Raw genomic sequence first — 144179 nt, forward strand, 5'->3', positions numbered from 1 at the left:
TGCAAGCCTGTTGGGGATTTCTGTGAACAGAAAAGTGCTTTAAGATGGCCGCCCTATATGTGGACCATCTTGAATGATTTTGGTCCTCCATCCCTGCAAAGAAACTGGAGTATTCTGGGGAGAATGACCATTTTACGAACTGAATGCAGCTACTGCTGTCTTCCAAATGGAAAGTCTCCATCATTTGCTCAAAGAGCTCTAAGTGTTCCCACACAGAATACTTGGCGTTCGTGTGATAAGGTGTGATGACACTCCTTATTGCCTTAATCTGTTTTAAGGGGGTCCTTAAGCAAGGCCCTTTTTGCCTTATTGGCCTTCTTGGTTCGGGTAACCCTGGTCCATTCATCCTCTGACTCAGAGGCACTGCTACCAGAGGTGCCCATCTGATCTTCTAGGTTCTCCCGGATTCTGCGAGCCTGGGAATGGCTGGCAGAATGTGGGGACCTAGTCTCCTGTTTCCTGGGATGCTCAGAGGAGTCTTCAGATTCCTCCTTGCTCCCGGGTTTTGATGGGACCCCCCCACTGTCCTAACTGGGCAGAGGTTTTCAGGATGCCCTTAGTGGGCCTACTCTCCTGGAGTTCCCCACTAAATTGCACTGTACTTGGGTACCCATACCCAGATGCCCGCCCATCCATTCCTGGGAGGTACTTTTCTATGAGCCCCATACTTCTGACTGGATAGTAATCTGCCATCCCCGTGGCCCTGGGCTCATGTGCGCCAGGGGACATGGGTGTGGCAGAGTCCAGGGACTGGGAGAGATGGAGGCCTCTGGTACTAGGGCTCCTGAGGTTATGCTCAGGTGTTTCCCTTTCCCAGCGAACCTCATCTTTATCAGTCCCTGCTCCCTGTTGCCATGCAAGAGCCTGAGTTTTCTGTTCCTCAATCAAGGCCTTACTAGACTCTATCAGTCTCTCTTGCATGGCTACCTGTCGCTGGAGCCTATCATTGTGCTGACAGAGAGCCTCATTTTCTCTCTGTGCCTCCTGGTTTGTCTTGGAGTACTGGGCCAGTCTTTGCTAAAGGAGGGTTACCTCCTGAGCCCCGTCCCTACTGGCCTGCTCCTTCCTTGCCAGAGCATCTTCCACCCTCCTGGTGTGCTCTAACAAGGTTTGATGCTCTCTTTGGAGGTCACCCAGTCCCTGGAGGGCCAGGTGATTTTCTTCCAGCTTCCCTTTTAAGTGACAGACTTCCTGGCCTAATTTATCCCTTTCCTGTGCAAGAGCCTGCCTCTGCGCTGCCAGGTCGTCCCTCTGTCTTTGAAGAGCACCAGCTTTCTGGCGCTCTTCCTCAAATTCTGCCTGGGTGTCCAGGTCTTTCAGAAATAATGTATTGCTCTCTGCCTTTTCTCTATCTAGGTGGCTTTGCAGGGTGACTACCTGCTCTCCGCATATCCTGTTGATGTCCAGTTGTTGCTCCAGCTTTTTCTGGCTCTGCAGTAGGGAGTCCAAACCTTCTTGGTACTCCTTCTGCAACGCCAGAATTCTGGTATCCTGGTCTGCCCTTTCCTGTTGCAGGATACCCATATCCTCTTTGATTTTAATTAGATACTGCCTACTTTCATTTTCTGACTCCTGGCTCCTCTGCAGCCTCTGCTCAGAAGCGCCCAGATCAGATTGGGCCTTCTCTAATGCCATCAGTTGCCTACTTGCCAGATCTTGGCCTTCAGCACATTTGTCCTGTATGGCTCCCATAGATAAATATAAATATGGCACTATCTTGGCAATCTTATTGTGCTGATCCTTGGCCTTAGGGGCCATATATAGTTCATTCAGGGCCACACGTAAGGGACACTGATCTCTCCAGATATCTAACCCAGTTGCAGTGATCTCTTGTGTGCTTGATTGCAACCACACATTCTGGTCCTGCTCAGTCCACTCACCTCTCACAAACAACCTATGTAAAAGGTGCTCTTTAGCTATCTTGATGTCTACCAATGTTGCCATTCTGGAAATTGATTTCCTTCCTGACTTACAGAAGTTTTTTATTTTATTTTGCAAAACAGACCGTTTCCTTAGAGCGTTACTTTTTGAGGGGTGCTTTTACAGCGTAAAACAGTGTGATGGCCCAAAAGGATTTATGTATCTTATTAGTAGCACACTGTATTAAGCTGCACAAGTGGTAGATCTAATCCAGAAATCCCGGACGAGCCCCCAGTGACTTCAATCCAGCAACTAAATCAATGCCTAGTATGGGATGCCCAATGGAAGCCCTTATTTATTTATTTTTATGTCAAAAGTTCTTTAAATCTGGAAGATGAACCCTTATATAACGCCCCTCTCTTTGAATCTCCCCAACCTCACTGAGCCAGTAGGTTTGTTTTGCAAATTAAAAGGTTTATTTTAAGAATTGAACAATATATATATCACACTTTTATGAATAGAAGAATATCTGAATAGCACACTTATGAATATGAACGCTGATCAGCAATAGGTAATATTACAATATCAACAATCTCTTTAATCAGTTAGGAGTAGGAATAGGAGACTAATGTAGCAGATAATACTTTGTATGAGTTCAAGGAAATGCAATAATAGGAAAGAATGCAGTACAGAAACAAAACTTGATATGATTTCCACAAAAGACAATATGATCACGCTTTCCCCTGTGACTACTCACTCCCCTCACTATGCAATATGAAGAGATGGAAATGTGGGTACACAGGTTTCAGGAATACAATCAATAATGCAGTTCAATCCCAGTTCCCCCCAGCAAGCTAAGAGGGAACAGGTATGATTTTAAAACAGGTCAATATACATATGAATGTGATTGCAATGAATGTGAAAAATGCTAAAATGACTGTAATTCACTAAATGGGATTCAGCACTAGTTTGAGTTACTTTGGATTGGTTCAGGTCAACACTAGCAATGATTTATGAATGATCATCAGATTGAAAACAAATCTCAGCAGTTTAAAACAATAAACAGCTATTTTGGCATGTGGTGACATGGAGCTAAATTGCAATTCGTGGCAATTTTCCTGCGTGATGGAAATACGATTGCGGAAAAACTATAAGGAATTGGAATGTCATTTTAGTTCATTGGAAAGCTTAGGATCTTAGCTTCAAAATGACAGTTAAATTTCAGTTCAAAAGTTACAGAGGTTTTTGTGAAGGTAGGTTTTTCAGAAACAGAATCAAGATTTCAAAATGACAGATTGCGCTTTAAAGATTCAGAATCAATATGGACTTATGCTAAGAGGCTATGAAGAAGCAAGACACTCAATAGGCAGCCACCAGAACGGCGGCGCCTCCGCTCTGACTTCTGTCCGTCAAAACACTTGTCCCTCTCCAGAAAAATATCAGCGCATATATGATTGATGCTACAATTATCAAGGATTATGTGGAGGAGAGAAGAACTTAGGATAGACAAAAGAGATTCAATAATGCAGCAGTTATGGATAGGTTAGAGTGGTTAGATTAGGTTACTTTAAATTAAGAGATGACTATGGATAGTTCTAGACTAGATACTCACTCCTTTGGCTTTGGAATGGAGTGGGCCCCGTCAAAGATCTGCTCAAGGGTTTAGCTGGGATTCTCTCGCCAACGGACAGGTCTCAGCACTGGGTTCTGCTCTCAGCAAGCCACTGCTGTCTGCGCGGCCTCTTGGACTGGATCTGACGGGTTCTGGATACAGCTCTGCTCTCTGGGTCTGAGTCTGGATTTGGGTTCTAGCACAGGGTTCTTAGCTAGATCAGCACAGCAGCTCAGCCAGGCTGTTGGATTTGGAGATGCCCCTTGGAGGTTTAGGGGTTAGAATCAGGTTGCAAAAGATTCTGAAGGCCTCTGAAAAAGGTTCAGCTTGTGGGTTAGGCATCTCTGCTTCAAGGTTTTAGAGTTTGGTTCTAGAGTTGGTTCTGTAGTCTGGTTTCTGGATCTATGTCTGGATCTTCCTGCAGGGTGCTTTGCCAAGAAATCTGTTGAGAAGTGGATAGTGTGTGTGTTGTCTGTCCTCAGCAGTCCCTATTTATGTATTTACAAAGTGGGTGGGGAGGCGGATTCTCTATGCCCAACCCTCTAAAGATCTGATAGGTCATAGGATTCCCTGTTCCCTGATTGGAGAAAGGAGCAGCGTGTCATCCTGTGTCATGTTTATGGCTTAGGGGAAAACCCCTCCCCTTTGCCTCTGTACAGCATATCTTATTTTTCATAAAACACATTTTTACAATATACACAACTTGTTAATACTACATAAATTACATGACAGATTGCCTAAGGTACATTTCTGTTCAACTCTCATCTTCCTAAGAGCTTTGGTTCAGAAATGACAACTTTTTCATACTTTTGGTGGGTTTCTTAATATTAGTTCTGCACCAATTTTTATATATGCATTTTTCATGTTCCTAGCATAAACACAGTAGCTACGATATGAATACATTCTGGGTTTAGTCTCAGAACATCGCACGGATTCCAGCTTAGTCTTAAACTGTGAGTGAATTTTTCATTTTAACAATCTCAAAGATTCAATGTTTGTCAGTTCAGTGTAATTTGTTATAAGCATTTTTCTAAAACATATATTTACTCCAATGTTAAATCCTTCTTCCTGGCAGAGCAGTTTGTTGTCAGTCACACCCGAATTAGCATTTCTATTCATCTCAAGGGCTACATTATTTTCACTCAGAGCAACAGGCCAGGGTGCCACTCCCAGTTCCTTTTGACAACAACCTGTCAATCTCTTAGCCAATGGCAGGGGGAAGTTTCCTTTGTTCAGGGAGAGATGTGGAATTTTTTTTGAAGCACACTGTGGGAAACTTTTAACTCTGAAACCCAATCTTATAATATAACTCACATTTTTCACAAATACATCAAACCATTTCTTGCTTCAAGCCTTGCTTCAAGCTTCAAGCCTTTTCAGAATATAGTTTTGAATTCTATCCACCTCTTAGGCTTCTGATAGCAAGTCTTTCTTTGGCATAGTTTGAGTTCAATGTACAACTTTACACAAAATGGTTTTAAATCGCCGGCTTCTGATAGAGGTGAGTTACGGTATTACACCCATTTTGACAGCTTTCTTCCAGCAAGCAATCCTCAAAAGTGGACTTTGTTCAGATAACACATACTTCGGTGGACCTTATATTAATGTAGATTCTTGAAGTGGAATGATGTTCACCACCCAACAAGAAGTTGGATCTTTTTGGGTCGTTTTTGAGCCATGGTTTTTGCAAATTTGACACCAAATAAAAAACATTTTTCAAACAGCCTGTTTCTTTTGCAATAATTCTGCTCTGTGGTCAGCCAACTGATGGGTTTTGGCAGTGGTCTCCTGTGTTACCACTGACATAGGCAAAAGTAGATGGTGGCCTATTTTTCAGATTTTCACTGCGCACTTTCTAGCGTGCAGCATGCTTTCCAGCGGCCATTTCTGAGATTTCTGCTGCCAACAATGCACAGTGATGTTGCAGGGCTTGGACCAGTGGGTTAAGACATCCCACAGTGGTCTGAACAGAAATGAAGCTGTGTAGCAACATATTGCATGGAGGTAGACAGCATCATCTAAACGAATGGTAGCAGAGAAGACTAGTGCAATGACCTAGAATAAGCTAAAGTGGTGTGCATTTCAGGTGTGTGTTTACGTTTAGGATGAGGATGTCCGTGACTATGTGAACAACTTAATTGAATTAATCATGGTACTCAGCAATATTCAATGGGGCATGGCACTATCTGAAAAGGGAGCTAATACCTATTACTAGATGCATCCCAAGGCAACTGTCTAGCGTTGTCGACCTTCGTATTTATTATGGAGAGGTGATGTTGTATTTCTAATGACTGCCATTTTTACAGCCCCTCAATGCATCTATTATTGGATTCATTTTAAATTGGCCTTGCATGTTATGTGTGTTTTCATTACGATTTATTGTAGCTTTTAATATATTGTTGCCACATCTGATACATCACTCATTCATTCTGCCGGACACAACAGAATTCGGCTAGTCCTCTTTTTGTTTTTTCGAGTGGGCGTTCTCCACCTCACTCGCAGTTGGGTACAAAATCATATGTGCAGGTTCATTCGCCCGCGCGGATAGGAGAGGCGAGGTTTTCCTTCTAAGGACTGCCATTTTAAAGCCCCTCGACATGCCTATTATAGGATTCATTTAACATTTGCCTTGCATTTTATGTGTGTTTTATTATGATTTATTGCAGCTTTTAATATATTGCTGCTGCATCTGATACTTCACTTATTCATTCTGCAGGACACCGCAGCTATTCCTCTTTCTGTTTCTTCAAGTGGGCATTCTCCGTCTCACTCGCAGTTGGGTATGGGATCATATGTGCAGGTTCATTCGCCTGCACAGCAGATGGGGGCAGCGGACGGGCGCAATGGACGGGTGCAGCGGGCGCACTGTCAGCACACTGAAGATGCGCTTAAGGCAAGCCCGTCTGTGCCTGTCCCTGCGACGGAGGTGCAGGGTGGGATCATAATATACCCTAGAAGAGCACTTTTGTCCCTGGCACCATCTAACACTGCGTTTACTTGTGGTTGGAAGGATGACTCCAAGACTGGTATGCCACTCAGCTCACAGCAGCTGGATCAACGCGCTCAGAGCCCTATTGATTTATCACTGATGCTGCTTAATTCCCGATAATTGGCTGCACACATGGCTGACGTTCACAATCTCATGTCAGATCGTCGCCCTGCTTTGCTCTGTCTCAATGAGAAATGGCTTCAGGAGGGTTCGACCCCAGCTTTGGTGCAGGCTATTCCAGATGACTACAGAATTATTAATCTTGACCGGCCCTCACCCCAAGTGGGAGGTGGGGTGGCAGTGATTTTTAAATCTAACTTTATAGTTGCTCAGCTCCGCTGTCCTCACTCTCTGGCTATGGAAGCCTTATTGTTGAGATGTGTTATCTCCCCTCCCCTAACCTGTCATTTTTTGATTATCTACCGTCCCTCAGGATCTCATGTTAGCTTTCTTGAACCCCTCGTAGATCTGGTGGCTGACCTTCATTTGAAATATACTCACCTTGTTGTGCTGGGTGACCTTAATTTGAAATTCAATTGCCCTAGGGCTCCTGCCCTCGACTTATATTTTGCTAGTCGGACAGATCTTGACCTTCAACAAAAAGTTCGGGGATCCAAGCATAGGCTGGATAACAAATTTGACCTGGTAGTGGCTAATGAGTCCCTGCTAGCCTTCCAGTCTGTTGAGCTAGTATTCTGGTTGGATCACTATTTGGTGACATGCATGCTTAAAGTAAGTCGGATACAGTCTAAGACCCCGCTGCCTAGAGTGTGGCAGCGCTGCATGCGCTCCACCGACTTGCAGGGTTTTGTCTCATTAGTTAATGCAATGTGTCTGGTGGCCCCTGCCGATTCTCTTTCTGTGCTCTCTCATTCTGTGCAAGAAGCAGCAGACAAAATGGCCCCTTTGCGGCTTATTCAACCACATAGGCTCCCGTTGGAACCTTCGTTTTGCCAACAGTGAAAAATGGCTTGCCTTAAACTTACACAGACAGAGCGGAAGTGGCGAACTGCCTAGGATCCCGATCTGAGAGCCCAGAACAAAGCATGTCCAGCAGCCTATTTTTCGGCTATTACAGCGGCTAAGAAATCCTACCTAGCCCAGAAAATATAGCCTTCACTGTGTCATCCTAAAGCTCTTTTCGCGATTGAATTGAATTGAATTGATTTTTTATTTATATTGTGCTCGTACACAGGTGTTTCAGAGCACAAAGTGGCAAAGGAGGGGATCAAGGGAGAACAAAAACAACAATCTTACTAGACCCAGTGACATTGAGAACGTGTAGGTGAATGGGAGAGGGAAAAAGGGAGAAGTGCAAGGAACAGGGGGAGCAGTGGAATATGCAGAGCAAAGGAACAACAGATAAATAATAAATAATAAACAGATACAATAGATAAAATAAATAATAGTCAATAAACAGTGGAAGTGCAGCCAACAGGTGGCAAGTGCTGGTTTAAGGCAACAGACAGGATGAGTCTGGTAACTGCTGCGAGAAAAAGGGGGGTGAACCTTATGGTCACAAATACAGGCCCCAGTGCAAGGGATTGCCAGGAGGCAGTGTGGGTGGGTGGCATGGTTGATCAGGTACAGAAGGTGGGCCAGGTGCACTGTGCCAAGAGAGCAGATCAACAGGGGAGAGAAGGTAGAAGCAAAGAGGAAGGTCTCAAGGTGCTTCCGGAACCGGAGATGATTTTCCTCAAGCTTCAGAGTGGCAGGGAGTCTGTTCCAGAGGGAGGCCCCAGCCAAAGACAAGGATCTACACCCAGCTTGTTTCTTTGAAAAACGACTGACTCTGAGGGAGTTAGAGGTAGAGGAGCGAAAAGCTTGAGAGGGTAGGAATTTTTGAAGGGACAGCTGAAGGTATATTGGACCCAGGCCAAAGAAAGCCTGTGGACAATGCAAAGGATTTTGAAATTAATCCTTGCAGCCACTGGGAGCCAGTGGAGAGAATTCAGGGCTGGAGTAATATGATCCCAGGGCTTGAGGCCAAGGAAAATTCTCGCAGTCCTGTTCTGGATAAGTTGCAAAGGGTGGAGAGTAGAAGCAGGTAGATTTAGAAAGAGGCTGCTACAGTAGTCCAACCTTGAGAGAACCAGGGATCGATAGACAGTGAACTTCTGGGGGAAAGAGAGGAAAGGCAGAATACCCCCAAGGAGGTGCATTAAGAAGTTTGACTTTTTAGAGACATCAGAGATGTGGGCAGAGAAGGAAAGCGTGGAGTCAAAGATGACCCCAAGGTTCTTCGCCTCACAGGTAGGGGTAGGAGGAGGGTCACGGGAGGCCATCCAGAGATTGATTAGAAAGGAGGGTGTAGGTGTGCCGATGAAGAGGATCTCAGTCTTACTGGCATTCAGGCAGAGATCGATGGCAGCACACCAATCCTGAATGGCTGATAGGCAATCAGAGATGAGAGAAGGAGGGGAGGTGGCAGAGGGAAGCCTGAAAATGAGTTGCGTGTCATCAGCATAGCATTGGAAATGGGAGCAGAAAATGGCGATGCGATGAGCGAGAGTTGTTATTGGTTGAAAAGCCAGGGTAAGAGGTTAGACCCCTGGGGAACGCCAAAGGTAGAGAAGGAGGTGGATGAAAGGAAGGACCCAATTTGGACCTGGGAGGGTCGATCAGAGGGGAAAGAGGTAAGCCAGGCCAGAGCCTGATCAGTGATACCAAGGTTGTCACAGAGACGATTGAGCAGGATGGTATGGTTGACCGTGTCGAAGGCAGAGGAGAGATCAAGTAGGATGAGGACAGAGGGGATGTTAGAGTCAAGGTTGGAGAGCAGATCTTCAAGGATGTTCATGAGAGCAGTTTCCATGCTTCTGGCAGCCCTAAAGCCAGATTGATAGTCTTGGAGAAAACCAACAGAATCAGAGTGAAGGTTAAGTTGCGAGATGGCAAGCTTTTCAAGGAGTTTGCCCAGAAAGGGTGTGATGGAGATTGGGAGATAGTTAGCCGGGCAAGAAGGGTCAGCTGTTGGTTTTTTGAGAAGAAGGTGCACAAGAGAGTGCTTCAGTGGGAAGGGAAGACTCCTGAGCCAAAGGAGAGGTTGCAGAAATCAGCCAGGGCAGGAGCAAGATTGTCAATATGGTCCTTGATGGTTTTTGAAGAGCATGGAAAAACCTGTTTTGATGATGCTTTCATAGATCGGACTTGTATAGAGATCTTGTCAAGGGAAAAAAAGAGGAAAAGAGGAGAAGGTAGGAGGGGGGTGGCAGTAGGGGCACCAGAGTTCACAGAAGGAGGGGGGGAGTGGAGGAGGGGAGAGGGTGGATAGGATATTGAGGGTTTTAGAGATGAAGTGAGAGGCAAGGGCTGTGCAAAGGGCCTGGGAAGCTACCAGAGAGGTAGAGACTACAGTAGGGTTGGCCAGCTACTTGCAGATTTTAAAGAGTTCAGCCGAGTTGTTAGAGGCCACAGAGACACGGGCTTGCATGTGGGCTCTCTTCTTAGTGTGGACAGAGAGTCGGTATTGCCTTTGGAGCAGGCGACAGGCCTCTTGTCAGAGGAAGAACAAGAGGCCCTCCATTTCCTCTCAGCCCCCCTTCACTTATTTTTAAGTGTAGCTAGGTCGGAGTCATACCAGGAATTGCATTTGGCTTTGGGCTTCAAGCGGATCCTTGTGACAGGGGCAAGAACATCAAGAGAATCAGTGATAGAGGAGTAGAGCATAGACAGGGCTGTGTCAGGATGTGAGTCAGCCAGAGGTGGGGGGGTAGCGGCAAAAGCTTCAACTGACACCCGCTTCATGGGACGGATGTCCGAGAAGGTAGGTGGCAGTGTTGGGGTAGGCTTGGCCTCAGGGGAGTGGAGAGATGAGAGGAGAGGAGGGAGTGATCGTCCAGTTGAGGGGAGTGGTCAGAGGGATGGAGAGGGGGAGGTCAGAAGAGCTCAAGACATCAAGTGTGTGCACTGCAGAATGAGTTGGGCCAGAGTGGAGGTTAGAAAGGGAGCGGGAATCATAGAGGTTTCAGAAGAGCACAGATGAGGAACAGGGAGAATCAAGATGGATATTGAGGTCACCAAGGAGGAGGAGTTCAGTGGTTGTGGCCAGGAGGGAGGAAGAGAGGTCAGCCCACTCAGAGAGAAAAGAGGTGATCTGCCCAGGGGGGCGGTAGAGAATAGCAACAGTAAGAGAGTGGCTAGGAGAGAGAGAGAGCCTTCAAAAAAGGCATTCGAAAGAGGAATAGGTCTGCGTGGGAATAATAGAGACAGGAACCCACTCAGGAAAGATCAGGGCTACACCCACTCCGGGCCGTGTGGACCTGGGTGCGGAGAGGATCTTGTAGCCACCTGGGAGGAGAGTGTCAAAGCTTGTGACAGAGCTATCAGAGTGATGTTTACATCACTGTCTTCCTCTGCTAAATATATTTATACTGTTAGTACTTCTCAGGAACGTTGTGACTCGCTGTCTCAGTTTTTCATTTTGAAAATTGAGACCATCCGAACCACCATCTTAGCATCTGTAACGGTACCTATCCCTGAGAGTGAACTATCAGGTCCAAGTGGCTTGACTGTGTTGAAAGGATGGGCATCCTTTCCTCTCTTTACTGAGACAATGGTATCCACTGCCATTCAACAAATCAAGTCAGGTGCTCCTTCAGACGTGGTTCCATTGGCAGTCATGAAAGATATCTCCCCAGAGTTACTCATGGAGATTACGATGGCTATAAATTCCTCCTGCCACTCAGGGGTATCCTGTTGGAACTCATGGTCATTATGGGGAATTCCCCTTTTGAAAAACCATTCGCTGGACCCATCACGTCCTTCCAATTTCTGACCTATTTCTGTTCAGCCTTTTCTTATGAAGCTTCTGGAGTCTCTGGTTTCACCCCTTCTATCTTCATTTTTGGAGTCTTCTGAATTTTTAGACCCTGCCCAATCAGGCTTTAGGCCTGGCCAGGTCACAGAAAGTGTCTTGGTATTGGTCCAGGATGATATGGCTAGGCTGGTGGATGCAGGTCCGCCTGGTTCTCTGATTCTATTAGACCTGTAAGCAGCTTTGGACACTGTGGACTACCTCACTTTGCTGACCCGCCTGACCCAGATTGGTATCTCCGGTTAGGTGCTGGCCTGGTTCTCTTCATTCCTGGCCAATCGCACTCAGATTCTTTCTCTTCCTCCTTTCTTCTTTGTCGTCTGCTACCTTGGTTGTTGGGTGCCGCAGAGCTCTGCCTTGTCTCCTATTCTCTTTAACATCAACATTTTGCCTTTAGAGTGTCTCATCCGCTCCCTCGGCATCAGGTGCTATTCTTATGCCAGCGACACTCAGATCCTGATCATTTTAGATCTTGATCAGGCTGAGATGTTGTTGTGCCTGAATCAGTGCCTGACGGCCTTGAGTGAGTGGATGAACCATAATTGGCTGAAGCTGAATGGAGACAAGACAGAGGTGTTGGTGGTAAGTTCTCCACCTGAGCCTTCACTTTGGGTGTCCTCCTTCTGACCTTTCTCTCTCGGACCCCTGCCCATTCCGGTGATTATGGTGAAGAATTTAGGAGTGATTTTTTTGGCCTCCCTCTCTATGAATGATCAAATATCTTCAGTCTGCCAAGTTGGCCATTTCCATCTTAAAATATTAATAAAGGTGCTTCCCATGTTACCTGCCACCCTGCATCCGCCGGTGGTTGAGGCCATGGTGCTGAGCTAATTGGACTATTGTAACGCTATACTTGGCTCAGCCCAAAAGTATAGTACAACTGCTCCAGCGCCTGGAAAATCTTGCTGCCTGGGTGGCAACAGGGTCACCTTATGGGCCTCACATTTCACCCATTCTACGATCCCTGCACTGACTTCTGGTGGCCCTGTGTATAGAGTTTAAGGGACTTTGTATTGTTCATTGGCACTTCATGGACAGGGAGCAGAACACCTCCGGACCAAATTCAACTGGTATCTTCCAAAGCACTCTTTACAATCTGCTTCGGCAGGCTTGTTATATGTGCCTCCCTTCCACTGTTCTTGAATTGGTGGTCGGGCCTTTTCAGTGGCCGCTGCTCAACTCTGGAATGACCTTCCATTGGCAGTAAAAATACTGCCAAATCACTTTGCTTTTAGAAAGGCTTTTAAAACATTTTTGTTTTAGGCGATAGCTGTTGTTGGACTGTTGGTTCTCTTCCTCCCTCTCTGGCACCATGATCCCTCCGGGTGACTGCGCGCTGTATACATTTCAATAACATAACAGAACATAACATATAGGTTTAAAATCATGCACAGTGAAGGGATATGTAATTGCATGCAAGTTAACCTTTTCATTATTTATGCAACCATTGTCAAGTAACTGAAGCATACAATAAAGCTTTTATCAATTGTCCAGTAATAATTATGGGATTCTTTAGCTATAAGGTAATAGTGCCAAGAGTGCTTGCTAGTCCGGACCCTGTATGGAATCAGACTACAGATCACGAGGTGCCACTCCCGAGGAGAGGAGGGTCGATCCGCATGGACTTTCCCAATCCCAGGGCATCAGTTGATGACCTTTTCTAAGGGATTGCATCTGAGTCTAAGGTATGAACTCATATGCAGGTCAGGGCAAATGTCACAATCTGACTGCATAAATGGAGCAACACATTGTTCACTTCAACATCCCTATCAAGCCCCCCTGCACCAGTGGCTGCTTAGGTCTTCATAGCACTAACTTCGTTTGATGAATCTCATCGATCTCGATGAAACACACAACCAATATGTGTTAGCTACTGCCCGCCAAGATTCACAAGGAAACTCAGAACTTGGACAACTCCAGCTTTCACTCATGCACACAATTAAATGTTATTCTATTTTCTGCAAATGTTACTACCGCTCATGTGCGCAGTGACCTAAAGACAGAAAGCAAAGGACATAGTGCACAGCTATGCACACATACTTCCAAACACTTGGGCACATTGAGAGGGAGATTTTGCATAGATTTTGCATAGCCAAGCGGACTATGAATGGGTTGGCCAAATAACAGTGCATCATTGCTCCACCACAGAGCTTCCTCAGCATGGTTTGTTACTCGATTTATGTCTTACATCCTGTGAATTCAGGACAGCAAAGAATGTATCTGTGGTCAAGTCTTTGTTCATCCTCCTGTAAAAGTGAGTACAATATCTCACAAAGTTGTCTTCAAGTACAGTAAATAAAGAAGACGGTGAATGTTAATATTCAGAACTATGGAAGACAATTGATTCCTCAAATACACTAGAGTACAGGCTCCCAAACTCTTATAATATCTTGCAGCACATACTCATCATGATGTTTCATTATCATGCTCTGTGGGCGTTTTTCATCCGGGTATGGACATAAATAGAAGACAGCATGAGGGAAATTCTGAGTGTTAAGAGCCACTGCTTGATTTGTATAAAGCTCTACCAAGCAGCAACATGATTGGTCGGCTTGGTATTCATCTCTGATCCAATTGGTTCAGCGATTGTAGAGTACCAATAACAATGAAGCAAACAGCAAGTTTAAGTAGCTCACAAATTGCAATGCAAAAAGAAGGAAAGTGGACATCAAAAAGTTCAATGTAGGTTCTGGTGAGATGTCAAAATGGTAGAAGACACTCTAAAGTCTGGAGTTCAATTGTTTAATGTATGAAACGTTTGAAGACAGCAATCAGTACTTAGTGCATCCCTGAAATGCCTTCTACATTTGCAATAAAATGCACGAATTCAATAGGAAATGGAGCACCAGTGGAGATGTTCCAAAGCAGGTTGCAGAGCTGATTCATTATTCTCATGTCTGGGAGCAATCTTTGGATCATATTCATGGACTGCACTGCAAGACAACATTGCAGGTAAAGCAACATGCTTGGTATGGTTAACATGTGCACATAAGCACTTCCATTCAGATAAATTCCCCCATTTTGGCCATGGAAACCCATCAGACCCGAGACTCTCTCCCCCCTGCATCCCCAAGCTCCATTTCCTTCTTCCCTCCCTCCTCCAGCCTCCTGACGGCCCCCGACCCTGTGATTGGTTCAGGGCTGAAACAGTGGCTGGTGTAACCAGTGGCACCTCCCTGCATGCTCTTTCAACATCGTGAGCAGAGGCAGGTGAGTGCACAGGGCTAGCGACCCTCCTGGGCCTAGCTTTACCCCATTTTGGCCATGGAAACCCAGCAGTGCCAAGGCCCGCTCCCCCCTGCAGCCCCAAGCTCCATTTTCTTCTTCCCTCCCTCCTCCCAACCGGCCCCCGACCCTGTGATTGGTTCAGGGCTGAAACTGTGGCTGGTGTAACCAGCGGTGGCTCCCTGCATGCCCTTTCAACATTGTGAGAAGAGGCAGGTGAGTGCACAGGGCTAGCGACCCTCCTGGGCCTAGCTTTCCCCCATTTTGGCCATGGAAACCCAGCAGAGCCGAGGCCCGCTCTCCCCTGCAGCCCCAAGCTCCATTTCCTTCTTCCCTCCCTCCTCCCATCTCCCGACCGGCCCCGACCCTGTGATTGTTTCAGGGCTGAAACTGTGGCTGGTGTAACCAGCGGCGCCTCCCTGCATGCTCTTTTAACATTGTGAGCAGAGGCAGGTGAGTGCACAGGGTTAGTAACCCTCCTGGGCCTAGCTTTCCCCCATTTAGGCTAAGGAAACCCTGCAGAGCCGTGGCCCGCTCCCCCCTGTAGCCCCAAGCTCCATTTCCTTCTTCCCTCTCTCCTCACAACTCCCGACCGGCCCCCGACCCTGTGATTGGTTCAGGGCTGAAACTGTGGCTGGTGTAACCAGCGACGCCTCCCTGCATGCTCTTTCAACATTGTGAGCAGAGGCAGGTGAGTGCACAGGGCTAGCGACCCTCCTGGGCCTAGCTTTCCCCCATATTGGCCATGGAAACCCAGCAGAGCCGAGGCCCGCTCCCCCCTGCAGCCCCAAGCTCCAGTTCCTTCTTCCGTCCCTCCTCCCCCCTCCCGACTGGCCCCTGACCCTGTGATTGGTTCAGGGCTGAAACGGTGGCTGGTGTAACCAGCGGCGACTGCCTGCATGCTCTTTTAACATTGTGAGCAGAGGCAGGTGAGTGCACAGGGTTAGCAACCCTCCTGGGCCTAGCTTTCCCCCATTTAGACCATGGAAACCCTGCAGAGCCGAGGCCCGCTCCCCCCTGTAGCCCCAAGCTCCATTTCCTTCTTCCCTCTCTCCTCACAACTCCCGACCGGCCCCTGACCCTGTGATTGGTTCAGGGCTGAAACTGTGGCTGGTGTAACCAGCGGCGCCTCCCTGCATGCTCTTTCAACATTGTGAGCAGAGGCAGGTGAGTGCACAGGGCTAGCGACCCTCCTGGGCCTAGCTTTCCCCCCATATTGGCCATGGAAACCCAGCAGAGCCGAGGCCCGCTCCCCCCTGCAGCCCCAAGCTCCAGTTCCTTCTTCCCTCCCTCCTCCCCCCTCCCGACAGGCCCCTGACCCTGTGATTGATTCAGGGCTGAAACGGTGGCTGGTGTAACCAGCGTCGCCTCCCTGCATGCTCTTTCAGCATCATGAGAAGAGGCAGGTGAGTGCACAGGGCTAGCAACCCTCCTGGGCCTAGCTTTCCCCCATTTTGGCCATGGAAACCCAGCAGAGCCGAGGTCCGCTCCCCCCTGCAGCCCCAAGCTCCATTTCCTTCTTCCCTCCCTCCTCCCGCCTCCTGACCGGCCCGACCCTGTGATCGGTTCAGGGATGAAACTGTGGCTGGTGTAATCAGCGGCACCTCCCTGCATGCTCTTTCAACATCATGAGCAGAGGCAGGTGAGTGCACAGGGCTAGCGACTCTCCTGGGCCTAGCTTTCCCCCATTTTGGCCATGGAAACCCAGCAGAGCCAAGGCCCGTTCCCCCCTGCAGCCCCAAGCTCCATTTCCTTCTTCCCTCCCTCCTCCCATCTCCCGACCGGCCCCAGACCCTGTGATTGGTTCAGGGCTGAAACTGTGGCCAGTGTAACCAGCGGCGCCTCCCTGCATGCTCTTTGAACATCGTGAGCAGAGGCAGGTGAGTGCACAGGGCTAGCGACCCTCCTGGGCCTAGCTTTCCCCCATTTTGGCCATGGAAACCCAGCAGAGCCAAGGCCCGTTCCCCCCTGCAGCCCCAAGCTCCATTTCCTTCTTCCCTCCCTCCTCCAGCCTCCCGACCGGCCCCCGACCCTGTGATTGGTTCAGGGCTGAAACGGTGGCTGGTGTAACCAGCGGCACCTCCCTGCATGCTCTTTCAACATCGTGAGCAGAGGCAGGTGAGTACACAGGGCTAGCGACCCTCCTGGGCCTAGCTTTACCCCATTTTGGCCATGGAAACCCAGCAGTGCCAAGGCCCGCTCCCCCCTGCAGCCCCAAGCTCCATTTCCTTCTTCCCTCCCTCCTCCCAACCGGCCCCCGACCCTGTGATTGGTTTAGGGCTGAAACTGTGGCTGGTGTAACCAGCAGCGCCTCCCTGCATGCTCTTTCAACATCATGAGCAGAGGCAGGTGAGTGCACAGAGCTAGCGACCCTCCTCGGCCTAGCTTTCCCCCATTTTGGCCATGGAAACCCAGCAGAGCCAAGGCCCGTTCCCCCCTGAATCCCCAAGCTCCGTTTCCTTCTTCCCTCCCTCCTCCCATCTCCCGACCGGCCCCGACCCTGTGATTGTTTCAGGGCTGAAACTGTGGCTGGTGTAACCAGCGGCGCCTCCCTGCATGCTCTTTTAACATTGTGAGCAGAGGCAGGTCAGTGCACAGGGTTAGCAACCCTCCTGGGCCTAGCTTTCCCCCATTTTGGCCATGGAAACCCTGCAGAGCCGAGGCCCGCTCCCCCCTGCAGCCCCAAGCTCCATTTCCTTCTTCCCTCCCTCCTCCCCCCTCCCGACTGGCCCCTGACCCTGTGATTGGTTCAGGGCTGAAACGGTGGCTGGTGTAACCAGCGGCGACTGCCTGCATGCTCTTTTAACATTGTGAGCAGAGGCAGGTGAGTGCACAAGGTTAGCAACCCTCCTGGGCCTAGCTTTCCCCCATTTAGACCATGGAAACCCTGCAGAGCCGAGGCCTGCTCCCCCCTGTAGCCCCAAGCTCCATTTCCTTCTTCCCTCTCTCCTCACAACTCCCGACCAGCCCCTGACCCTGTGATTGGTTCAGGGCTGAAACTGTGGCTGGTGTAACCAGCGGCGCCTCCCTGCATGCTCTTTCAACATTGTGAGCAGAGGCAGGTGAGTGCACAGGGCTAGCGACCCTCCTGGGCCTAGCTTTCCCCCCATATTGGCCATGGAAACCCAGCAGAGCCGAGGCCCGCTCCCCCCTGCAGCCCCAAGCTCCAGTTCCTTCTTCCCTCCCTCCTCCCCCCTCCCGACTGGCCCCTGACCCTGTGATTGATTCAGGGCTGAAACGGTGGCTGGTGTAACCAGCGTCGCCTCCCTGCATGCTCTTTCAACATCATGAGCAGAGGCAGGTGAGTGCACAGGGCTAGCAACCCTCCTGGGCCTAGCTTTCCCCCATTTTGGCCATGGAAACCCAGCAGAGCCGAGGTCCGCTCCCCCCTGCAGCCCCAAGCTCCATTTCCTTCTTCCCTCCCTCCTCCCGCCTCCTGACCGGCCCGACCCTGTGATTGGTTCAGGGATGAAACTGTGGCTGGTGTAACCAGCGGCACCTCCCTGCATGCTCTTTCAACATCATGAGCAGAGGCAGATGAGTGCACAGGGCTAGCGACTCTCCTGGGCCTAGCTTTCCCCCATTTTGGCCATGGAAACCCAGCAGAGCCAAGGCCCGTTCCCCCCTGCAGCCCCAAGCTCTATTTCCTTCTTCCCTCCCTCCTCCCATCTCCCGACCGGCCCCAGACCCTGTGATTGGTTCAGGGCTGAAACTGTGGCCAGTGTAACCAGCGGCGCCTCCCTGCATGCTCTTTGAACATCGTGAGCAGAGGCAGGTGAGTGCAAAGGGCTAGCGACCCTCCTGGGCCTAGCTTTCCCCCATTTTGGCCATGGAAACCCAGCAGAGCCAAGGCCCGTTCCCCCCTGCAGCCCCAAGCTCCATTTCCTTCTTCCCTCCCTCCTCCAGCCTCCCGACCGGCCCCCGACCCTGTGATTGGTTCAGGGCTGAAACGGTGGCTGGTGTAACCAGCGGCACCTCCCTGCATGCTCTTTCAACATCGTGAGCAGAGGCAGGTGAGTACACAGTGCTAGTGACCCTCCTGGGCCTAGCTTTACCCCATTTTGGCCAGGGAAACCAGCAGTGCCAAGGCCCGCTCCCCCCTGCACCCCCAAGCTCCATTTCCTTCTTCCCTCCCTCCTCCCAACCGGCCCCCGACCCTGTGATTGGTTTAGGGCTGAAACTGTGGCTGGTGTAACCAGCAGCGCCTCCCTGCATGCTCTTTCAACATCATGAGCAGAGGCAGGTGAGTGCACAGGGCTAGCGACCCTCCTCGGCCTAGCTTTCCCCCATTTTGGCCATGGAAACCCAGCAGAGCCAAGGCCCGTTCCCCCCTGAATCCCCAAGCTCCATTTCCTTCTTCCCTCCCTCCTCCCATCTCCCGACCGGCCCCGACCCTGTGATTGTTTCAGGGCTGAAACTGTGACTGGTGTAACCAGCGGCGCCTCCCTGCATGCTCTTTTAACATTGTGAGCAGAGGCAGGTCAGTGCACAGGGTTAGCAACCCTCCTGGGCCTAGCTTTCCCCCATTTTGGCCATGGAAACCCTGCAGAGCCGAGGCCCGCTCCCCCCTGCAGCCCCAAGCTCCATTTCCTTCTTCCCTCCCTCCACCCGCCTCCCAACCGGCCCCTGACCCTGTGATTGGCCACCCGATTAAACCCTCCTCCCCAAATCTTGAAACCTCCCAGGGCAGCCCCCTGCCAGGCAGCCCCTGCGGTGAAGGGCCCCAAGGCCAAGGGCGGCTCCGACATTGACGGCTCCAAGATGTGTCTGCAGGTGTCAGCAGGGGAAGCCAAGGAAGCCAACAGACACCAACAAAACTGTGTGTGTGGCATGGGTGGGGTGTAGAGCAATTACTCTACTCCAGAAAGCCCCTGTCACTCTACCTTACCTTCCATAGCGTAGACTGCCATAGACTTAAACAAAACACACTTAGGAAGACCTGTGACCACTGTAAATGGAATGTAAATGTTGCCTTGTGATGCATATTAACTTACTTGCCAATTTTAGCTAGTGCCACACATGTAGGGAACTGAACTTTAGCCTGCGTCGCATCTAGATAGAAATGTGATTGTTAGCATGTGCCACACTTAGAATTCTTAACTTTAGCTTGCGCCGCATCTAGATAGAAATGTGATTGTCAACACACACCACACTTAGAATTCTGAACTCTAGCATGTGTCGCATCTAGATAGAAATGTGATTGTCAACACACACCACACTTAGAATTCTGAACTCTAGCTTGCATCGCATCTGGATAGAAATGTGATTCTTAATAGGCACCACACTTAGAATTCTGAACTCTAGCTTGCGTCGCATCTAGATAGAAATGTGATTGTTAGCATGTGCCACACTCGTATGGAATTCTTAACTCTAGCTTGCGCCGCATCTAGATAGAAATGTGGTTCTTAATATGCACCACACTTAGAATTCTGAACTCTAGCTTGCATCACATCTAGATAGAAATATGATTCTTAATATGCACCACACTTAGAATTCTGAACTCTAGCCTGCGTCACATCTAGATAGAAATGTGATTGTTTGCATGTGCCACGCTCGTATGGAATTCTTAACTTCAGCTTGCGCCGCATCTAGATAGAGCTGTGATTGTTAGCATGTGCCACACCCAGGATTCTCGAACTTTAGCTTGCATCGCATCGAGATAGAAATGTGATTGTTAACACACACCAAACTTAGAATTCTGAACTTTAGCTTGCGTCGCATCTAGATACAGGTGTGATTGTTGACACACACCAAACTTAGAATTCTGAACTTTAGCATGCGCCGCATCTAGATACAAATATGATGGTTAGCATGTGCCACACTCGTACGGAATTCTGAACTTTAGCTTGCATCGCATCTAGATGGAAATATGAGGGTCAGCATGTACCGCACCAGATGGAATCCCATAATTTCAAGGACAGCAATGCCAATTTACCAACCAACAATTTCATCCCTCTACATACACCTCTCATAACCAAACACAACCACAAGCCTAAAATGCAGCAATCCGCACAAACTTCACAACAATGCAACAACAAAACAAAACACACATAGACTTACACAACAGCACACAATGACTACCGACCGTAAAAGACCCCAAGCCCAGCCAACGGACCCACCGGGCTGAGGCTGCCAACAGCACATCACTGCTCTCTTGCACTTTTCCAGCATATTCCCACTAACCCACCCCTCTCCTCCCCTTTTTCAGAGCCGCCAGAGCCCCAGGGGACCACTTTGGTGGTGATACTGCGGGGTACAAATGTCCTTTAACATTAACATTAACATAGTTACACTGGAGTGGCACAATAACTTACCTTTAGGCATATCGATTATGAGGAGACAATAAATACATGTGTCAAAGGTGGCTCTCTGAGATGCAGGATCTGGGTGTGTTTCAGGGAGCGTGGGTAATTGAGGTATTTGTCTAGAAGAAGTAAGGAGTAGAGAGCAAGGACAGGGAGCAGGAACAGTATTAGTTGAGTATGTGGATTACAGTTCCCATTGTAGTGAATATGTAGACACTTTTTTCTGAATATTGAAAAGGTTAATATGAGCAGCAAATGTGGTTGTAGTGATCAATTGTTGTAGTAGTAGGTTGCTTCAAAAAGAACCTCAAGTTTGGGAGCATTGGGCAAGGGGGCCAGAAACTCAGGTGAAGAGAAGATTGAAGGTGGGAGAAAGATCTCTTAGGTTTCTGAAGCATTCGGCATGAAACAGCTAAGAAACCGTGATAGGTTTCAGTGAGATAGTTTGTCGTCTGTTTAGAGATGGCTAGAGTGAATGAGTTAAAGGAGAAACAATTTGAGCATAAACAGCAGAAATGCGATTTTGAAAGTGAAAGGATGTGATAAGTCGACCTATGGCAGACATGTAGAGACATAGAGAGTGAAGATCCGGGAAAGTTGGTGAGATGCAAAAGTGAAGTCTCAGTGGAGCATTTGCTGCAGAAGCCATATTGCAGTAGATCCCAAAACCATTATCCTCAAGTACAATGATTTGGTTGAAGACCACTCACTCAAGTTCCTTTGAAAAATGGGGTAGGAGGAAAACCAGCCAATAGTTGGTTGGAATCAGCAGACATTTTCATTGAAAGTGGTAGGACAGCTTCAGATTGACATTAGGTAGGTTTTTGGGACCCAGTGTTAGGCAATGTGGGGAGCAACATAGTCAATAGGAGCACAATATTGGTTGACTCTGCGAAGGATGGGTGCTACTTCATTAGGACAGGGTAGGGTAAAAGAGGTTGAGAGTAGAAGGGGAAGAACGGAGATATGAAAGGCAGAATGAAGTAGGAGAGAGAGAGAGACAATGACAATGCAATTGTACCAACATTTGAACATTTTAGAAGAAATGTTGGGAGAAAAGTCCTACGCAAAGAGGGAGAAGCAATTGATATTGATTTGGATGTGAGCAAAGTTTGGAGGTTACATGGAATATTTTATTAGGTGAGTATGAATGGAATAGAATAGCCTTGTCAAGTAGAAGTATTTAGCCAAGTCCAGTGCAGAGGAGAGAGCAGCAAGGGAAACTTTGTTGTGTAGAAGTGGGGATACATGATTTGCACCAGCATTGAAGGTCACCTAACATGTTTGTTTTGAGGGCCTGGATCTCAGAGGTGATCCAGGGCTGAGGAGGGGCAGGGACATGTGAATATGCATGTAAGAACAACAGTCATAATTTCATGGTGAAAGACAGAATAAGCATGGTCAATAGATGCACAAATAGGTAGGAGAGATCAGAGAGATTGTCACATCAACAAGATGATGCTTACGGGAGCCCTGCTTCAATGTCCTCATGGATAGTAAACAGGGGAGAAGATGAGTAGAGTGTGGCAAGGCTGAGACCATATAGCACATAATCAAGTGATCAGAAGAAGAGATGTCAAAGGAGATGTCAGAGGAGGAAAGTGATGTAGAGAGAAGATAAGGTCAAGAGAGTTTCCACCAGAGGGGGTAGGCTGGTCTAGAATAGAAGAAGTGGTATGTTAGGAGGGAGTTAATTTCGGGATAAGTGGCTTTGCATGGCTTGTGATGACACAACTACCCCAGTTTAACAATGCAGGTGTTGGTATGAAGTGACTCAATAAGAACACACAGGTCAGAGAAGAAGGAGAGAAAAGGTCCAGGGGTTTGATACAGTGCCAGAACAGTGAAAAGAGGACGAGTTAGAAGTTGATTGGTGCCATATTCAAATGAGGAGGAGGTGGACATCTGAAGAGTCGTCATAATGTGCAGTGGTGAGGGCCTTATTGTTAAGGAACCATACCCCACAGCCCTTCCCAACTGGTTAGGTAAGGTGGGATACAGTAGTATTGTTGTTAGGGAAAGCCTTAAATATAATTGAGTCATGATGGGAGATCTCATGTTCTGGGATAGCCAGCATTGAAAGTTGTGTATTAACATAGTTAAAGTGGTAATGATGTAGAAAGACTTGTTGTAGAAGGATTGTGAATTCCAGAGGCCAAGTTAAAGATTAAAAGGAGGAAGAGGAGCAGGTGTTGTGTGGTTGGCATGGGGCATAGTTGAGGTTGGAGGGCTGAGGATAATGGAAGCACCCAATGTTAGGGTGCAGTGCAGGCAGAGCGTATCGAGATAGGGAGGTGAAGAGGTGAATGGTAAAACAACTGTAAAGTAACTGCATATGATGAGTTACTGTCAGACAAAGGCAGAAAAACAATTGAAACCAGGTGGGACAATCACTGTGAGATTCAAAAATAAAAAAAATAATAAAAAAGGCACATTACAACAAAAACAATGTATATACAGTAAAATCTACGTTATGCATTTACAGCACACTGTTGAACAATCACCATAACAGAATGAGAGATACTGGTTTGCAACAGGATACCCCAATTTTCAAAATCAATGGTTAAACACTGACAACATATCCACTACTCTTTGATATGTGTGATAGAGGTGTGATAGTTTGCATTTAAACATACTGGGGCTCATGGCAAGTTTGCTAGTCTGGAAATAAGGGTACCGGTAAACTCACCCGCACCCTTCTTTCCGGTGCAGTAAACTACGGGTTTGCCTGCCGGAGCCACTGTACCCGATAGGTCTGACCCTGCCAGGCACAGCGGTCATGGTAAGCAAAACCATCACAGAAGCACAGGCACCTTTTGTACTCTATGGGAATGGGGATTAACGAAATTACTGGTGCCTGACATCCTGGCTGCTGGACTTGTAATAGCCCGGTGGCACCGGGAAGTCGGCGCCGGTCATTTTTTATGGGTCCAGTGGCAACGCATGTTAGCACCCGCAGGGTTGCCGCCGGACTCGTAATGAGGCCCAATGCTTGGGTTGTAAAAACAGGAAAATGTGGTTGATAATGTATGGGAAATCAAACTAGGGACCATATTAGTTCATATGTATATATTATGGCTTTCTATGTGATTATATTTTGAAATGTTTAATTGTACATGTTTCAATTGATTTGTGTTCTATACCAAACCTCTTGTTATGTCACATTTAATCACTGAACAAAATAATGACTTCTCAGGGAAACGTAAAGGAGAGCATTGGTGGTAGGGGCAAACGTAGTACTTTTGGTTGATGGCTTTGCTAGACGAGTTTTAAAATGTCTGCACCATCAATGATTCGTTTATGACTTTAGCGTACCGGCTTCTGTTCTTGCATATATTTTGTTGGCATGTTGTGTGAACAAGGAATAATTGAAAAAGCACAACATCCCTGCATTATTCAAACTCGGTGCTCTTATCACAGTGCTCACAGCAATGGTTTTACTTGGTGGTGATTATGAGATTTATTCCTGCACGAGTTGGGAGAAATATGCATTGGCTTGCCACACTTTAGAACCTTCAAAAGCAGCCAAAAGGTGGTTTGTAGTTCGACCTAGAACTTGTAATCTAGAGTAGGATGAAGTGTTTCAGTGCGACCCAATGGTATATCAATAGCATATGAAGGAAATGGTAGTGCACACAATTTACATCGTCTTAGTTTATGTTAATAAATTTCATTTTCAGTTAACGGTTTAATTCCACACATGTAAGTATATTGTTCATTATGATGCTTATGGGATACTTTCTTTAGGAACCTTTGGGACATGTGATCCTCTGGCACACAAAAAAGAATGCCTTACCCGTATCAGGTATTATTCCATAATAAGGAGCTCATATTCTGTATATAAAGACACCATGTTATAAAATCCAACATGAAACTCAGTTCCTCTGCTTTTGTTTTGCATAATAACTACTTCTGACCCATTGATGTTCATCAGTAGCTATTATCTGGCCATTATACATTTCCTTTCATGGCGAGTGCACAAGAAAACGTATTGTGTCACTATAATGCAATTACTATTTTAGTCTTTCTTCTGTGTTTATAAGCAAGGATGTTTATGTGTAGTTTCTGAGTTAGCCCAATTCTTTGTGTTTTATCAGTTAAGGAGATTTGATCCAAGTTTCTGTGTTACTACTGTACTGTGTGTAATGATGTAATTGTGGGTCGATTGAGCCTCCTAACATCTTATTTGTACGTCTATCTTTCATGTCTTAAATCCTTTCTAGTCTAGTTGACGGTTTTCAGTTTTGAACATAATTCAAGAAAGGGTCTTTTCAAAGCCTTCTTGTAATTCAGTTTAATTGACAACTGAAGAGTTCTGGAGCAATTACAAGACCCAATGATAGCACAATTCAAATTGTTGGAAAGGAACATTTTGCAAGGTAAATATCAACATCAGACATTTTCTTTAGCACTTAAGTGAAAATTAGCATGCACGGTCTTTGGCTACAACAAAATGCTCCATGAGTCTTTAGGGTGTCTTTAGCCTGTCCAAAGAAAATCAACTTCCTATATGATTTGAAGTATGGATTGTGATGTCAAACTGGTCATCGCTGCTGGCATTTGTGGACATTGTGTTGGGGCAGTGTACTTTCATGCTGTTGATACATTGTATGTATGGTAAATATTGCTAAAATAATTTACTCAATAGTGGTGTGGAATCTGGAATCTTAAGAATACTTGTCTGTACAAGGATATTCGACGCAGACATTTTAGAACTTTCCGATCATCCAACCTGCCTCCTTGTCCAGTGGGAAAAAGCATAGGGAAACAACAAGCTTACAAGTTTTTTTTTTTTTTTTCACAAACACTGATTGGTGCAACTTTTATTGGTTTAATTTCAGGCACTACCATGTCATTCAATAAACTTCTAGGAGGAATGCATTTTCTTTGATAAAACCCAATGCAGTGTTCACAAAGCTATAGTGCCTCGCATGTGTCAAATTGCAGTTCTATAAAGAAACATCTTCTATACATGCTCATTAGTTGTACTTGTGGTTTATGGAAAGTACATAGACAGGGCACACAAACAATTTCAGGGCTCTCACTGGATGACAACTCAAATATTGCAAATCCTTTTTAGTCTGTTCAACAATGTGATCCTTTGAAAGCATAGGATCATCATTTCACTTCCTACAAGTATTTCATATACGTATACATAATCTTCTAAATGGGTAATTTTCACCATCTGAAGTGTAGAAAGTAAACGTTCAACCATTCTTGTAGTCAGTGTTTTATTTAACAGTGCAAGTGATAGACATGCAGGCCGATTCATGGAATAAATGTGCGCCGAAAATACCGGCGCTGCGCCGAAAAATAGCGAAAAGCGCAGGGAAACCAGCGCACGTCGATTCATGGAAGTCCGTGCGTAAGAAAAGCATAGGACGTGCGCTGAAAAAGTGCGCGGCGCACGCCGGCGCACAGGTCAACCAACGGCGTGCACCACGGCCACTGCGCTATCACTCCGAGCGCAGCGCACAGCTCTAAAGTAGGCGGAACACAGGGCGGGACACTCGGAATGGGGAATAAAATGGGGCACAACACTCGGAATGGGGAAGAATGTGGGCGGCACGGGGAAGTACAGGAGGCAAGTGCGCGGAACGCCCACACGCTCTCCGGCAACACGTATTCATGGATTCGAACAGGGCAAAACAGCGCTCGATCAAACCAGCGCACAGGCCCAAAAACGTATGCCACAAGTAAGCAGGCGGTAGCGTCCCGACGCACTCAACGAAAGTGCGCCAAAACCTGCGCCAACAAATACCACCCACATACAGCAATGGGCCATACCGTGACCCCAAAGGACTAATGATGTGCAAAGGTGTACGCCATTTACACGGACACCCACTGTTCAAAAATTCGCGCGTGTGTGTACAACGGGTTGCGCGAGAAGTCACTCGCGCGATTGCCCTGGGTACGTGTATCCCGGGGTGCGGGGAAGTCCCACACGCGATTGCCCTGGCCACGTCGATACCAGGGGTGCGTGTGAAGTTCCACACGCGAAAAGCCAGGGTACGTCATTTACAGGGGTGCGCGGGAAGTTTCACACGCGAAAAGCTAGGCTACGGGAATTCCAGGGGTGCGCGTGAAATCCTACACGCGAAAAACTAGGGTACGTCATTTACAGGGGTGCGCGGGAAGTTTCACACGCGAAAAGCTAGGCTACGGGAATTCCAGGGGTGCGCGTGAAATCCTACACGCGAAAAACTAGGGTACGTCATTTACAGGGGTGCGCGGGAAGTCCCACACGCGATTACAGCAGGGTACGTGTATTTCAGGGGTGCGCGGGAAGTTCCACACGCGACTAGCCTGGCCGCATGTATTACAGGGGTGCGCGGGAAGTCCCACACGCGATTACAGCAGGGTACGTGTATTTCAGGGGTGCGCGGGAATTTCCACACGCGAATAGCCTGGGCGCGTGTATTTCAGGGGTGCGCGGGAAGTTCCACACGCGAATAGCCTGGGCGCGTGTATTTCAGGGGTGCGCGGGAAGTTCCACACGCGAATAGCCTGGGCGCGTGTATTTCAGGGGTGCGCGGGAAGTCCCACACGCGATTACAGCAGGGTACGTGTATTTCAGGGGTGCGCGGGAAGTTCCACACGCGAATAGCCTGGCCGCGTGTATTTCAGGGGTGCGCGGGAAGTTCCACACGCGAATAGCCTGGGCGCGTGTATTTCAGGGGTGCGCGGGAAGTTCCACACGCGAATAGCCTGGGCGCGTGTATTTCAGGGGTGCGCGGGAAGTTCCACATGCGAATAGCCTGGGCGCGTGTATTTCAGGGGTGCGCAGGAATTTCCACACGCGAATAGGCTGGGCGCGTGTATTTCAGGGGTGCGCGGGAATTATCACACGCGATTTGGCTTGGTACGTGTATTACAGGGGTGCGTGCGAAGTTACACACACGATTAGGCTGGGTGGGTCCTGTCACCCTCGACGGCCCCTGCAGGCAGCCCACAAAACAGGGGACTACCCTGCACACCTGCTCATGTCTCCCACCACCCCACCCCCCAAGTCACCAGGGGTACCCTCCACCAGGCGCCCACTCATGTCTCCCACCACCCCCACCCCCCTAGTCACCAGGGGCACCCTCCACCAGGCCCCCAACCATGTCTCCCACCACCCCCACCCCCCCAGTCACAAGGGGCACCCTCCACCAGGCCCCTAACCATGTCTCCCACCACCCCCACCCCCCACCATCCAGGGGCACCCTCCACCAGGCCCCCACTCATGTCTCCCACCACCCCCACCCCCCACCATCCAGGGGCACCCTCCACCAGGCCCCCACTCATGTCACCCACGACCCCCACCCCCCAGTCACCAGGGGCACCCTCCACCAGGCCCCCACTCATGTCACCCACCACCCCCACCCCCCCAGTCACCAGGGGCACCCTCCACCAGGCCCCCACTCATGTCTCCCACCACCCCACCCCCCAGCAGTGCAGGGGCAGCCTCCACCAGGCCCACACTCATGTCTCCCACCACCCCCACCCCCCCAGTCACCAGGGGCACCCTCCACCAGGCCCCCACTCATGTCACCCACCACCCCCACCCCCCCAGTCACCAGGGGCACCCTCCACCAGGCCCCCACTCATGTCACCCACCACCCCCACCCCCCCAGTCACCAGGGGCACCCTCCACCAGGCCCCCACTCATGTCTCCCACCACCCCCACCCCCCAGCAGTGCAGGGGCAGCCTCCACCAGGCCCCCACTCATGTCTCCCACCACCCCCACTCCCCCAGTCACCAGGGGCACCCTCCACCAGGCCTCCAACCATGTCTCCCACCACCCCCACCCCCCACCATCCAGGGGCACCCTCCACCAGGCCCCCACTCATGTCACCCACCACCCCCACCCCCCCAGTCACCAGGGGCACCCTCCACCAGGCCCCAAACCATGTCTCCCACCACCCCCACCCCCCACCATCCAGGGGCACCCTCCACCAGGCCCCCACTCATGTCTCCCACCACCCCCACCCCCCCAGTCACCAGGGGCACCCTCCACCAGGCCCCCAACCATGTCTCCCACCACCCCCACCCCCCACCATCCAGGGGCACCCTCCACCAGGCCCCCACTCATGTCTCCCACCACCCCCACCCCCCAGCAGTGCAGGGGCAGGCTCCACCAGGCCCCCACCCATGCCTCCCACCACCCCCACCCCCCCGCCACCAGGGGCACCCTCCACCAGGCCCCCACTCATGTCTCCCACCACCCCCACCCCCCACCATCCAGGGGCACCCTCCACCAGGCCCCACTCATGTCACCCACCACCCCCACCCCCCAGCAGTGCAGGGGCAGCCTCCACCAGGCCCACACTCATGTCTCCCACCACCCCCACCCCCCAGCAGTGCAGGGGCAGCCTCCACCAGGCCCACACTCATGTCTCCCACCACCCCCACCCCCCCAGTCACCAGGGGCACCCTCCACCAGGCCCCCACTCATGTCTCCCACCACCCCCAGCCCCCACCATCCAGGGGCACCCTCCACCAGGCCCCCACTCATGTCACCCACCACCCCCACCCCACCAGTCACCAGGGGCACCCTCCACCAGGCCCCCACTCATGTCACCCACCACCCCCACCCCCCCAGTCACCAGGGGCACCCTCCACCAGGCCCCCACTCATGTCTCCCACCACCCCCACCCCCCACCATCCAGGGGCACCCTCCACCAGGCCCCCACTCATGTCACCCACCACCCCCACCCCCCCAGTCACCAGGGGCACCCTCCACCAGGCCCCCACTCATGTCACCCACCACCCCCACCCCCCCAGTCACCAGGGGCACCCTCCACCAGGCCCCCACCCATGCCTCCCACCACCCCCACCCCCCCGCCACCAGGGGCACCCTCCACCAGGCCCCCAACCATGTCTCCCACCACCCCCACCCCCCACCATCCAGGGGCACCCTCCACCAGGCCCCCACTCATGTCTCCCACCACCCCCACCCCCCAGCACTGTGGGGAACCTGCCAGCAGGCCCCCACACATGTCCCCCTGGCCCCAGGTCCTGACGATACACAATCATGGCAGTAATGGCCAGCATACCCAGCACAAACACCCAGGCAAGGATTGCATCCACCCACATAGTGAATGCAATCACATGACACAACCCCAATGCCAAGTATGCAAAAGAACACATGTCCGTCACACACACATACACAATGGGTGCAAGTGAATGTCAAAACCCATATCATGACATGTAACAAACCAATGAGAAAATAACACAAGTGTAAGAAAATATAAAAAATGTATTAAATACCAAAAATAAGTGAAATTTACAAACATACAACGATGTGGCTAAGTAAATAAATGGTCCATGTCCGAGAACAAAAGTGATAAACAAAAAAACAAAGGAAAAAAAATTAAAATGAATTTGTCCAAAGCAATATCATGTAATAGGAAATTAATGAAAAACCATTACGTCATGGTGAAAACAATAAGAAATTAAAAAAATGTATCTCCCAAAAAAACAAACTATATACAGGAATGTTCCAGGGTCCATGAGCCCAACACCAAAAATGAAACCTACCACTAACTAATGAAAAATATATGTACAAAAAAGTGGCCATTGTCCGAGCGGTCCAAAATAATAAAAATAAATAAAGGAAACCTAGCACTAACTAACTAAATAACTATATACAAAGGCAGCGGGCAAGTCCTGCGGCTCACTTGGTGATGTTGCTGGCCAGGGCATCATCGAACTCCATGTCGATGTCCTGGAGGCGGGACTCTGTCCTGGCCCCGAGGTCTCGCAGGGACAACCCCATGTCCACCTCAAACTCCCTGCGAGCTTCCTCGAGGCACTCAGCCCGCCTCAATGCCCGACGCATGGAGAACTCCGCCCTGACCATGGCGAGCCGCTCCTCTTCCGCCCGCTGCCGCTCCGCACCTATCCGCTGGCCAAACTCCTCCCACACGGAACACACCACCATCCCAGGGTTGCCCTGCCCTCCGGCCGATGCCTGCCCCTCGGATCTTGATGGCCCCGAGCCATGATGCCTCCCACGTCGAGCCCGCTGCTGCCTCCGACGCCACTGCCTCTGCCAGCACGACGGCATCCAGGCTGATGGAAACCACCGACGCCGTCGTGCACGTGCCCTGCCCGATGATGCCGTCACATCTACCATCTGCTGGGGTCCACTTGCTGTGTTGTCCACCCCTGCTGGACCTCCGACTCCCAACTGTGGCAGGGATGGGATCCCCACCGAGCTGGCTGCATTGGTCGGGGCAGGTCCACAGGGGGCCCTGGTGGCATCTGGGCCGGAAGACGGCAAGGAGAACGACCGGTGGATAGCCTGCACAGAGGAGGAGAGGGCCGTCAGATTGGCCAACACATGCAGGAAACCCCCGAACATGGCCGATCCCAATTGGGCCACGTCGGCACGGTGCACTTCGTGATGACGTGCGTGCTCCTCCCGGGAAGCACGCACGTCATCACGAATCACAGCCGTGCGCATCGCGACCCCAATCAGGACCTTCTCCACGCGGCCAGGGGTTACCACGTCCGCAGGTGGAGGGGAGTCAGGTGACATGGACATCCCCTCTACCTGCGGACGGGCCTGGGACGGGGCATCCCTGCTGGTGCATGGTGGTGCACTCACAGGGTCAGGGACAGTGACATGCACAGGCCCCTCCATGGTGACCTGTGCTGCCTCCTGCCCCTGGCCCTGGACTGCACCACTTGCACCAGCAGGGATGCTCCCACCAGGCCCCATGTGTGCACCAGTGTCGGCCTCCTCCTCCTCTGTGCAAACCACCAACCTGGATGGCTCCTCACCGTCTCCCGCCGTAGCAGGCCCCTGTGGGGGCTCACCCACCCCTTCCGCTGCAGCCGTGGGGGCATCCCCGCCGCCTTGCTCCACAGCGCCGTCTCCGCCCTCTTCTTCATTAGCCGCTGCGTAGAGGGAGACAAAGGACACAAGCATCAGGCTACTGTACAATGGTCCCCTAGACAGGAAGCAATAGCAGATGAGCACCACTGTCAAAGTACACTTCCATCATGTCCCTCCACAACACATGGGTCAGTCCAGGCAAAACACACACAGTAACAGGCATGGTGCATGCCATGGACATTTCCATGCATGTCCAATGGACTCTAGAAACATTCAATGATATGTAACTCACATGCATCATGGCTCATGCATATCACATGCACACACTTCACCTCAGTCACATCCATCTGGCCCCAAACACACCGAACACAGGCGAAACAAGGGTAAGTTGGGTGCGTCACTGAATCTGTGCATTGTCACACACATGTGTCATGCATCCATGGCATGCACAAGTCACAGACACGCAGGTCAGGCACACAGACATGGCTACCATATATGTACCTGGCATCAGCACCCATCCTTCACCCCATCCATGTCCAGGTACAGAGACTGGCATGCTCTCATGTCCAAAATCTGCATAGGGCTCCCCATGCCGCATTTCAACACATGCAACAACCATGTGGGTCACACATCACTGGTCGCACATGCATTACCATGATGTCCCTGCACACATACATGCATACATGGCCCATGGCACACATACAGGCAAGTATCATAGAACCAGCACACCGCAACATGCCCTGTCTCACACAGTAATGCTTGGACACATACCGCTCAACTCCAGACGGGCCTCCCTCTCAAGGACCTGGGCGTGGAGCGCTGGGCGTACGCGTTCCAGGACCCTCTTCTGGATGGAACTCATGCGGCCCCGGCCCCCCTCCACGAGGCGCCGGGCCTTCACAAGGGTCCTGGACCTCAAGTCCTCCCAGCGCTTCTTGATCTTCTGGACGTTGCGGGTTGCCACCCCCTCCGCGTTGATGGCAACCACACAGTCAGCCCAGATCCTCTCCCGTCCTTCCTTGCTGGCGCGGGACGATCCAAAGAGGGCATCATACTGCCCCAGGACATGCTCCACCAGGACACCAACTTCGGTGGCAGTGAAGCTGGTGCCCCTCTGCCCCTCTGGCCTGGGGTTGCCACTGGTGCCAGATGTGGAAGTGCCCGACATGGCAACCCCAGAGGCAGGTGTGGGTGGGCAACTGGGTCCTGGGGCTGGGCTGTGGAGCGATGTAATCCCAGTTGGGAGTCTTCAGTTCCAGCAGGGGTGGACACAGCAACTGGACCCCTGCAGATGGCTGATGTGCAGGCACCAAATGGCAGGGCACGGTGGCAGCAGGCAGGCAGGCAGCAGCAGATAGCACGTGGGAGGCTGCTCGGGGCACTGGGGGGCAGTAACTCGGCCTTCTGGGCAGGAGCGTGGTGTTCCGTGTGTTTTCGGGTGGCCAGCTTGATACGGAGTGATTTGGCACGTGAAAATCCTGCACGTCAGCGTGAAATCCGAGGAAAGGCCCTTAGCGCGTAAGCGCGTCAGCACGCATACGCGATTCTATTGGACCAGAGTCCCTCAGCGCGTAAGCGCGTCTGACGTGACCCGCGCGGGCGTTCCCCACTCAGCACGTGATGACGGAACACACGTGGAAATACTGCACGTCAGAGTGTCATCGCGTGATTGGCCTATGTACGTGTATTTCATTGCGTGTAATTGGACAAAAGTGCGCGTACACGCGATTGGCCTATGTACGTGTATTTAATGGGTGCGCGGCCACTTACACACGCAAGTACGTCAGCGAACCTGTATCCCGTGGTGCGTGTGAATTTCCACACGCTATTGGACTGGGAACTGGATTCCAGGGGTGCGCGGGTCACACGCTCGCCTAGAACACGCGCAAAGCATAAAATTGCGGACTTTAACAATAACAAGCTCAGACGCCAGGATGAACATACCGTTCCTAGCAGCAGTGGCAGTGGGCTACCAAAGGAGGAGGAGGAGGATAGTCAGGGCCAGAATATTCACACCCAGAACCAGCCTTTTCGGGATGCCTGATGACCAGGTGTATGGGAGGTACAGGTTTCCACCACACATCATACTGGAGCTGGTGACTGAGTGGGAGGATGACCTCACATCACCCACCCTGTGCTCCCAAGCACTCAGCCCCCTGGAGAAGGTCCTCAATGTACTGCACTTCTTAGCCACTGGATCATTTCAGCGGACAAGTGCCATAGTGGGTGGGGTGTCACAGGCCACCCAGTCACGCTGCCTACACCAGGTCTTGAACATCATGACTGCACGCCCATCAGTCCGCAGGCACATATACCTGCCCAGAACACCTGCAGAAAGGCATGCTGCCGCCCTGGATTTTTACGGAGTGGCACGATTCCCCAAAGTGCTAGGTGCCATCGACTGCACCCATGTGGCTCTACGTCCCCCCAGGGCATCAGAGCACATCTATAGGAACCGCAAGCACTGGCATTCCATCAACGTGCAGGTAATATGTAATGCCAAGGGAATCATCACCTCAGTATATGCCAACTATCCCGGGTCCACCCACGACAGCTTCATTTACCGAATGTCCACCCTATGCCGGGACATAGATGCTGGGCGGCATGGCGATACATGGCTGCTTGGTGAGTATGTATGCCACTGCACATGCATGCATGTTGGATACTGAGCAAGGTCACAACCCCACCAATGATACCAATCACCACCTCCACAGGGGACAGTGCCTACCCTCTCAGCCCCCACATGATGACGCCAATTCGGAACCCCACCACGCCACCCCAGGTAAGACATAACACAGCCCACATTACAACCAGGGGCATAGTGGAGCGCACATTCGGAGTGCTAAAGTCACGCTTTCGCTCCCTTGACCGTTCTGGCGGGCAGCTGTTATACGCTCCCCCAGTAGTGTGCAGGATCATAGTGGCAGCATGTGTCCTGCACAACGTTGCAACACGCCGGGGCCTGCCCGTGGACATGGTGGTGCCCCCACATCCACAACCACATGCACGGCCGCTGCGCATGGGAGGGGAAAGGGCACGGGGGGAGGCAGCCCGTACGCAACTGGTGGCCAACTTCTTCACCTAGGAATCACAGTGCTGGCTAGTGCACACTGCTCTGGCACATACCATCTGACGATCAATGATGACACTACCTGACAATGTCACAATATTTCTTGGCAATAAACTGTCAGAAACACATCAGCCTGAGATTGTTAACATGGAAGTGTCACTATGTGTGCACCCCTACCTACACATACACCAGCAATGCATAACTATGAAAAGACACAACTCCATTCATCAAAAATGCATTGGCACAGGCGAATTGCTACATTACAACATTGCCATGTCACCCAATCCCTTCACAGTCCCGCCACAGAGGACACCATGTCATGGTATGTGAGAGCAAACAAACTGACCCTCACAACATGACACCGGTGTCACAAATTGCAGTGCCCCAAATGGAACATAGCCGCACTTGAACAGCTAACCGTGATGGAGGCACTACTACACACCTGTGTAAGAGTCATTTCAATCAAATTACACACCAACCCACCCTGAAGCCCACCAAAACAAGACACAATGCATGTAATCAATGCTAGTCTCAATACCTGATTGTGCTGGTATGTCCTCACCGTCCAGATGTACAGTGATGGCGCCACGCAAAAGTGTCACTGCACATCTACCGACATGTAGTCTGACTCCAGAGAGTATGCCCGTGTGAAGAACTGTGTGAAATACCTGCAAAACATGAGTAACATATGTAAGTTGAGGCACATATCAAACCATCATGCATAGTTAGGTGCAACAACAATGTACACCATGAATGTCTACACAGTATTGACTATGGACTGCCCAACAGCTCATGGAAGTCCAATGTCACCGTGTAATTTGCTGTCACTTGGGCACACCCTTTGCAAGCCCATGGAAACGGAAGCAGGAGGGGTGTGGATGCCAGATACCCAAGCATCGAAACCAAACTCAGGACAAGCCTGCATGTGCCCAGCCACAATACAGTGTATGCCCAGGTACCCACACAAGGCAACACACTTGAAAAACAAAAATATGATAAGAAAAAATGGCCATGAAAGGGCCGGCGGGGAGGGGGGGGCCACCTATGAGGTCCGAGGACAGGATGCACGCCACAATCCACCTGTGTGGATCATGGGAAGTAAAAACACCCCATAGGCTCGTGGCCCACACGGCTACTCTGTTGTGGGAGATGAGTCGCTATCGCTCTGGCCAGACCCTGCAGCTGACTCAGGAGGTGGGGGAGCTGCCTCAGAAGATGGTGTGACAATGGGAGGCAGCCCACGCAAAGCCCGAGTTTGCTCCTCCATGGCTGCAAGCAGGCGGGTCTGGAAGGTCTGGTTCTGGATTATGATCATGCGGAGGTCCCCATGCAGTAACTTCCGGGATGACCTGACCTCCGCACGAGTTGCCTGCATCTCGGCCGAGAGCGTCCGTGTCAGACGCTCCAGCTGCTCCTCTGTCCTTCTATGGGATGAAGCCTCAAGCTCTGACAGGGTCGACCTGAGGTGATGGAATTCTTCCCTCAGGCCTTCCCTGTGGCGCTGGGACTCCATGGAAAGTGATTCCCGCAGAGTCGCCAGTCCTGCCCGCCTGTCCATGTTGGACGCCAACATGTCCTCCCTGTGTGCCTGGCAGATGGACTCTGTAGCCTGCTCCAGTCGCTCCATCAGCCTTTCTGGGGGGACAATGGAAGTGGCCACCCTATCCATGGCCTGTGCAATCATCTCGGATGATGCTGCCTGTTGGGTGGCCATACCGTAGATGGATTGCTCCCAAGCGGTATTGCCAGGTGGCATACGGCCACCACGTTGGCGGGCACCACACCTGCCTGGGGCAAGGCGGACTGCGCCTTGCTGTGCCGGCAAAGCCTCAGGCTGCAGGACTGCATTCCCTCTCTGATCTGCAGCCCCAGGAACAGGATCAGAGATTGTGTGGTGTGGCCCTGCATCCGTAACCACCGGAGGCTGAGCTGCCGACACTGACATCCCCATTGAGGGCAATAACCCGGCTGCAGGTGGGTCGGACAGAGGAGATTCTCTCCCAAGAACACTCACCTGCGACTGCACATAGGTGTCATCCTCCGAGTCTACACCTGAATACTGCTCGGGGGAGGAACCCCCAGAGACACCCCTCGACAGCACGACCTGCAGCACTTGTGGGTTTTCACCCACAAACACACCACGTCCCTCACTTGTGGAAGGTTGGCCCGGGTTGCCCTCCTGGGACGGCTCCACCACCACATCCCCAGCATCAACAAGTGCGTCGTCCCCTGCAAAGACATGAAAGAGAGAAATGGAAACAGGCATTAGCACCATGGCATACAACAAGGGCTGATGAACAACAGAGCCAGTAGTTCAATGACACATGTCCCACATGACTGGGAAACCTCCTATGCATTCACCATCACTGGGTCTGGAGGGGAGGCTCAGGGCACACAATGATGACACAGAGAATGGAGAGCAACGCCTGCTCCCCATGCTGCCTAGCACTGGCATCACACATTGGCCGGTGATTGCCATGTCAAATGCACATGCCATCACACACATGGCATGTGACATAGCCACCAAGTGAAGAGGGAGAGGAGGGCAACTATTTTGGATTTTGGCCACTCTGGTCCTGACATTGCTTCATCACATCAAGAAGTTAACATGTTGGACATGGATCTGCTAGTCCCAATTGGCCACGATGCACAGTGCCTTGTCAACATTAACAAAATGCAGTAGACAATGAGATTCCACCTCCCCATCACCTGTAATGGATTCATATAGCATTCGTGAAGCACCTGTACAGAAATGTATGAAGGAACAGCGGAGCACTGAGGGGTGGTGGGGCAGAAGGGGATGCCATTCAACAATCCTACTGGTGCTGGTGTCATTCATGTAACGCAAGTGCAGAGGTGGGTGGCACAATGAAGTGCAAGGGGAAGTTGCGGCTGGTAGTGCTGTACAAGGTAAGTAGGACTTAACGTCGAGGGCAGATGGTGGTAGGCGCAGACAAGTGCTGGGGGGGTGGCCTATAGGGGTACAGAGACAGTCATGCAGTGCTGTGGGCTCGGAGGGGACAGGGGAGGTACACACTGCATCTGGCTTGGCAAGGTCCTTGCAGATTTCAATGTGTCCTGCAGAGTTGTCAGATGCCGCAGATATGTGCCCTTGGATTGGGGCTCTCATCTTGGTGAGAAGGGTGAGACGCTATTGCCTTTGGAGCAGGCGGCAGGCCAGTTTGCCAGAGGATGAGCATGATGCAGGCCATTTCCTCTCTGCCACCCGGCACCTGTGTTTTGGGTTCACAAGATGCGAGTCATGCCAGGAGTCAGCATTGGCATGGGGCTTCAGGCGGATTGTCATGACCGTGGCAAAGACATCCAGTGTACCTGACATAGAGTGGAGCATGGAGTGGGCCCTGTCAGGATGGGAGTGAGCCTAAGGGGGAGCTGGATGGGGGGGAGATTTTGGCAGCATAAGCCTCGACTGACACACACTTCATGGGTTGGAATACCAAGAAGGTGTGTGACAGTGGTGAGGGTGGCTTTGCCTGTGGGGTGGTGAGGGTGAGGTGGGAGGAGAGGAGAAAGTGATCACTCCAGGAGAGAGGAGTGCAGAGAGGGATGGAGAGGGGAAGGTCAGATGAGATCAGAGCATCAAGAGTGTGCCCTGCAGAATGAGTAGGGACAGACGGGAGATTAGAGGCTGATAGGGAGTTGCTGAGGTCACGGAAAAGTCACGTGGGGGGGACAACAAGCATGCAGGTGGATGCGTACATCACCAAGGAAGAGGATTTCAGTGTCTGGGGACATGAGTGAGGAGGAGAGGTGAGGCCACTCAGAAAGGAAGTAGTACATTTGACCATTTTTCCGATACACAGTACGCACAGTTTGTGAATGTCGAGGTGAGATGGAGAGAGACGTCACACAAGCCATTCCAGAGGGGAGTAGGTCTACGTAGGAGTGACAGTGGCAGGAATACCCTCAGGGAAGGCAAGGGCACCCCCCCCCCTGCACAGTAGTGCCGGGCCAAGGAGAGGATCTCCTGAACGTCAGGTAGGAGTGTGTCAAAGATGCAGACAGAGCTGGCCGTCAGACATGTTTCCATGAGACCAAGGATGTCAAGGTGCATTACCTCATGTAAGTGACATATATTGGAGGAATGCCTGATGCAGCGGCAGAGTAAGGAGTGTAAATGTGGAGGAGGTTGACAGCCTTGTAGGACTTACGGGGAGTGCTACAGATCAGAGGTGCAGCTTGTGTAGGAGTTGGAGTGGGAGGCGGAGAAGGATCATGGGAGGGTGCAGGGAGGCAGTGCAGGATAGATGAGGAGAGAGGAGGGGGGACAGCAGGAGAGGAAAGGAAGTTGATGAGATGTGGGTAGCATTTGTCAAGGAGAATAAGGTTGGCCTGAGGTCCTTGGACTGAGATGCTCCCATTACCATACTCATCAATTGTGGCCTCTGAGGATTGGAAGGAGGCCAAGAGTACACCCCAACGGGTCACACCATTGATGGTGGAAGAGGAGCAAGGAGAGAGGACTGGGACCATGTGAAGGGTCCATGGGACAGGCAAAGGCATGTATGAGCAGAAGTCAGTGAGAGTTAACCTCTAGTAGGCTCAGATGTACTTGTCAGCAATAGGGTGGGTCGCATTGGAGGGCAGGGTGCCCTCATTTGACTGTTTGCAAGCAGGTGTCTTGAGTAGGGCACGATGGTCTGAACAGTAGAAGTCAGGGAAGATAGACCATGAAGAGCAGCATGGAGTGTGAGGGAATGGGGCTTGAAACCAGACGGAACAAGAGCACACAGGTAGGAGGTGGGTGTCAAGGCAAAATCCAGAGTATGACAGCATGTTGAGTGCCATGTATATACAGAGGACGCATTAGCATGTGGTATCATTGCATGTCAGGCATGTGACGATGGAACTTGAATGGCTGGCGGAAAGTGTAGGAATGGTATGTAAGACATAAGATGAATAGACAGGGGAGAATGAGCAACAATGTCGTAACAAAATGACAATTCAAGGGGAACTTCCATGGTGTAGGGCCATATGTGCACTGTTGGCAGTAGGGATAGTGGTGTGGGCACATGGTGTTGCACTGAACATACTGGATGAGGCACATGGGTGACACTATCAACTCTGCCACACACCCCCTTGACAGGCACCCAACATGAAGGCTTCGCACACACACCATGCACATTGATATAACACACATGCATGTGCACTCACCGGATGATGCCTCGTAATCAGGGAGATCTCCCACACGTTGGAGTTGTCCCTCAGTGACGTAGGATCCAGCTATGGACTCGTGTGGTGTGAGTTCTATTTCCTGTGCTGGGGACCCACCTCCAGTCACCAAGGTTGCGGCATGACTTGAGGCCAGCTTATCCTTTGCCCTGCGCTTAAGGTCATTCCAGCGCTTCTGGCAATCACTAGCTGTGCGCCTCACTACTCCAAGGGCACTTATTTTGTCAGCAATGGTCTGCCAGTGTGCCTGGCGTCTGGCATGTGTGGTCTTGGACCCTGCAACGATGACCATTTCCCTATCATGGTCTGACACATACTGAACAAGTGCATTCAGTTCGGCGTCTGTGAAGCTGGGCTTCCTTGATGGGCCGGACTGTGCAGCCGTGCCTGGGGCATCAGCCTGTGCCGGACGTGCACTCTTCCTCTTCCGCTTGGAAGGGGGTGGGGATCCAGAGTGTCCTACGCCGCTGTGGACACTAGGGGCAGGAGCCGTGGTGGACTCAGTACTGGGTGTGTGGGATTGCACACTCAGCATGGGAGTAGGTGCAGGCATTGGGGGTAGAGGGATAGGGTCAGGCCTGATCTGAGGTGCATGAACTAGGACCGACACAGTCTTGGCAGGGTGTATGAGAGGTGGGGTGGATGGAGCCACACCCTGGCCACGGGGGGCAGCAGATGACCTATCTGGCATAGATGCGCGTGTCCTGATGACACCGATGTGCACCGGTGCACGTGCAGTGGACCTGCTGACCTGGATGTCAGCGATGGAGTCACCCTCGGACAGGTCTGGTGCCACAATGGGCTGGTCCAACAAGGGCTGATCAGGGTTGGTATCAGCCACATGACCCTCAACCTGGGGGGGGGGAGGGGGGGGCATGGGTGTCCCTGACTGGTCCTCCAGACTGGGGGGGACAGGGGCACCCTGCAAGTCACAACCACGTCCCCTAGTGGCTCCTCCACGGCCACCACGTGTGGCTCGGCCACCTTTGCCACCCTTACGGCTTGCACGCCTCCCAACCATGGCACTGATGTTATTGTGCGTATGGGAGTGGGTGTGCACAATTGTCCTGGGCAATTGGGTGTCAAAGGGGTTGGGTACCAGATGGTATTCGTACCCTAGTGCAGTGGCAAGGCTATATGACACCCCTGGGGAAAGATGACGGGTCACGCAACGCACAGGCACCCCAAAAAAGTTAAGGAACGTGCACGATACCCCTCCTAGACCACGTGTGCGTATGAAAAACCCTGCACTACGCTGTGGCATCCAGTAACACAGTAATGAACGTATGCGTGTCACACGCAGCCTAGATTGACCTCTGAAGAGGTACATGACACACGGGGCAAGCACAGATGATAGATGCGTGCGCAACTCACCGTCTGCCAGGGAGAAATGCGTCAAAAAGACGCGCGTGTGCGCGTTGGCAACACCCCCGCCAAAAGAAGAATGGGACGCTGTCTGAGGAGACAGGACAACAGTAGAAGGGAACGCTGTGTGAGGAAACAGGCCCAGGAAAAAGAGCAAAAGAGAAAAAGCTGTCAGAGGTAACAGGGAGTACGACCTTTGAACGCCGTGAAGTAAATTGCGTGTCAACTGACAAGAAGTACAGAATACACCAACTCGCTCTCCACGAAAAGCACGTACAAGGAAATGGCGTTCTACATGTACCTTTTATGCAGGCCCACAGGTCCTGCGTCACTTCCGCGTGTAGGCGCTGAAGGGCCAGCCTCCAATCACACGCATTGACACTGGCTTGTGTTTCTTTCACGCGTGTTGGGAAACGGCCGTGCGTTATAGACGCGCTTACGGGCCTGGCCCTTTGGACCAATCACGCGTGTTGGGAAACACCCGTGCGTCATAGGCGCGCTTACGCGCCTGGCCCTTTGGACCAATGAAATCGGGTACGCGTGCTGACGCGCTCGCGCGGCACGTGTTTATTTTTCACGCGGGTTGGGAAACACCCGTGCGTCATAGGCGCGCTTACGCGCCTGGCCCTTTGGACCAATGAAATCTCGTACGCGTGCTGACGTGCTTACGCGCTGAGGGCCTTTCCTCGGATTCCACGCAGACGTGCATGATTTTCACGTGCCAATTCACTCCGTATCAAGCTGGCCACGCGTTCACACACGGAAGACCACGCTCCTGCCCAGAAGGCCGAGTTACTGCCCCCCAGTGCCCCGAGCAGCCTCCCACGTGCCATCTGCTGCTGCCTGCCTGCCTGCCTGCCTGCCTGCTGCCACCGTGCCCTGCCATTTGGTGCCTGCACATCAGCCATCTGCAGGCGTACAGTTGCTGTGTCCACCCCTGCTGGAACTGAAGACTCCCGACTGGAAGAACACCACTCCACAGCCCAGCCCCAGGACCAAGTTGCCCACCCACTCCTGCCTCTGGGGTTGCCATGTCGGGCACTGAAACATCTGGCACCACTGGCAACCCCCAGCCAGAGAGGCAGAGGGGCCCCAGCTTCAGTGTCACCGAGGTTGGGGTCCTGGTGGAGCGAGTCCTGGGGCAGTATGATGCCCTCTTCGGAAGTAGCCGCGCCAACTATGAAGGACGGACTCGGATCTGGGACGACATCGTGACTGCCATCAACGCGGAGGGGGTGGCAGTCCGCGACAACCCACATGTCAGGAAGCGTTGGGAGGACTGCAGGTCCAGGACCCTCTCAAAGGCCCGGCGCCTCGTGGAGGGGGGCCGGGGCCACATGAGTTTGATCCAAATGAGGGTCCTGGCACGCATACACCCAGCGCTCCACTCCCAGGTCCTTGAGAGGGAGACCCGTCTGGAGTTGAGCGGTAAGTGTGCAGGCATTGCTGTGTGAGACAGTGCATGTTGCAGTGTGCTGGTTGTGTGATGCTGTATGTGTGGAATGGGCCTTGTGGGCATGTATGTGTGCAGTGTTGTCATGGCGATGCATGTGCGACCAGTAATTTGTGGATCACATGGTTGTTGTATGTGTTGCTATGCAACCTGAGGAGGCCTATGCAGATTGGACACATGTGAGCATGCAAGTGTATGTTCGTGGACATGGGTGTGGGTGAGGGATGGATGCTGATGCCAGGTACATGTATGGTGTCGAGGTCGGTGTGCTTGACCTGCATGTCTGTGACTTTTGAATGGCATGGATGCATGACACATGTCTGTGACACTGTACAGATTCACTGATGCTGCCTAATCATCCTTGTATCCACTGTGTTTGTGATGTACGAGGCCACATGGATGTGACAGAGGTGAAGTGTGTGCGTGTGATTTGCATGACCAATGATGCATGTGTGTTCCATGACATCGTACTTTAGAAGAGTGCAGTGGACATGTATGTTGATGTGCATGCCATGGACCATGGGTGTTGCGTGTGTGTATTGCCTGACCCATGTGTTGTGGAGGGACATGATAGGAGTGTACTTTACCATTGCCAGTCATCTGATATTGCTTCCTGTGTAGGGGACCATTGTACAGTGCCCTGATGCTTGTGTTCTATGTCTCCCTCTATGCAGCGGCTAGTGATGGAGAGGGCGGAGACGGCGCTGTGGAGGTAGACGGCGGGGATGCCCCCACGGCTGCGGCGGAAGGGGTGGGTGAGCCCCCACAGGCGCCAGCTACAGCGGAAGAGGGCAAGGAGCCATCCAGGTTGGTGGTTTCTACAGAGGAGGAGGCGGCCGAGACTGAGGCACACCTGAGGCCTGGTGGGGGCATCCCTGCTGGTGCAAGTGGTGCAGTCCAGGGCCAGGGGCAGGAGGCAGCACAGGTCGCCGTGGAGGTGCCTGTGCATGTCGCTGTCCCTGACCCTGTGAGTGCACCACCATGCACCAGCATGGATGCCCCGTCCCAGGCCCGTCCGCAGGTGGAGGGGGTGTCTATGTCATCTGACTCCCCTCCACCTGCGGACGAGGGGACCCGTGGGCGCATGGAAAAGGTCCTGATTGGGGTCGCGTTGCGCACGGGGGTCATTCGTGATGATGTGCGTGCTTCCCGGGAGGAGCACGCACATCATCACGAAGAGCACCGTGCCGACGTGGCCCAGTTGGGATCTGCCATTGGCGCGGGTTTTCTGCAGGTGATGGCCAATGTGTCGGGCATCTCCTCCTCTGTGGAAAGTATGCGCCGGTCGTTCTCCTTGCCGTCTTCCGGCCCAGTTGACACCAGGGCCCCCTGTGGACCTGCCCCGACCAATGCAGCCGGCTCAGTGGGGATCCCATCCCTGCCACAGTCGGGAGTCGGTGGTCCAGCTGGTGTGGACACCATGGCAACTGGACCCCTGCAGGTGGAGGATGTGCCGGCATCATCAGGCAGGGCACGTGCACGACGGCGTCGGTGGATACCATCAGCCTGGATGCCGTCGTGCTGGCAGAGGCAGTGGCTGCAGAGGCAGCGGCAGCGACGTGGGAGGCGTCATGGCTCGGGGCCATCAACATCGGAGGGGCAGCCATCGGCTGGAGGGCAGGAGGACCCTGGACAGAATGTGTCTTCCGTGTGGCAGCGGTTAGGCCACGCAATAGATGCGGAGAGGCGGCGGGCAGAAGAGGGGCGGCTCGCTACGGTCAGGGCAGTGGACTCCATGCAGAGGGCCCTGAGGCGTGCCGAGTGCCTCGAGGAGATCCGCAGGGGCTTGGAGGTGGACACTGCGTCAGCCCTGCGGGCCCTCGGGGCCATTGAGGAGGAACACCTCGGGGAGATAGAAAGGGAGTTCGATGATGCCCTGGCCCATAACATCTCTCAGTGAGCCGCAGGACTGGCCCGCCGCCTTTGTATATAGTTATGTAGATAGTAGGTTTCCTTTATTTTAATTTATTATTTGGGTTGATTGGACAATGGCCCACGTTTTTTGTATATAGTTCGCATTAGTTAGGTTTTGGGTAGGTTTCATTTTATGGTTTTTAGGGATATTGGACCCGGACAATCATCTTTGTACATAGTTTGTGGATGTTTTCGATTTTATTATTTGGACCATGGGGCAATGTGTTTGTTTTTGATTTCCATTTTGATTGACTTTGCACCCGTTCTTTTGGATTTCACCTTTCATTAGACATTTTTTTTTTTTCCTGTTACTTTGTGTATTCATTTAGGTGTTTATTTTTTTTTCTTTCTTACATTTTAATACATTGTTCTTTTGATTCTATTGTGTGGACTTCTCTCATTGGTTTGTTGACTGTCACAATCTGGGTTTTCACAGTCATGTGTTGCCATTGTGTGAGTTTGACGGACTTGGACTCATGCGCATACTGCTCATTGGTTATGTATCATGTAATGGGTATTTGATTTTTGAATGGATGTGTACCTTGGATGTGTGTATGGACTGGGGTGACATGGGGTGGGATGTGGTTGCCCATGGGATCCTGGGATCTGTATTGTGATTTCCTATTGGTAGGGGAACATCTGTGTGGGCCTGGTGGAGGGTGCCCCACAGTGCTGGGGGGTGGGTGTGGTGGGAGGCATGAGTGGGACATAAGTGGGGGCCTGCTGGCAGGTGCCCCACAGTGCTGGGGGGTGGGTGTGGTGGGAGGCATGAGTGGGACATGAGTGGGGGCCTGCTGGCAGGTGCCCCACAGTGCTGGGGGGTGGGTGTGGTGGGAGGCATGAGTGGGACATAAGTGGGGGCCTGCTGGCAGGTGCCCCACAGTGCTGGGGGGTGGGTGTGGTGGGAGGCATGAGTGGGACATGAGTGGGGGCCTGCTGGCAGGTGCCCCACAGTGCTGGGGGGTGGGTGTGGTGGGAGGCATGAGTGGGACATAAGTGGGGGCCTGCTGGCAGGTGCCCCACAGTGCTGGGGGGTGGGTGTGGTGGGAGGCATGAGTGGGACATGAGTGGGGGCCTGCTGGCAGGTGCCCCACAGTGCTGGGGGGTGGGTGTGGTGGGAGGCATGAGTGGGACATGAGTGGGGGCCTGCTGGCAGGTGCCCCACAGTGCTGGGGGGTGGGTGTGGTGGGAGGCATGAGTGGGACATAAGTGGGGGACTGCTGGCAGGTGCCCCACAGTGGTGGGGGGTGGGTGTGGTGGGAGGCATGAGTGGGACATGAGTGGGGGCCTGCTGGCAGGTGCCCCACAGTGCTGGGGGGTGGGTGTGGTGGGAGGCATGAGTGGGACATAAGTGGGGGCCTGCTGGCAGGTGCCCCACAGTGCTGGGGGGTGGGTGTGGTGGGAGGCATGAGTGGGACATAAGTGGGGGCCTGCTGGCAGGTGCCCCACAGTGCTGGGGGGTGGGGGTGGTGGGAGGCATGAGTGGGACATGAGTGGGGGCCTGCTGGCAGGTGCCCCATGACTGCTGGGGGGTGGGAGTCATGAGCAGGTGTGCAGGGTAATCACCTGTGGTGTGGACTGCATGCAGGGGACGTGGAGGCTGTACAGGGAAGACCTGTGAAGACCCAATGATCGGAGTAGCGTGTTCAAATATCCACGCCCCCCTGAAATGGACTTACCCTGGCTTTTCGCGTGTGAAACTTCCCGCGCACCCCTGAAATGGACGTACCCTGGAATTTCGCGTGTGAAACTTCCCCGCGCACCCCTGAAATGGACGTACCCTGGAATTTCGTGTGTGAAACTTCCCCGCGCACCCCTGAAATGGACGTACCCTGGAATTTCGCGTGTGAAACTTCCCGCGCACCCCTGTAATGGACGTAGCCTGGCTTTTCGCGTGTGGGACTTCCCGCGCACCCCTGGAATTCCCGTAGCCTAGCTTTTCGCGTGTGAAACTTCCCGCGCACCCCTGTAATGGACGTAGCCTGGCTTTTCGCGTGTGGGACTTCCCGCGCACCCCTGGAATTCCCGTAGCCTAGCTTTTCGCGTGTGAAACTTCCCGCGCACCCCTGTAATGGACGTAGCCTGGCTTTTCGCGTGTGGGACTTCCCGCGCACCCCTGGAATTCCCGTAGCCTAGCTTTTCGCGTGTGAAACTTCCCGCGCACCCCTGTAATGGACGTAGCCTGGCTTTTTGCGTGTGGGACTTCCCGCGCACCCCTGGAATTCCCGTAGCCTAGCTTTTCGCGTGTGAAACTTCCCGCGCACCCCTGTAATGGACGTAGCCTGGCTTTTCGCGTGTGGGACTTCCCGCGCACCCCTGGAATTCCCGTAGCCTAGCTTTTCGCGTGTGAAACTTCCCACGCACCCCTGTAATGGACGTAGCCTGGCTTTTCGCGTGTGGGACTTCCCGCGCACCCCTGGAATTCCCGTAGCCTTGCTTTTCGCGTGTGAAACTTCCCGCGCACCCCTGTAATGGACGTAGCCTGGCTTTTCGCGTGTGGGACTTCCCGCGCACCCCTGGAATTCCCGTAGCCTGGGATTTGACGTGTGACACTTCCCGCGCACCCTTGAAAATCGCATGGGCCGCTTGCCGTGATGGTCCAGGGTTAGCGTAGCCCCTTGCGCTGGTTTGTGATTTTTATGAGATTTCCCAGCGCAAGGGGCGTTCCTGGGGGCGTAACTGGCGCTGCAGCGAGTCGCTGCGCCACTGTGCGCCACGGCTGCCTGGGGAGGCTAAAATCCATGAATACGCTGTGCGCCGGATTCGGTTTTGGCGCACGCGGCTGGCGCAGACTATCGCACGCGCACGCTGTGCGCCAGCCGCGTGCGCTACTTGTGCGCTGAATTCTATGAATTACCCTGATGGTGTTTTGCACGGATATATTTTAACAAGAAGTTATCACATGGTATGATGTGCAGCCAGCATCCATGTGTGATTAAATGAACTATTACATCTGTTTTTGTCAAGACAATCTAGAGAATGATTCAGAAGTCCTGTTTATTTTCAGGAACGTCACAGTCATCTATGTTCTGCAACATCTTGATTTGTCTTTGTACATTATAATTTGTGTGCAACATTAGCAAGAATCCATTTAGGACCTTACAAGAAAACTTGTCAATATTACACAAAGAATTGTGTGTCCATACCTGAGTGTGTATTCTTACTTTTATTGCACGCTGTCATAATAATTCTACTTTGTTACTTATTGTCTTTTGGATTTCCTCATTTCCAGAAATCACATTTTTTTTTGTTCATAGCCACATCCACAATTGTCAATTGCAAAAGTCACATTGTTTTGCTGAATGTTACTCTCTTCACTCAAAATCTTTCTGTAGGAGAAGTGTGTTTCCACTCTCCACCAAATACGTCACAAAAGTTGTCTCATGGAACTATTATTTTTTTTTTTTTTAATTTTCATTTGCAAAGGGCCTAAACCCTCGGGCAACAGGGGTTGTACTTGTACTTTTTGGTAGAATGAAATTGTTTAGTTTATTCAACATTAATATGAACAATTCTCTTTTCAAATGGGAAGCTTTAGTGATGATTACTTCTACTTTTTTCTTGTACAGAAATTGCTTCACCATATGCCTGAATTCTAATTTCACACTTTTAATGAATATTCTTATTTGTCTTTCTCACAACTAAATAAGTTCCTAGTTCTTTTTTTAAGTTGTTTAATGCACAGTAAAGATATTGCTACTCTTTTCCTATTATCAGTGTGGCTTGATATGTGCTTGGTTCCAAACACTTAATTAGTTGACATATCTTCTGTCTCAATGTGGAATTTTTCAAATATAAGCAGCTGATTCATGGAATTAATGTGCGCTGAAATTTTCAGCGCAAGCGTGCAAAAGCGTGCGAATCGCAGTGCCAGTGCGAAAATCGCAGCGAAACCCGTGCACAGCGATTCATGGAAGTCCGTGCGTGAGGAAATTCCAGGATGTGCGCCAAAATTCTGCGTGGTGCACGCTGGCGCACACGTCTCCAAACAGCGTGCGCTAAGCACACAGCGAAATTGCACATAGCGCGGCGCACACAACAAAAAGTAGGAGGAACAGGGGGCGTGACACACAGAATGGGGAACAACTCGTGAAAATGTGGGCATCACGGGGGAAGTACAGGAGGCAATTGCGCAGAACACCCACACGCACGTTCAAAACACGTATTCATGGGATCGAACGGGGCTAACGCGTGCGCCAAAAAAGACGTGCTAATCCGGAAACACGTACGCCAGCAGGAAGCAGGCGTACGTCGACCTGCGCAGCATAAATGTGCGCACAAACAACAAACAAGCACAGACGCCAGGATGAATATACCGTTCCTAGCAGCAGTGGTCGTGGGATACCGCAGGAGGAGGAGGAGGATAGTCAGGCCCAGAACTTTTACACCCAGAACCAGCCTTTTTGGGATGCCTGATGACAAGGTGTATGGGAGGTACAGGTTTCCACCTCACATAATACTCAACCTGGTCAGTGAGTGGGAGGATGACCTCACATCACCCACCCTGTGCTCCCAAGCACTCAGCCCCCTGCATAAAGTCCTCAATGTACTGCACTTCTTGGCCACTGGATAATTTCAACGGACAACTGCTATAGTGGGGGGGTGTCACAGGCCACGCAGTCACGCTGCCTACACCAGGTCTTGGCCATCATGACTGCACGCCCATCAGTCCGCATTCACATATACCTGCCCAGAACACCTGCAGAAAGGCAGGCTGTTGTCCAGGATTTTTACGCGGTGGCACACTTCCCCAAAGTGCTAGGTGCCATTGACTGCACCCATGTGGCTCTACGTCCCCCCAGGGCATCAGAGCACATCTACAGAAACCGCAAGCACTGGCATTCCATCAACGTGCAGGTAGTATTTAATGCCAAGGGAATCATCACCTCAGTATATGGCAACTATCCAGGGTCCACCCACGACAGTTTTATTTACAGAATGTCAACCCTAAACCGGGACTTAGAAGCTGGGCGGCATGGCGATACATGGCTGCTCAGTGAGTATAAATGCCACAGCACATGCAGCCATGTCAGATACTGAGCAATGTCACAACCCCACTAATGATACCCATCACCACCTCCCCAGGGGACAGTGCCTACCCTCTGAGCACCCACATGATGACGCCAATTCGGAACCCCACCACGCCACCCGAGGTAAGATACAACACAGCCCACATTGCAACCCGGGGCATAGTGGAGCACACATTCGGAGTGCTCAAGTCACGTTTTCGCTCCCTTGACCGTTCTGGCGGGCAGCTGTTATACACTCCCCCAGTAGTGTGCAGGATCATAGTGGCAGCATGTGTACTGCACAACGTTGCAACACTCCGGGGCCTGCCCGTGGACATGGTGGTGCCCCCACATCCCCAACCACAAGCACGGCCGCTGCGCATGGGAGGGGTAAGGGCACGGGGTGAGGCAGCCCGTATACAGCTGGTGGATAATTACTTCACCTAAAATCACACCCCTGCGGGGTGCACACAGCCATGGCACATACCAACTGACAATCAATGATGATGACATAAGGGAAAGTCAACTGTCACAACCATACCAGCCTGAGATTGGTCACCTGGAAGTGTTACATTGTGTGCCCTACCTACACAAACACCAACATTGCTGTGTCATCAAAAGACACACTTCTATGCTGCACAAATCATTTCCCCCCTTGCAAAATACAACATCCGAACAGTGCCATGTCACCCAACCCCTCCCCAGCACCGCCACCCAACACACCATGGCATGTCATGCTATGTGAGAGCAAACAAAGCAATCCCCAAAACATCACACAAGGGTCAAATTCTAATGTCCTCAATGGAAACTGCCCACACACAATATGCTCCCAGTAATGTAGAACTAACAACACACATGACCAAATACTTACAAACAATACAATGCAGCTACATAACCTCAAACATAGCATAAACATGACAGTACTAAGTTAAAGTAGCGGTAGTCTTACAACCTGATCATGCCAGCACATCGGCCACTTCCAACTGTACAGTACTGCTGCCAGGCAAATGTCCAAGTGCACTGCTTACAACATGAACTCCATCTCCAAAGTAGACGGCCTTGTGAAGACATGAGGAATTAACCTGCAAATTAGGCGAAAGACATGGATGCACAAGCACATAGCATTACACCATGCAGTGTACAATTCAACAACAATATCCACTAGGAATGTATGCACAGTATTGACTACAGACTGCCCACACAGCTCATGGGAGTCCTACGTCACCGTGTAAGTCAATGTCACTTGGGCACACCCTTTGCAAGTCCATGGAAACGGGAAGCAGGAGGGTTGTGTGTCTCACGAACCCAAGCATCTAACCCAAACTCAGGACAAACCTGCATGTGCCCAGCCGGAATACAGTGGATGTCCCTGGGAGCCACACAAGGCAACACACTGCAAAAAAAAAAAAAAAAAAAAAAAAAAAAAGAAATCAAAAATCCAAAATGGCCATGTGGCGGTCAGGGGGGGAGGCCACCCAGGAGGTCCGAGGTCAGGGTACGCACCAACACCCACCTGTGTGGATGTTGGGGAAAAAAAAACACCTCCATGGGCTCATGGCCTGCACGGCTATGCCAATGTGGGAGAACTGCTGCTGTCGCTATCATAACCCTCTGCTGCTGCCACAGGAGGTGGTGCTGCCACAGGAGGTGGTGCTGCAAAGGGAGGCAGCCCACGCAAAGCCCTGGTATGGTCCTCCATGGCAGCAAGCATGCGGGTGTGGAAGGTCTCGTTTTGGAGGATTATAGTGCGGAGATCCCCATGCAGCACCTGACGTGATGCACAGATCTCCTCCCGAGTTGCCTGCATCTCAGCTGAGAGCGAACGTGTGAGCCGCTCCAGCTGCTGTTCTGTCCTCAAGTTAGTGGAAGCCTCAAGGTCAACAAGAGTCTCCCGGAGGTGATGGAGTTCTACCCTCAGGGCTTCCCTGTGGCCCTGGGACTCTATTGATATTGATTGGCGTAGAGTCTCCAGTGCCGCCCGTCTGTCCCTGTTGGACACCAACATGTCCTCCCTGTGTGATTGTCAAATGGAGTCTGTTGCCTGCTGTAGTAGCTCCATCTGCCTTTCAGGGGGACAATGGAAGTGGCCACCCTCTCCATTGCTTGAGCCATCATCTCAACTGATGCTGCCTGTTGGGTTGCCATACCGTAAATGGATTGTTCCCATGCGGTATTGCCTGGTGGCGTACGGCCACCGTGTCGGCGGGCACCACACCTGTTTGGGGCAAGGCGATCTGCGCCTTGCTGTGCCGGCACTGCCTGAGGCTGCAGGACTGCATTCCCCCTCTGATCTGCTGGCCCAGGAACAGGATCGGATGTTGTGGAGTGTGACCCTGCATCCATAACCGCCAAAGGCAGACTTACCAACACTGACATCCCCATAGAGGGTTCTACCCCTGGTACAGGTAGGTTGGACAGAACAGAAACCCTGCCAAAAACACTTACCTGCGACAGCACATAGGTCTCATCATCCGAATCAGCACCTGAATAGAGGTCTGGGGAGGTGCACCCAGAGGCACCCCTCGATAGAATGTTCTGCAGCAAGATTGGGTTCTCACCCACCACCACACCACGTCCCCCACTGGTGCCCGGTCATGCCTGAGATTCCTCCTGGGTCTGCACCATCTCCTCAACCTCAACAGCATCAAGTGCGTCATCCCCTGCAAACACATGACAGACAAAAAATGGAAACAGGCATTAGCATCATAGCACACAAATAGGCCTGACAAGCTACATAACCAGTACATGATTTACACGATTTACACATGTCCCACATGACTATAACCCTCCCATGCATGCACTGTCACTGAGTTTGAACAGGACCCAAAAGGCAGACACTGATGACACCTACATGGAAGAGCAACACATTTGCTGCATGCTGGGTAGCACTGCTATCACACATTGGCCTGTGAGTGGCATGTCCAATACACATACATGACACATGCCATCACACAGATGACATGTACCATAGCCATGGTAAATTCCACATGTCAGTGAATGAATACTGTCAGCCATCCATGTGAGATGGACATGATGAGATGAAAAATGCTACATAGTGTGACAAAATAGGCATGTGCCACACACTGCAACACATCCAGTGTACAAAAATACAGTGATTGCAGGCCGATGTACACATCAATGGTTTGTCACTTCAACATGACAGGAAACAACTATCATGTTCCACATTCAAACAGGCCCCAAAAATTCCTGTGATCAGGCCAATACTCAATTAGCCTGAATGGTCAAATCATTGACAACAAGGTGACACATGTGGTCCAATGTGGGGTTCATCAATGACAGAAGCATGTCACAAATGTGACAATAGGGCTGAGGAATGCGTAGCAAAGTGGGAGAATTGAAACAATCAGCCTGAACGAACACTGAAAAATACAAACAATGTTGTTGCAAGATGCCACTTCAAAGGCAACTGCCGTAATGTTGATCCAAATTACTAATGTGGGCAGAAGGGATGCTGTCACACCCAAATCCAAGGCCGCTGAATGTTTTGGATGAAGCACATGGGTGACCCATACCACTCAGGCACACACACCCTCACCTGGCACTCAATCAGAACCCATCACCCAAACAACATACACATGCATTACAAACACATGCATGAGCACTCACCGGACAATGCTTCATAATCAGGTAGTCCTCCCGCACCTTGGCTTTGTTCCTCTGTGACAAAGGCCCCAGCAACAGACTCATGTTCAGTGAGTTTGTTGTCCTCTTGTGGAGACCCACCGCCAGTCACCAGAGTAGCGGCATGATTTGAGGCCAGCTTATTCTTTGCTCTGCGTTTCAGGTCATTCCACCGCTTGTAGCAATCATCAGCTGAGCGCCTCACAAATCCAAGGGCACTTATGCGGTCGGCGATGGTCTGCCAGTGTGCCTTACTTTGACCAGGTGTGGTCTTGCACCCTGCAGTCACCAGCATTTCGTGGCTATGTGCCAACACATAGCCCACAAGTGCATCAAGTTCCGGATCATTGAAGCAAGGCTTCGTTGAGGTACCGCAGTGTGTAGCCGTGTCTGGGGTCCCAGCCTGTCGTGCGAGAGCACCCTTTGTCTTCTTCTTTAAAGGTGGAGCAGAGCCAGAGAGGCTTACGCCGCTCTGGTCAATAGGGGCAGAATCACCAGTGGACTGGGTAGTAGGAGTGTGGGAATGCACAATGACCATAGGTCTTGATGCAGGCATTGGTTGCAGGGTAATGTTGGCAGGGGGAACGTCACTTTGATGGACTGGGACTGACACTGTCCTGGCTGGGAGAGTCAGAGCTGGGGCAGATGGAGCTGCAGCTGCCCCTGCAGCCTCCCCACACTGCGTACTTGGGGCAGCAGATGACATAGCTGCCCCAGATCCACGTGGATTGGTGACAACAACTTGCACCGCCACACGTGGCCTAGACTTGCTGACCTGGAAGTCAGCCAGGGAGGCATCCTGTGCCAGGTCAGGTGCCACAATGGGCTGGGCCAACAGGGGCTGAGGTGGGATGGTGTCAGCCACATTTGCCTCAACCATGGGGGGGGCATGGGTGTCCCTGATTGTTCCTCCACACATGGGGGAATAGGGGCACCCTGCAAATCCCAGCCACGTCCCCTACTCCGCCCACCATGCCCACCTTTTGAAGGTCGGCCACCTTTGCCTCCCTTACCGCTTGGTCGCCTCCCAGCCATGGCACCGATGTTGTTGTGCGTATGGGAGTTGCAGTAAACTATTGTCCTGGGCAATTGGGGGTCAAAGGGGTAGGATACCAGATGGAATTTGTACCCTAGTGCTCTAACAAGGCTGTCTGTGACCCCTGGGGGAAGATGACGGGTCACGCAACGCACAGGCAGCCCACAATCAAAAATAAACGTGCACGCAACCCCTCGTCGACCACGTGCGTGAAAAAATGAACTTGCACTACGCTGTGGCACCCAGAAACTCAAAAATAGGCGTACGCGTAATACACAGAGTCTACAATGACCTCTGAGGGGGAACGCGACACACGGGGCAAGCACAGTTGCTAAGTACGTGCGGAACTCACTGTCTGCCTGGAAAAAGAACGTAAAAAATACGCGTTGACAACATCCCCACCAAAAGAAGAATCGTACGCTGTCTGAGGAGATAGGACAAAAGGAGAAGTGAACTCTGTTTGAGGAAACAGGGCCAACAGAAAATCAGAAAAGAGCTGTCAGAGGTAACAGGGAGTACGAACTAGAAACGCTGTGAAGTAATCGCGTGTGAACCGACAAGAAGTACAGATTTCACCCATTCGCTCTCCACGAAAAACACGTACAAGGAAATGGCGTCCTACACGCAGCTTTTAAACCGGCCCACACGTACACGTCAGAGACATGTGTACGCAGGCGCTTTCATCCAATTACACGCGATGACACTCGGACGTGCAGTTGTTCCACATGTGCTCTGTCATCATGTGCTATTAGGGAAACGCCCGCGCGCATAATGTAACTTACGCGCCTACGCGCTAAGGGCCTTTGGTCCAATGGAAACGCGTGCGTGCGCAGACGCGCTAAGGGCCTTTCCTCGAATTACACGCTGACGTGCAATTTTTTCATGTGCCAAATCACTCCGTATCAAGCTGGCCACGTGAAAACACACGGAAGACCATGCTCCTGCCCTGAAGGCCATTTTCCTGCCCCCAAGAGCCCTGAGCACGCTCCCACCTGCCATCTGATGCTGCCTGTCTGCCTGCTGCCCACGTGCCCTGCTATTTGCTGCCTGCACATCAGCCATCTGCAGGGGTTCAGTTGCTGTGTCCACCCCTGCTGGAACTGAAGACTCCCGACTGGGATACCATCGCTCCACAGCCCAGCCCCAGGACCCAGTTGCCCACCCATGCCTGCCTCTGGGGTTGCCATGTCGGGCAACCACCATCTGAGACCACTGGCAACCCCCAGCCAGAGAGGCAGAGGGTCACCAGCTTCACTGCCACTGAAGTTGGTGTCCTGGTGGAGCAAGTCCTGGGGTAGTATGATGCTCTCTTCGGAAGATCGCGCGCCGACAAGGAAGGACGGACCGGGATCTGGACGGACATTATGACTGCCATCAACGCGGAGGGGGTGGCAGTCCGAAAATTCCAACATGTCAAGAAGCACTGGGAGGACTTCAGGTCCAGGACCCTCAACAAGGCCCAGCGCCTCTTGAAGGCAGCGGATGCTAAGGGGCACCGAGGCCACCTGTCGGAACATCAAATGAGCGTCCTGGAACGCATATCCCCAGCACTCCACGTCCGGGTACTTGAGAAGCAGACCCGTCTGGAGTCGAGCGGTAAGCGTAAATGCATACTGATTGTAAGCTGTGCGTGTGGTGGTGTGCCAGTAGTGTGCAGGTTGCACATGTGGTTTTGTAGGGCCATGTATGGATGTGTATGTGAGAATCCTCTCATGTGTGAGACACATGGATGGGGCATGTGTGTGTAAGCTTGCATGCCAAATGCAGATGTGTGAGCACACATGATTGAATGACTGTGTATGTAAGTTGGCATGGTTGTAGTGTCACACATGGATGTCGGTTCCAGCTGCATGTATCTGCACCATGTACATGTGCATGTGTGGGTATTTCACAAGGGTGCAACTGTGATGCAACATGGATGCTTGGGACACTGATATGTAGAAGACTGATTGCCAGATGTGACATGGATGACGATCTCATCACTGCGACAGTTGGAGGTGTACACATGCATGTAAGTGTGGTGGCGTGTGTGCATGTCTAGTGCACTCCCTGTGTTTCATGTGTTGTCTGGATCACCTTTGGCTGCTCATGCTGTTGTATGTGTATGGATGGTGCTGGCTGTTGCCATATGGCTGTGGCATTGCTCAGGTGTGTGAGTTTACATGCCATGTGTGTTGGGGATTGTGATGCCATGTCTGTAGTTTGACACTGCCACTCATGTGCAACTGGCATGTATGTATCAGTACATTGTACAGTGTCCTGATGCCTGTCTCTATCTCACCCTGTCTCCACGTCAACTGATGAAGAGGGCGGAGAGGGTGCTGTGGAGCACAGTGGCGGGGATCACACCACCAGCCGGAGGCGCAAGGCCCGGCTCTCCTCCCAGGTTGTGATCTTGTCAGGGAGTGAGGAGTCCGGTGCCGCATCCCAGGCCGCAGCTGCCGAGGGTAGGTCCAAGAGGCGGAGGTCGGAGTTGGACTCCTCGGCAGCAGAAGGGGCAGAGGAAGATGGCACGGAGTCATCCAGGTTGGTGGGGGTTTGGTGGAGGAGGAGGCCGCGCAAGGGACAGAGACGGGGTCTGGAGGTGGGGATTCCACTGGTGCCAGTGGTGCAGTGCAGGGGCAGGGACAGGAGGCTGCGCATGCCGCCGCGGAGGTGCCTGTGTGTAATCCTGTCCCCGATCCTGTGACTGTATCATTCCACACCAGCAGGGATGCCTACGTCCAGACCCCTTTTCAGGGAGGGGATCCGCTTACAACAACTGGCCTTCCTCTCCCTGCGGACGTGGCTATCCGGGACCGGGTGGCGTTGTGTCAACGGGACATGCGAGGTGACCTGCAGTCTTTTCATGGGGAGACTGCACGTCATCTCGAATGGCTCGTTGACCACGTCAGCCTACTGGGACAGGTCACCCAGGCCGGATTTCTCCATTTGCTGAACCTTGCTTCGACCCCCTCCTCACCTGAACCCCCTATGCGCCAGTCATCCTCTGCGCCATCTTCCCATCCATGTATCACCTGGGTACCCTGTGGGGCTGCCTCTGACCGTGCGGCAAGCCTGGTGGAGGACACATCCCTGCCACAGTCGGGAGTTGGACGTCCATCAGGGGTGGCCACCACAACAACTGCACCCCAGCCGGAAGAGGATGTGCAGGCAGCAGGAGCCAGGGCACGGGCACAGGCACAGCAGCAACAGCAACAAGGTGGGAGCCATGATGGCTCGGGGCCTTTGACATCGGAGGGGCAGACATCAGCCGGAGGGCAGTAGGACCCAGGACGGGAAGTGTCTTCCGTGTGGCAGCGGTTAGGCCATGCTATAGATGCGGAGTGGCAGCGGGCAGAAGAGGCACGGCTCACGATGGTCAGGGTGGAGAACTCCATGCAAAGGGCTCTGAGGCGGGCCGAGTGCCTTGAGGCAATTCGCAGGGACCTGGAGGTCCGGATGTCATCGTCCCTGCGAACCCTCGGGGCCTTAGAAGAGGACCGCTTCCGGGACATCGAGCAGGAGTTCGATGATGCCCTGGCCCGGGAAATCAGGAAGTGAGCCGTCGGACTAGCCCGCTGCCATTGTATATAGTTAATCAGTGTTAGGTTTCCTTTCGGTTTTCATTTCATTTGGAGCGCTTGGACAATGCCCCACCTTTTTGTATATAGTTGTTCATTAGGTAGGGTTTTTGTAGGTTTCCTTTCAATGGTTGGGCTCATGGACCCTGGATTTGTACTTTGTATATAGTTCTACACTGGATTTCACTTTATCTAAGTTTCTTTTTTTACCATGGATCAATGGATGTGTCTTATTTTTACACATTGGATTTGGTTGGACGGACAGACTCATTGGACCCATTTGCTTTTGGATTGATTTGGATTCTGCTTTCACACATTTTTTTTAAATATTTTGAACATGCAGCTTTTTCTTCATTTTTTTCCATTATTGTGTGTTTTTTTTAATTAATTTGGTTAATTATTGAATACACATTTATTATATACTTTACTGATGTGGTCTTATCTCTTTTGTTTTGTGCATGACACAGTGTTGACCTTTTCACAGTCATGTGTCACCATTGCTTGGGTCTGAGGGATATTGATTCATGCCATGCTGGTTATGTATTTTGTATCATGACTTTGGGAATTCAATGTGAGGTGTTTGGACTGGGGTGGAATTTGGGTGGCCCTGAGGGGCATGGGTCTGGAGTGTGATGACCTGTCGGGGGGACATGTGTGGGGGCCTGCTGGCAGGTGCCCCTGACTGCTGGGGGGTGCAGGGGGACATGTGTGGGGGCCTGCTGGCAGGTGCCCCTAACTGCTGGGGGGGTGGGGGTGCAGGGGGCATGTGTGGGACATGAGTGGGGGCCTGCTGGCAGGTGCCCCTGACTGCTGGGGGGTGGGGGTGCAGGGGGACATGTGTGGGGGCCTGCTGGCAGGTGCCCCTGACTGCTGGGGGTCGGGGGTTCAGGGGGACATGTGTGGGGGCCTGCTGGCAGGTGCCCCTGACTGCTGGGGGGAGGGGTACAGGGGGACATGTGTGGGACATGAGTGGGGGCCTGCTGGCAGGTGCCCCTGACTGCTGGGGGTGGGGGTGCAGGGGGACATGTGTGGGACATGAGTGGGGGCCTGCTGGCAGGTGCCCCTGACTGCTGGGGTGGGGGTGCAGGGGGACATGTGTGGGACATGAGTGGGGGCCTGCTGGCAGGTGCCCCTGACTGCTGTGGGGTGGGGGTGCAGGGGGACATGTGTGGGGGCCTGCTGGCAGGTGCCCCTTACTGCTGGGGAGTGGGGGTGCAGGGGGACATGAATGGGATATGAGTGGGGGCCTGCTGGCAGGTGCCCCTGACTGCTGGGGGGGGTGGGGTGCAGGGGGACATGTGTGGGGGCCTGCTGGCAGGTGCCCCTGACTGCTGGGGGGTGGGGGTGCAGTGGGACATGTGTGGGGGCCTGCTGGCAGGTGCCCCTGACTGCTGTGGGGTGCGGGTGCAGGGGGACATGTGTGGGACATGAGTGGGGGCCTGCTGGCAGGTGCCCCTGACTGCTGGGGGCTGGGGGTGCAGGGGGACATGTGTGGGACATGAGTGGGGGTCTGCTGGCAGGTGCCCCTGACTGCTGTGGGGTGCGGGTGCAGGGGGACATGTGTGGGACATGAGTGGGGGCCTGCTGGCAGGTGCCCCTGACTGCTGCGGGGTGGGGGTGCAGGGGGACATGTGTGGGGGCCTGCTGGCGGGTGCCCCTTACTGCTGGGGAGTGGGGGTGCAGGGGGACATGAATGGGATATGAGTGGGGGCCTGCTGGCAGGTGCCCCTGACTGCTGGGGGGGGGTGGGGTGCAGGGGGACATGTGTGGGGGCCTGCTGGCAGGTGCCCCTGACTGCTGGGGGGTGGGGGTGCAGTGGGACATGTGTGGGGGCCTGCTGGCAGGTGCCCCTGACTGCTGTGGGGTGCGGGTGCAGGGGGACATGTGTGGGACATGAGTGGGGGCCTGCTGGCAGGTGCCCCTGACTGCTGTGGGGTGGGGGTGCAGGGGGACATGTGTGGGGGCCTGCTGGCAGGTGCCCCTTACTGCTGGGGAGTGGGGGTGCTTGGGGACATGAATGGGATATGAGTGGGGGCCTGCTGGCAGGTGCCCCTGACTGCTGGGGGGGGTGGGGTGCAGGGGGACATGTGTGGGGGCCTGCTGGCAGGTGCCCCTGACTGCTGGGGGGTGGGGGTGCAGTGGGACATGTGTGGGGGCCTGCTGGCAGGTGCCCCTGACTGCTGTGGGGTGCGGGTGCAGGGGGACATGTGTGGGACATGAGTGGGGGCCTGCTGGCAGGTGCCCCTGACTGCTGGGGGCTGGGGGTGCAGGGGGACATGTGTGGGACATGAGTGGGGGTCTGCTGGCAGGTGCCCCTGACTGCTGGGGGGTGGGGGTGCAGGGGGACATGAGTGGGGGCCTGCTGGCAGGTGACCCTGACTGCTGGGGGGTGGGGCTGCAGGGGGACATGTGTGGGACATGAGTGGTGGCCTGCTGGCAGGTGCCCCTGACTGCTGTGGGGTGGAGGTGCAAGGGGACATGTGTGGGGGCCTGCTGGCAGGTGCCCCTGACTGCTGGGGAGTGGGGGTGCAGGGGGACATGTGTCGGTCATGAGTGGGGGACTGCTGGCAGGTGCCCCTGACTGCTGGGGGGTGGGGGGTGCATGGGGACAAGTGTGGGGGCCTGCTGGCCGGTGCCCCTGACTGCTGGGGCGTGGGGGTGCTGGGGGTCATGTGTGGGGGCCTGCTGGCAGGTGCCCCTGACTGCTGGGGGTTGGGGGTGCTGAGGGACATGTGTGGGGGCCTGCTGGCAGGTGCCCTGCACTGCTGGGGGTGGGGGTGCTGGGGCACATGTGTGGGGGGCTGCTGGCAGGTGCCCCTGACTGCTGGGGGGGTGGGGGTGCAGGGGGACATGTGTGGGACATGAGTGGGGGCCTGCTGGCAGGTGCCACTCACTGCTGGGGAGTGGGGGTGCAGGGGGACATGAATGGGATATGAGTGGGGGCCTGCTGGCAGGTGCCCCTGACTGCTGGGGGGGGGGTGGGGTGCAGTGGGACATGTGTGGGGGCCTGCTGGCAGGTGCCCCTGACTGCTGGGGGGTGGGGGTGCAGTGGGACATGTGTGGGGGCCTGCTGGCAGGTGCCCCTGACTGCTGTGGGGTGCGGGTGCAGGGGGACATGTGTGGGACATGAGTGGGGGCCTGCTGGCAGGTGCCCCTGACTGCTGTGGGGTGGGGGTGCAGGGGGACATATGTGGGGGCCTGCTGGCAGGTGCCCCTTACTGCTGGGGAGTGGGGGTGCTTGGGGACATGAATGGGATATGAGTGGGGGCCTGCTGGCAGGTGCCCCTGACTGCTGGGGGGGGTGGGGTGCAGGGGGACATGTGTGGGGGCCTGCTGGCAGGTGCCCCTGACTGCTGGGGGGTGGGGGTGCAGTGGGACATGTGTGGGGGCCTGCTGGCAGGTGCCCCTGACTGCTGTGGGGTGCGGGTGCAGGGGGACATGTGTGGGACATGAGTGGGGGCCTGCTGGCAGGTGCCCCTGACTGCTGGGGGCTGGTGGTGCAGGGGGACATGTGTGGGACATGAGTGGGGGTCTGCTGGCAGGTGCCCCTGACTGCTGGGGGGTGGGGGTGCAGGGGGACATGAGTGGGGGCCTGCTGGCAGGTGACCCTGACTGCTGGGGGGTGGGGCTGCAGGGGGACATGTGTGGGACATGAGTGGTGGCCTGCTGGCAGGTGCCCCTGACTGCTGTGGGGTGGAGGTGCAAGGGGACATGTGTGGGGGCCTGCTGGCAGGTGCCCCTGACTGCTGGGGAGTGGGGGTGCAGGGGGACATGTGTCGGTCATGAGTGGGGGACTGCTGGCAGGTGCCCCTGACTGCTGGGGGGTGGGGGGTGCATGGGGACATGTGTGGGGGCCTGCTGGCCGGTGTCCCTGACTGCTGGGGGGTGGGGGTGCTGGGGGTCATGTGTGGGGGCCTGCTGGCAGGTGCTCCTGACTGCTGGGGGTTGGGGGTGCTGAGGGACATGTGTGGGGGCCTGCTGGCAGGTGCCCTGCACTGCTGGGGGTGGGGGTGCTGGGGCACATGTGTGGGGGGCTGCTGGCAGGTGCCCCTGACTGCTGGGGGGGTGGGGGTGCAGGGGGACATGTGTGGGACATGAGTGGGGGCCTGCTGGCAGGTGCCACTCACTGCTGGGGGGTGGGAGTGCTGGGAGACATGAGTTGGTGATCATATTGCAACATGACATGTGGCTTGGCTGGGGGGCATGCCCATGGTGGATGGGCTGCCTGCGGGTCATGACCAGGGGTGCAGGGTAGTCCCCTGTGGTGTGGGCTGTCTGCAGGGGCCATGGAGGGGGTAGAGGGGACACCCACACTGCCAATTCACATGTAGGACTCCCCCAGCACCCCCCGAAATACGCGTTCCCCGCTCTGACAGCAAAATCTTCATGCGCAGCCCAGTAATACACGAACCCTACTCTAATCGCGTGTGAAACTTCCCGGTCACCCCTGAAATACACGTACCCAGCCCAATTGCATGTGAAACTTCCCGCGCACCCCCGAAATACACGTACCCAGCCCAATTGCGTGCAAAACTTCCTGCGCACCCCCGAAATACACATACCCAGGCCAATCGCGTGTGAAACTTCCCGCGCACCCCCGAAATACACGTACCCAGGCCAATCGCATGTGAAACTTTCTGCGCACCCCTGAAATACACGTACCCAGGCCAATCGCGTGTGACGCTTCCCGTGCACCCCTGAAATACACGTATCCTGCTGAAATCGCGTGTGAAACTTCCCGTGCACCCCCGAAATACACGTGCCCAGGCCAATCGCGTGTGAAACTTCCTGCGCACCGCTGAAATACACATACCCAGGCCAATCGCGTGTGAAACTTCCAGTGCAACCCCTGAAATACACATACCCAGGCCAATGGCATGTGAAACTTCCTGCGCACCCTTGAAATACACATACCCAGCCCAATCGCGTGTGAAACTTCCCGCGCACCCCTGAAAAACACGTACCCAGGCCAATTGCGTGTGAAACTTCCCGTGCACCGCTGAAATACACGTACCCAGGCCAATCGCGTGTGAAACTTCCCGCGCACCCCTGTAATACACGTACCCCACTCGCACAGGCCCTTTCACATGTGAAAGTTTCCGCGAACCCCGTAATACACATACCCTGCTGCAATCGCGTGTGAAACTTCCTGCGAATTCCAGTAATACACGTACCCCACTCGCACAGGCCCTTTCGTGTGTGAAACTTCAAGCGCACCCCAGTAATACACATTCCCCGCTTGGCGTTTGCTGTTTGGCAGCCCTGTAAACTGGTCCAGGGTTAGCGCAGCCCTTTGCACTGAATTGGGAAATTTGATGGCTTTTCCTTGCGCAAGGGTGTTCTTGGAAGCGTAACTGGCGCTGCTGCAGGGTCGCTGCACCACTCTGCGCCACGGCTGGTTTTGGAGGCTAAAATCCATGAATACGCTGTGCGCGGAAATCGATTTTAGCGCACGCAGCTGGCGCAGACATTCGCACACGCACACTGTGTGCCAGCCGCGTGCTCCACTTTTGTGTGAAATTCTATGAATTACCCTGTTGATCTATAACAGACATTTGTGTATTGCCAGTAGAGCACGTTTGTACAAAACATGAAAGATCAGTCTCAACATTTTCCAATTTAAATGTTTTATTTTCCTGCAAGTTTGCATGCATATTTTGTATCTTTGAAGGTATTCTTCACCAATGCTGTAGAGAAAGAAACAGAATGAGTATATACATTTCACCACTACAACTCTCAATATGAAAGGTACATTGAAAGCCAAGGCTGCTCAAAATGTATAAATGCACAGATAGCATTCATATGTGTTCATGTTAGGCAGAAACCTGTGCAGTTCCCTCTGGGACCACTGCAAAAGATTTAGGACTACAGGTGTTTGGCAGTAAACCCACTTGGTAGCAGTCTGTTCCACACAGATTCACTTGGTAGCTGTGGCTGAGCAGTCAGACTTCCCTCAAGAAAAGTTAGGCAGTATGTGGAGTATACAAGATAGGGCAATTTACACAGTAGAACAAGCAGACACGGAACAGAGCTTTGGTGTAAAGATATATAATTATTTATTGTAACAACACATCTATGAAAAACACACTGGCACTAACACGGCAAACAACTTCAATTACAATTACTATAAGTATATCGATCCCCTAGCAATATTTCGACAAGTCTAGGTTCAACGGCACCACTTATGTGCAGACAGAGGTGAATGCTTTAACCTAGATGACACTCTAATATTCGTTAGAACGGGAGAGAAAAGGCAGGGTATGAAACCAACTTGGTACCAACACTTTTACGAAGCAACTGCAAGGCAAGTAAGGCAGGGTCTACTGTAGATCACAAAGTTCAGAGGCCAGGCCCACTCGGAGAGAGGCAAGGCGATATGTCCCAAAAAGTATCACAGTGGAAATGCACTTCGAGTCTTTGTAGCAAATTGTCACAGAAAGGTTGGACCAGTTTAGAACAAAAAGTTAAGAAGGTCTGTAGGTGACCCAATGGAAAGGTAAGGATTTAAGACACCTCACGCTAACCGTCACAAGGGAATCCAGGCGGACACAGTATCTTGTAAGTGAAGAGACAGCTCCGGCGGGGGCAGTTGTTCCTGGTGGTGGATGCAAGTCGGGGCTTTGCCAAGAGATGAGATGGTCTCGTCGTCGAAGGAAAGTTGAAGATCGTTGCACCACCAGGGAAGAGACCAGCCACGGAGTGCTCTGTCACAAGGCACCACCTTTTGGTCGCGGTACGGGCTAGTGGCTATCCGGTTGCTGGGGTGCTCAGCACGGGCAATTCGACCACTACGCCCTGGAAGCGAAGAAAAAGCAAAGGGACTGGTTGTTCCCACCAGTCAGGGGAAGAAGACTCTCCAGCAGAGAGATCTCCTCTGTCGTTGGGAAGTGGTGAGTCGGTTCAGCAGGGCTCCACCGGAGGTGTCATCGTTGCAGGTCGGCTCAGCTTTACCCTCGTCGGATTATTAGGTCCTGTGGCGACTTCTGAAGATCCAGTCCCAATAGCCCTGCTTTTATGCAGAAAACCCCCATTCATTCAGACTAACTGTCAATCAAACCACGCTAAGTGGTGAGCGGGGTGGCTCACCACTTGGGCCAATCACACCAGAGTGCGACTTGAGTTGGCAAGGCAACTCAGTCCAGGGTGCCTAAATCCCCTCCTTCACCCCCTGTGGTACCCAGACAGAATGGCACCACTTTGGAGGGCTTCTGTGCAGAAGCCTGCCAAAAGTGGAACAAAGGGCTCAACCTTTCATTCGGAGTTACAGAGGCGAACACATACGCCATTTTAAAAACTGAGTTCTGGCAGAAAATACCAACCAGTGGATTTATTTAAGATAAATAAACTGGCGGTATGTTAGAGACTAACGTGAAAAGGTATTAGCCTCCAACAATGGGAAGAATCCCATAGGAATATATTCGGGGTCGAATATAAAAAGTAATTTCCACTGCCACCAGCCAAAACTCGACGAGGGGGGACGGGACAGTGCCCCCTCGAACAACAGACCAGGGGTAATTGAATTACCCCTACCAGTACGTCCACAATAGGATGGTTTGTACGGGTTCTGTTAGTAAATTTAGGTCTAGTAAAGCCAATGGTGACTTTACATGCCCTGGGAGACAGTAGTCCGGCCCAGGGTATTGAGTCTATGGTGGGGGTCACCTAGGACACCCCAGTGTTACGGCACGGAGGGTGCTATGTAACACACATAGCAAAACACATGAGGCCCTATGGAGTAAAAAACCCCATAGCCCATCGAACACATTGACATTGAAAGAAATCTACCACAAATCATGTCCAAGAGTGGGAGAAAAGAGTCTCACTCTTGGCAGGATGAAAACAAAACAAACTCCAGAAATCCAGCAAAGCTGCTGGGGACTCACTAGGTTAGGAAATTCAGCCTAAACAGAGAATTCTCCCTAACAGTTCATTTCATTGGATAGTCAAAAGTACATTTGCTAGAAACCATAATTTTCATAGAATTCACACTGCTACTCAGTTGTAGTATCTAATGTAAAAAACAAAGAGTTGCACCAAAAAGGTAGAGTTTGCATATGTTGCAAAATTTCATTTCCTAAATGTAAAGAAGGTAATGCTTTACTGAGCAACACCCACACCAGATTTGTAAATGTACACAGAGCAGTACTGTTTGCACATGTACACAGGTTAATGATTCTCAGTAGGAAGCATGACTACATAATGAGGCTCAACTGGTTAGAAAAATTAGGTTTTCAACAGATGCAAATATTTAAGAGGGGGAAACTATTTCCTAAGAAACACAGGAATCAAATACAATTGGGTTAACTAAGAGCAGCACAACAGTTGCTTTCTATATAAGTAACTGGTAGACCAAATTTAGGCTTGCAAAAGCAGGGTTTACATTCACATATATGCTGCAGCAAGCCTGAGAATGGCAGGCCACTCAAAATCTGTAATTGCCCACATAGCAGTACTATACAGGAATATATAGGTGTTTGTTAGTTAGAATGTTCATCTCGAGTGTAATTTTCCCCACGTGGTGAGTCACAGAGCACTTTTAGCTCGACTATTGGATGTTTGCCTGACTCTCCTATTTTTCCTTACTCGCCCATTATTTTTCTGTGACCCTTTTGGTTATTTTGTGATGGTGTCTGCTTTCCTCTAACTTTTTATAGTATCTCTATTTTACTATTGCAGCATTCCTAGTTTTCTTTTACTTTTCTGTGCTAACATACTGTTACCAGGATAGGGGGATCCTTTAGATCCTACCTATGCTTTTCTTTGTGAGATCAGCACACCCACCTTATGTGGAGTGCTGAGGGTACACATTGTATCCCTTTTCTCACTTCTCATGTAACTTTGTAGGTACAGTGGCAAGTCTATCTGAGTAGTTGGTGGCAGTGGATGATTTTCTCCTGATTGTGTGAAACATACATAGCAGGCTGTATTCACAGCTGCTGTAAGGGACACATGGGACACCATTGACTTACAATGCTGCCTTTCTTCTTTATTTGAAATCTCACAATGCCCTTGCTTGTGCCTTCTTTTGCTGACCTAGGTGGTTAGTCCTTCTCACTCTTTTGTGTTTGACAGGCTTCCATTGGGAAACCCACCCAAAAGTACCAGTATATCTGAGAGGACAGGAAGCTGGGTGGACACTAAAACTCCTCTGGTTTTTGACCTCTGTGTGTCTGCTTGGCTCCACTTCAGACTGGGTGCCTGACTGTCTCTTTGGAACAGCCACCGCCCAAAGTTTGAACATAGCATGCATGCTGATTGGCTTGGTTAATGAATATGAGGTGAGCATTGTTAGGGAGAATTCTCATAAATGTCCTAATTTCCCTTACCTTTGAGACCCCCAGCAACTTTGCTGGATTTCTAACTGGAAAGAGTGTGAGCATTTGTTCTCACTCTTTCATGTATTTTGATGTGTGTTTTACTTTTATGTTCTTTGGATATGGAGTTTTAGACAACTTCATAGGAATCAAACTTTTCTTGTGTGTCAAACAGCACCCTCAGTGCAGTGGCACAGGGATGTCTTTTAGACTTCCCAAGGTATAAATACCTTCTCTGGGACTGACTACTGGCTCCCAATGAATGTAAAGTAAATTGACGTTGCTAGTATTTTATAATTGCTAGACCCAGCACACACTGCCTTACAGCAGAGTGCTGGAGGGAACATCTAGTGTTCCCTATGCCTAGATAACTCATGTACCCCCCCTCAAAAGCTACCCATGGTGGTATTACCATGATTTCCCCGACCGCGACCCGTTTAAATGCTCCGGTAGCTGAAATCCACCAGAGCCATGTTTTTCAAGATGACGTCTGAGCCCATTCTTTAAAAACAGGTTCTGATTACTTTGTTTGCCATTTCTTTTTGGAAAGTTCCTTCTAGTGTTTGTCTCTGCGCACCAAACCAGGTTTGGTCCCTTTGTTTGTTTGCCCTTGGCGGGCTTCTGTACTGAAGCCCCCCTCTGGCACCTCAATTTCTGGGGTGGACAGGATGTGAGGAAGGGGCCCAAAACTCCCTGTGCTTAGTCTCTTAGGATACCTGAATGCACTCTGGTGTGATTGGATGGCTGACTGTCCGGCAAGGATAGCCACACTGCTGTGTGAGTGACTGCTACGCAGGAATGAATGGGAGGAAACAGTTTAAAAGCAGGTCTCTGGGACTTGGAAGGCAGAGACGACCACTGGAATGAAAGAACCGAAGAAGAGCTGAAAGAAGACGACTGCTGCCACTCCTGGACTGTTGGTTTGCCTGGTAAAGCCCTGCTGCAGGTCTGAATTGCCTGAAACTCCCTCGACAGAGAGGCCACTTCAAGGACGACTTCTTCCCTTGAGCTGGTGGGAACAACCAACTAGCAAGCCACCTGGAAACGATCTACATACTGGTCAAAATGTCTTCAGCGTGCTGTTGAAAACTGGATAGCCAGTGAGAAGGATACCGGTTTGTGGACTTTAAAACACTCACACCTTAAACCAAAGTTTTGCTAAGCTTGTGGATCCTTCCCCGTGCATTGCAGGAACCTCTCGACGTCCTCCCTATTGTCCCCACGACTGAGGCTCAGGAACAGCAAGATCTGCAGGAACTGCCAGGAACAACTGCCTCAGCTACAGCTTTTCTTCACTCAAAAGGTAGCGTGCAAGTGCGGTACAGAAATCTTCTTTGCCATGGTGAAACTTGTGAAACTTTCCCAACTGTAGAGTCTGGTTCGCTCCTAACCCGACATATAACTCTCTTTCGTGCACACTACTTGTAAGAACATTGGCAAAGACTTAACCGTTTACTATCAGAACTGTTCTGTCCTATCCAAGACACTGATCCATTGACTTTGGACCATGTCTATTGAATTGTACTGCCTCTTGTAGTGAACTGAAACTATTTTCCCTGCTTATGAAAAGTAACTGTGTTTGATTCTGGTAATGTTTGTATTTCTACCCCTTTTAAAGTTACTGAAGTGCCATTTTGCTCCCACTTCAGGGGAGCCTAACTTGTTCAGAAACGTATTGGTTTGGTACTGTAGTGTATTATAGTGTGATATTGAGCAGCTTATTCTAGTAGAATGTTTTCTAACTGAATGTGTAAATAATTTAATATTGTTTTACCAAGAAACCTTGAGTAAGTGTTTGTTTGAGCCACTGTGATTGCAAGGCCATTGTGTAACACCTTGTACTGCTCACATTCCTCTTGAGATAAGCCTGGCTGCTCAGCCCTGCTACCACAAAACTGTGTAGTACGGGCTTATACCAAAGTTGAGATTGTGCTTATACCTGTAGTCTTAATTGTGTGTAGTTTTCCCAAAGGGTACTGCATGTAATTCTAACTAACAAGGGTCTTGATGCAGAAGCCAGAGTTGACCACTGGATGATATATTCTGAAGAAGAAGAATGAAGACAAATGCCTGCAACTAGTTCCAATGACCACCTAAGCCGACTGGGTGACTACTGCAGCTCCAGCCTTTTCTTCTGAGCAACATTGAGGATACAGACTGTATGACTACCTCCCTTGGACTGGTGGACATAAACAGTCTCAAGATCAGCTACAGTTTTTTGAGCCATCCCACTATGAGCTGCAACCTTATAGGTCTGCAATCTCTGAATACCCTGGGATCTCTGGCACTGCTGCAGTGAATCATCTCATTGTGTGGTTCCAGCTGCAAACTTATGGGCATCTGTCTGAGCCTACAGAGACTCCATCCTGATCATATATGTCCCCTCAGCTGAGTCATGGACCAAAAGAAGGAAGTCTGCCAGGTGCCACCCGTCAATGCTACAAAGCCTGTGTCAAGTCTCCACAACCAAGTGCAATGAAGTGTGTCTGCTAGGCATTCCTGTGACTTAGTCTGCCCATCTGCTCCCCCCAAATGTTCCTCATCCAGCCGCCAAGGACAGAGAGCTCAAACATAGCTGCTGTCATCTTGCCTTGGGCAACCACCTGTGACATTGATCTTCTTCACTAAATAAGGTACTGTTTCCCCCTCAGGTACATTTTTGAGCCATTTCTGTGTTGCTGTTCCGTCCTCCTGAGCTTCTAGAGTCACGCTGGGGTGGATGATCCGAACACGTTCTCCCAGGCCTCAGGACACCCGTCTTTGCAGCTAAAACACTTCAGGTGGCCTACGTAGTCCCCTGGAACCCTTCAATCTAAATCAATTACTTAACTGCTACAAAAACACACCTTCTGTAAGTGTATAAGTTTTACAGTGTATGCCTTCCTATGTTCTGCGGCCCCTGGGTCACTGGTCCCCCAGTATACCTATATGACTTTTTAGACACTTATTCCCCAGAAAGGGTTGGACTTTTAAAGTGTAGGCCTATACAAAGTTATTCACCTGCTGGAATTTTTATTTAGTAAATGTTGGTTGATGAATGATTTTCTAATGTGTGGGAGGAGAGGGTCTTGGAACCCCCCCTCCATTCTCCACACTTCCGGGGTGGGCCCAGCAGCGTCCCCGGAGCACTCGTGCGGGAACACCGCTAGGAACTGTGACCCCCCCCCTCAAGACTGCATGAAACCAGAGTTGAACGAGACTCCAGTTTGTAAATTACCGACTCCATTTGTAATGGCAAGACAGTCGTGAAATTAAAACGCAGGCCCGCAGTTCTCCCAGTCAGACGCGCACAGCAAGCAAGCTACTCCCCTCACCTCCTCCCCTCTGCCGTCTGTGCAGTTGTTCGGTTCTCATGAGAGACTAGCCGCGAGAATGCAACAAACTTTACACTGTATCTTCTGCCCTCCGTCTTACTTCATTGACCCTGACAAGGCCCAGAACAGGGGCCAGCACAAAAGTAATTCATCTCTATAAACCTGCCCCCACACAGCAGACCATAGCCATAAAGAATACTGTCCCCAAAATCCTTAAGACAGGATCAAACTGTTGAAGCAACCCCCAAGTCTGTTTGATTGTTCGCACCTTGGTAAAGTGAGAGCCAAAATGCCTTTTTTCATGCAATCAGAAAATGCTACTATGGAACAGTTCTATCTCATGCAAAATCATGTAAGGATTGTAGTAGAACAATAAGAATGGTATCGCACTGTATAATATATGTGAAGTTAAAAGCCCTGACGTTAGAATTCGATTATAAAGGTGTGATGTATATTAACGTATGGTACAATACTGGTAATAGAAATGGATTGCCGTAACGACATGCATAGCCGACATAACACTGTACACGCCATCATAAAGCTACCTCATTTTTTAGTTTAACTGTGAATATATGAATGACATTGTGTGAAATGAATACCCCACCAATCGCTCTGATTAGAAGTTTCAAATTACGACGATATGTGTTAAGGCTGCATGTGCAGAACCTGAATCATGAACTGCTTGATGTAGAATGGACACTAACCTTGACATATCTTTGCTTTCCTAATGAGTTTTGTAACAGTGAGGATATTTAGCTCTATAGAAGTTATATTATACTTTAAACAAATGTAACCAGAATGTAAAAGTAATAGGCCACGTGTAAAGAGCCCGCATGTAAAACCTGTTTCTGAAGGCCCTGTCTCTTTATGCAGCGCAGAATTATACTGCAAAGGTATTTTGATTCCCCTCCACCCTTCATGGCGCCAAAGAAGATTAGCAGGGATTTAATGGTGTTTGAACAACCGACCACTAACCCCCCTACAATGAGATTTATACCCATAATGGTATGTGCCTCTTGTGACCTATTTTTAATGTATAAATCCAGTCTTAGATGTAGAGCCCTCTTTGTTGTTTATCAGATGGGCATTTCAGACCATGCAATGACTTCAAATGCCTCACTTCTTTAGCCATTACATCTTGCATTGTATCAACACACAGTTAAGATGCCTACCAACAGATCAAGGGCTGCATTTAATATTTATATTCTGACCTATGCCTACAGATAAATTAACCTGTACTTGAAAAACGTTCTTCCTAAGTGTCTAAACGTGCAAGTCCTTGAGCTCACTGGACAAGCAGATTATGGGAATGTGTGGCCACAAGGGCAAATGTCAAATGGTTATTTAATATATGAACAGCGTAACAAGTTGCCGATCCCACATGCCAACTTGATGAGCTCAGCTGACCAATTGACCCGAGAAACGTCATTGCCACACCACATGTCCTCAAGCCAACCAAGCATCTACAGCCCTATGCCACCTATAGGTGTTCACCCCTAGTGACCAATACCAATTGATCATGTGCCCCTTAGGCCTTCCCCCTGTTCAATGACAATATTGTTGTATAAAAGCAATTTGTAACATGTTTTCTGCAGAGCGCTCTCGGCGTGAGCAGAGTAGATTCAGCTTGCTCTATTTAGATAAAGCCTTTTCTTAACACCAGCACTTGGTCTTGGTCTTATTCCCTCCAGGGATGTGTCTTGATTAACTCTATTGAGTGAATTGACTGTATTTTTGGGGGCCTCTCACTTCATTGGTGACTCCGACGCCATTGCGTTCTTCCCGTCCTTCTGGCACGAGACGTCCCCCTGTTTATGACCCGGAGCACGCTCCCTCAAGAGCTACCCACCAACGGGAACCGGTACACCTAGACGTGCGCACGCAATAGGGCGAAAGGGTAAGGGATCCCCCTTTACAAAACCCATCGTACCACTCGCCGGAGCCCGCCGTGGTCTTTGAGCAAGGAGCAGCGCACTGACTGGTCGGGTCCAGTGGGTCTCGGATCAAGACGGACACGTGAGTATCAAGTGCGGGTGATATTAAAAGGAGGGTGGGAGTCATATTAGAAGGGTTTTGGGACAAATTATATAATTTGGGGTGAACAGGTGCAGAGACTTGCAGCATAGAGGGGATCCTGGGGGGTCTGGATCTTTTCTATATTCTGTTCTACTTTTACCGATCGCATATGGCCATTAGGACGGTAACAGAGAACAAAGTGAAAAGAGGTTAAAGGGATTCTATCTCCGTTGGTGGGTGGAAGGCGGTGCCGCATAGTGCTATTTCAACTAGTACAGGATAAGTGTATATGGGAAAACTGAGGTAAAAGAAGAAACCGTAGGGGTCTCAAAGGAAGACCCGGAGTAGTATTTGAAACGCTTTTTCCGACTTTTTCTTACCTATTTCTTTCTCTCTCCCTCTTGGGTGGATTGAAGTACATTATAGGGAAGAGAACTGTTCAAAGGATGTGCAATTAAGCATGGGTAGAAGGGGCATTAGGGAAGGCAAAGTGCAGTTTATGTTGTCTATGTTTTCCGTTGTATGTGAAATTCTTTAACTGTTGGCCTCTTTATGTAAGCATTGTCTGTTGTTAAAGAACATTTATGAAATTGGTCTGACATTGTGGAAAAGAATGTGGTGCTCCAATTATTGTGATTTAGAAGGGATGAAAAACAAGTAAAAGTACATGTCTTTGAAAAGGTTGCATGACACAGTGAGTTGGCCATAAAAGAAGTGTAAGAGTTTAGCGAAGTGTCGGTTGAGGTCAGGGAACTGACGGGAGAAGAGTTGCCCCGAGTTTGGCCACAAGGTTTTTTTTCTCGATAAAGCAGTGTTAGATATGGTTGCCACCTGTCTGTGCATAAAATACAAAGGTAAACATCTACAAAACAGGAAGGACATATTGGACCTGTGGTGGCTGTTCGAGGAAGTGCCCCCAGAGAAAAATGGCGAGTGTAGCACGTCTCCCCTGACAACGACTGGCAGTGATGGGCCAATTACACAAAATGAGAATAAGGTAGAGATCATACGTGCACACCCTTTATTGACAAAACCAGTGCCCGCAGAAGGATATAGTGACCCTGTGTACATAGCACAGCCCACATTGCCCTCCATACCTAAGCCTTCTGCCACAGCACCACCCCTGTATGAGAGTCAAGGAATAGCAGGACAAGTACCCCTACAATCAATATTGAGAAGCTTACACAAGATCTAGATTCACAATTAACAATGGCTCGAACTGAGCTGTTCCGCCTTAGGGCCATGGGGGAACAGGAAGGGGCACTTTCCCCCTGAATAGAACGAGACGCTACGTCATGGCCGAGTGAAGGGGCAGCGGAAGATGGATGGAAAAAGGGAGAAATACTATTCCGAATAAATGGTACCCCCACACGAATCATAGAAATAAACACAGCTGACAGTAAACGCGAGTTTAGAAGAGGGAGGGGTGGCATCAGACAGAGAGGAAGAATATTGGTGTGACATAGAGGAGCAGGATGAAGAAGAAAGGAGGTTGGAACTGCCACAGGTGGGGCTGCATTTGGGGAGGGATTGTCCCCCACGGAAGAATGGAGAGGGAGGTTAAGGAACAGAACAGGATGCATGGCGGTAGTAGGGAAGAAAGGGAAGAATGTGAGCACCAACAAAGGGGGGAAAAATCTACAGCTGCCACTAATACACAGGGGGGCAGGAAGGCCCAACTACATACCATGGGCCCAAATGGACAAGGCAAACTTGCTCAAACAGTTACCCCCACTGTCCGGAGGCATCAGTAAGTGGATATATGCATTTGAGAAACACACAGTGAGAGTGCCCTTGTGTCAAAATCTGTCAGTTGAGGTTCCGCAATGACTATGTATACCTCCGTCCCCAAGCACCTGCAGAGAGAGAGGTCAATAACACTCCCTGGCCAGTTATTGAGGTCACAGGTGCAGAAAGCAGGAACTCAGGTAGCTCGGGTGAGCAGGCAGCTGCAAAGGAACAGGCAATCAAGTATGAATACTGCACAACTATGACTATAACAACCTTCTAATACAAGGAATGAAATGGCACTTACCAGAGTAGCCTGTAAAGCCACCGAAAGGAAAGCAAATCTTGTGCTGTACCTCCCTCGGTTGGTGTCAGGAAACAGGGAGCCCAACAGCAGCACGATGAATGGGTTTTACCCAGTACCTGTGGTAACCTGTGATGTTGATTGCACCTTGATGAAAGGGGAAGAGATGATAGCTTCCCACGTGAAGAATGCAGAGTTCCAATAGCCAAGGGTTAATCCAAAGAAGTCTGTGATGCAAATGCAGTAGTCCATAAACCAGGAAGCAAGATTTCCAGTACGCCAAATCCAAGAGGAAAATCCAAAACAAATCTAAAAGTCCGTTAGCAAGGTCCAAAAATCCAGAAAAACACACCAAAGTTTGTAACGCCACTCAATGCCAAAAGCAACAGCTGAGAAGTGTGGCCCTGCATTGCCGGCAGCTCTTTATACTGGCTACTTCCTTGATTGATCACGTGATCACATCTGTAACGCCGTGGGTCCAGGCGAGCGACGTTGCGTGTGACCACAGAACCGGGAAGTCCCAACCAGTGAGAGCGGCGGTCTGTTTCAGCCGCGAGCAAAGGAAGCCGGCGTCCCCCAGCGCCAGCGTGACCACAGTCACCAGGAACCTGGACGCCGCCATCCACATCCTCCCGCGACAACCTGCTGCTGTTGGGAGGGGAGGCAGGTATTGGGAATCAGTGAGGTTCTGGGCGGGACGTGCGTGGGAGCGGGGATTGAACCTGGTGGGAAATGAGTGGGTGCTGGGAAATGGGGAAGAGTAGGCATGACACCTTGGCAGTGGGGGATGTTTAAAGCTTGCTGGTATCTGCAGTGGGAGACCAGGAAAATAGGGTCTGGGCAAAGGTGGGGTTTCACGGAATAACACTGTGACTGCCATGATGGGGCCTCCTTCAACACCGTACGAACACGAGTGTGGGTTGCCCTAAGAGAAACATTTCCAGACACCCCAGATTTACAGTCAGTTATGCAGTGTACAATGGGAGATGAAGAAGATGCAATGTCTTTCATTCTCCGGGTGCAGGACATGTGGGTATGGAGGGCCCGAGGAGGAGGGCAAGGACAGTGTTGGAATTGCGGGAGGTGGGGACATTTCATGAGAGAATGTCGAAGCAGACTATTGGGTCGAAGCAGACCCAATATTCATACCCAAATGAACAACAGAATGGAAACCCCCACCCTGGGAGCCCCTACAGATTGCCAACGGGTGGGAATAGAAGGGATAGCCAGGCCGACCCATGATCCATGAATGAGCGTCAAATGACCCCACAAACACATCTCCACACTCCCAGTTTCATCAAGGTACTGCCCCCATGCGTAATTACACTTTTGCCACCACTGCGAATGGAGCACCTTCACTGTGTAGAGGAACAGCAATGGTAACAGGAAATGTTTTTTGATGTTGATGAACTTCCATGGCATTTGGCAAAGGACATCCCACAGGGAACACTTGCATGTCCAGTACTGTTGACGACGCTTAACGCAGCAGAAGAACCACTGATATGGGCAGCGATAGGAAACAAACAATTCATTTTTACGGTGGATTCAGGAGCAGAAAAATCATTTCTCAAAGAAGGCAGATTCCCGCTTTCTAATCGGACTTTGGAAACGCAAGGATTCTCTGGGGCGTTGGTCGAGGTTCCATATACTGAGTAGTTAGAAATAACGGTAGGGGGAAAAACTGTGCAGGCACCCCTGCTGTATTAGGAAGAGTCGCCCATTAATTTGCTGGGAAGAGATCTTCTCAGTAAACTCAACATGGCCATATCCTTCACTGACAGAGGGATAGTGTGCTCTACACCAGGCATATGTGCAATCCGTGCCATGCTAGTAATACACACACAAGCAAACTTCTCACAAACACGTGGCATATCTGTAAATCCCGACATGATCATACAAGGGTTGAGAATACTGGCGAGAGTGGGGCCAGAATTGAAAAAGGAAAAGTGGAGGGTGCCTTCAGAATTCATTTTCTGCCCCATTGCAGACTCAGAAATAGTGCCAGGCTCAATAGTGTCCTTAGATATACATGCAGTACAGGTGTCGTCACAAAGAATAGCAATAATTGCAATGGATATGCAGGGATGACAGTGGAGAACAGTGCTGTGCATTGATGCCAATACGGCCCTGCAGGATTTATCAGACGAGGAACTTTTTAGTGACACAGAAGATGATGGGGAAATAGTGATGTAAATAGCAATCCCCTTAGACATAATGATCCAAAGAAGAGAGGTGCCACTACCTCTCGTAGCAGTCATTAAAGCACCACCAGAATACTTAGAGGAAGATCTGTCCCTAGTACCGCAGCATTTGCAGACCACAGGCACACATGAAGTAGGGTTGCTGCATGAAGTGACACCTGTAAAGATAAAACTCAAGCCTGGAGCCCTTCTACCCCAAGTGAAACAATATCCCATATCCAGGGAAGCTGAAGAGGGTATAATAGACACAATATGTCCATTGATGAAGCAGGGAATAATAGTGCCATCCAACTCGCCCAGTAACACCTGCATTTACCCGATCAAGAAAGCGAAGGGCGTGGAGGATGATCCAGGACCTACGCCCTCTCAATGACATAGTACAGAAAGAGTTCCTTCTTGTTCCAAATCCTGCCTTGATATTATGCAGCATCCCAACAGAAGCTACTCATTTTACAGTACTAGATCTGAAGAATGCCTTCTTTTTAATTCCTCTTGACCCAGGTTCTTGGTACTTTACAGCATTCACGCTAGGGGGGAAAAGATATGAGCACTGCAGATTGCCCCAAGGGTACTGCGAAAGTCCCAGTATTTTTAATAGGATATTGGATGAAGATCTTGGGAACATACATACAACGAGTCCAGTTATTCAGTATGTGGACGATTTGTTGATCTGCGGAAAAGATGAAAAAGAGTGCAGAGAGGATTTCATTACCCTGTTAACACACCTAGCACAGAAAGGGTACAAGGTAGACATAAAAAAACTGCAATACTGCTTGACAGAAGTGCTGTACTTAGGCCAGCTGATATCTAAAGATGGTAAGAGAATAATTCCCGACAGAGCAGCAGCAATAAAAGCAGTAAGAGAGCCTAACAAAGTAAAAGAGATGCAGAAGTTCCTTGGCATGTGTTACTATGGATACTAGATTATGCAGCATATACAAAACCCCTTCTGCAAGCACTCATGGAAGCACAGCGAGAAAACACCAAATTACAATGGACACAAGAAATGCACACAGCTTTTGACACACTCAAAGAATTGATATCCACTGCTCCAGTTCTCGCAACACCTAATTATGAGCAGGAATTTTATTTGTTCTCACATTGTAATGGCACACTCATGACTGACAGTTGTACTGACACAAAAGACATCCCTGGGTCACAAGCCCCTTTCATTTTACAGTGGAACATTAGATGCCATAATGCAATGACATTTCACTTGCGAACAGGCTCTCGCAGCCACTGCATTCGCAATCGAAAAGAGTTCTACAATTGTGATGGGATGCTCTGTCACATTATATGTGGAGCACTCTCTTTTTGCCATCCTGGACAGATCAAAAAGTATGCTAACTACTCAAAGGGTCACAGCATATGAGTTGAACATATCTAGCATGAATATTCACATTGTATGGTGCAAAAATGTAAACCCAGCCATATTTATCACAGAAGCATGCACATTAGAAGACATGCAGCAGCACGACTGTGCCACATACAGAGTGGATGATGAATGCGGGCCCAAAGCACATGAAAATTCACTGTCAGAAGGAGAAATGTATTTTGTAGACTGATCTGCCTCCATAGACTGTGAAACAGGGTAAAAACAAACAAGGAGCTGCAGTAGTTCAGGTGGAGGATGGGGAATTTGAAGTGATTGTACAGAAAAGATTACCATCACACTTCTCAGCCCAAGCAGTAGAACTAGTGGTGCTCATAGAAGCATTACACACAGCAACAGGGTGTGCAGTTACCATCTACACCGACTCTGCCTAGATGGCAACAACAGTACATGGACGATTAGCAAGATGGGGAAGGAGAGGATTTCGGAGGGCAGACGGGTCCCCAGTCTAACATGCAGAGTTATTAGGGGAGTTAATTGACACATTAAAAGAACCTACGCTTGTAGCCGTCGTGAAGTGTCAGGCCCACACACGAGGTGATGACGTCATCTCATTGGGAAATGTGGCAGCGGACGCTGTAGCCAAGGAAGCCTCCTATTTATCAAAACGCTCAACAGGTGAGTACATATTACAAAAGGTGATAGAGGAGGTACAGCCAGAAAGATTCAACTCATTGCCATTTTCTCAAATCATTGAGCTTCAGCAAGATGCACCCATTGAAGAAAAGGAGAGATGGGTAAAAAGGGGGTGCAGTCAGTCATTGACTGACTTATTATGGAGAAAGAACAACACTGGTAAGGTAGTAATGCCAGCAAAATTACTAGAGGTAGCATTCCAACAACTGCACTTCCCAGCCCACAATGTAAAGCAGCATATTATTGCAGACATACAGGAAGATTAATTTGCCCCTGGACTACAGGAGCACGTGGCAAAGTTAATAACAGAATGTATCACATACCAAACATACAACTCTGACATGACGTTACGGACACTCAGAGGAACATTGCCAAAGCCTGAAGGGCCATTTAGAGAACTGCATATAGATTATGCAGACATGTCAGAGAGGTGTAATGGGCCAAGATATTCGATTGTTGTGGTATGCCCCCTTTCCCGGTGGGTAGAAGCAGGCCCTTACGCGTATCCAGATGCACAATGCGCCACCAAGTTTTTGTCAGGGAAGTGTTCCCCCATTGTGGCATCTGTGATGTCATATGTTACGACAATGGGACGCACTTTGTGAATGACATGTTCAAACACATCACTGCGATGCTTGGAATAACTCATATGCTCTGCACGATTTATCATCCACAATCAAACAAACTTGTTGAAAAAATGAATGTATTGCTCAAGAGTAGATTGTCAAAATTGTGTCATACACTCAAGAAGAACTGGATACATTGTCTCCCCTTGGCACTTTTTGAGATGAGGAATCAGCCCAGCAAGGACCACCACCTGTCACCCCATGAGATTGTGACAGGTAGAAGAATGCACACAGCCCACTCACCCCTGCGCAGACAATCAGATGCACACCAGAGTGCCACAGTCCTTGGAGAAGAATTCCATGAGTATCTTAGGAACTTGACAAGGGCAGCACGAACCATAGCCAGACAAATAGTGCCACAGATACAACCACCCCAGCCACACACAGAGTTTTGTGTGAAGATGGAACGGACCAAGGTTCCATGGTCCGTACAAGGTAATATACTGCATGCTAACAGCAGTAAAGGTGCAGGGTCTAAGGTATTGGGTACAGTTGACAGTTGACAGTTGACAGATGTTTGCAAGGCCCATGGGAGTACAGATTGCGCACATTATGAAGATAACAGAAATGAGAAAAGCACACAAACATAGAAAGTGAAGCAGCAGGAGTATAAGAATAAATTGTAAGTGCAGAACAGGGACAAAACAAAAAGTAAACAGGAGTGTTTTAGAAGGATGCATAATGTTGAAGAATAATGATAAAAAGTCTGACAGGATAATATTAAAAAAACTGTTAAAGTGTAAATAAATGAGAATAGATGTACCTCCATGCTCTTTTTCCCTTCTTTCTTTCTCTATCTTTTCCTTTTTCTACATATATATGTATCCATATGATTCATGTTTTCTTCATTGCTGACAGTAAATCGCCTATATTGGTTCCTTGTCCCCAGACACGAGGTGTGGGGAGGAAGACAAAAGGGATGGAGAAATATTTACTCACATTCTGAAATGAGAAGCGAGTGTAAGAAAAAAACAAAAAAAAACTGAAATGACTTACGAATAAACAGTGTATATAATGATAGTTTAATATGCATGATTAACAAATGCTTATATTTCATTTATTCGGAGTTACAATGGGCATGGAAGAGGCCCCACCATCAACAAATAATAGTGTAGATAGGAACAGATGAAGAAGACATGTGTACCCTAGCTATTCATATGAGTGTGTGCTGTTTGTGTGTGCAGTGGTGTTCTTTTCAACATTATTTGGCCTGTTCTTGTATTGGACAAATGCCTATATTTCAGTTGATGTGAGCAAGGGGGGTGTGGGCATGAAAACAATCAAAAAAGGAACTCATTTAATTTGGGATGGTGTTAAATTAATTTGGGCCCCCGGGAGCGATGGGGATGAACTCAACGATACAACAAATGTCACAATTAAGCATTTGTGGGCCACTCAAGAACCCCCATATATGAATAAATCTGACTTTAGTGTTTATACAATGAATAACAGAACACCTTCAGAGCTCACGTGGGTAAAACATCACCCCTATCCAACCACAATGCCAGGCTCAGAAACCACATCAGTAGAGAACATGATCACAAAAGAAAAGAACAGTAACAGCAAACATACGGCTGTTAGCTACCATAATGTATACAGAGAGTGCGAGGGAAAAGAGGTTGGCAAAAAGGCCCAGGGGATTGAGGGAGGTGGACTCAGGAGGAAAAGGAGGGAAACACAACAAGAAAAATGGGAAGAGCATTATAAATTCAGCATAGACACAGTCGATGATCCTCAGCACACCATGAGCAACACAGCAAAACAAACAACTAATGAAAGTTGTTACGTGTCCTCACTTATACCCCATGCATCAGGCACCCCAAACTTTTGCTGCCACAAGAAATCCCATTTGCAGAGGCTCAGTGTCCCCTACATCTCGCTCTTTGTGAAATTAAAAATATCTTTCAAGCACACACCGTTGGATTTGAACTATTGCAAAACAAGCGTGTTACTCCCGGCTGCAAGGAGTAATGTGTGCAAAGGAGCCTTTTTTGGTGATAAAAGGAACATTGCACTCGGACAATAAGTGGCAGAACCAAGAAGCACTATGCTAAGCAGAAGCACTGTGAGGGTTGTCCGAAGAAAAAACTTTCATGTGTACAAAGAACATGTGCTCCGATATTCACTGAACATGTAGTGAAGCTCACTTGGGTCATCCACATCGAGAAACCCTTCAAACTACAAAAAGACATTTCTTATGAACTCTGCTTCCATGGGAAGGGTAAAAAGAACATGGGAGAAAACAAAAATTGCAGCAAAACTCTCATAATACCTGACATGAAGAAAGGTACAGGAGAAATGATAGACACATACTGGGTTTGCGCCAACATGGCATACCTGCACCTCCCGCAATCATGGAGGGGCACATGCTCATTGGCAACGCTGCATTCCGTGCTGATGGTAATTCCAGAAAGCCACATCCAAGGTGGAAGCATGCAAGTGGCGTCGTAAACCGAACTTTCCCCAATGCTTCCTGAAGGAGTTCCCGTGTATATTATGGACGAAGAAGGATTGCAGAGCACAATGCAGAGGAAGTAACGATCATCAAGCTATATCTCCGCCAAATCATCAGAATTCCTGGCACAAATTCCTGATCGATTCCGATTGTTCAGCTCTCTTGAGACATTTTTTTGCATCCCTCGTACCCAGTGTCCAGGCAAGAGCGAAAGCAAAATGGCTTTAGATCACCAGATGGGAGCTCATCCAACTGGCTAACAACACTGAAAGGGGTAAATGTCATCAAAGTGGAACTCAGAGCCCTGTGACTAATGACCATGCAGAACAGGTATGTGCTAGACCTGTTAACAGCAATCTATGGAGGTGATTGCCGAAAAATTGGGAGCGCATGTTGCATTTTCGTACCCTCTGCAGACGCGGAGAATGGCTCACTCTCACATGTGATAGCAGTGGTGCATGACCTTGGGGAACATATGAAGGATGAAGGAGGAGCCCAGTCTAGCACCTGGTTTGACAATCTTTTTCTTGGGTACCATCGTGGATTGGAATGACAGTGAAACTCCTCATACCACTCATCGTCTTTTTGCTCCTCATTTTTTGTGTGTGCCAATTAAGACTCAGATGCTGCGCCAATGCAGTTCCAAATGGTGCGCTGATGATGGTAACAATGGGCTGTGAAAATGGAGTTGCGCAAACAAACATGAGGCAGAAGTGCAAACAGGAGATAGTTCAGAGCCCAAATACAGATTGACTGCTATATACAATACAGGGCATAGAGTGGATAATTTGTACCATACAACCATAAAGGAACCCAGAGAATTACAATGGTACAAGGACGTATGGGTGAACTTGGAGGGAGATGAAGGGTGTATTTATATGACCTGCAACCTGGATGAGTATGCTAGGAGTGGAGGGAGCCTTAGAGCGGTTTGCAAAGCATGGATGCCAAGAAAGGGAACACCAGCATAGTATGAAGCAGTAGCTGAGGAAGAAGAGCGTAAGAGGTTGGGGCAATTACAATATTTGTTACTTAAGTAACAAAAGGGGGAATGTGTTGGAGGAGAGGTTCTTGGAATCCCTCCCTCCATTCTCCACACTTCCTGGTTGGGCCCAGTGGTGGCTGCTGTGGGTGCAGGGCCCCCACCCTGGAGCACTCGTGCGGGAACACCCCTAGGAACTGTGACCCCCCAAGACAGCATGAAACCAGAGTTGAACGAGACTCCATTTTGTAAGTTACCGACTCCATTTTGTAATGGCAAGACAGTCGTGAAATTAAAACGCAGGACAGTTTTCCCAGTCAGACACGCACAGCAAGCAAACTACTCCCCTCACCTCCGACCCCTCTGCCGTCTCTGCAGTTGTTTGGTTCTAAAGAGAGACCAGCTGTGAGAATGCAACAAACTTTACACTGTATCTTCTGCCCTCCATCTTACTTCATTGACCCTGACACAGCCCAGCACAGGGGCCAGCACAAATGTCATTCATCTCTATAAACCTGCCCCCCACCCAGCAGACCCTAGCCATAAAGAACACTCTCCTTAAAACAGGATCAAACAGTTGAAGCAACCCCCAAGTCTGTTTGATTGTTCACGCCTTGTTAAAGCGAGAGCCAAAATCGCTTTTTTCATTAAATCAGAAAATGCTGCTCATGGGCTAGTTTGCTCTCATGCAAAATAATCTAAGGATTGTAGTAGAACAATACGCATGGTAGCGCACTGTATAATATATATGAAGTTGAAAGCCCTAACGTTAGAATTCAATTATAAAGGTGTGTTGTATATTAACGTATGGTACAATACTGCTAATAGAAATGGATTGCCGTAATGACATGCATAGCTGACATTACACTGTACACGCCAGCATAAAGCTACCTAATATTTTAGTTTAACTGTGAATATATGAATGATATTGTGTGAAATGAATACCGCAACCAATTGCTCTGATTAGAAGGTTTGTATTACGACGATATGTGTTGAGGCTGCATGTGCAGAACCTGAATCATGAACTGCTTGATGTAGAATAGATACTAACCTTGACATATGTTTGCTTTCCTAATGAGTTTTGTAACAGTGAGGATATTTAGCTCGATAGAAGTTATAGTATACTTTAAACAAATGTAACCAAAATGTAAAATTAATAGGCCACGTGTAAAGAGACCATATGTAAAACCTGTTTATGAAGGCCCTGTATTTTATGCAACGAGGAATTATACCGCAAAGGTGTTTCGTTTCCCCTCCACCCTTCATGGTGTCAAAGAAGATTAGCAGCGATTTAATGGTGTTGAACAACCGACCACTAACCCCCCCCACAATGAGATTTATACCCATAATGGTATGTGCCTCTTGTGACCTATTTTTAAGTATAATTCCAGTCTTAGATGTGGAGCCCTCTTTGTTGATTATCAGATGGACATTCCAGACCATGCAATGACCTCAAAGGCCTCACTCCTTTAGCCAATACATCTTGCGTTTTATCAACACACAGTTAAGATGCCTACCAACAGATCAAGGGCTGCATTTAATAGGTATTTTCTGACCTAGGCCTACAGATAAATTAACCTGTACTTGAAAAACGTTCTTCCCTAATGTCTAAACGAACAAGTCCTTGAGCTCACTGGACAAGCAGATTATGGTAGGGAATGAGTGGGAATGTGTGGCCACAAGGGCAAATGTCAAATGGTTATTTAATATATAAACAGCGTAACAAGTTGCTAATCCCACATGCCAACTCGATGAGCCCAGCTGACCGATTGACCCGCAAAACGTCATTGTCACACCACGTGTCCTCAAGCCAACCAAGCGTCTCCAACCCTATGGCACCTATAGGTGTTCGCCCCTAGTGACTAATCCCAATCGATCATGTGCCCCTTAGGCCTTCCCCTTGTTCGATGACAATATTGTTGTATAAAAGCAATTTGTAACATGTTTTCTGCAGACCGCTCTCGGCGTGAGCAGAGTAGATTCTGCTTGCCCTATTTAGATAAAGTCTTTTCTTGACACCAGCACTTGGTCTTGGTCTCATTACCTCTAGGGATGTGTCTTGATTGACTCTATTGAGGGAATTGACTGTATTTTTGGGGGCCTCTCACTTTCACTAACCTAAAGCTACTCTTAATACTTAACATATGTGTAAAGGTCTACTATTCATCAGAGTATTGCAACAGCAAATGTCCTAGTGTATATATGTGTGAAACATACCTTACTTACGCAAATTGCATATTGATCTTAGCAATGCCTTAGTGTATATCATGAATAACCATATGCTATATAACTTCAGTGTGTGTTTCCTTGACTACAAGTGTGCTCAAAGGTCTTTGTACTGAAGTACAGCCCTTCTATTTCCTAGACTAAGCTTGGCTGCTCGACCATAGCTACCAACGCTTTTGGGTAGTTCTGGCCAAACCTAAGAGTTGGAGCCCTGTTCTCCTAAGAGTGAGGCATCTATAGTCCTAAAACAGGTGGTTTTAGTAAAACTCCCTAACAGTGTTCATTAATTGGGGAGGGAAAAGTAAATTTGCTGTAGCACCATAGTATTTAGAGAATTAAGATTGCAACTATGAACTACTGTGTAGTGAGATAAATAAAGCAGTGAACCAAAAAGGTACACTTTGGATGGGATGCAAAATTACATGTTCAAAATTGAAAGAAGGTAATGTTTTAGTGGAAAACAATTACCCCAAAATGGTATATGTACACAGGGCTGTTTTGTTAAGGCATTTACATATATACATATATATACAGATTTCAAAAGCAGCACCTACATTGAGATGTATGCTACAGAAAACCACACAAAATCTGTAAGTACCAACAGAGCAGTACTGTACAGACATTTATAGGAGTTCATTTCACTGAAACCATAGTTTTTAGAAAATTCAAATTCCAGCTCAGTCCTAGCATCTAGTGTAAGAAACAAGGAGCTGCACCAAAAAGGTAGTTTGCATGTGATGAAAAATTGCATTTACTAAATATAAATAATGTAATGCTCTACTGGGAAACACAAACGCCAAATGTGTAAATGTACCCAGAGCAACGCTTACACGGGTTAATGATTCTCTGTAGGAGGCATAGCTACATAACGTCGCTCAACTGGTTGCAGAAAGTTAGGTTATAAATAGATGGAAATGTTTAAGAGGGTGAACATATTTCCTAGGAAACACAGGAATCAATTACAATTGGGTTGGTTAAGAGCATCAAAACAGTTTCTTGGTATATAAGTAACTGGTACATCAGATTTAGGCTTGCAAAAACAGGGCCTAAATTCACATATATGCTGCAGCAACCTGAGTATGGCAGGGACACTCAAAATCTGTAATCGCCCACAGAGTGTTAATATACAGGCATATGTAGGTATTCATTTATTGAGGAGGGAAAACTGCATTTGCTGGACACCATACAATTTATAGATTTAAGATTGCAACTGTGACCTACTATACAATGTGATAAACAAAGAGGTGATCTAAGAAGGTACACTTTACATAAGATGCAAAATTACATTTGCAAAATCTAATGAAGGTAATGCTTTACTGGGCATCACCCACCCCAAATGTGTACACAGCATTAATTCTCAATGCCCATGTACAAAGTATGTCGCGCCTTGAAACACTTGTGTATAGGTGCGTTATGAATGCCATAATATCATATCATATATCATACACTGCAAATAAACCTTCAAATATTTAAACATATACTGACATTTACTTTCAACTTATCCAAAAGATCCCAAGTGCTTCACATCAGTCACAGACTCCACATCTGCACAGTATCAGCTCTGAAATCAGAATGTCAAAATTATCAAAATGGTGCCTATGATAGTTTTTGAAATTCAATGGCACAAAAAGAGGACTATAGTAAGCAAACTACTAAAATGGCTAACACATTTTAACTCCAACTATCACAGGTCAGTACACAAATTGAACACTAACACCAACCAATTAAAAGCACCAAAACACAGACATCATGCATGCCCACCTCCTACTATTAGTATAATTTCACACAAGGAGCCTTTTTCCTGCAAATAGAGAAGGACTGTAGATATCTTGGCTGGTGTTAAACTGTGAGTATGATTAGAGACAGTTGGCTAGTTTGTTTACTGACTTCTTGTGAGAAACTAAATATTAACATGGACCTGGGATTGACAGCTTTTAGAGTTAAATGGTTTGGATTGTGGTGACTGTGATGGTCCCACATGTTTCCTAAGTCTCAATAGCAATGGGCACCCAGATGATATACTCGTTCATTGTGGGGGCAATGATTTGGGTAATGCATGAGGTATGTCTCTTGCTTTTGTTGGAAAGGGTGCTAACCCATTCCACCCGCTAGGCGCTTTAGGGCAAGGTGAGCCCCATTGCAAGAACTATAATAGACCAGGGGGGAGGGAAGGTGCCCTAAAGGGCCCCACACAATCATATTATTGTACACAATTTAGATGTTTAGACATAGTTTGTGTAGATAGTCAAACGCCATTTTGTAGATATTAAGTATCCATAATCAAAGCATAAGGCCTACAAAGCAATGCAGTATTTAGAGTATTAGACACAGTCCATGAGTCTGAAGAAGAAATCTAATCGGAAATAGGCCCAAGTTGTAATGAGAAAGGCCCATGCTGCTAACTTCCACAGAAACCCTTCTTTGTTGTAAAGTTGTTGTCAATATATTGGTTAGAGAAAGACTGTGACCCACAAGGCCATGAGACAGTTTTGGACACCTTGGTGTATGTGTTATCACAAACAGGCCAGAGCAGGCCTCCAATCCCCACCCAGCCAACTATGAGTTATTGCCCCTACAACTGCCCTAGTCCCAAGATCCCTGAATTCCAAGATATCTATTGAACCCAGACCACCCACCATAAACCAATCAACCATAAAAGATCTAAGAGCATAATCGTCCCACGTTTATTTCATAATTACATGATTTGTAATGCGAGGTACAAGGAGGGAAACATGATAGTTCAAATCCGAGGGTGGACACACTTGAAGCTGAGAGACGCCATCGGATGAGTGAGGTATGTGTTGGTAAATGTGACCTCGAGACTCCCACTATGCCAGTCCTTGAGCATGATAGAGTAGCACTGTTTGCAATTGAAGATAATTGCTTCTTTGGCATTGGTTCCCTGGTGACGATGAGCCCAGTAGATCCCATGTTATGGAAGACAGACGTACTGGGCTAGGACCAATGACCTGACATCCCCTATGGAGCAGGCCGACCATGTATAGGGTCGCACCAACCTACCATGCAGGTTTCCACTGTATACTTTGCCGTGACCTATGACACTGTCTCTTTTAAAGCTTCTGCTTGTACCCTTTCTTGCCAAAACACTCCATGGCAGAAGAGTTCTTTGCTGACACACCTATTTTTGTAGAAATAGGCACGTTTTATACTTGCAAGAGTTTCTTGGGCCTTTATCCCTAGTGGGTTGATTTTTTTCTGGTGTGAACGTTTAGGGGTGCACCTTCAATTGGTGACCCCGATGAGATCCCAGTGTCCCAGTACCTGCGTTGGTGTCCAGACTGCTTCTGAGGAGGGGCCGCACCACCTACAGCGATCAGTCCCTAAAAACACGTATTCCTGGGTTGTTTTACAGTAACAGTCTTTGCAGAATTCCTGTCTGTTCTTTGGAGCGCCGCGGGGCTCCAAGGAGAGTGCAGGATGATGTTATTGGGACCCTGTGATGGAGGAGTTTGGGTGAACACACACATGTGAGTATGCAGGCACAAGTGATAACAAGTAGGGGATGGGTGTGTGTGAAAGTGTGAAGGGTTCGAGCATATGGAAAGTGAGATTGTTGGTGTGGCATGGATGTGTTTTTTCTTTTATATTATACATTTTTTTAAGCAAATATTATAGAAAGGAAAATCAAATGGCAGGGAGCCTTCCCAAGGAAGGGGAGAAGGTGGCGAAGATGGTACCACGTATATTGTGTAACACAGGAAAAAAAGAAACAAGTAGGAGCCCTTTACAATCAGTGGGTTTGGAAATAGTAGTTTTTATTTTAGCTTGTTATTTTAGCTTGTTTTGTTTGTGCTTTTGTTGTGTAGGGAGGAGGCCCGAGGAGGGGCGTTTTGTAAGTAGCAGTATATTTTGAGTGTGTAGCATGTGAGAGTGAGGGTGTGGGGAGAAGGAGACGGTGGAGGTAAGGTATTTTTGATATTTTTTTATGGGAGGTGGGGCAGAAAGACAGACTTTTTTTTGATGGGCATCGCAGCTTTTGCAGAGCGCTAGTGAAGACATAAAGGCAGTGAGGCACAAGGACCATTATAATGGGAGGAGAAACACCCAGTATATGTATAAGGCCATGCCACTATATCATGACAAAATTGAGAAGTATCACAAGCAATGGGTCGTGGACACGAGAGGAGGGGGATGCCCCACTGGTGTCTAGAGCAGGTCCCCCATAATAAGGGTAATCTGAAACACATGTCTACATTTTTGACAGCCAATTATAAAGGAAAACAGTTACAAAAGAGAAGAGAAATATTAGAACACTGGAAAATGTTTGAAGATACAGACGATTCTGAGGGAAGAGGACCGCAAAAAGATAGCAAGGGTGAGTGTATAGGAAAGGTGGTGTGGGCCCTAGCAAAGCACAGGGGAATATACCCAATGTCAGCTCACCCCACAGTAGGTTACACTAACCTGAGTTATGTGTCCACCACAGCAACACCCCGACTACCCCCATATGCATCCCCTCTGGATGTCCAAGTGCATGCTGATGCCAATAAAGAGTCCTTGAAGTGGCACTGGCAGTGGCACAAACAGAATTGACTAGATTGCGGGCAACACAGAGGAGTGAAGTGAAAAACGATAAACCAGCAAAGCAAGGATCAGATGGGAGGAAAACTGAGACTTTTTGTTCAGAATAGATAGCACAGCCATAAAAAGCATGTATACAGAAAATGAAGGAGAAGGGGGTGAGCGGGCGGACAGCTTGGGGTAGGAGAATGTAGGTTCTTGCAGAGGAGCGGAAGGCGGATTGAGTACAATTGATGAGTTTGAGGAAGATGAGGACAAAGGGGCAGAACAAGTACCTGAACAAATTCCTGGTTGAAGAGTTTGTGGGAGGGTAGGTTAAGGAGCAGGTTTGGCTGGATGGTAGTAGTAAGGAAAAAAGGAAGTGTAAAAATTGATGGGGGTAGGGCAAAGATGCAGATGTCTTTTATACATAAGTGGTCTGGCAGGCCGCATTATTTGCATTGGGAGCAGATGGATAAAAGCAATTTGATCAAGGCATGGTGGATTTACGCATTCGAAAAGCAGACAGCCGGGGTAGCCCTGGCAGTCGGCAACATCAAAAGCATTTTGGTAGCGACTATAGAGACCAGGCTGGGGATGTGTGGGTAAATGCAGGATACCCGGGAGTGACTTTGGGGTACGATGCACATGATGAAGCATCGTTTAACAAGATCCGGGCACAAATATGTGACAGGCTGCAGCAAGCATTACCTCATACACCTGACCTACAATCGATAATGCAATGTACTTTGGGTGATGACAAAGACCCCTCTCAGTTTATTCTTAAAGTTCAGGAGATGGGGAAAGCAGAGACGGGTTGCTTGTGGGACCAGTCAATACCCATTTTCTACTTTATTGTTAAAAGGGGCTGCCCAAACAAGTGCAAAAGGCACTAGACAAAATCGTGGGCATAGAGGCGAAGGGGTGGGCTGAAATACAGAGCATAATAATACACTATTGCAAGAGGATAAAGGAGCGTGACAAGGAAACGGCCCAGAGGCATCTAGCCGATGAAGTGAAACTAGTACAAAACAAATTAGCTAAAATTGCTGTCGAGGCATCAGTGTCAACACCAGTGCAGATGGAGTTGGCAGGAAACACCTCAGAGTTCACAAACGCTAGAATAGCTGAAGCTTGGTCAGAAGGAGGGCAAGGACAGTGGGGTGGGTATCAACAGTACCCCGGCCCACAGTGGCAACAATGAGGACAACATTGAGGAAGAGGTAGGTTCCAAGGAGCAAGGGTAGAGGTTTGAGGGGAATGGGCCCACAGGGGGAGCAACAGGGCTTCCAGGATGTTGGAACTGTGAGAAATGGGCACATTTTTCAAGAAACTGTAGGAGCAGACCAGGGATAGGGTATAACTATGGCCCGCCACCCCAAGGGCCCCCACAAAGACTGATACCCAAATTACTTCTTTATCTTACTAGAGACACCAGGCCTACACAAAGTTACCCTCACAGATACCTCGTCCAACTGCACAGCAGGCATAACAAAAGTATACACCCCAGCACACATTCGTTTCCTGGGACCAATATATATCCTGACTTGGAGAGCCCACAGAGAACGCTTGCATGCCTGGTCCTGTCAATGACCCTAAACCCTTAAGAGGAACTCTATGTGGGGGCAGAGATAGTAAACAAGCAATTCATTTGGGTGGTTGTTCTTGGTTCTGCAAAATCTTGCATCAGTGAGGGGGGACTTCCCATTAATGTACAAAACTTTTGACATGCAGGGCTTCTCGGTGCTATTTCGATGGTTCCATACACTAAAAAGCTGGATGTAAAGGTGGGAGGGAAGGAGGTGCGTGCTCCCTTATTATATTCAGAGAGTTCTCCTGTCAACCTGTTGGGCAGGGACCTGCTCAGCAAGTTGAACATGCCAATTCCCTTCACTGGTCATGGCATTGTTTGCCCCACACCAGGAATGTGTGTAATAAGAGCAATGGAAATAATATATGCAATGGCAGGGCAGATAGTGGCCTGGGGGGTACGCGTTGACCTAGACATGTTTATCTGTGGAATACCAGTGCTTGTGGAGGCAGTGCCACAAATTGCCAAGGGCTGTTGGATTCACGACAGATTTGATTTTTTGGCCTGTGATGTTCCCATGAATTGGTGGCGGGCACACTCCTGTTCCTAGACCTGCAAGGTTGTTGTTGTCAGCAAAGAGAGTGATCGTACTAGGGACAGACAGGCATGGGTACAAGTGAGTGGCATACAGTGCTTTGTATTGACACCACTCTACCTCTTCAAGTGGTGGTAGATGCCGAATTGTTTGAAAATAATGACAGTGATGGAGAAATAATGATAGGGATTTGAATCCCATGTGAGATCATGGAGCAATACACAAGAGTGCAAGCTCCCTAATGGCCATTGTTGCACCGCCCCCTTCCACCTTCACTGAGGCAGACTTAAAATATGTACCTGAGCAGTTGTGGACCAGCAATCCACACAATGTTGGGCTTTTACAGGAAGTGACACCAATACACTTAACACTAAAGGTAGGGGCAATGCTACCCCAAGTGAAACAGAACCCATTGTCAAGAGAAGCAGAGGAAGGAATTAAAGACTTGATACAAGCCCTGCTTGACCAAGGTATACTAGTGCTGTCCACCTCACAGTGTAACACAGCTATATACCCTGCGAAAAAGGCAACAGAGGCAATTGAAGAGAGATCCAGCATTTCCATGCCTTAAACAATGTTGTACAAAAGGAATTTCCAGTGGTCCCTAACTCTGCCACCATTCTATGCATTCTATGCATTCTACTTCACAGTGGTGGATTTCAAAAATGCCTTCTTCTTAATACCTTTGCACCCCGATTCACAGTATCTTATAGAAGTCTCCCATGGCGGAAAGCACGTCAAACACACTTGTTTACATCAGGGGTACTCCGGGAGCCCAAGCATTTTCAACAGAATGTTGCACGCTGATTTAGGAAACATTTAAGTACCCAGTACTATCACCCAGTGTGTGGATGATTTGCTTGTAGGTAGCAACAGTGAGCAGCACTGCCAAAGAGACTCTATCACACTGCTACAACTATTGGCCCGTAATGGGTACAAAGCTGACAAGGCCAAATTACAGTATTGTCAGCAAGAAGTGCTGTACCTAGTTCAGTTAATATCAGCAAATGGCAAGAGCATCATACCAGACAGAGCAGCATCTGCTTGTGCCACCCCCAGACCCATAACAGTGAAAGACATGCCAACATTCTCAGGGATATGCAACTACTGCAGAGCATAGATTCTAGACTATGCTGCGTACAGCAGGCCCTCAAAGAAGCCCCAAAAAATAACAACAAACTAGAGTGGAAAGCAGACATGATAAAAAAGTGAAATGATTTAAAGGTAAGTGATAATGACAGCCTGGTGATCTCCACCCCAGACTATACAAAGGAGTTCCACATATTCTCACGTGCTAACGGTCAACTCATTACTGCAGTACTGACCCAGAACAGTACAATGGGCCAGGGGCCATTGGCTTACTACAATGGCACACTAGACTCAGTATTGCAGGGACAGATCGCTTGCTCACGATTGAGAAAAGTTCCAGAAATGTGATGGGCTGTTCTGTTATTTTGTACTTGGAGCATTCAGTGTTCACCATTTTAGAGCGATCAAAATATACCCTGACTACACAAAGAGCTTCTGTGTATGAAATTATCTTCTCAAGCCCCAACATCCATATTGTGCGATGCAAAACAGTGAACACTGCCACCTTTTTGACAGAAATGTTTACAGAAGAGGATGTAGCAATGCATGACTGTGTCACATATGAAGGGGGGGAATATGACATTCCCAAGGCAAGAGCCAGCCCATTGGAGGAGGGGGTGTTTATCTTTGTTGATGGTTCAACAACAATTGACCAAGAGACGGGCCAGAGAACTACAGGTGCTGCAGTGGTGCCCCTCGATACATGAAAATGAAACACTGATTATGAAAAGACTGCTGATGCATTACTTGGTCCAAGCAACAGAGCTCAGAGCATTCCTTGAAGCGCTGTGGGAGTTGCAAGGGTGCCATATGACAATTTTTTCTGACTCGGCATACGTCATTATAACAGTGCATGTCAGTCTATCGTGGTGGAAAAGGGGGGCCTGGAGAGCCGACGGTTCCGTAGTTGAACATGCTGCACTGCCAGACATATTGATCTCCACAGTGTCCCAACCCTCTGTAGTGGCGGTTGTGCTGCCCACACCAATAACATAGATGAAATCTCACTAGGAAATGCTGATGCAGCAGCCACAATGTCGGCTTATCTCTTTTCCTGGTACCCACACCTGCCGAGTATGTTGTGACCACGCCTTTGACTTATCAACAAAACACCCCATATACAGCAGTACCTATTGCACAGTTTATTGAATTGCAAACAGAGAGATAGAGCTATGAATAAAAAGAGGGTGCAAACAATCTCCAACTGATTTGTTATGGAGACAGGAGTGCAACGATAAAGCATTTATGCCTCAGGAACTGTTAACAATAGCTTTTGACCAACCCCACCACCCCTCTGACATCTCAAAGCAACATATTGCAGCTGACGTACAGGAGGATTGGTTTGTGCCCAAAATCAAGAGGACCTCACTAACATGATCATACACTGCACCACTTGTCAATGTTTTAGCACAGGCATGACGCTCCAAACCTTATGGGCACTCTTCCCAGGCCTATTGGGCTGCTCTGCGAGCTACACATAGACTACGCGAACATGGGGGAGAGATGTAATGGGTCCCAATACTTGATTGTTGTGGTCTGGCCTTTTTCACAGTGGGTTGAGGCAGGTCTTTTTGCACACCCGAATGCCCAATGTGAAGCTACATTTCTTTTCCTTGAGGTCTTCCCCCGATGGGGTGTGTGCGGTTTGTTAAGGTGCAATAACAGCACACATTTTTTCAATGAGCTCTTTAACGAGATCACAGCACTATTTGATGTTATGTACCAGATGTGTTCAATTTATAACCCCCAGGCCAACAGCATTGTGGAGAGGATCAACGCCCTCCTGAAGAGCAAACTGTCTAAGCTTTGCACCATGTTGAGGAAAAACTGGGTGCACTGCTTGCCCTTGGCCCTTTTCAGTTTATGCACCTAAACAAGCAAGGACACCCATTTATCTCCCCATTAGGTGGTAACTGGTTGGCACATGAATAGCCCATATCCCCTGTCACCAGGGAATCAGATGCCCATAGGGCAGCAGCCTTTTTAGGTGAAGAATGTAAAGATTATCTGACAAGGCTGAACCTAACCTACCAGAGGACACATTGGACACATTGGACACTCCAAACATTACTGTGACAGGTCCCTACCTGTCCAACCACTGCTGCCAGAAGAACTAATTTACATATGGAGCTTTGTTTGTAAATGGAATAATCCCAGGTTTCCTGCTCACTGTGTAGTGATATTTCAACCCCTCTCGCTGTAAAGGTGAAGGGGCTTCGCTATTCGAAACACCTTTCTGATGTCCGCAGGGTGCCCCCAAACATTGCAAAATCAGTTTAAAGGCACCTGATATTGTTCATACATCTCAGCATTATTACACATCCAGATTATTCAATTAATCCCGGCACATATTTCATTATTGCACATGCACGGTTTCTTAAATATTTTATAAGATCTCTCTCTCTCTCTCTCTCTCTCTCTCTCTCTCTCTCTCTCTCTCTCTCTTTCTCTCTCTCTCTCTCTCTCTCTCTCTCTCGCTCTCTCCTCTCTCGTCTTTTCTCTCTCCTCCCATATTTGTGTGTGCATTACTTTTCCCTTCCCTATTATGTGAGAAGATGATGGACCCATCAACTTCAAATACTTATTTGCAAGTAGAAAACATGTTAGTTATAAAATGTCCCCTAGATGTTCCTATTCATATATATGAGGCATGCATTTTGTTTCAGGACTATTTACCATTTGAATGCTTCTGCTGGGAATGTATTGGGGAGCATCTTTTCCATTGGGAGGTCATATAAAAGAGGGGGTAAGAGGGGTGAATACACAAACACCAAAAACATTACTATGAATATGTATAACAACACTAATGAGCATAATAACAATGGTAACAAATCAACAAGTACACCTGTGTGTATGAGTATGACTGTGAGTATGTTCTTAGAAAGAAATTCCCTATGTGTTTTAAAAGAAAATGTGTGTAGCATAAGCACTTATGATGATATTAGCAGTAGACGTGTTGTGAGCAAACCCATGGCGCCACATAAGAGAATAAAATGGCAGGCACGAAGGGTGAAGTATGATACATATCATGGGCTAGGCCTTGATGCTGTTGAAGATGTATGACACCTTGAGATGACCAACAGTTGGTATATGGATATGCGTGTGGGAAGGAGAGAAACTGAAAATGGCAGATGCTATGTATGTACACTAATACTGCACACGTCAGGAGCACCCAAAGTATTAGTACCACAAGAAGTGCCAGTCAAAGAGGCACAGTGCCAGGTTCATTTTGTGCTATGTAGGGATGAAGGCATCTTCCAGGCACACAGAGTGCAACTACAGCTCATCCATCCAGATCCCCTGCAATGTAAGGATGATCTGAGAGACATTAAATGCCTGCAGCAACCATATCTAGTGATCCAAGGACTTCAATATATAAACCTCCTGGGATATGAAGAGAAACTCCTGGCTGATTGGAAGCAACCTGCGCACACATTTGGACAGAGCACATTACAAAGTTGACAAGGATTGCAGCGATGGGAAAACCCTTGAAAGCGCACATAGAAGGAACTATTTTTATTGGCACTAACAAAAGATGCAACAAGACCCTCCTGATTCCAGACCTGAAGAGAGATATGGTGGCAGTGATGGATTACTACTGGATCTGCAGTCAACAATGGTACTTGCAACAATGCACTCAGCCCTATTAGTAATCCCAGAAGAACACTTGCAAGGGGGGCCAATACCCGATGCAGCCCCAACATTTCTCTGATGTTTGAAGAACAGAATCTGTTACCACTGCCTGAATATCACATCCTGCCTGGAATAGGGCAATATCAAAAGCTGCGTAGGCAGAAGAGGTCAAAATATCTATCTAGAGATTCATTAGCATTGCTCGCTGAGATGCCTGATGAATACAGACTTTTCAGCTCAGAGGAAACCTTCTTTGCCTCCCTATTGTTACCTGACGTGCAAGCCATGCCAATGCAAACAAGCTACAAATTGTACACTGGGAGCTGGTCCAATTGGCAAATGACACAGAGAATTGGTTCAATGTCATAAAGGTTGAGCTGCACACCCTGACGCTGATGACGATGCAGAACCGCTAGCTCCCCAATATGTTGATGGCGATGGAAGGAGGTGTCTGCCGAAAAATTGGAGATTGCTGCTGCACATTCACACCTCCTGAAGATGCAGAGAACAGGTCATTATCTCACATAATTGCAGCAGTAGATGAGCTATGAATTTTTATGAAGAAAGAAGGAGGACACCATTATTGTCCCACCCCTTAACCCTGAGAATTATGAGGAAGTATTGGTAGATATAGCAGGCGATGGGGGATATATTTATATGACATGCATGCCTGAGGAATATGCCTGATCAGGGGAAAGCTTATGATCCGTGTGCAGGCCCTGGATACCACAAAAGGGGACCCCACCATATGAGGAGGCAGTGAGAAGGAAGAATGTGTCCATGCATATGGGGGTTTGTTACTGTAAATGTAACAAAAGGGGGAAATGTTTGGAAAGGAGGGATCCCATCCCACCCCATTAGGCACTTTACGGGGAGGCGAGCCCTATGGAAGAACTATACTAGGCAAGGGGGTAGTGAGGGTGTCCTAAAGTCCCCCCACAATCATAATATTTTACACAATTTTGATGTTTAGACATTATGTGCGTATATAAGAAAATGTCATTTTGCACATACTAAGTAGCTATAATCAAAGCATAGTGCTTGCACTGCCATGCAGTATTTAGTGTGTTAGACACATGCAGCAAGCCTGAAGGGAAAATCTGAAATAGGCCCAAACAATGATGAGAGAGAGCCATGCTGCTAACTTCCATAGAAACACTTCTAAAGTTGTTGCCAATTTATTTGTTCTAGACAGAATGTGCCCCAGAAGGCAATGAGACAGTGTTGGGCGCCTTGGTGTGCGTGTTATCACAATCAGTTAGAGCAGGCCTCTGACCCCCACCCAGCCAACTACGAGTTATAGCCCCTATAACTGCCCTAGTCCCAATACCCCTGAATTCCAAGATACCTGTTGACCCCCGCGACCACCAACCATAAACCAATCAACCATAAAAGATTTAAGGACATGGTATCCCACCTTTATTTCACAATGACATAATTTGTAAAACGAGATACAGGAAGGGATACATTATTCTTCAAAAGTGAGGGTGGAAACCTTGGAAGCAGAGAGAAGCAATCAGGATGACAGAAGTATGTGTGGGATAGGGTGACCTCGAGGCTCCCCCTGTGTCAGTGTTTGCTCGTGCCAGGTTCAGTGTATAATGATACAGTAGTGCTGCTTGCAAATGTAGCTAATTGCTTCTTTGGCCTTGGTTCCCTGGAGACAATAAGCCCAGCAGATCCCATGTGTTGGAAGACAGACGGACTGGACTTGGGACCAATGACCTGGCATCTCCCATGTAGTAGGCCGACCTTGAATGGGGTTGCACCAACCAGCCACGCGGGTTTCCACATTATACAATGACATGATCTATAATGCTGTGTCTCCTCTAAGTTTCTGCTTGTACCCTTGCTCAGCAGAAAGTTCCATGGCAGCAGAGTTCTTTGCTGATGCACTTATTCTTGTATCTATAAACACTTGTTATCCTTGCAAGAGTTTCTTGTGCCTTTTTCTTTAGCGGGTTGTATTTTTTCTGGTGTGAGCTTTTAGGGGTGGGACTTCACTTTAATGATGTAACAAGATTTGGAGAAACTCATGGAATGTTTTCCTTGCACCACCTTCATCTTTTCCAACTTGACTCAGAGTCAAACATGGAAGTCGACCACAAGATTTAATTTCAAAATTGATAAATCTTGCAAAAATGTTAATAAGGTAGTTTCAATTTTCATCAGAGACCAAAAACAATTATGGATATTGAACAACAACATCCAGTTCTATATATCTAACCTATATAGACATGATGGAGTATTGCTAACTGATGAAGGCAATGCTCTCTTCCTAGACAACATTAGAGCAAGTCTCCACATGTTCTAAAATAATGCAACCAGTGTACGCCCAAAATAGTCATATACAAACATGTACCATATTCATATGTTTTTGTTTTGAACCATTATGTCATAGCAGTGGATATAGTTGTAGCTATAAAAAAAGTTAGCCCATATAATTAACTTTTTTCAATATTAAAATATATATGGGTGGCTCTCAAAAGAGCCTTAGGGGTCGATTCATGGAAATAATGTGCGCCGAAAATTCCCACGCAGAGGTGCCAAAACGTGCAAATCGCAGTAAAAGTGCGAAAATCGCAGTGCAAGTGCGAAAATCGCAGGGAAACCAGCGCACATCGATTCATGGAAGTCCATGCGCGAGAAAAACCTTGGATAAGTGCTAAAAATGTGCGCCGCGCACGCCGGCGCACAGGTCATCCAACAGCGTGCGCCACGGCCACTGCGAAATCACACATAGCGCGGTGCACATCACAAAAGTAGGCGGAACACGGGGCGTAACACTCAGAATGGGGAAAAACGCGTGAAAATATGGGCGTCACGGGGGAAGTACAGGAGGCAAGTGCGCGGAACGCCCACACGCTCGCCTACAACCCGTATTCATGGAATCGAATAGGGCAAACCAGCGCATGGTCAAAGACGCGCACAGGGACAAACAAGTACGCCACAAGAAAGCAGGCGGTAGCACCCCAGCGACTGAAAAAAATGTGCGCCAAAATGTGCACTAACAAAAAGCACCCATATACAGCCATGATGAATGGGCCATACAGTGGCCCTCTAGGACAAATGAGGTGCAAAGCGGCACCGACAAACACGGACACCCGCTGTGTGAAAAATAGCGTGTGCGCATGTTCCTGGGTGCGCGGGAAGTTCCACACGCGATTGGCCTGGGTACGTGTACTTCGGGGTGCGCGGGAAGTTGCACACGCGATTGGCCTGGGTACGTGTACTTTGGGGTGCGCGGGAAGTTCCACACGCAATTTCAGCAGGGTACGTGTATTTCGGTGGTGCCGGGGAATGCTACACGTGATTTGGCCATGTGGGTCCTCCTAGGTGTTCCCGCTACACCCTCCACGGCCCCTGCAGGCAGCCCACACCACAGGGTACTACTCTGCACCCCTGCTCATGTCCCACAGGCAACCCATCCACCATGGCCATGCCCACCAGCCAACCCACATGTCACCTTGCACTACTGATCACCAACACATGTCTCCCATCACCCCCACACCCCAGCCACCAGGGGCAGCCTCCACCAGGCCCCCACTCATGTCTCCCATCACCCCCACCCCCCAGCAGTGCAGGGGAAGCCTCCACCAGGCTCCCACACATGTCCCCCTGCACCCCCACCCCCCAGCCACCAGGGGCAGCCTCCACCAGGCCCCCACTCATGTCTCCCATCACCCCCACCCCCCAGCAGTGCAGGGGAAGCCTCCACCAGGCCCCCACTCATGTCTCCCTGCACCCCCAACCCCCAGCAGTGCAGGGGCAGCCTCCACCAGGCCCCCACTCATGTTCCCTGCACCCCCACCCCCCAGCAGTGCAGGGGCAGCCTTCACCAGGCCCCCACTCATGTCTCCCATCACCCCCACCCCCCAGCAGTGCAGGGGCAGCCTCCACCAGGCTCCCACCCATGTCCCCATGCACCCCCACCCCCCAGCAGTGCAGGGGCAGCCTCCACCACGCCCCCACTCATGTCTCCCATCACCCCACCCCCCAGCAGTGCAGGGGCAGCCTCCACCAGGCTCCCACACATGTACCCCTGCACCCCCACCCCCCAGCCACCAGGGGCAGCCTCCACCAGGCCCCCAATCATGTCTCCCATCACCCCCACCCCCCAGCAGTGCAGGGGCAGACTCCACCAGACCCCAACCCATGTCTACCACCACCCCCACCCCCAGCCACCAGGGGCAGCCTCCACCAGGCCCCCACCCATGTCTACCACCACCCCCACCCCCCAGCCACCAGGGGCAGCCTCCACCAGGCCCCCACCCATGTCTACCACCACCCCCACCCCCCAGCCACCAGGGGCAGCCTCCACCAGGCCCCCACTCATGTCTCCCATCACCCCCACCCCCCAGCAACCAGGGGCAGCCTCCACCAGGCCCCCACCCATGTCTACCACCACCCCCACCCCCCAGCCACCAGGGGCAGCCTCCACCAGGCCCCCACTCATGTCTCCCATCACCCCCTACCCCAGCAGTGCAGGGGCAGCCTCCACCAGGCTCCCACACATGTCCCCCTGCACCCCCACCCCCCAGCCACCAGGGGCAGCCTCCACCAGGCCCCCACCCATGTCTACCACCACCCCCACCCCCCAGCCACCAGGGGCAGCCTCCACCAGGCCCCCACTCATGTCTCCCATCACCCCCACCCCCCAGCAGTGCAGGGGCAGCCTCCATCAGGCCCCCACCCATGTCTACCACCACCCCCACCCCCCAGCCACCAGGGGCAGCCTCCACCAGGCCCCCACTCATGTCTCCCATCACCCCCACCCCCCAGCAGTGCAGGGGCAGCCTCCACCAGGCCCCCATCCATGTCTACCACCACCCCCACCCCCCAGCCACCAGGGGCAGGCTCCACCAGGCCCCCACCCATGTCTACCACCACCCCACCCCCCAGCCACCAGGGGCAGCCTCCACCAGGCCCCCACTCATGTCTCCCATCACCCCCACACCCCAGCAGTGCAGGGGCAGCCTACACCAGGCCCCCACCCATGTCTCCCACCACCCCCACCCCCCTGCCACCAGGGGCAGCCTCCACCAGGCCCCCACCCATGTCTACCACCCCCCACACCCCCCAGCCACCAGGGGCAGCCTCCACCAGGCCCCCACCCATGTCTACCACCACCCCCACCCCCCAGCCGCCACCAGGGGAAGCCTCCACCAGGCCCCCACCCATGTCGACCACCACCCCCACCCCCCAGCCACCAGGGGCAGCTTCCACCAGGCCCTCACCCATGTCTCCCATCACCCCAGCCCCCCAGCAGTGCCGGGGCAGCCACCACCAGGCCCCCACTCATGTCCAACTCATGTCTCCCATCACCCCCACCCTCCAGCAGTGCAGGGGCAGCCTCCACCAGGCCCCCACTCATGTCTCCCTGCACCCCCACCCCCCAGCAGTGCAGGGGCAGACTCCACCAGACCCCCACTCATGTCCAACTCATGTCGCCCATCACCCCCACCCCCCAGCAGTGCAGGGGCAGCCTCCACCAGGCTCACACACATATCCCCCTGCACCCCACCCCCCAGCCACCAGGGGCAGCCTCCACCAGGCCCCACTCATATCTCACATCACCCCCACTCCCCAGCAGTGCAGGGGCAGCCTCCACCAGGCCCCCACCCATGTCTACCACCACCCCCACCCCCCAGCCACCAGGGGCAGCCTCCACCAGGTCCCCACCCATGTCTACCACCACCCCCACCCCCCATCCATCAGGGGCAGCCTTCACCAGGCCCCCACTCATGTCTCCCATCACCCCCACCCCCCAGCAGTGCAGGGGTAGCCTCCACCAGGCTCCCACCCATGTCCCCCTGAACCCCCACCCCCCAACAGTGCAGGGGTAGCCTCCACCAGGCCCCCACTCATGTCTCCCATCACCCCACCCCCCAGCAATGCAGGGCAGGCTGAACCAGGCTCCCACACATGACCCCCTGCACCCCCACCCCCCAGCCACCTGGGGCAGCCTCCACCAGGCCCCCACCCATGTCTCCCATCACCCCCACCTCCCAGCCGTGCGATTTGCCTGGGTATGTGTACTTCGGGGTATGTGGGAAGTTCCACACGCGATTGGCCTGGGTACGTTTACTACGGGGTGCGTGGAAAGTTCCACACGTGATTGGCCTGGGTACGTGTACTTTGGGGTGCACGGGAAGTTCCACACGCGATTGGCCTGGGTACGTGTACTTCGGGGTGTGCAGGAAGTTGCACACGCGATTGGCCTGGGTACGTGTACTACGGGGTGCGCGGGAGGTCCCACACGCGATTGGCCTGGGTACGTGTACTTCGGGGTGCGCGGGAAGTTCCACACGCGATTGGCCTGGGTACGTGTACTTAGAGGTGCGCGGGAAGTTCCACACATGATTGGCCTGGGTACGTGTACTACGGGGTGCGCGGGAGGTCCCACACATGATTGGCCTGGGTACATGTACTTCGGGGTGCGCGGGCAGTTCCACACGCGATTGGCCTGGGTACCTGTACTTCGGGGTGCACGTGAACTTCCACACGCGACTGGGCCTGTGAGAGTGGGGTACGTGTATTCCAGGGGTGGGTGGGAATATTTACTCGCGACTGGGCCTGGGAGAGTGTTAGGGAGAATTCTCTGTTTAGGCTGAATTTCCTAACCTAGTGAGTCCCCCAGCAGCTTTGCTGGATTTCTGGAGTTTGTTTTTTTCCATCCTGCCAAGAGTGAGACTCTTTTTCTCCCACGCTTGGACATGAATGTGTGTAATTCCTTTGAATGTCAATGTGTTCTATGGGCTATGGGGTCCTTTACTCGATAGGGTCTCATATGTTTCACTATGTGTGTTACACCGCACCCTCCATGCCGTAATACTGGGGCGTCCTAGCGGACCTCCATCATAGACTCCATACCCGGGGACTGACTACTGTCTCCCGGGCATGTAAAGTCACCATTGGCTTTACTAGACCTAAATTTACTAACAGAACTAGTACAAACCATCCTATTGTGGACGTACTAGAAGGGGTAATTCGATTACTCCTGGGTCTGTTATTCGAGGGGGCACTGTCCTGTCCCCCCTCGTCGAGTTTTGGCTGGTGTCAGTGGAAACTACTTGTTATATTCGACCCCGAATATAACCATATGGGATTCTTCCGATTGTTGGAGATTAATACTTTTTCTCGTTAGTCTCTAACATACCACCGGTCTACTTATCTTAAATAAGTCTATCGGATGGTATTTTCTGCCAGAACTCGGCTTTTTAAAATGGCGTCTGTGTTCGTCTCTGTGACTCCTAAACCAAAGGTTGAGCCCTTTGTCCACTTTTGGCGGGCTTCTGTACAGAGACCCTCCAAAGTGGTGCCATTCTGTCTGGGTTACCACAGGGGTGTGGGAGGGGGTTTAGGCACCCTGGACCGAGTTGCCTTGCCAACTCCGGTCGCACTCTGGTGTGATTGGCCCAAGTGGTGAGCCTCCCCGCTCACCACTTAGCGTGTGTTGATTGACAGCTAGGCTGAAAGAATGGGGGTTTTCTGCATAAAAGCAGGGCTTTTGGGACTGGATCTTCAGAAGTCGTCACAGGACATAAGAATCCGACGAGGGTAAAGCTGAGCCGACCTGCAACGACGACACCTCTGTTGGAGCCCTGCTGAACCGACTCACCACTTCCCGACGACAGAGGAGATCTCCCTGCCGGAGAGTCTCTTCCCCTGACTGGTGGGAACAACCAGTCCCCTTTTGCTTTTTCTTTGCGTCAGGACGCAGTGGTCGAATTGCCCGTGCAGAGCACCTCGGCAACCGGATAGCCACTACCCCTGTAGCGCGACCAAAAGGTGGAGACTTGTGACGGAGCACTCCGTGGCTGGTCTCTTCCCTGGTGTTGCAACGATCTTCAACTTTCCTTCGACGACGAGATCATCTCTTCTCTTGGCAAAGACCGGACGTGCATCCACCACCAGGAACAACTGCCCCCGCCGGAGCTGTCTCTCCACAATCAAGATACTGTGTCCGCCTGGCTTCCCTTGTTGCCGGATAGAGTGAGTTGTCTTAATCCTCGCCTCTCAATAGGGTCGCCTGCAAGCTTTCTCTAGCGTGTTGTTCTGAACTGGTCCAATCTGCCGATAACAATTTGCTGCAAAGACTCGAACGCATTTCCACTATGTTAGGGAGAATTCTCTGTTTAGGCTGAATTTCCTAACCTAGTAAGTCCCCCAGCAGCTTTGCTGGATTTCTGGAGTTTGTTTTTTTCCATCCTGCCAAGAGTGAGACTCTTTTTCTCCCACTCTTGGACATGAATGTGTGTAATTCCTTTAAATGTCAATGTGTTCTATGGGCTATGGGGTCCTTTACTCCATAGGGTCTCATATGTTTTGCTATGTGTGTTACACCGCACCCTCCGTGCCGTAACACTGGGGCATCCTAGCGGACCTCCATCATGGACTCCATACCCGGGGACTGACTACTGTCTCCCCGGGTATGTAAAGTCACCATTGGCTTTACTAGACCTAAATTTACTAACAGAACTAGTACAAACCATCCTATTGTGGACGTACTAGTAGGGGTAATTCGATTACTCCTGGTTCTGTTATTCGAGGGGGCACTGTCCCGTCCCCCCTCGTCGAGTTTTGGCTGGTGGCAGTGGAAACTACTTGTTATGTTCGACCCTGAGCATAACCCTATGGTATTCTTCCCATTGTTGGAGATTGATACTTTTTCTCGTTAACCTCCAACATACCACCGGTCTACTTATCCTAAATAAGTTTATCGGATGGTATTTTCTGCCAGAACTCGGTTTGTAAAATGGCGCCTGTGAGATACAGAATGTCAGAGAACGTACGAACCCACATCAAAGGTGAGGTCAGCAAGATGCTCGATCTCAGGGTAATAGAGCCCTCTACTAGTCCATGGTCTAGCCCAGTTGTGTTAGTACCAAAGGCCGGATCTAAAGAACTTAGATTCTGCGCGGATTATAGAGCTCTTAATGCAGTCACCAAGACTGATGCCCACCCTTTGCCAAGAACAGATGAGTTGGTGGATAAACTTGGCGCCGCCAAGTTCCTCAGCACATTTGACTTGACGTCAGGCTATTGGCAAATAGCCCTGACAGACCATGCCAAGGAGAAAACTGCATTTTCGACCCCCGTTGGCTTATACCAGTTTAAGGTAATGCCTTTCGGATTGAAGAATGCACCTGCTACGTTTCAACGGATGGTAAACCAGGTTCTGAATGGGATGGAGGACTTCTGCATGGCATACTTGGATGACATCGCAGTGTTCAGCAATTCCTGGGAAGAACATGTAACCCACCTGAGAGATGTTTTGCAGGCTCTTGGACGAGCCAATCTGACCATAAAGGGGGGTAAATGCCAAATTGGACAGAGTAAGGTAGTCTATCTTGGACATGAGGTAGGAGGTGGAGAAATAAGGCCTTTGCTCAGTAAGATTCAAGCTGTGCAAAATTGGACAACACCGACTACTCAAACCCAAGTGAGAGCCTTCCTAGGCCTCACTGGGTATTACAGGAATTTCATAGAGAACTATGGGACCATAGCTTCTCCACTGAATGTCATCTCCTCGCCCAAATTTCCTAAAAAGGTTAGATGGAACGAGGAGTGCAATCAGGCTTTTGAAAACCTGAAAAAGGCTCTTTGCCAAGCCCCAGTACTCAGAGCTCCTGATTACCGCCAACACTTCATTGTGCAGACACATGCTTCGAATGTAGGAATAGGTGCTGTTCTCAGTCAACTGGATGGGAAAGGTAGGGAGCACCCCGTTTGCTTCATCAGCCGCAAGCTGAAGGATCCTGAAACAAGGTGGGCAACAATCGAAAGAGAGTGCTTTGCTATCGTGTGGGCTCTGAAGAAGTTTAGGCCGTACTTGTATGGTTCTACTTTTGTCATTCAGACTGACCACCAACCCTTGAGATGGTTAATGCAAATGAAAGGGGAAAACCCAAAACTATTGAGATGATCGATCTGCCTGCAAGGGTTTGATTTCACCATTGAGCACAGGTCAGGGTGTCACCACCAAAATGCTGATGGTCTCTCTAGGATGTATGTCATCGACTAGAGGTATGAGATTCATCCAGGAGTGGATTAAATCCTCCTGTCCCTTAGTCTGGGGGGGGCGAGTGTTAGGGAGAATTCTCTGTTTAGGCTGAATTTCCTAACCTAGTGAGTCCCCCAGCAGCTTTGCTGGATTTCTGGAGTTTGTTTTTTCCATCCTGCCAAGAGTGAGACTCTTTTCCTCCCACTCTTGGACATGAATGTGTGTAATTCCTTTGTATATCCATGTTTTCTATGGGCTATGGGGTCTTTTACTCCATAGGGTCTCATATGTTTTTCTATGCGTGTTACACTGCACCCTCCGTGCCGTAACACTGGGGCGTCCTAGCGGACCTCCACCATAGACTCCATACCCGGGGACTGACTACTGTCTCCCCGGGCATGTAAAGTCACCATTAGCTTTACTAGACCTAAATTTACTAACAGAACTAGTACAAACCATCTTATTGTGGACGTACTAGTAGGGGTAATTCGATTACTCCTGGATCTGTTACTCGAGGGGGCACTGTCCCGTCCCCCCTCGGCGAGTTTTGGCTGGTGGCAGTGGAAACTACTTGTTATGTCCGACCCCAAACATAACCCTATGGGATTCGTCCCATTGTTGGAGATTAATACTTTTCCTCGTTAATCTCTAACGTACCACCGGTCTACTTATCTTAAATAAGTTTATCGGATGGTATTTTCTGCCAGAACTCGGTTTGTAAAATGGCGTCTGTGTTCGTCTCTGTGACTCCTAAACCAAAGGTCGAGCCCTTTGTTCCACTTTTGGCGGGCTCTGTACAGAGACCCTCCAAAGTGGTGTCATTCTGTCTGGGTTACCACAGGGGTGTGGGAGGGGGTTTAGGCACCCTGGACCGAGTTGCCTTGCCAACTCCGGTCGCACTCTGGAGTGATTGGCCCAAGTGGTGAGCCTTCCCGCTCACCACTTAGCATGTGTTGATTGACAGCTAGGCTGAATGAATGGGGGTTTTCTGCATAAAAGCAGGGCTTTTGGGACTGGATCTTCAGAAGTCGCCACAGGACCTAAGAATCCGACGAGGGTAACGCTGAACCGACCTGCACGACGACACCTCCGGTGGAGCCCTGCGGAACCGACTCACCACTTCCCAACGACAGAGGAGATCTCCCTGCCGGAGAGTCTCTTCCCCTGGCTGGTGGGAACAACCAGTCCCCTTTGATTTTTATTCGCCTCAGGACGCAGTGGTCGAATTGCCCGTGCAGAGCACCTCGGCAACCGGATAGCCACTACCCCTGTCCCGCGACTAAAAGGTGGTGCCTTGTGACGGAGCACTCCGCGGCTGGTCTCTTCCCTGGTGGTGCACCGGACTTCACTTTTCTTCGACGACGAGATCATCTCTACTCTTGGCAAAGACCCGACGTGCATCCACCACCAGGAACAACTGCCCCCGCCGGAGCTGCCCTCCACAACAAGGTACCGTGTCCGCCTGGCTTCCCTTTCGATCGGTTCGAGTGAGGTGTCTTAATCCTCTCCTTTCCATTGGGTCGCCTCCAAGCTTTTCTCATTTATTGTTCTGAACTAGTTCAATCTGCCGATAACAATTTGCTACAAAGACTTGAATGAATCTCCACTAGAGACTTTTTGGGACATATCGCCTTGCCTCTCTCCGATTGGGCCTGGCCTCTGAACTTTATGATCTATTGTGATTCGTGCCTTCCTGCCTTGCATTTTATCCGCGAAGGATTGAACTGTGTTGATTTCATAACCTGCCTTCTTTTTCTCTCCCGTCCTAACTAATATTCGAGTGTCATCTAGGTTGAGGTATACACCTCTGTCTGTAAATAAGTGGTGCCGGTAGAACCTAGACTTGTCGAAATATCGCTAGGGGGATTGATCGTTTCTTCTTCGTAGAGTAATTGTGTTTGATTTGTTTGCCGTGATAGTGCCATAGTGTTTTTCATAGATGTTTTGTTATAAATAAATACCTTAATATCTTTACACTAAGCCTTGTTGCATGTTTGCTTGCCTTGCTGTGAAGAATTGCCCTATTCTGTATACTCCACATACTGCTCAACTCTTCTTGAGGGAAGTCTGACTGCTCAGCCACAGCTACCAAGTGAATCTGTGTGGTACAGACTGCTACCAAGTGGGTTCACCGCCAAACACCTGTAGTCCTAAATCTTCTGCAGTGGTCCCAGAGGGAACTGCACAGGTTTCCGCCTAACACTGGTCCAACAAGGGCTGAGCATGGATGTGTCAGCCACGTTAACCTCAACCAGGGGGGGGGCATGGGTGTCCCTGACTGATCCTCCACACATGGGGGGCTAGGGGCACCCTGCTAGTCACGGCCACGTCCCCTACCGGATCCACCACGGCCACCACTTGGGGCTCGGCCACCTTTGCCACCCTTACGGCTTGGTCGCCTCCCAGCCATGGCACTGATGTTATTGTGCGTATGGGAGTCGATGTGAACTATTGTCGTGGGCAATTGGGGGTCAAAGGGGTTGGGTACCAGATGGTAATCGTACCCTAGTGCTCTAGCAAGGCTGTATGTCACCCCTAGGGAAAGATGATGGGTCACGCAACGCACAGGCACCCCAAAAAAGGGAAGTAAGGTGCACGCAACCCCTCCTAGACCACGTGCATGGAAAAATAAACCTGCACTACGCTGTGGCCCCCAGAAACACAAGAATGAGTTTATGCGTGTCACACGCAGCCGAGAATGACCTCTGAAGGGGTACGCGACACACGGGGCAAGCACAGATGTTAAATATGTGCACGACTCACCGTCTGCCAGGAACAAAAGCGTGAAAAATATGCACGTGTGCGCGTTGGCAACACCCCCGCCAAAAGAAGAATTGTTCACTGTCTGAGGAGACAGGACAACAGTAGAAGGGAACGCTGTTTGAGGAAACAGGCCCAGGAAAAAGAGGAAAAGAGAAAAAGCTGTCAGAGGTAACGGGGAATATGAACTGGAAACGCTGTGAAGTAAATCGCGTGTGAACCGACAAGAAGTACAGATTTCACCCACTCGATCTCCACGAAAAGCACGTACAAGGAAAAGGCGTTCTACACGTACCTTTTATACACACATCACAGACGCGCATATGCGATGAGGCCATTTCCACCAATTACGCGCTTTGACACTCGGACGTGTACCTCTTTTTTTTTACACGCGCCATTCTCTACGGCCATGCGCGTGACGTCACAGCGGCGCATGGTGGCCTTTGGGCCAATGAAATCGCATATGCGAGCACACGTGGTAAAACTGCACGTCCGAGTGTCACGCGTGTAATCGGAGGGAAGTGAGTGTACACGCGATTGGCCTGGGTACGTGTATTTCTGGGGTGCGCAGGAAGTTTCACACGCGATTGGTGGAAATCCACGTGTGCTCTGTCATCACGTGTAATGAAGGAAACACCCACGCGCGTCACGTCACAGACGCGCTTACGCGCTAAGGGCCTTTGGTCCAATGAAATCGCATATGCGTGCTGACGTGCATACGCGCTAAGGGCCTTTCCTCGATTTACACGCAGACGTGCAGGACTTTCATGTGCCAAATCACTCCATATCAAGCTGGACACGCGTAAGCACACGGAAGACCACGCTCCTGCCCACAAGCCTGAATTACTGCCCCCCAGAGCCCCGAGCACGCTCCCACCTGCCATCTGCTGCTGCCTGACTGCCTGCTGCCCACGTGCCCTGCCATTTGCTGCCTGCACATCAGCCAGTGGTGCTGTTGCTGTGACCACCCCTGCTGGAACCGAAGACTCCCGACTGGGATTCCATCGCTCCACAGCCCAGCCCCAGGACCCAGTTGCCCACCCACTCCTGCCTCTTGGGTTGTCATGTCGGGCACTGCAACATCTGGCACCACTGACAACCCCCGGCCAGAGAGGCAGAGGGGCACCAGCTTCAGTGCCAGGGAAGTTGGTGTCCTGGTGGAGCAAGTCCTGGGGCAGTATGATGCCCTCTACGGAAGTGTGCGCGCCGACAAGGAAGGACGGACTCGGATCTGGACGGACATTGTGACTGCCATCAACGCGGAGGGGGTGGCAGAACGCGAATTCCAACATGTCAAGAAGCGCTGGGAGGACTCCAGGTCCAGGACCCTGAACAAGGCCCGGCGCCTCTTGAAGGCAGCGGATGCTAAGGGGCGCCAGGGCCACTTTTCGGAAGATCAGATGAGGGTCCTGGAACGCATATCCCCAGCGCTCCACGTCCAGGTCCTTGAGAGGCAGACCCGTCTGGAGTCGAGCGGTAAGTGTACATGCATCATGATTGTAAGCTGTGCATGTGGTGATGTACCAGTAGTGTGCCGGTTGCACATCTGTTTGTATGGGGCCGAGTATGGGTGGGGGTGTACAGGACTGTGAGGCTAACACATGCGAGGGCTGTCATGTGTGAGACATGGATGGTGCTTGTGTGTGTAGGCTTGCATGCCAAATGCAGTTGTGTGGGCACACATGTTTGGATGAATGTGTATGTAAGTGGGCATGTTCGTGATGTCACGCATGTATGTTGTTTTCAGCTGCATGTATCAGCACTGTGTACATGTGCATGTGTGTGTATTTGACAAGGGTGCAACAGTGATGCAACATGGATGCATGTGACAGCGGGATGTGGAAGCCTGATTGGCAGATGTGACATGGATGCCCATCGGAACACTGCGACAGTTGGCTGAGGTGTACACATGCATGCAAGTGTGGTGGTGTTCGTGCATGTGTAGTGCACTCCCTGTGTTGCATGTGATGTCTGACTCACCTTTGCCTGCTCATGCTGTTGTATGTGTATGGATGGTGCTGGCAGTTGCGATATGGCTGTGGTATGGCTCATGTGTGCAAGTTGAAATGACATGTGTGTTGCCGATTGTGATGCCATGTCTGAGGTTTGCCAATGCAACTCATGTGCAACTGTCATGTGTGTATGTGTCCATTGTACAGTGCCCTGATGCCTGTGTTTTATTTCTCCCAGTCTGCAGCGCCAACTGATGAAGAGGGCGGAGAAGGTGCTGTGGAGCACAGCGGCGGGGATCGCACCGCCAGCCGGAGACGCAAGGCCCGGCTCCGCTCCCAGGTTGTGATCTCATCGGGGAGTGAGGAGTCCAGTGCCGCGTCCCAGGCCGCAGCTGCCGGGGGGAGGTCCAAGAGGCGGAGGTCGGAGTTGGACTCCTCGGCAGCAGAAGAGGCAGCTGGGACCCCACAGGGCCCAACGGGGGAAGATGGCCAACGGGCCATGCGAGGTGACCTGCAGTATTTTCATGAGGAGACTGCACGTCATCTCGAATGGCTCGTTGACCGCGTCGGCCTACTGGGACAGGTCACCCAGGCCGGATTCCTCCGTTTGATGGGGCTTGCTACCACCCCCTCCTCAACTGAACCCCCTATGCGCCAGTCGTCCTCTGTGCCATCTTCCCACCCATCAGTCACCTGGGTGCCCTGTGGAGCTGCCTCTGACGGTGCGACCAGGCTGGTGGAGGAGGCCTCCCTGCCACAGTCGGGAGTCGGACGTCCAGCAGGGGTGGCCACATCAACGACTGCACCCCAGCCAGTGGAGGATGTGCAGGCAGCAGGAGGCAGTACCTGGGCAGAGGCGCAGCAGCAGCAACGTGGTGGGAGCCATGATGGCTCGGAGCCTTCCACAGCGGAGGGGCAGGCATCGGCCGGAGGGCAGGAGGACCCAGGATGGGAAGTGTCTTCTGTGTGGCAGCGGTTCGGCCACGCCATAGATGCAGAGCGGCAGAGGGCGGAAGAGGCACGGCTCACGACGGTCAGGGCGGAGAGGGCCCTGAGGCGTGCCAAGTGCCTCGAGGCAATCCGCAGGGAGTTTGGGGGGAACATGTGGACGGCCCTTTCGGACCCTCGGGGCCATGGATGAGGAGAGCCTCCGGGACATTGAGCAGGAGTTCGATGATGCCCTGGCCTGGAACATCCCGAAGTGAGCCGTCGGACTAGCCCGCTGCCCTTGTAAATAGTTCTATAGTTAGTGTTAGGTTTCCTTTGGTTTAGCATTTTTTTTGGACCTTTTGGACAATGGGCCACATTTTTGTATATAGTTATTTTTTTTAGGTAGTGTTATTAGATAGGTTTCATTTCTTCGGTTGGGATCATGGACCCTGGATTGTTTATCTGTACATAGTTGACTTTTGGATTTTCAATTTTTATTATGATTTTTCCATAGAGCAATGGTTTTCGATTTTAATTTTCCATTGGATTTACTTTTGTGGTCTGTGACTTTGGACACCTTTCCTTTGCATTATGATTTGTGGTTTTGCATTATTTCACGGACCTGCTGGTTTTTGTTTTTTTAAATTTCTATTATTGTTTGTTTATTTTTGATTCAATTTATGTTGCTTTTAATACATATTTTTTATTCAAAGTTCAATGTGTAGTATCATCTCATTGGTTTCATGCATTTCATGATATGGGTTTTGACATTCACTGACACCCATTGGGTGTATGTGAGGGACATGTGTTCATTTCCAAACTTGCAATTGGGCTTCTATAATGTTTTTGCCATTTCTAAGTGGGTGGATGCAATACTCGGGTGGGTGTTTGACATTTGGAGGCTGACCATAAGGGCCAGGGATCTACATTGTGGTGACATGTTGGCTGGGGGACATGAGTGGGGGCCTGGTGGGGGCTGCCCCTGGTGGCTGGGGGGTGGGGGTGGTGGGAGACATGAGTGGGGGCCTGGTGGAGTCTGCCCCTGCAATGCTGGGGGGTGGGGGTGGTGGGAGACATGGGTGGGGGCCTGGTGGAGGCTGCCCCTGCACTGCTGGGGGGTGGGGGTGGTGGGAGACATGAGTGTGGGCCTGGTGGAGGCTCCCCTGCACTGCTGGGGGTGGGGGTGGTGGGAGACATGGGTGGGGGCCTGGTGGAGGCTTGCCCTGGTGGCTGGGGGGTGGGGGTGGGGGTGCAGGGAGACGTGAGTGGGGGCCTGGTGGAGGCTGCCCCTGCACTGCTGGGGGGTGGGGGTGGTGGGAGACATGAGTGGGGGCCTGGTGGAGGCTGCCCCTGGTGGCTGGGGGGTAGGGGTGATAGGGGACATGAGTGGGGGCCTGGTGGAGGCTGCCCCTGGTGGCTGGGGGGTGGGGGTGGTGGGAGACATGAGTGGGGGCCTGGTGGAGGCTGCCCCTGCACTGCTGGGGGGGGTGGGGGTGGTAGGAGACATGAGTGGGGGCCTGGTGGAGGCTGCCGCTGCACTGCTGGGGGGTGGGGGTGGTGGGAGACATGGATGGGGGCTTGGTGGAGGCTGCCCCTGGTGGCTGGCGGGTGGGGGTGCAGGGAGACATGAGTGGGGGCCTGGTGGAGGCTGCCCCTGCACTGCTGGGGGGTGGGGGTGATGGGAGACATGATTGGGGGCCTGGTGGAGGCTGCCCCTGGTGGCTGGGGGTGCAGGGGACATGCGTTGGTGGGCAGTAGTGCAAGGTGACATGTGGGTTGGCTGGGGGGCATGGCCATGGTGGATGGGGTGCAGGGTAGGCCCCTGTGGTGTGGGCCACCTGCAGGGGCCGTGGAGGGTGTAGAGGGAACACCTGGGAGGACCCACACGTGAAATTCACGTGTGGTGCTCCCCGCGCACCCCTGTAATACACGTACCCTGATGATTTTGCGTGTGATACTTCCCGCGCACCCCTGAAATACACGTACCCTGCTGTTTTTGCGTGTGATACTTCCCGCGCACCCCTGGAATACACGTACCCTGATGGAATCGCGTGTGATACTTCCCGCGCACCCCTGAGATACACGTACACTGATGATTTTGCATGTGATACTTCCCGCGCACCCCTGAAATACACGTACCCTGCTGTTTTTGCGTGTGATACTTCCCGCGCACCCCTGGAATACACGTACCCTGATGGAATTGCGTGTGATACTTCCCGCGCACCCCTGAGATACACGTACCCTGCTGCTTTTGCGTGTGATACTTCCCGCGCACACCTGAAATACACGTACCCTGCTGCTTTCGCATGTGTTACTTCCCACGCACCCCTGATGCACACGTACACAGGACATTCACGTGTGTAACTTCCCGCGAACCACTGAAATACATGTTCCCCGCTTGGCGTTTGCTGTTTGCCAGCCCTGTGAACTGGTCCAGGGTTAGCGCAGCCCTTTGCGATTATTTGGGGATTTTGAAGGCTTTTCCTTGCGCGAGGGCGTTCTTGGGGGCGTAACTGGCGCTGCTGCAGGGTCGCTGCGCCACGCTGCACCACGGCTGGTTTTGGATGCGAAAATGCATGAATACGATGTGCGCGGAAATCGATTTTAGTGCACGCGGCCTGCGCAGACATTCGCACGGGCACGCTGTGCGCCAGCCGCGTGCGCCACTTTTGTGCGAATTTCTATGAATTACCCTGTTATTGTTTAACTCCAAATCTTACTCCACAAAAATGTTTTTTTCTTCGACAATGTGTCTACTTCGGCAATCCCCTCACAAACCCCATTAGAAGTGTCCAAATAAACTTGCAATGTGTATCTGTGTTGTTACTTCAGATGCTTTATTAAGTTTCTTTTTTCCAAACATAAAATAACCCGAACACCCCAAAAAAATATCTGTCGATGATCCTTACAGATAGTTACTCTTTCAAAACTTCACAACGTTGCTCTGTTCCTTCACCTTTCTCCAAAAATAGGATATACCTCATATGTCCTCCATTAACTGTCTGCATGAACTCTTCAACACCTAGAACTGCTAATGACACAGTTCTTTCCAGTAGAATGTAAAATAAATACCACCATCCAATAGCATAACATCTTTCAACATGTAGATTGGAAAAACCAATGAAATAATCGCTTTAAAAAAATTGTGGTTGCAGAATAATTGTACACTTATAATTTACTAGTGTAGCTGTGGCTAAACTACATGGAGTACCATTGGTTTGTCAATAACTGTGGCTACAAACTGACCCATTGCAGCTGTGGATATATGCAATTATTAGTATACTCGAAAACACATATGTCCAGAAGTTTCAAACTTCAAATGAAATCAGGCTAGAGGTGGGGAGAGGGAAAAATTATGGCATGTGAAATTTCGACCTCCAACATACACAAAACAGTATGTTTATTCTGCGTAAATTTGACACTAGTTGCGACTATTGTCGCACTTATACCCTTGGCTGCCATGACAGTTATAGCTGTGGGTAGAGCATCCCGCCAAACTACATGACGCCCCATTGGATTGGTGATAGCCGTGAGTATAAATGACCCACTTGTAGCCACAGGGCTGGAAATGTCTACATAATGGAAAACACATATATACAAAGGTTTCAAACTTCAAATAACATCAGACTAGAGGAATGGAACATGAAGATACTGTCACGGATTTCCCCTTTTTCTCACCTGAGTTCGATCCTTGCAGGAATACTTGGAAGGAGCCTTCTTGCGCACGGATAGGGTTTTGTACAAGCCCTGGCGAGCCTCTTCTGGTTCCAGCGTGCGTTCAGCGTCCAGGGGTACGCAGAGTCTCCGGGAAGTCCAGGAAACGAGGGAGGTGTCCTTGGAGGTGGTAGACGAGATCCGAGAATCAAGGCAGAGTAAGGAGGTAGGAAGGGAAGAAGGGGAAATCGAGGGTCCGGGAACCAGGAAACAAGAGATTAGTTACAGCAAACTACGGAGCACACGTCTAGCCACTGCAAGTGGTAGCGTTGAGACGCGCGGGGCCGCGGGGGCATGGTCTCTTTGTAGAATGAGCTACGTCTAACGTGGAGGCTGGTGGAGAGCGTATCACGTTAGACGGCCATGTTGGAAGTACCAAGGAGTGCAAGCCCCGTTGTGACAGAGACCAGGAAGTCCAAAAGGGACGCGTTCTATGGATCATGACAGCATGCCTCCTCTGAAAACCTGTCGCATCAGGTTTGCCCGGGTGTATGAGATGATATCTTCTGAGCAATAGAGGGGTATTAAGATTTGAAAATGGTTCCCAGGTTCTTTCACTAGGAAGATATCCTTTCCACTCAACCAGGTATTGAAGTTGACCCCGTTTATACCTGGAGTCGCATATTCTGGATACTTCATATTCCAGCTGGTCGTACACAACCGTGGGGTTGGGTCTGAAGGACTTCCGGGAGGACTGGACGTAAGGTTTTAATAAAGAAGTGTGAAAAACTGGATACATCTTCTTCCAGGTGTCTGGCAATTTGAGCTGGAATGTCACTGGGTTTATGATTTCTTTTATGGAAAAAGGGCCATAGTACCGGGGAGCCAGTTTGTTTGGTCGTAAATGTCGAGGCAGTAGTTTCGAGGACAGCCAGACCTTATCACCGACTGCATAAGAAGGTCCTGGTCTTCTTTTGGAGTCTGCATAACGCTTGGTGTGAGTTTGGGCCTTTTCTAAGTGTTCTTTGGCTTCCTTGTGTACGTTGATGAGAGTTTCAATACAGGAGTCGACTGTTGGTACTGGTGTGGGATGTGGAAGAATGGAAGGTAGAACCGAAGGGTGGTATCCTTGTCTGCAAAAAAAAGGGCTGGTCTTGACTGCCGAGTGATCAGAATTGTTGCAGGAGAATTCAGCCACAGGTATTAAGAGTGACAAGTCGTCCTGTACCTTGGTGGCGAAACAACGAAGGTATTGCCCCAGGGTCTGGTTCACACGTTTGGTAACTCCGTTAGTCTAAGGATGATAACCTGAAGAGAGGGCACGTTGGGTTCCTATAATACGGCATAAGTGTTTCCAGAATTGAGAGATGTATTGAGGTCCCCTGTCTGATATGATCTTGGAAGGGAGTCCATGAAGTCGAAATATGTGTTCCAGGAAAATGCAAGTGAGTTCTGAGGAAGATGGCAATTTGTACAATGGTGTAAAATGAACCATGTGGGTGAATAAATCATTGGTGACCATGGTAGTCGTGTAACCTCTGGATGGTAGCAAATCCACAATAAAGTCCGTAGCGATGAATTCCCAGGGCCTAGACGGTAGCGTAGGTTGAAGTAGGAGACCTGCCGGTTTCTTGTTATAATGCTTGTTTTTATTGCAGACTGCACAGGCTTGAATGTACCGTTGAATGTCAATTTTCATTTTAGGCCACCAAAATTGTCTTTGTATGAGACGGAGGGTGTTGGTGACGCCACGATGTCTGGAGTGAAGGGTATCGTGACAGAGGCTAATAATCCGTTGTTGTGGTCTCTGTGTGGGAATGACCAGGCCATTATCCTTAAACAGGTATCCGTCTCTTGTTCTAAGATTCCACCGATTCTTCCCCGTAAATTCCTTCCAGATCTCAGAGGACTGGGTTTGCAGGAGACTGATTGCTTGGGCTACAAAAATTATGTGGGGAAACATCTTCGGGAAGGAACGATCTTCAAGAGTTTCGTAGTCAGGACATCGGGATAAGGCATCAGCAATTATGTTCTGTGATGCGGGGACATGATGGATGTGGAACTGGTACTGGGCAAAGAAGAAGGCCCAATGGGCTTGATGACTATTCCTACAATCCAAATATTGTAGAACTTGAAGATTTCGATGGTCCGTACAGACCTGAACAGGATGTTTAGCTCCCGGAAGTAGATGACAACCATTCTGTGAAGGCTTGACGGATGGCTAACAGCTCGCCTTTCCAAGACGGAATAATGAGTCTCACTGGGAGTCAGGGTTCGTGAAAGGTAAGCAATGGGATGTTCTAATTTGTCCTCGAATTCCTGTTTTAGGACTGCTCCTATGGCATAGTTAGAGGCATCCGTCTCCACTATAAATGGTCAATTAATATCAGGTTGAGCTAGGATGGGGGCTTGAGTAAACTCTGCTTTTAATCGTTGGAATGCCTTATCTTGAGCTGATGTCCAGAGAAAGGGAGTGTCTTTCTTCAACAATGCAATGATCGGTTGAACTATCTCAGAAAAGGACGGTATGAATGTCCAGTAAAAGTTGGCAAGCCCCAGGAAGGATTGAATCTGTTCCACGGTAGTGGGAACAGGCCAAGATAATAAGGCTTTTACCTTGGAGTGGTCCATTCCAATTCCTTCTGGACTAAGGACAAATCCTAGATAGTGAACAATAGAGACATGAAAAAGGCATTTCTCAGGTTTAGCTAAGAGTTTGTGTTCACGTAGCCGTTGTAAGACTGCCTTAACATGTTCTTCATGCTTTAGATGGTCCTTGGAGTAAATCAAGATATCGTCCAGGTAAACTATGACGAAGAGGAACAGCATGTCAGAAAACACCCGATCCATGAAACGTTGGAAGACCGCTGGAGCATTAGCGAGTCCGAAGGGCATGACCAGGTATTCAAAGTGACCAAAGGGTGTTCTAAAGGCTGTTTTACATTCGTCTCCTTCCCTGATACGGATCAGGTGGTAGGCACCCCTGAGATCAATTTCGTGAAAACTACAGCTCCTCTCACCGCTTCCAGGATATCTGAGATTAAGGGCAATGGGTAGCGGTCCTTGAGGGTGCATTGATTTAATCCACGATAATCAAGACAAGGCCTAAGCTCTTTAGTCTTTCTTGGGAACAAAAACAACAAAGCTCCAGCTGGAGATTTGGATGGTCTTATGGTGCCATTTTCAAGGTTGGTATCCAAGTATTTTCGGAGGGCCCTTTTTCTGGTTCGGATAAAATGAACATCCTTCCAAAGGGAATCACTGCTGAAGGTTCTGTATCAATAGCGCAGTCTTCAGGCCTGTGAGGGGGTAAGGCCTGGACTATAGCAGATGAAAACACGTCAGCATATTCCTGATAGGCCTTAGGAACCTATATGATATTTGAAACCATGAATGGTTATGGGTGGTCTGTTGGCGTGCCTTCGGAAAATGTCGAGGAGGAATCCAGGAATAGACAGTGAGACATGCAATGCTCAGAACCAAGAAACAAGGATCCTGCTGACCAGTTGATATATGGGTTGTGCTTCCATAACCAGGGCATACCCAGTACCATTGGTTGATGAGCTGACTTTATGATGTCAAATTTGATCACCTCTTGATGATGGTTTATCGAGAGTTGGATCTATTTGGTCTGTAAGGTTATGGGTCCTGAAGAAAGTGTGTCCCAGAAGCTGAAAAGGACTTTTCTGCACTGAAACGAACGCTTACCTGACAGTGAGGTGCCAAGAATTGCAGTCGACCAGCTCTCGCTTCCAGGAGGAGGTGGAGCCCGTTTGCGGTCACGTGACCGATCACGTGACCCCTCTGCAGCATATAGCACAGCCACAACTGCCTGAGCGGCGTGTGTCCCAGAAGCTGAAAAGGACTTTTCTGCAGTGAAACAAATGCATACCTGACAGTGAGGTGCCAAGAACTGCAGTCGACCAGCGCTCGCTTCCAGGGGGAGGCGGAGCCCGTTTGCAGTCACGTGACTGATCACGTGACCCCTCTGCAGCATATAGCACAGCCACAACCACCCTTGCAGCGTTAAGCCCGTCGGGGTATAGGGCGCTGACTGTTGTGCGGCTGTTTGGCGCTGGGGGAGCGCAGGAGTGCATTTTCAAGGTACATACACATTTAGAAAAAAATGCAGTGAGTGTGTTGAGTGAGTCCCCCAAGCATCCCCAAAGACCCAGGACGTAAGCTGGTCCAACATTTGCCATTTGTGGGTGAAATTACGCTCTCAATGGGCCTCATGGTCACGGCCAGCCCCAGCACCTCTGGTCTTGCCATAAACGACAAGGTTTTCCACCTCAACCAAACGGGAGATGATAGAGGTGTCCGCCCGCTTACACAGCGGCAGTGTCACTTTTTGGCTGCTGGAGGCCGAGAGCTGTCTGAGCTCCGGGCTGCTCCTCTTGTAAGTGCCCGTACTGCTCGAAAATGAACAGGTGTATCTACCACTTCAATAAATTCTGATACCTTTTTGACTGCCCTTCTCCTACATTTTCCATGCTATCTCCACATGCTGTAATGGATGTGTTGGATAGAGGGGTGGTTGGGGTAAATGACCAAGAATCACTGATTAGCACAAAAAAAACAGGGTGCTCAAGTACGAACAAAGCTCAACATGTATGGGACACAGAAGTCTCTGAAACTAACTTGATTGATGGCCCTAAATTGACTGAAAATGAAAATGAAGAGTCGCAAGTGACTAACTTGACAAATTGTATAATCTCTAACAACCTGGAGAACGACATTCTTATTGTCCTTGCAATCTATAGTGGCACTAGCCTCCCTGGATCTGACCTACACTAATGACTGTCAAGAAAGCCCAAAGAACTCAGAAATACTTAGAACTGCACCATCATGTGTAAAAATTTCCAAAGACTGTAGTGACTGGAAAATAGCTGATCCAGGTACTGACATAAGCCTTGAATCAACTGATGACCTTCAACTGGGAGACACCATTAGCAAGTGTACTTCGAGGGGTAGTCCACTGACAGATCAAACAAATGCTTCAGCAATGGTTAATTGGGCTAGTCCAAATACTTTGCCAACTAAGTCTACTAACAATGAAGAATGCACAGACAGACGTTGTTCGATCGTGGCTGTAGACAAAGTTCTAAAAGACCTAAGAGAACTGAATGCAAGATTTGGTCATCAATCAAACCCGATTAATCTGGTTGAAATCTCAAAGAACAGATAGCTACAAGTGCTGTCTTTGCGGGCTTTTGGATCTAAGCAAATGAATTGGCCCGAGATTCCAAACTTTGAAACAGTGCATGATGATGAACGCACGCCTTGGTTTCAACCAATGGCAAAAATAAAGAGACTAGAATCCTTAACGGAAGATCACATACCTGGCTCTCAAAAGAGACTCATGAGAGAACTGCAACCTGAACTTGACCCTTCAGGTAATAAATCAGTGGATCAACATCTGACTTTTTCTATGGATGACAATTATATAGCCAAATCTCCAATAAAGAAGAAAACTTTTTGGGGCAAAAAACATCGTCCTGTATGGACCAAATCCAAAAAACCTCATCAAACACAATACTTGGCGCAAGAACTTGCTAAACTAATGTCCAAAGAATTGAATACACTGATAATGGCGGCCCACTCAGTGTCTCTAGCGCCATACATGAAATTGTACGAACATATAAACGATAATGCTAAAGACCAGACAACCTTATAAGATATACTGAATACCAAATGATAAAGGTTGAGCAGGAGCTAACAACGAATAAAATAATTATGGCAAATGAATATGCAAGATCTGGCGCAAATGTGAAAGTGATTTTGGAACAAACTAAGAACAGTGCAATGGACAAACGACTGTTCGCAGAAGTTGCTCGAGAAGAAATTGCTTTGCTGAAATGGCAAAGTATAGAAATATCAACACCGGATCGGCCTAATAAAGCGAAAGATGATGGCGGTTTGATAACCATCGAAAACCAATCTAATCCGAAAGATCAAACAAAGGCACCTTGTGTGACAAATGTTGCGGCACAAAATACTGTGGGTGAAACTAGCACTGTCACTCCACCCACAGACCAGTCAAATACATCACAACCCCAAAAATGTAAACATAAAATGAAGCATCTAAGTGGAAGCGAACAGAATGGAAACTTACTGGACCGTGTTTGTGGAGAAAATGAGAATAGAGCTTCACTTACTGGAGACAAAGAAACCCTGACAACTGAAGGGCCAAAGGAGGCTGGCCTCATCAGTCAATCACAGATTTTGACTGTCGACATCACTTCGGAGTTGCCACTACCGGACACAATAGTGAAGGTCCCATTGTTACCTGCAATTAATACTCAAAGTCAGGAGAGGCACCCACAGAGCCTTGACTCACTTAACTCAGAAACAGTCAGTGGCCCCACTTGTGTGAAAGACCAATCAGCTGGCAATGAGCCTCTTGCGACTGAAGAAGTGTTTGCTATTTTTAACCGTAACAAAGAGGCGGCAAAAGAGGGTGGCTCAAACAATACTAATGTGGGAAAGAAGTCCAAAAACATGGAAAAAAGGAAGACCCAACAAAGATCACATGTTCGCTCATTTTTAAGAAACATCAAAGAGTTTAGCATAACAACAACCTGCAATAAAATACACCAAAAACAAACAAAGACCAACATAAACGGTGGTGTAAAACCCATACCTACTGAGGAAAAAAAATGTACCGCTATAGAAGAAACTATAATACTTGAAGATGACAGCAGTATGGGAGAGTTGTTGGAGCTCTCAACGTATGAGAATGACAAAGATGATGCATGTGACATGTCTAAAACTGGGGCCGCAAACACAAAGAAGATCCCTAACCCGGACGTTGCCAATTTAAATATAAATATCGACTCCAGTGTACCTAAGAAAGATGAAAAGATATTGGCTAAACCAAATCAAGGAGAAACCTGAAGTCCCTACCAAAAACGAATCACTCTCATGTGAACACAGACTTGTCATCATTGAAGCCAAAAAACCGGACGAGCCTAATCCAAAGCATTTAGCTGACTCGTCTGTCAGTTTTCTCACGTTGGAGGACAAAAGCAACCAAATTGCTATTGGCAGAAAACACATAACTGATGAACTTGAAGAGGCAATGCTCAGTCATGACCTGATGAAATATGAGCTGAAATTTCAGACCCTCGAATCTCAAAGAACCTTAATGGTTAAGGCAAAGCCCTGAGAAAGTACTATTATTAGACCAGAGAAGCGGAACAACGAGGCGACAAAATAAGAAGGAAACTCTCACTATCCAAACAAATGGCCCTCTCCAACAAGAAAAATTAATTTTGATTCCTATAAACCTAGGATTGAGGCCACCCAAAAAAACGGAATGGTTAATGCTTCTTCCAGCCAAAAAACTAGTTATCAACATTTCGTTGACCCCAAAAAAGAAAAATGGGAAATACCTATTACGGCTGGAGTGCATTGAGAAAGAAAGAGACGGCCTGATATTAAACCGGAAGAATGTGATGACGCTCTTCCATCACATACCACAACTGAGAACTGTGGTTTCTGAAGATATTCAAACTGTGGAATTTGAGAATGAATTCAAAAACGACTGTGTAATACTACACATAGCCTCGAAAATCATTTGCGACTCATTGATGAATAGCGGCATGATCCTGAACTCTTTAGGATTTGACATTATTGAAACTTATGATATTAAGCAACAAGACAAGCTTAAGAAACGCTATCCATCTTTTGATTTTGAATCTTCAGCTCCTAATGACACTGCTAAGCAAGTCAAAGGAATCAAGGCTATTTGCAAAATAAGTGTACACGATGACCGGGCCTGTAGTAAAGAGCCAGCTCACGAAACTGAACAGATTAAAGTGACGATTGCAAAGGCTGACTGTGTAGCTCAGAAGTGCAGAAAGCTAATGCCTAAAGCCCTGTGAATTGGGAAAGAGATGCATTACCTCTTGGAATACTAGAGGTCATATGCATCTGTTCGGCGTGATTCCATCGGACTTAGAAGATGTAGACATTGTATGTCTACAAGAAACATGGCTTATGAATCCACCAATAGCCGATGGCTACGAGATTGCATTTAATCAAGCTATCAAAGGAACTAAAGGACGTCCCATGTCTGGTTTACTGACTCTTGTAAAAACTGGAAGTGGCCTACGTATTTTAGCATCAAAAAATATATCGCCATATGTACAAGTCGTTAAGATCAAACTCCCAATAGTGTTGACCAAAGTAGAGAACTTGCTAATGCTGATTAACACCTATTGGCATCATGCTGCAACACAACTTGATAATTTTATGGAGTGAATCTCAGAAAACGATTTGCGACATGAAATAAAATGAGAAGGAGGCTAAGATTCTGATTTGCAGTGACCTCAATATAAATTGCCTTGAACATAGAGAAAGTAGCAATATCCAAGCAACCACAATATGGATGAATGAAATGAAAGCGTGGAACCTAAAAATACTGAATGGTGACACCCCTGGTGATATTTCAGCACATTTCACCTGGCAAAGAGACCATCAACAATCCACTATTGATTACATGTTTGTAAATGAAAAAAAGAAACAAGAGGTTGCATCCTTAAAAATTATTGAAACGAGTGACCACTGCAGATTAAAAATGTATCTGAACACATACCAATCAACAACAAAAACAGTTACTGCATGTAATGATTTGGTTGTTACACCAGGTTGTACCGGCTACAGCTTAATCAAAACAAGATACATTTGTTGCTAACATCGATGGAAGAGAGTTCAGTCAATGGGAAAATTGACTATATAACTTTCTTAGAAACATACTGAGAAAAGCAAACTGCAAGGTCGAGGCCAGCCTTTACTAAAGTACATGCATGGGATATTGAGATCACGGTTTAGAAGAAAGAACTGAACAAAGCCTTACGAAATTTGAGAAAAAACACTGATGGCAACTGTGATATAGAGAAAAAATCACTAAAACAAAAATACAAAAACTGTTTGATCAGTTATAAACATGTAATGTTAAAACTAGAGGAGGAAGCAATGATGGAAACACTTGCAAAATGGAACACCAGTGCCTTTTGGGCCTACCTAAATAATGTATCGACACCACAAGAGGCCGTGAAAAAAACATGGTTTCGGAATCATCTTGGGTGGAACATTGTTCGGATACATTCTATAACAAAAATGCGAAGCCTAGCAATCCAACGAATCCAAGAAACGACTGGTCGATAATAATCAACAAGGAAGACATACTCCACAACGTCGTAAGACTCAGCACGTCGAGAGACCCTGGACCGGACGGGCTAACAAACCAACTTCTAAAACAACAACCACAGTTATGGACGGTCTTCTGTCACTCCTTATTTCTTGCGATTCTACAGGAGAAGAAGATCCCCACCTCTTGGAGATGTGCTATCATTGTACCAATCTTTAACAAGGGTAAACAGATAGATCCAAAGAACTTACGCCCTATAGCCTTACTCAACGTGGTGGGGAAAATCTTTACCACCCAGTTTCAAAGAAAATTGCTGAAATGGATACAAGAAACAGGACGATACAATCCCTGACAAGCTGGATTTGTTAAGGGTGTTGGTTGCAATCTTAATCTAACTATCATAAATCTTCTAAAAATGGAAGCTATACGGCAAAACAAAAAGATCTACATTGCATTTGTAGATCTGTCAAGTGCATTTGACAAAGTTGATCGTGAGATTCTCTGGGCAAAATTGAAGAAATAGAACTGTCCGGAAAGCTTACTAGAGCCCATCAAAGAACTTCAAACCGATACTGAGATTAAGATTAGACTGGACGTGGAGTGAAGCAGGGTTGCCCATTGGCGGCTACCCTGTTTGGCCTTTTCTTGTCTGACTTTGGGGAATCCATAGAAGCTGTGAATTCTCATCCTCCACAACTCAACGGCATGAGCGTAAGTTGGCTGCTATATGCGGATGATATTGCATTACTCAATCTGACACCAATTGGCCTAGCAAGAAAGCTAAAGGCCCTGGAAGGATATGTGTTAAAAAACAAATTGAGAATTAATCCGGCTAAATCAGAAGTAATAATCCTCCAAGACCTCACTCGAAGTAAAAACCAAGGCATAAAAAAACAAGTTTACATGGAGACGGAATGACGAAAATCTGAGCTGTGTAAAAAAGCTTAAATATCTCGGTATGTGGATTCACAGTAACATAAATGACGCTCCGTGGGCTGAGAACGCTGAACAAAAATGCAAACAACTAGCATGCCAGGGAATGCTCATAAATAAAAACTATGGGAAGTTTTCCCTGTTGCCTGCTCTGGCCCACTACAATCAAAAATCAGTCCCAACAATAATTTACGGGGCAGAATGTGCCTTAGGAGTAACCTCGGATCTCTGGAGTCAACTTGAAAATCAGTATTGGAGACGAGTGTTGCAGCTTCAAAAAGGTTTCCCAGTGCATGCCTACGCTATGAACTGAATTTAATATCCATGAACGCGCGGGTACTGTGGAATATGCTGTCTGTGTACAGGAAAATTATCATCAATGACTGTACACCTCAATTTACCATACTACGAGACGCGATGAAAGTAAACCAAGAATCACTTCTGATAAAATGGGCAAATGAATGCAACAACCATCTTGCCGAGATAGGTACGGACCTTGAAACTCTAAAAGCTAACCCTAATCAGGTAAAAAACAAGCTATGGGTACGAGATTGATGTGCAACAGTAGACAACAGAAACCGCTATAAATTGATGGAGGATGCTGCAAGTGAAGCGAAAAATCGGAAACAACAGATGCAATATTTGGTGAAAACAGCGAATACCAGGCATCAAAGGATGCTTCTGAAATACCGACTTAATTTGTTTGACACAAAAAGAAGCTTAGCCCTGAGATTCCGAATACCAATTGAGACAGACAATTGTCGATTCTGTAACCAACATCCTGAGACCCTAAAACATCTTACGCTGTTTTGCTCCAGTTTAAAGGATCTGAGAACTTTGCATTTGGGTCAAGTAGTCAATCAATATGCCACCTTATCTGGAGAAGAGATGTGGCTTAAATTTGCCAATCCAAGAGAAAAGATGTCTTTGGCTTGACAAATTTCTTGCAGGAACTGGAACGGAAGCTGACAATCTGAGATCAAGTGAAGCTAACTCAAGGTATGGGAATTTACCTGAGAAGCAGAGTTGTTGATAAGCAAGTGGAGAAATGAAATCAATGTCAGGCTGATTGGAAACTGTGATGGCGTTTGCACGCAGCTGATCGCTGAGACAATTGGTTTGATTCCCCCTGTGTTTTTCCGCGGAGTGTTTCGCGTTGTTATCCTCTTCTCTGCCTTTTTAAGATGATGTAAAATAAGATCTTTTTCAAAAGTTTGTATAAACTAAATGAAAATAAAAAAAATAAAAAAAAGAAAGAGGTCTTCCGTCCACAGGTTGCATGATGCCTCGAGTTTCATATGGAATGTGGTGGCTAAAGACCCAATCTTGATCTATGAATATCCCCATGGCCCCACAATCCACTAAGGCCAAAATGGGGTAGGTCTCATTCTTGGATAGCGATAGAAAGGCCTGTAGAATCACTAGGTTGTTCTGTCCAGGGGAGTTCAAGGATGGAATAGATATGGAGCAAACATCTCTCTTCCGAAGCCTTGCTCCATCTAGGATCGGGAGCTGGCGTTTCCTGAACGCCGTGGAGGGGCTAGAGGACACTCTATGGCCCTCATTACAAGTCAGGCAGTGGACCATGGTGCTATTAGCACCATGGTTCATGCCGGATTCCGCCATGGTGGATGGCAGACTTACCACCCTATTCCAAGGTGAATGGGGCGGTAATTTCCCATTCACCATTTGACCTTCCTCATTCCCCTTTTTGGCCCATAGGGCATAATGGGGATGGGGAAGGCGCTAATTACGGCACCGTAAATTACGGTGCCGTAATTAGCACCAAGGTCGCTTAGCGCCTTGGACTTTAACGCCTGCAAAAAGCAGGTGTTAAAGTGTGAATAGGCGTTAAGGGTTAACGGCGCTGATGGCACCGTTAAACCCTTAACGCCTGACTTGTAATGAGGGCCTATAACTAGATGTTTGTCGGAGGCACAATACATACATAACCCCGTGTGGATCCTTCGCATCCTTTCTTGCGGGGATATGGGTCCACGGAAAGCCCCTAATTGCATGGGTTCTGGATCGTTAACAGAGGCAGGAGTAGGGTCAGACTTCGAGGAGGTCTCAATGGAAACCTTCTGGAACGGCTTCTTGGTTTTCTTCTTCTCTGCCTTCCTCTCCTGGATACGAAAGTCTATCTGCATAGCGAGATCCATAAGGGCCTGGAATGAACTTGGGCAAGCCACTCTGGCTAGTTCATCTTTGATATCTTCATTTAGCCCCCTTCAGAAAAGAGTAAAGCATGCTTCTGAGGACCAATCCGCTTCTTTAGCCAATTGTTTAAATCATGTTACATACGTAAGCATGTCCTGGGAACCTTGCTGGAAATCAAGTAGACGTTCCTGGGTGCTAAAGACCTGTTCTGGGCGGTCAAACATGGGCCTCATTACGACCCAGGCAGTAAGTTACCGCCTGGGTCGTACCCTTACCATCATGGCGTAAACTATGTTTACGCCATGGTGGTTGGCGGATTTACCACCCCATTCCAATGTGAGTGGGGCGGTAAATCCCCATTTCCCATTTTACCCTTCCCCATTCCCATTTTTGCCCCATAGGGCATAATGGGAATTGGGAAAGGCGATAATTACGGCACCGTAAATTACGGTGCCATAATTATCGCTAAGGTCCCTTTGCGGCATGGATTTTAACGGCTGCAAAAAGCAGCCGTTAAAAGCCATCCCGCAAAGGGAACCTTGTAATCAGGCATTAAGGGTCGGCGCCGTTTACGGCGCCGTAAACCCCTTAACGCCTGAGTCAGAATGAGGGCCATGGTCTTAAGGGCCTGTATAAATCTGTCGTAATCATCTAGGAGGGCATCTCCAGAATTGACTAAAGGTGTGGCCCAAGTTAGTGCATTTCTGGAGAGGTGCGAAATTATAAAGCCCACCTTAGCCCTGGAGGCAGAAAAGTAGTAGGGTTTAAAGGTAAAGTGGACTAAACAGGAGTCAAGGAATCCACAAAGGGTTTTTGCAGACCCATCGTATTTATCTACAATGCCGCCCAGTAGTACTCTTTCCTTTGTAGCGGAATCACGGGACAAAACTAATTGTTGTAATGCAGCATTTTCCGCTTTCAGATTCTGCACCTCAGTCGTTAATTCTTGCATGCGACGCATGAGATCCTGAACGGCCACCTCCATGTCCGATTCAACTTCGGTCGTTTGGCATCTCAATCTGTCACGGATTTCCCCCTTTCTCACCTGAGTTCGATCCTTACAGGAATTCTTGGATGGAGCCTTCTTGCGTACGGATCGGGTTTTGTAAAAGCCTGCGCAAGCCTCTTCTGGTTCCAGCTTGCATTCAGCGTTCAGCGTCCAGGGGTACTCAGAGTCTCCGGGAAGTCCAGGAAACGAGGGAGGTGTACTCGGAGGCGGTACACGAGATCTCGGAATCAAGGCAGAGTAAGGAGGGAGTAAGGGAAGAAAGGGAAATCGAGGGTCCGGGAACCAGGAAACAAGAGATTAGTTACAGCGAACTACGGAGCACACGTCTAGCCACTGCAAGCGGTAGCGTTGAGACGCGCGGGGCTGCGGGAGCGTGCTCTCTTTGTAGAATGAGCTACGTCTGACGTGGAGGCTGGTGGAGAGCGTACAACGTTAGACGGCCATGATGGAAGTATCAAGGAGTGCAAGCCCCGTTGTGACAGAGACCAGGAAGTCCAAAAGGGACGCGTTCTATGGATCATGATAGATACGTGAAATTTGGACTCCATCATACACAGAATAATACGCTTATTCTGCTTAATTATAACTCAAGTCATGGTTATAGGGCACGTATACCCACTGCTACCATGGCAGTTATAGCCACGGCTAGAACATCATGCCAAAATGCACGGCATTCCATTGGCCCATTACATAGTCAAGGGTATAATACAAAATCCTGAGCGATTATATGTGCCTCAGAAAAACATCCTGTGTGTACAAAAGGAGGTCAAGGAAACATCAAGGGGATGGGGGAGGGAGCACTTTAAGGAGTGTAGGGTGCGGGAGGAAAGACATATAGGGTTCTGGATGTGTACAGAGGAAAAAGGCCCCTTTTAAAAAAAAAGTATTTACTCGTGGCTACTCAGTGGCCACCAATTATAACCACGGCTATGCTAATTCTTTTTTTAAAAGCAACTTTTCTGACAAACTCTGTATAAAATGGATCATATGAAGGTCATTGATCCATGTATACAGTCTGTGTTTTCTTCCTTTTTCTGTAACTGAAAGTTTGGCCTTGGTTTACATAGTCCATGAAATTGTTATGTACACAATGACAATATTCGATTAGTTCAGTAGCTGAAGAGCACCTGGGGTACTTGACATCCTATTGGTTGTGTGTCACTGTATAAACAAATAAACAATTAGATACAGATAACCCCACTTTCTTTGTGTTGGTAAAATGTTTTCGTTTGTCATTAAAGAAAGCAAGAGAGAGAGAGAGAGTTTATAGTATTCTGTGGAGAATTACAATATGGAAATCAATTAAATATGTGAGTAATAGAGAGCATTTTACTTTCAGGTATGCCTTAGCATGCCAAAAAAATAAATAAATAAACAGTATTGAAAGGGAAGTATGTGAGATACATTTATATTTCTCTATGTTTTCCAGTACAGTTTATTTTGAGTCCATAGACAATTCTTAACATAAGTACCTTAGACAGTTATAAACATGCCACTATGATAATATTGCTGCTTTTATTCTGGCCATCACACTCATTTTGGATCAGTAATATGGCCTCATATTTTCTATGGCGTCAGTACTAGTGAGCATTTTAGTTTTTCCCATTGTGTTGCATTTTAAAGTACTTGGTATTGAAAGACAAACATTTGATTAAGGTTGTTATATTTCATTCAGTACTTTACAGTAGGTTAGGTTTAGGGCATAGTTATGTACTTAGTATATTTTCCATGAAGAGATAGGAACATAACACCATGATTATAACCCTGAATACATCTGCACAGGGTAATGGTTGGTTCTAATTATATAAGATGGCTAAAGTTAAGGTATTTTTTCATTTGGGTTTCTAAATTAACAATAGGTGTTCATAACACAGGTAACAAAGTTTAGTGAGAGAAATAATTGTGGTTTTAGGTGTGCCTTTGTGTGATAACTAACAAAGTACATAAAATAAAATATGTGATTGAAGTATCTATATTCATTTTTAGTTTGGGCTATTAGGTGGCGCTGAGAGCGCTACCTTTAAGCCAAAACTATTGTCATTAAAATAAGAGCTTTGACATAAGAGTTTCAAATATGGCCTTTGAATGAGGCTATGCAATGCCTTTCAATGAAGGTAGAGCAATTCCAAATACTTCTGCCAAGTCTGGCGTGACCCTGGCCTTATCTCCCACCAGATGCTTTCTCCATACACTTAAAGTGCTGTATTCCTCGTATTTCAGGTGTGGGGAGTGTGATCCGCATTCCCTACGTGTTTGATCTCTGTGGTGTTATCGATTCCCAGTCGAATGCACAATGAATTGCTTAGAATTGAAAGCAGATGCCACTTTGTATCCCTTACATGCAACGCAGTTGCTGAGGTACTGTAACAAGGGTGCCTGGTGCATTTTCTCGTAACTTTGTGGTGTTGTTTTTTTTCGAGGGCTTATCTCATCCATGATTTGATCATTGTTCTGGAGAATTTGAATGATTCTACTTGTCTGTGAGGTAAGCAGAGAGACAGTACGTTTGGTGTGAGTTGGGTCACTATACAGAGCCATCAATTCCAGGGTCTGTTTAACTATTAAAGAGCTTAAAGAGAGTGCTTGCTAATAGTGTGTATGAGGCATTGGGTGACCAAGAGTAACCATACATGAGTGGGAGCGGGGCAATGTATTGCAAAAGCATTGAGCCGACTACTGATTAGGAGTACAGATTTATATGGATCATTTATTATTTTTAGATTCCGATCCAGATGATTATCTTGGCTCTGAATTGCTATGGAGTTCCATGAGCCTGAAACTGAATTGTCCTCAAATGTGAGAGAAAACTAGAAATTTGAGGAAGCCATGACACACGGAAGGTGAGCTAGATATTTATGATCCTGCCCATTAGTGTTACACGGGGCAGTCTGAAGATGAATACAATTCTTCCTCTTGTATCTTGATCAACAGGGAGTCCAGCCAATGATGATAGGGATTTACTATATGTCCATTTGAAGATATTGAAACGTGTGTAATTTCATATGGAAAAGGTATGCATAATGGTGGCAATTCAATTATGTAGAAGAATTGCTATGATTAATTCTGACAAAATAGATATGTTGGCGCAGAGTATAGAAAACACATTTGGAATGTATGGCTCCATGTGTTAATATCCCCGCAAAAATATTGCGCTACAAAAATATTTTTGCGGCGGTATTGACCCATGGACCCTAAAGGGGACACCCCGCAACCCCAGCATTATTTTAGAATGTGCAGGGGACACTCCCGCAACCCCCAATCCCACAAAATATCCTCCCTAAAAATATTGCCTATGGCGAGACAAACGGCCATATGTATGGTGATATATTTGGTGGGGATATTTTGTAGGGAAACCAAATGTATGTTTTTTGTTTTGTAGATATTTGCGATCCCAAGATTGCTTTGAGGTGGGGCACCATTCAGCATCACTTCCATCCTGATGAAGGCTGGATCAAATTGGAGCACCGAAATAGCTAATTCAACCTGATGAAACATGTATCAACCATAGGTTTTAGAAATAAGAGACACATTGTAAAATAGATGTGGGTGTGACAATATGTCAATGTATATATATTTTTTGTTTAGCCTAAATGGTGGGGGGCTGTGTGAGTATATGTGCATTTTGGCTGTTTATGGATGATGTGAATTTGTAGTAGCTAGTTCTGTGTTCATTATTTGTGGATAATGTCATGAATTGTCCCTTATTTTGAATATATTTGTTTATTTTCTATATAACATGAAATAAAATAATCATATATTTTACATTTTTGTAAAACATAGTATTTTACTGCAGATAGTGTGCAGAGTCTCTGTGCAACATCATTGGAGTTGATCCCCTTTTTGTTTAGTTATACTTGTGGCCTGTATGATCAAGATCTGAAAGCAGGCACCCTATATTTGTATGATATTATTTTTGATAGTGTTTCTGTATCCTTTATATAATAGAAACCAGAGAAAAGAGAGAGAATAATACACAACAATGCGAAAGCAAACCATAACACATTATTTTTCTGCCTTCTATCATTACAAACACCACTGCGAGGCATATCGTCCATCTCCTCCACGGGCCTTATGTATAACCTAATAGCAAAGGAAAAAAGTCAATGAAAGCTGTGAAATACTTCCCACCAAGTTATTCTCCTCTCCTCTTCTTGGAGGGAGTCAGCAATGTTGTTTCTGCGGATGTCAGAATGATAAATCTATCCACGGCAGTCGGTTACCCAGCAGTAGGCGTGAAGTATACCACAGTGTGTTGTCCCATGAAGCCAAATTCTTTCCACTTCCTTTTAAAATTCTGGACAAATATACTATCTCATGGGTAGAGGGGTAGTGCTACAGGTGGAAAAGTATCTTCCCTTGCTGTGTCTGTTGGTGGTGTTTCACTGGCTGGCTGGCGTGAGCGTGGGTGCACCTGATGGGATATATATTTGGGAGAATTTGAAAGCTCCTTAAATTATGTATTGATCTCTTCCCCAAACATCTGGGGTGAGCTGTTAGCATCCAAAATTGTGATGAAGCGAGACGTGCATGCATTCTCTGGCCAGTAACAATTTTGTGCAGAGTCAAATGATGATCTGCACCAAGGGAGTTGCTTAGAGCAAGCAAAGTGAGAGGCAAGCAGTGCAGCCAATTTTTGCCAAGTGTTGCCAACAGCTTGGCCAAACGCGCTTTAACCAAGCCATTCAAACATTCTACCAAACTGTTGGCTTTAGGGTTGTACACTGAGCATACTCAGTGTTTTATCCCCAGGAGGTTTGTAACCTCCTTAAAGATATCATTGACAAAGTGTTGCATGTTATCTGACCTCAATTCATCCCATATTCCCCACCTTGAGAATACCTCCATCACCAAGAATTTAGCTGCTGATTTTGCATTATTATGGGGCATGGTCTCACCTCAAGTCAATGTTTAAAAGAGCATGTCACTACGATCATATACCTACAGAGGTTAAATTAATCTAGCAAACAAACGCTCGCAACATACCAAATCTGCCCCTCTCATAACACCCAACCAGACACCGTCACAAAGTGACACCCTTACCAAAAACAAACAACCTCCTACTACTACACTAGCCAATACCTTATCACTTACTGGTTCACTAGTCAATGCTAGATCCATGGTAGCCCACGCAACAGAGATCTCTGACACCTTAACGAATGAGAACTTAGACCTACTAGTCATAACCGAAACATGGCTCCATGAGGCGGCTGGCCCAGCCATCATGCTAGCAATACCGGACGGCTACCAACTCCTAAGAGTTGACAGACCTCACACCAAAGGAGGTGGCCTAGCCATTATCCACAAATCCTCTCTACCCATCAAATTAGCCACTAACGTACTATTTCAATCATGTGAACTCCTTACCGCTAAACTTCACCTCTCGTGCAACTGTACCCTCACCATGCACGTCATCTATAGACCCCCAGGACCACTAGGATCCTTTGAAGATGACCTAACCAGTATCCTAACCAATAACACTAAAGACCATGCTCAAATCCTTCTACTGGGAGACTTTAACTTGGGCTTCAATGACTGTAACGACAAACACGCCCTATCCGTCGCTACAATCTTGAATGACTATGCCCTAACTCAAAAAGTCTGCTCCCCCACTCACGTCAAAGGTAGGACCTTAGACTGGGTTGCTGATCGGAACTGCAACATCAGCATCATCAACATTCTGCCACAATCTTGGACCGACCACTACTTAATTGTATTCAACGCCTCTCTTGACCTCATCCGACCCAAACCTATACTCATGGCCCCGCCTCTCCCCACCAGAAGTAAAAAAGATATCACAGCAGAAAGACTCCTACCTCACCTTCTCCCCACACTCGACAATCTAGACATTACTACAGACCCTACTCTGCTTGTGGAAGTATACAACAACACGATGACTAAGGCACTAGACTTGATTGCTCCCACCAAAACTTGCAAAAGTAAACAACTCTGTCACCTGAACAACTGGTTCACACCACAGCTGAAAGACCTCAGAATCCAAAAAAGAAAGCTACAATCAATTTGGCAACACTCACCCATGGTGGAGAACAAAATCAAATTAGCCACATTTGCCAAACAGTACAAAAAGGAAATTATAACCACCAAAAGGAACACCTTTAACAACAGAATATCTAAGGCTAAATCAGATACCAAGGAACTATTCTCTATCCTTCGGGAAATGGAATCACCCATACCCCCGACTGATAACATCCCTAAAAATAAACTCTGGTGCACTAACATACAAAATGCCCTCGCGGGCAAAATTAGTCTGCTCCAAACCAAAATCGCTAATAAAAAAGCCGCCCTGCTCCTGCAAGCCGAACCCATACCTCACTCAGAGCCGCCCTTAAACCAGCCTAACACCCCTCACCCATTCAGCTTCAGACAAGTAACCACACTAGAGACAGAAAAAATCATACTATCTTTAAAACCATCCAATTGCAAAGGATTGCCCTCCCCAATCATAAAAGATGCAGCTAGAGACCTAGCCCCCTTCATCTCTAAACTCATCAATGCATCCTTGAAGTCAAACCTAGTGCCCAATAACCTAAAACACTCCTGGGTGCTCCCCCTCCTAAAAAAACAAACACTTGACCCTGCTATACCGACAAACTACAGACCCATCACCACCGTCCCATTTTTGCTTAAAATCATTGACAGAGCAGCGTATCTGCAAATACAGGATTACTTAGAAACCAACAATTTACTAGGCTCTCGGCAATCAGGCTTCCGTCCCCTTCATGGAACTGAGACAGCCCTGATTGACCTCAAGACCCAAATTGACAAGCTGAAGGACAATGGCAAATCAGCTATGCTACTCCTCCTTGACCTCTCTGCGGCCTTCGACTTGGTAGATCATGCAGTTTTATGCAATCACCTCAGTTCTGCCGCTCATTTTTCAAGTGATGCCATAGCCTGGGTACATTCCTTCCTAGCAAACCGGACAATGAGAGTATTTTCCCCCCTAGCAGCTGCTGATCCCACACATGTTTCATGCGGTGTCCCCCAAGGATCATGTGTATCTCCAACGTTGTATAACATCTTCACTAAGCCTCTGTTCGACAAGTTGGAAAGACTGGGTGTCATCTACACTAATTACGCTGATGACACGCAGATCCTTATTCCTCTCTCAGGCAACTTCTTGGCGGACACAGCCTTAGTGAACAAGATATATCTCCTCATTCAGGCTTGGATGGCATCTCACGGCCTCTGCCTGAACGACGACAAAACTGAGCTATTGATCCTCGGCTCAGAGCTGGCCATCAAAAAATTGGACCCTAATTATGCCTCATTTAACATAGACAATAATATCATTAAAGTGATGCCTGCAGTTAAGACTCTCGGGGTCTATCTTGACTCAGCGCTCAACTTCAAGAAACAAACTAACTCACTAGCATCCTCCACTGCATACACCTGTAAACTGATCCGAGCATGCAGACCATTCCTAACGGAAGCTAGTTGCATTACCCTAGCGAACGCACTCATCATATCCAAGCTGGATTACTGCAATGCCCTATACACTGGCTCTAACAAATACATCCATGACAAGCTCCAAACGCTCCAAAACAACGCTATCAGAGCAGCCTTAAACATTCCTAACAGAGTTCATATCTCCACCGCTAGGAAAAATATTCACTGGCTAAAAATCAAAGACAGGATTGCGCTCAAGACCTTATCCCTTACCTCCAAATGCCTCAACAACATAGCGCCCCCCTACCTGGTAAACAGAATCAACAAGAGAATCTCAAACCGACCCACCAGAATGACGAATGCCTACACATTAGTGGTGCCCAGATATAAAAAGAGCACAGCGGGCGGCTCCAGCTTCCCGGTCATAGCTGCTCAAACCTGGAACAAACTCCCCTTTGACCTCAGAATAGACCAACCCTACACTAGCTTCAGGCGTAAAGCCCTCACCTGGATTCGATCCCTCGACACTTGCCCGTCCACCTTACCGCCACTTTTCCCAGAGACTGCGGATGTGCATAACCAGATTACAGGTCGCTAGACTACCTGCTCTATCTACATTTCTGTATTTTGTACTGCCTGTATATGCTTTCCTCTCATCTGTGCAACCTTTTTCTTGTATTGTAACTAAGTTCTCAAGTATCCTTGTACTGCCTGCGCCCAGTTACCCTCGCGGGTTTGGTTTCTCTGCGCTATACCAAATAAACAAACAAACAAACAACAAACCTATATGAGGCACACCTACCTTGCATGTCAGCATAGTCATTATGCAAGTATGGGAAGGGCCCCTCCAGGTGTGATAGTGTTGCTTTGACAGTCTATAATGTGTGTCCTGCCAGGAATCAGGAATTTCTGACACTTCCTGCAATTACTTGCATTCAGCACCCAACGTATAAAGGTTTGATATGAACCAACTCTCATTAATCTCTGGAGCCATGTGTTCCTTTGACACGTGGGACGGATAATGCAGCTGTAAATTGGAAGTAATTTCTCGGGCATTGCAGGTTTACCTGTGCTGCTCTGTCTCCACACTAAATCATAGGGGGAGAGAGAGCACCCTCTTTTAATCCATAGCTCTTTTTCCTCCTGGGGCACTTTGCCCTGTATTTCAATGATCTGAGCAATGGGAAGTGCATTAAAGGGTTCAGTAGTGTTAAAGCTCTCTGGTCACCTGCATCTGATTGCCATCATGGGTATTGCCTCTTCTTTACCTGGGAGCAATTTTGCAGTGCCTTTGGGCAGATTGGCCGCTTTTTTGGCTGCCCTGTCGGCCATGCCATTGTCTTGGGAAATACAATTCAGGTCGCCTATGTGGGAGGAGCACTTTATTATTGCAACATCTACCGGGAGCATCAACACCTCAATTAGCCATGTCAGTAATTCTGCATGCCGAACGCGGGACCCATCACTCCTTTTGAACTCCCTCCTTTTCAATTGAACCAACCTTGAGTGCACTATGGAGGTGATTTATGCTGAATCTGACAAAATCTGGGGCACATGCCTCTTTGATATGTTTAATGCTATTATTGGAGCCACTAATTCTATAGCATGTGCCGAATAATGAGCTGACAATCACGCTTGAGACCAAATGCAAAATTCTCCCTCATTGTGACAAATTGTGACACACCACTGTGGCACCAGTATGCCTGCATCGCGTGTTGGAGTCTATTGTCGATGACCCGTCAACAAAGAGCATGTCTCCCCTCTCTATCACTTCATTCCTTCACCTGGGGGTTACCTTCTATTCTGTCCATGTAACATGCACTGTCATGAACATATTCTCCTGATGCAGCTGGCTGTACTATGAATGTTGCTGGGTTCACTACACTACATCTAACAACCTCAATTGCTGGGTTTGTCAGTATTACAAAAAGTGAGTGCTCCAAATATAAAATCACGGGACACCTCATTCTTATTATTGCTGCATTCTCTATGGGAAATGCTGCAGCTGCAATCGCTCCTTTGCCATACGGGGTGACGGGGTTCTGTCTATTGCTTCCACTCTCTCTGGTGTTACATTTCGCCACTCTGCAGATATCATTTGCCCCAGGTACACCCCTCTGTCTGACAGTACTGCAACTTCTCGTTGTACTCTTTCTCTACTAGTAGGGTCATAAGAAGTATTGAATATGTCCTGCACTGTTCCTCCATCACAATGCACACTAGGATGTCATCCATGCACTGTATGACCATAATGGGTACTTGCAAATTGCTTAGATCCATCTAGATTACCCTGTTGAACATGCTGGGGGAATTGCAGTACCCCTGTCATAACCTTGTGTGTTCAAATCGGACCCCATGATGTGTGAATGCAGTGACATATTTTGAGCCGGGATGTAATGGGATGGAAAAGAAAGTATTGTTCAGATCAATCACTGTGAAATATTTTGCATTTGCTGGAATCTTATACAATATTGTATCTGGGTTTAGCATAAGTGGGAGCCTATAACACATTGTTCAGGGGGTCGAGAAATAACCAGTCCCCTCCCTTTGCTTTTTTTTATTTGCTATATGGCTGTGTTGCATGGTGATGTTGAGGTCTGTATTATGCCCTGCTACCATAACACAAGAAGTGTGTCTTTAATGCCCTCACCCGCCTCACGGGAAAGTGTGTACTGTTTCATCCAGGGCAACAATGTCCCCTCTTTTAATGTTACACTGACAGCCCAATCTCCTTTGAGCAATCCCATTTCATGGCGCCCTTTGGTCCATCAAATTTCTGGGACCTTCTTCAAGTCTTCCCGAGTGTAAATCACATGCTTCTTTACTATCTGTGTCAGTTCTGGCACTCAACTTTCATATTGGGCATGGTATGTGGAGTTGGAAGACAACTTTTCCATCCTCCTCTTCCTCCCCATCTGCAAAAACCTGCTCATCAGTCATGTCAGTCAATGTCAATGTGGAGTCAATACAGAGAATTGTATGCCATTCAATCTCATCCTCATCAGTCCTACATAATATCACCATGCCTTTTTGTGTTATTACCTCCTTTAAGTATAACAGTACCCGCACACTTGAGGCAATTTCCTTGTACCACGAGGGCCTGAACAGAAACTCTGTGGCTAGTCATAATTACTTCCCTTTCATCCCTGGCACCCATCCTATAGTAGCAATATCCTGCAAGTCTGCATGGGCAAACTCGTCCAGCAATAAGACAATGTCATGATATGCCAAGGAAAGGATTTTATCTAGATCGAGGTCCCCCCATCTGATATTCCATCCAGCATGGCCAGTGAGAACCAAAGGCAATTACCAGTCCCCTCCCTTTGCTTTTTTTATTTGCTATATGGCTGTGTTGCATGGAGATGTTGAGGTCTGTATTATGCCCTGCTACCATAACTGCTACCCGCCCTCCGGAATCTTAGGATCTTCAACCTATGCCTGTCCCAGAAGAGATTCTCTGACCCCTAACACCAGTGGGCGATGGTCACTTCCAATTCTCGGCTTGATACGAAAACTGTCCTAATGGTGCCAGGCCTCTAAATTGACCAAGATATAATCTATTCTAATTTGGCATAGTTCATTCTGAAAGGTTAGAACTGCAGTGTCGTTCCCCAGGAAAGCACCCATTGCAGGCCCTGAGGTTTGTAGAGAAGAACAGGGTAGATACCTCCTCAGTGTTCCTGTGTTGACTTTTTGGTTCAGGCTGCATATCCCCCAATGGATGTCCCAACAGACGTACCCAACATATACTATCCTATTGCACGCCCCTTCAGCAAATCAACAAATCATGAACACCCCATCCCCAAAAATGATGCAACTATACAATCGCCTGCACTACAAGCCACTCTCATATAATGGGTTCTTGCACCTTCTATGCGCTCTTCTGCTCTAACGCAGACATGCCCGCCACATACCCGCTCCCTGTCAGAGGAGTGGAACTAAAATCTAAGACTACTACGACCGATCATCTTCTGCTTGTAGTATGCATCCAAAACACCATCAAGAATCCCTCTCCATCTGTGGGAATGCAACCACGGTGTTGTGCAATCATGCAACGGTACACTCACGTGTCCAAGAGACCCTCGAGTCCACCAGGCACTAAGACTTCCTTAGCGCCTGCCCCTCCACCTGAAGGCCGGCCGCTCAGGACCATTCAGTCCTTCATGAACTTGGCTTCTGCGATGCCTCCTCGGTTGTGCACGGGAGACTGGTCCGTGATCGGCTCGCCCACACCCCTGGGAGTGCAGCCGGAATACCCTCAGCTGGCCGGGGGAACTAAGGATCTTGCTGGGGCCTTTAAATGTATCAGAGGTCCTCCAAAGGCAAATAATGACTGGAACACCAAAGTAAGACAAAAAGGAGTTTACACCAAGCAGGAAATAAAGCAGTTCATTATAGGCCGAGACACAGCTGGGAGAGCACAGTTCACACAATACGGTGGATAAGAACTGTATGAAGAGAGCTGTCAATACTGCCTACTGCGGGCATTCATTTTAAACAGAATCACCTTAATTTGCAAGTGCACAGTTGGCACATTTTAAAAATGCCCTACAAAGCTTATTGGTGGGACTATGTCAGTCTCCTATATCTATATATAAGCATACATTTATTACTCATGATTGCTGCAGGCCACCCTGACCCCTGTTGTCCAACACCACCCCTTGTGACATCACAAACCTTTCCACACCACTACACAATGACATTTGGTAGCATTATATAATTGTGCAGACCACAAGAACTTTATTAATATGCCACTGGTCAACTATCTTGATACACACAAGACAACCTGAACTTGGCAAAGGGGAGGCATGTACACGGCATCCGACCAATGAGGTGACCCGTGGACATCAGCAAGGACACAAAACACTGTTGCCCCAATGGGACCCTGAAACTCTCACAGTGATTGGTCCACTCCCAGGTCACCCCTTTGCCCCGCAGCCCTCTTCCCAGGCCCATCTTCCACGGGGCAATTTAAAACTGCTTACCCCACTGTGACTTTATTTTTATTTGTCTGCATTTATTTGTCAATTTTCTACATTTCCCAGCAAGCAAACAGGTGCCTGACTCACTGTCCTTGAATGTATTTGTTGTTCCCATTCCGCTGCAGCCATGTTCTTCAGGGAGCGGCCAAATTGCAGCATTTCTCCAGCACACTGCAACAGCTGAGAGATCGAGAAATTCATGTTTTCTTTGGGCCATGGACCTGGAGCTTTGAAAAGACAAATGTTTTACTTACCAAGGCCTATTCTTCTATATGGTTGCTATGTCATTTATTTTATGCTCTATGACCACTTCTACCCCGTACACCTGCCCCTCATTTCTACCCCAGTGTGCCCCTTTGCCCCATGCCCCACTTGGTGCCCCCAACTGCACTCCACTCTTCCCCATGCACTTCTCTAGCTGCATGTGTGCATACGGTGCATAGGTTACACTGTTCAGCTGTCAATGATGTCCCCCCATCTAGGAGTACCTCCCCCCTTTCCCAATATTTTCCCCAAGTCAATCATGTCATCGGTAGGTATGCACCACTTAGCAGCGCTAAATTTGAACCTTTACCACAAGGGCATGGGGTTCTGTGATGCCAAAGGCCTGTGTGAAGATTTAGACCACTACTCACCTCATCTGAAAAACAGTCATCCTATTTGAACTTCCGGTGCTACAATCTAGGGATCAATAAATAAGCAAAATTCAAACACAAGACTGGTGCCTTGATCACATCATTCATGGGCATCTGGGTTCCCAGATAGCTAAGGGGGAAGACATGCTCAGGCTGTACATGATTTGGGATGGGAGGAGCAGAAGTGCTGCCAATATATGTATCTACAAGGGCAGGGAGCTGTTCGTCTAGGCCACAGTGTCTAGTTTAATGAAGAGGCCCATTGTATTATAAAAGCAGAGTTGCCCTCTCTAGTCACACTTTGATCAGGCTCAAATGGAGGGGTACATATCACATTGTGGTCAAGAATATTGACTTGTTACTGAAATGTATTATGGGAACAATTTACCTGGTAGTTAATCATCAAATAAGTTTCACAATGACAATGTAGCAGGTCCCATGATTAGTGGAATGTGTTTTTGATAATGTGTGACCAATAGGGTAATGGACTAAAGGGGATCATTAGAAATGTATATAGGTGTTAGCCAATGGAGAGTGCAGGATCATGTTATGATATGATATGATATGATATAATGATAAGGCATGGCATTTATAACGCTCCTATACACAGGTGTTTCGAGGCGCGACGAGGCAAGGGAGGGGAAACAGAGGGAAGACAGACAGCGATCTTACTAGGCCAGGTGTCATTCAGATTCCACAAGTGCATGGGAAGGGTGAAAAGGGAAAAGTGCATGGGGCAAGGGAGAGGGGAAAGTGCAGTACATGGTATAGTAGAATAAATAAGATAATAGAACAGATGGTGGCAAGTGCAAGGTAAGAGCAGGCATAAATGCTGGTAGGGGGTCTGTGGGATACAGAACAACAGTCCCCAGGGTGGGGGTTGCCAGGGAGGCAGTGCAGGTGTGCAATTGGCGAGGCCTGGGCCCGAGATCAGAAAGGGTGGCCAGGTAACCAGTGCAGTTTCAACCTGGAATTCAGCAGGGGAGAGGGGGAGAGAAAGCAGAAGCAAAGAGGAAGGTTTTGAGGTGCTTCCAGAACTGGAGATGGTTCTCCTCAAGTTTCAGAGAGGCAGGAAGGCTGTTCCAGAGGGAGGCCCCTGCCGAAGAGAGAGATCTACCACCAACTCGTTGCTTGGAGAAGCGACTGACCCTGAGGGAGTTGGAGGCGGATGAGCGAAGTGTGGAAGGTTTTGCAGCCCCAGGCCCCAGAAGGCCTTGTGGACAATGCAGAGGGTTCTGAACTTAATCCTCGCAGCCATTGGGAACCAGTGCAGAGATTTCAGTCCTGGAGAGATACGATCCCTGGGCTTGAGGCCAAAGACAAGTCTCGCAGTCCTGTTCTGGATAGGTTGCAGAGGGCGGAGAGTAGAGGCAGGCAGATTTTGATAGAGGCTGTTACAATAGTCCAGCCTAGAGAGAACAAGGCCTCTGGAGACGTGAGCTTCTGGGGGAAGGAGAGGTAAGGAAGAATACCTCTGAGGAGGTGTAGCTGGTATTGTGACTTCTTAGAGACGTCAGAGATGTGAGGAGGGAAGGAGGTTGTGGAGTCGAAGATGACCCTGAGGTTTTTAGCCTTGCATGTGGGAACAGGAAGAGGGCCAAGAGAGGCCGGCTAGAGAGCTGCAGGAAAGGAGGGAGTGGGTGTGCCAATGAGTAAAATCTGAGTCTTACTGGCAATAAGGCTGAGGTCATTGGCGGCACACCACTCCTGGATAGCAGACAGACAGAGAGAGATGAGGGAAGGAGAGGAGTGGGCCGAGTGTAACCTGAAAATGAGCTGGGTATCATCTGCATAGCACTGAAAATTGGGGCACAGAGTGGTGCTGTGGTGGGCTAGGATTGCCAGGTATTGGTTGACCAGCCAGCGAGAGAGGTTAGATCCCTGCGGGACCCCACAGGTAGAGAAAAAGATATCAGAGAGGAAGGACCAAAGTTGGACCTGGGAGGGTCGGTCAGAGAGGAAAGAGGTCAGCCATGCCAGAGCCTGAACAGTGATACCCAGGTTATCATGGAGACGGTTGAGCAGGATGGCATGGTTGACAGTATCGAAGGCAGAAGAGAGATGAAGCAAGATGAGGACACATGGGGTGTTGGAGTCAAGGTTGGAGAGAAGGTCTTCACGGATGTTCAGGAAAGCAGTTTCCATACTTCTGGCA

This window comes from Ambystoma mexicanum, chromosome 1p (genome assembly GCF_040938575.1).
Source record: "Ambystoma mexicanum isolate Mex_15411 chromosome 1p, UKY_AmexF1_1, whole genome shotgun sequence".
In the NCBI taxonomy this organism is placed as follows: Eukaryota; Metazoa; Chordata; class Amphibia; order Caudata; family Ambystomatidae; genus Ambystoma; species Ambystoma mexicanum.